The sequence below is a fragment of the Cavia porcellus genome, unplaced genomic scaffold, assembly GCF_034190915.1.
Source record: "Cavia porcellus strain 051 isolate PalLab524CR breed Dunkin Hartley unplaced genomic scaffold, mCavPor4.1 scaffold_22, whole genome shotgun sequence".
NCBI lineage: Eukaryota > Metazoa > Chordata > Mammalia > Rodentia > Caviidae > Cavia > Cavia porcellus.
The window spans coordinates 26,812,467-26,934,362 of NW_026947505.1; the positions used below are offsets into that span (position 1 = coordinate 26,812,467).

At 46.3% G+C, this 121,896-nt stretch overlaps 1 protein-coding gene across 6 annotated transcripts; it reads left to right on the forward strand.

Annotated features, from left to right (window-relative positions):
* Window positions 1-16,497: 16,497 nt before the first annotated feature.
* On the forward strand, window positions 16,498-119,576 carry Synj2 (synaptojanin 2). 6 transcript variants are annotated; one of them, XM_003468436.5, is made up of 28 exons: window positions 16,503-16,773; window positions 48,000-48,086; window positions 56,379-56,649; window positions 59,273-59,498; window positions 67,005-67,088; window positions 76,400-76,461; window positions 83,825-83,921; window positions 86,141-86,313; window positions 87,821-87,902; window positions 88,554-88,703; window positions 88,780-88,945; window positions 90,663-90,854; window positions 93,761-93,842; window positions 94,624-94,764; window positions 96,529-96,721; window positions 98,667-98,825; window positions 100,257-100,413; window positions 101,417-101,534; window positions 104,050-104,268; window positions 104,387-104,465; window positions 106,303-106,471; window positions 106,802-106,975; window positions 108,896-109,030; window positions 111,162-111,274; window positions 112,273-112,381; window positions 114,050-114,198; window positions 114,665-114,812; window positions 115,737-115,913. In XM_003468436.5, the coding sequence occupies exons 1-27, from the start codon at window positions 16,647-16,649 to the stop codon at window positions 114,785-114,787; spliced, it is 3,837 nt and encodes a 1,278-aa protein (XP_003468484.1). In that variant the 5' UTR covers window positions 16,503-16,646; the 3' UTR covers window positions 114,788-114,812; window positions 115,737-115,913. The 6 variants fall into 6 exon arrangements, with proteins under 6 accessions (XP_003468483.1, XP_003468484.1, XP_023420333.1 ...); XM_003468435.5 differs by lacking the exon at window positions 108,896-109,030 and having other exon boundaries at window positions 16,498-16,773; XM_023564565.2 differs by lacking the exon at window positions 114,665-114,812 and having other exon boundaries at window positions 16,507-16,773; window positions 96,640-96,721; window positions 115,737-119,576.
* The last annotated feature ends 2,320 nt before the right edge of the window (window positions 119,577-121,896 follow it).

Consider the following 121,896-nt stretch of genomic DNA (forward strand, 5'->3'; position numbering starts at 1 on the left):
TTAGTGAGGCAGTCAGTAGATCATACCTAAAGATAAGAAGTCCAAAATACTACAGTGTATTATTTAAAATAGTAAAATTTTTTACAAGAAATCTTTATGATCTTGTCAACACGATGCCAGCTCCCCCTCAATGAGAAAAGTCACAAAAGAGCAGATACTGTCTTGATTCCACTTTGAGGTACTGAGTGGTCAGTCACGGACACAGAAAGTGGCTGGCAGGAGCTTCGGAGAACTAAACAAGGAATTGCTGTTTAATGGATACAGAGCTTCAGCTTGGGATAATGTTTGTCTTCGTAAGGACCAGGACAGCTTTTTAGTGTAAAATTGCCCTATAAAGTTGACACCTTTCCAAGAACCCTGTCAAACCAGATGTAGTGCCGTATCTCTATCATCCCAGCACTTAGGAGGCTGAGGCAAGAGGATCACTGCAAGTTCCAGGCCAGCCTGGGCTGCATAATGAGTTCAAAACCAGCCTAAAGTACAAAAGAGAGACCCAGTTCCAAAAAAAAAAAATCCTGTCAGCTGCTCTACAGTGACGTCTACAGAGCGTGGCTGGGACTGCATGTCTTACTTCCTGCCCTGGATGAGTTCCAGAACCGCGTTTCCCGGATATTCAGTGTTTCTGTCACCCTTGTGCTGTTTTTCCTTCTACGAATGTGCACAGTAGCTTGCAGCCTGTCTCTAGGAGACTCTTCTACAGCTTCCAGGACCCAGAGTCACTCTCCACTTTCGTCTAAATGTTTAAAGAAGCTGAGGGAGCTTGTTTGCTGCTACTGTGTATGGTCACAGCAGGAAATCGCTGTCTGTAAAGAACCTGCCCTCACCAGACGTGAATCCTTAGTAATAGATTTTCTGTTCTCCAGAACAGTGAGAAATATTTGTTTTTTATAAGTCACTCGGTTTCTGGTACTTTGTTGTAGTACTGTTACTGAATAAGCACTTCTTCACACACGTGCTCCATCGGTAGCCTCCTCTCCTGTGTTCCACCCTTCATATTCCAGCCATGGTGATGAGGGTCTCACCTGCCCTCATCTGTCTCCTCACCTAGTAAAACCACCAGTTCTGTTTGCCTCCCCTGCATTGTGGATCTGAACGGCACTCAATAATTTGGAAATGAGCTTGCTTTTCTTCTCAGTGATTAAGAGTTCTGCACTGCCCATTGTCTGATACCGAGAAAACACTGTTCATAACTTGTGTCAGGTTTCCTTTTTAAGGAGTGCTAGAGAGTAAGTTGGCCTCCATTCCTCCATTGTGGCCAGCAGTAAAAGACATTGTTTCTTAAAATTTAAGGGGTTCTGGGTATGGGGATGCATGCCTATAATCCCAGCATGTGGGATGCTGAGGCAGGAGATGTGCTACAAAGTGAAATCTTGTCTCAAAAAAAAAAAAAAATATATATATACACATATATAATACTATTATAAATATATATACACACACATATTGGAAGATAATTTTCCCACAGAGAACATTTTGATACACACATTGCCCAAAATTTCTCATTTTCAAGCATGTCTTAGTAGTCCCTGATGCAGATGTGGCAGTATTTGACATCATTTGTTTCTCATTTTCCTTGAGACCAGCTGGTGAGTCTTGCTTCCCTTTATAAAATTTTGTAACACTATGTGACTCGCTTTATCCAAAGAAGTGCAGTTGGGAGCATGTAACTGCTGGTGGTCATCCCTCTAGTTGTTCTGTCCCTTTTTTTATGATGATAATGTGAATAAATGACATGAAAAGGCAGAAGAGCTGGTGACCTAGAAAGCTGAGTGACTTGTCAGTGGAGAGGAGACTTGGCCTTTTGCATGAGCAAGAAATAAACTACAGTGCTGAGCTCCTGAAATGTGGATTTGTTAGTTACACAGCTGTCCTCTGGTCCTCACAGATACTGTGTTATTCCTCTATTGGCCAGATGTGCACACACCTGGAACATACATGTCTAAAAATGGGTCAGCTTCCCCAAACCGGCTTTATATGGGAAGCTGTTCACTCTGACATGAAAAGCAGGAGGAAGCAAAACAAGTAATTTACAGAAACAGTTCATAAAACCAAATTCTTTTGGTGGTAAGTTTAAATAACTTTCAGCTGGATCAGTGGATTTTAATTCAGAAGGGATTATTCTTCCCTCCACACACATCTAAACTGAGAGTGGCAAATTAATTAGCACAAATGGTAGGTGTACAGCTGTTTCTGCAGAAAAACACACTTTCAGTGAACTAAAATCTGTCTTTGAGGAGCCATCAGCTCTTAATCACTGTCTTCCATTTGAGGTATTTCCAATGGTGGGGGAACTTTCTTTGAAGTTAAGGTTTCTTGTCCATCTGTCTTTAGAGGGACTTTCGATAGTGACTGTTTCCAACTTGCTTCTAAAATAGAAATATTTGTACTGTGGCCCGTATAGTCCTCAGTGGTAAAAAAGGGTTTCACAAAATGTGCAAGATCTCAGTTTTTTCTGGAGAGAGAATTTGTACCTCCCAAGAGACCCTTAAAGGTATAGGCAACTCAATAAAGGTTTAGAACTGCTACTCTAAAGACTAAATTTCTATGCCCAGCCAGACCAAAATGTGTGCCATCAGCTGCTTCCTGTTTATATTAGGGTTTTGAGAGAAAACAGAACACAAGATACATAAATATATAAGACATGACAAGATTGGGAATGGTCAGCCACAGAATCAGATGAGGAAGCGTGCAGAGGGTGTCTATATGCTGGAGGCCTAAGGATTCAATCCAAGGTCTGGAGTTCACCCTACTGTCTCGAGCAAGTCTACACCAGCAGGCTGATGGGTCTGTGATAGAAGGCCATAGGCTCTAGGATGGAAGGCTGAAGAGTCTGAGACTATGTCCAAACCAAAGGCAAAGACTGAGGCTTCCCCGAACAATGGAATGCCTTCCTCTTCCTCCTTCCCCTTCCCTTTTATACCTTCAGGTGATGAGCCACCCTAGGGTGGGTCTCCTACACCCTTGGGTGTAGAGTTGCTAAACCCACTTAGTTAAGCTTCTAAATGTCTCAAGTTGGCACAACCAACCAACCACTACACTGTTCTTTGTTGGAGTTGCTCCCCTTCTCTTGCCTTTTCATGGCACATGTGAATGGATATTGTGAGGGGAGGAACACTTCCCCAAGTGTGCCTTTCACCTTCCCTTTAGCCCTGAAAGGTGCAAGCTGATACCCTGGTCGGCCATCCAAACAAGGTGTTTTGGTTTGGTTTGATTTGGTTTGGTTTGGTTTGGTTTTTAGTACTGTGCATTAAGCCCAGGGCCTTTGTGTTAAGCTATATCCCAGCCCTCTTTTTAAACTTTGAGACAGGTTCTCAGTTGCTAAATCACCCAAGACCAGGCTCAAATTTGGCAGTCTTCCTTCCTCAGTCTCCTGGAGTGCTGCAATTACAGACTGTACTACTATGTCTGGCTAAAATGTAGTGTTTTAACCTGTGCCCTGTTAAAAAGGCAATGTGGGGCTCTTCATGCTCAGGACAGCTGTGGGAGTCACAACACATCTAAAAGCTCCCACATCTTTGGCCCAAACAGGGAGCATCACAAGCAGCCAAGCATGAGGAGACTCCTGCATGAGGCTGTGCCCTCTTGACCAGCTGCCCGGAGTGACCGTGTGCAGCTTTAGATTTGTATGGAGGATTTGGGAAGAATGAGGAGAGGTGCAACAGAGAGGAGGAAAGGAAAAGATACAACGCCAGGAAGTCATAGAAGGACTTACCTCCACATGTTTCCTGCCCAGGCTTGGTGCTAACGCAGACAGCTTATTTACCTGGCAACAAGCAAATCTTTCCAGATGCAGAGAAAGCACAGCAGTCTGGCTGTCCAGTCATGCAGCCCCTGCTGGGGTTGAGGCAGGGCAAGGTGAGGTGAGGCGGGTCACACACAGCAGCTGCAGGCCAGAACCTCTGTGGGGCGAGGCCACCAACACACAGCACAAATGTTCACTGTGCAAATACACCCACACATCCCAACTACAGGGCACTGTGGAGCAAGCTTCACCTTTGCTGAGAACTGAAACCCCTGTTAGCTGGATGCTTAAACCAGAGAAGCCAGCCCTCCTCATGGCCAGGGACTGTAGCTTCTGTCACCAAGCTTTTGTTGAATGGTCACATCTTGTACATGGATGTGTGTTCAATTATGCCTTTGCTTGTGTGGCTGTTGGAAAGACCAGGAGACTGCATGAGTCAGGTAATCAGGAAAAGCACCTCTGCCTACTGGATTTGCTAGTGCTACAGTAAAAAAACAGGTTCTCTCAGGTGTCCAGCAGAAAGGCAGTGGGGATTTGGCTGGCCTTGGGCCTTCTGCTCTCCTGTCAAGCTTGGCATGCTCCTGATAATGAGTCCTGTCCTGTTCACTCCACTGCAGATGCCCTTGGGGAAGAAATAAATGACATGAGGAAAATTTAAAAGCATATTTTTAAAAATATAATGCATTATTTTTATCAGTTTGGACAAGGAATGTAGAACTAAATTTCCAAAGCAGCTGTTATGATTTGGGTCTAGATGTCCCCCCAAAGCCTCATGTGGTTATAGGACTTTTTCAGAGGTGGCTGAATCTACAGTGTGTGATGCTGAGATTAAGAGTGTGTGATCACTTCAACTGGAAAAGTCTCCACATGGAAACCAAGTAACACAGTTCTGGCCAATGCGTTTTTTTTTTTGTTTTTTTTTTTTTTTTTTTTTTGTGCCAGGGATCAAACTCACAACCTCACGCTTGCCAGATAGGTGCCACTGAGCTAACTCCCCACCCCCTGGCCAATGAGTCTTAAATTAAAATTTGTCTTTAGAACCCTGGAGTTTTTCTTATAAAAGGGACAAAGGACATCTGGTTTGAATTCCTCCTACCTCCAATATCAATCAGTCTGATGCTCAAGCTGAAGCAGCTCTTTTGTAATCATGAAACAAGAAGCCAGCACGCTAAAGATAACCAAGAGAAGGAGAAAGCTTGTCTAGATCTCTGAGCTACTATCCCAGTTTTGGATGGCTATTCTGAAACTTCTTGTTAAGATTTTGATCATTGGCTGGGGATTTAGCTCTAAGTACCTGCCTGGCAAATGTGAGGTCATGAGTTCAATCCCTGGTCCAAAAAATAAAATAAAATACGTTGCTTCTTAGCCTTTTGGCTGAGATCAAATGAGGTTTTAAAAAAAAGAAAAAATATTTTGATCACTGACGTCTCAGTCACTTTCATTGTTACTGGGACTTTTTAAGTCCATAGTGGATGGGTTCTGAGACAGGAAGACATGGCAGAAGGGCAGGGTAGAGGAAAAGCTGACAAATTATGATGGCCAGTAAGCACTGAATGAAAGGGAAGGAGAGGAAATAAACCTCTTTCAACCAGACGCCTCCCAACAGCACATCCAGCTATAGCACTCCTGTGACCCAGTCACCCTTCCAAAGCCCCATCTATGAGCACAAGAGGCTGTTGGGGGACCATCTAGATATAAACCATAACAGTTCTCTATTACCTCCAGCCAAGGCATTCCAAAATACACCTGATACACTGGCTAGGTTACAAGCTATATGTTTAGACTTAACTGATTTCATTCAAAGGGGGGAATCAACACATACTAATTTGCAACTTCATTTTTCAAAACTATATAGAAAAACAAAACAGGAGAATTTTTATAAAAATAGAACTTATCACCTGACTCCTTTCTCATACCCTCCCATTCTGTCTGTACCCCACCCCACCCCTGGAGAAATTATTCTTGAACATTCAGCATTTGTTCTGCTCTAAGTTTTTATGCTTCTCTCTGGAGTGACAATGTACAGATGTTTTTATAAAATGCTTCATGCATTTTCTCTATGTGTGAATCTCACAACCCAGAGAGAAGACTCAAGGACAGAAAGGAAAGTGCTGCCCCTCCCATGTGTGATTGGCTGCACACGTGGGGGCCCTTTTACCCTGCTCATGGGGCACCGGGGAGGGCTTTAGCAGGTGTGCACCTCCTGCCCCCTGCCTTGCTCTCAAGCCAAGGACAGACCTGCCTTACCAGTGGTCCTGCCAGTTTTCCTCAAATACAATGTCAGAGAAGCAAAATTTTTATTAAGGAACGTTGTCCTACCCCTAGTGGGTTCTCCCTAATGGAACACAGTTCTAAAAACAAGCAAAGCTTATGTTTTTAGCATGTGAACCCCATACCCCACACACAGTTGAGGCCCAGACCCACTGGCAGGCTAGCACCTGAGAGGGAGCTTGGTCCTGGTCCCTGGTCCCCAGAGGCCACAAGTGCCCCAAACTCTGTGCTCACCCACTTGACCAACAAACCTGTTGACTTTCAGGAATAGAGAAAGAGGAAAGGAAGATGCTGTCATGGAGCCTTGAGCTGTCAGGCCCACGCTGGTACGGAGTTAACTTGTGTCTGGGAAGCCCATGGCCCTGGCTGACTCTGGTGCCATCCTCACAGAGATTGTTGTCTTGAGAATTCTGCAGCCATAAGGTCAACGTGGTTTCAAAGCCCTAAGTCCCATTGTGTGTGTGTGTGTGTGTGTGTGTGTGTGTGTACATAGGTACAGATTGATGTCAGTGCTTCACATAGCATTTTTACAAAAAGTAATAACAAAATGAATTTCCAGACCAACTGTTCTTTTCAACTGCCCTCCAGCACCTGTCCTATCCAGACCACAGCCCTAGACAGACCTTCCCAGAGAGCTGAGCCAAGCAATATGTGTCTCCCCACAATATGTGTCTCTTCCTGACTCCGATGGGTAGACCTTGCAAGATGCAGCTGTCTATGTGATGACAGACACCAGGGAACCAGGATGGGACTGTTTCCTTCCAGCTGGTTGTGTCAGCTCAGTCTGATGGTGAGCCCTGGGTGTTCCTGGGCTTGGGCTCCCTAGGACAGAAAGCATAAAATATGGTCTCCTATACCTTCGTTTTTATTTTTCATTATCAGTGCTCCACAAATTGGTGTTTGCCTTGGGAATGAGAGATCAAAGCTTGGACTGGCTGAGTGACTATGTACCCAGTGTCCACAAAGAAGCCCAATTTTCCAGCCAGCTACAAAGCACATGTTCACTCCACATTTGCTTCTTCATACGATGAGACTCACTGAACAGCAGGAACTAGCTAGTCCAACCTGGGATTCTCCAGACAGAGGGGCAGGACAGTGGGAACATGCCACAGCAGAGCCTTCCACTTACATAGCGCTGTCTGAAGCTGGTAACAGATGTCAGTGTCTCACTCTCACGTGTCCACATTAAAGATGAGATTTCAGAGGTACCAAGAAGCTAAATAAGTTGTTCCAGGTTGCCCACCATGGAAAGAATAGAGTCAGGATAGCGGGCAGTCTACCTACTGTGTATTTCTTCATGCCAAACTCGTACAGGATCTGTCAGAGCAAAGGAGACCAAGGAAAGCCCAGCCATGGATAGTTACAAAGGGTCACATTGCAATGGGGAAGAGAATGGGGGGGACAGTGCAGCCACATCCCTCAGAGAATGATAAAGAAGAGGGTGAGAAGGGCCCACCAATGGAGGATGCCTCAGGACCACAGGACATGGGTGTCCTGTGTTGTAGTTTGGCATAGTCGTGGAACCAAGTGAGGGCAGTGTGCCTGGAACATGGCAGAGAGGGGAGCCTTGAGAGGAGAGAGGACCCTACCAAAAGTGACATCTGAAGCCAAGCATGTAGGTGACACAACTGTGTGCTGTACAGGGAGAGAGTTGAAAGCAGGAGGCCACTTACTGTCAGAGTCTGGGGGACAGTGGTCACCAGAAACTGCCAAGTTGAGGCTGGTTTAGGATTTAAAATTGACAGCCAATGCCCAGCTTCTGACATCCCTAACCAGAAGAACATTCCATGAGCCTGTAGACAGCTTCACTGACGTTCAGAATCTCTAAAGGGAACATACTAAGAAGGAGGTGTGGGCTTGAGGGAGGGCTACTTTTTCTAGTGGGAGCTACAGGAGCTCATTCCTACCCTGCTGAGAACAAGCCAGAGGAGAGGGAGAGATAGAGGCAGCAGGCAGTAGAGACAGAGGATAGAGCAAGAGAGGGAGAGAGTACTTGGGAGAAACAAATGGAGAGATGGGCAGGGTGCCAGAAGCAGGGACTTGGAAGAAGATGATGGGGAATACAGCATGCTGGAGGGGGAGCATGCTGCAGAGGGGAGGGGAGAGGCTCTATTTCCAAGGGAAATAAAAATCAGGAAAACTGCTGACGTGAGGGGGGTCAATGGGGCAGATTATGTGAGGAAAGAGGAAAAGGTTGAAATCTCAGAGAAAATAAGTTATCCTGGGATTAACAGATAGTCCCATTCTGAAATCATGAGGTTAAAGTTAGCAGATATCATAATGCCTGGCTATGATCTTGAAATGCCTTTTCCACCAAGCAGCAAGGCTTCTTGGAGAAATAACTAATTCCAGGACAAGAGAAGAAAACTGGAAAGATGAAGTTGATACAGTTTATCTGAAGACAAGGAACGAACCAAAAACCCTGGGGGCCATATCAAGAGGAAAAGCCATCAGGAGGAGGCTCCCCTGGAGGACAGAGAACATTCAAGCATCAAAAGGGACACAAAATGTTAAACTCATGGCCTCATAATGTGAGGGAAAAAGAAAACTCACTGGGAGATGCTAGTGGGCCAGTTCAATGAATTCACAACACATCATTGAAACACTGATATAGTACCTGTGTTGTTTATTTTTGTTTGTATTTTCATTGAGTAGACAAATAAATGAAAATTTTCCATTTATGCAAGAATTTTAGTTGCAAAGGGACTGAAAATTAGACCATCACCGTTTCATCATTACGGCACTAATGATCAGTAGCTGCCACATCACAAGGAGAGAATCAGGCACAGGCTTCCTAGTGAGGAATACACTCCTCATGACATCTCTGGTCAACCTCAGGGCTACAGGTAAGACAGAGCCAAAGGAATCTACTAGGTGACATCAGGGGACAAATCCAGGATGTGAGGATGGCTAAACCTGCACATTAAAAAATACTTAAAACACAATAATCATTTTGTGTATTATTTGGGTTCCATGAGTCACATAATGGGGGGATTATGTGCATAAAATTAGAAACATGAACATTAACTGTTAATTTTTTTTTTTTCTGAGAACAGCTTCTTGCTACGCATTTCTGGCTGGCCTTGAACTCATTTTGTAGCCCAGGTTGGCCTCGAACTCACAATGATCCTCCTGCCTCAGCATCCGAAGGGCTGGGATTACCACCATACCCAGCTTTAACTGTTAATATTAAATAATTATTGTTTAAACAAATGTCACCAGTATGTAGGTTCTGCAGTTTTTCCCATCATCTTAAGAATTTGGAGACAAGAGGGACTACAAAAGAAATTCACTGAACATTACAATTTGTTTGAATAAATGCATTAATTAGTAGAAATATTAGACTTTTTGTCCTAAATATTGGAGGGTTGCTAATGTGTAATGAAGTATTATTAAAAAGTACTTTGAAAACTATGATCTTTTATTTTTAAACTACCACAAGAAATCTAGGAACCAAAGAAAGTCATTACAAATGGAACCTCAGTAAGTATGTTATTTGCTGATGGGCGGATTTAGTTTGCCAATATACTTATGGTGATCATACCTTTCTGAACCTCAAGAAAGAATGATCTGATAAAAGGTTTTTTCTGGGCTGGGAGTGTAGTAGCATGTGTAAGGACCTGGGTTTGATCCCACCACCACAAAAAAAGAAAAAATTATATTTTGTAATTTCTAAAGAAATTTGGATAAAAATTCAGGTATAGAGATCATAACAGTTGTACATTTAATGAGTCCCTTTTAAGGAAATACAAAGTTGGGTGAAATTGAAACCAGCTCAGAATACCCTGTGTCATATCATACTTGTTCTGTTGCAACATCAAAACGAGAAAAGGCCCTCCTTAGAGATTATGTTCAACATGTCACCACAGATCAGAAGCGGAGAAACTGGAAAACAGTCCAAGGAAAATAAAGGCAATGAGAACAATGGAAAAGAGAGGGCAGGAGGCGTGTCTGTAGCAAGCTAGGAGTGTCTCCCCAAGAGACATGAGGAGGAGGAACTCAGGATCACCTATCCAAGGCAGCTGCATGTTTTTAATAATTGGAAATTGATAACAAGATCCTCATGTGTGCAGAGAGCCAAGCAAGAAAAAACAGGTTTAAAAAAAAATGAAATTATACCTCCACCCATGCTTGGAAACTGCTCCAATAAACTGCAGTCAGCCATGACGTCCACATGATGAAATTCAAGGGGCAATTCCTGGTCCTCTTCTCAGACCCATCAACCCCACGACCATCACTTCTGACTTGAAATACTTCCTTCCCTTGGATTTAAAACACTACTGTTGCTCCTCCGGTTTCCACACCTGGGTGTAAAGGTGCCCACACTCAGACCAGCCTCTCTTCTTTCTGATTAGCACTCAGCCCTGGTGAACTCAGGCTCAAGTCCTTAAATATCATCTACTTGCTGATTTCAAAGAAAAGCAAAGGTAGAGGCCACATCCAGCTATTCCTTAAGGCCAGCCCATAACAATGTAACCAAAACTAACCCTAAATCATCCCAATTTCCTATGTACTAGTCCCAGTCACAAATGAAACAAAATGTAAGCTTTTGTTAGCATGATTCAGGGGAGTTATATCAAAAACAGACAAATCAGCTTAAGCAGTTCTGCTTGCTTAAAAAAGAACACTAACACATAACAGCCAATCCCCCAATGTCAAGCCCTTCTCCCTTTAAACAACATAGACTGTGCTGTAACTATCCTCAAGGGCTTTGCCAGTCTCTGACGGTTGCAAATTGTTCTTGTGTATGCATAATAAACTTGTTATGTAGTTAAATCTGATTGTATTTTGGACACGGATGATCTCTGTATTTACATCACCGGACAGGTTTGCATCACTCACTACTACCCAGCACCTCTACCCCTGGATTGTAACATCCCCACTGGCTCTCCCCTCCACAACCATACCATCTCACCTGGTGGCAACACTGCCCTCCAGAGGCTGTGCCCTCATGACTGCCCTGCAAAGTTCAACCACCCCAAGACAATCACCTTGGTTCCAGCACCAGCAGCAGGTCCCTGGGTCACAGTAGCTTCCCACCTAGTCTCACTTGGTCTGCCTCCCTCTGCCCTTGTGCTGAGGTTTCAGCTCAGTAGTTAGAACATAAACTGAGCGGTTACTTCTTGTCCCAAAAGCTAGGGTCTTCAGATGGTCTAATGCATGGCCTCTTTGTCTTCTGACCTCCTCCCTAGCACAGCTCTAGTTTTCTGTGGCTCCCTGTGTGGACTGGCCTACTCTATCCTCAGGATTTTACCCCTGTAGTTCCCTGCTTGGTGAACACCCTTCCCTCAGATGCCCACGTGGCTCATTCCCTACTGTAGCTCTAACTCGAGCATTGCTTCTTTGTGAGGCCCTCTTAGCCCCTGCTGAAAGTTTATCAGTCAAGCAGAGTAAGAATCACCGCACAACACAGCCAAGAACTTGCACTCCCTGCTCCACAGAATAGCTGATACTGAATTTATTCCTGTGTTTATCCTGCACAAGGACCTCTGGGTGCCAGCTAGGTACCCGGCACTGTCTTATTGATACAGAAGGTAGCATGTGGCAAAGCTGGTTGAAAAAATAATTGGGACCTCTCAATTACAAGATCCCAGGACAGTGCTAAATACATCCTAGGACTCCATCTGTAGGGCTTGTCAGGGGCTTCCATGAGATGTGGCCAACATATAAGGACACAGATGCCACGAGCAGCCCACTATGGTGACTCTTCGTGACACCCCACTCCGTGTCTTCTAGATCAGGGTATACTTTTATTTTTGCTTTTATTCTTTCTTTTCTTCAGCTCAAGTTTGCCCTGCAGAGCCAGTCTCTCCTTGACCCCTTTACTCCGCACTTTTCAAATAAACTTTTGGCACTGTTTTTGGCTTGCCTCATCCAATTCTTTGTTTGAGGAAACAGAGACCTGAAATACCCTTACTTGTCGAGCCATCCCTAAAGGAACTACCTGGTAACACTGGCACCAGGGATGTCCTGGGAATGAATAAGACAAAACCAAGCCAAGCTACTAAGAACTTGTACAGTAGCTTCTTTTTTTTTTTTTTTTTTGTCTTTTTATTGGTACCAGGGATCGAACTTACGACTGCCTGCTTGCAAGGCAGGCGCTTATGCCGCTGAGCTAAATCCCCAGCCCCTACAGTAGCTTCTTTTATAGTGAGTGATATGGAATTATAAATATAAATCCAAATATAAATATAAATATAAATTTATGATGTTAGTGAAATGCTAAGGAGAAAATAAAACAGGGTAAGATATGAAATATGGGGAGTGTATTATTCTGCTCTGGCTTTCATAATGAAATCCCACAGAGTGGTGGCAGAAAAAATAGTTCTTTCAGGGATGGAGGCTGGAAGTCCAAGACCCGGGTGTTGGCAGGGTGGCTTTTCCAGAGGCCTCGCTTTGACTTTCTAAAGAGGGCTTTTCCTGTGTGTCTTCACTTGATCATCTCTGTGCTCACATGTGTCTCCTAATTTTTTCTTAAGTCTCCAGTCCAGCTGGATCAAGGCCTCTTTAATGAGATCACTTTGACTTAGTCATCTCCTTGGAGACCTCACCCCGCCCCGGCTCTAAATACAATCACATTTGTAGGGGAGAGGGCTTAAGACAATGAGAAGGGTAGGTGAATAAAGAAATTTTAGTAGGAAGTCCTCACAAAAAGGCTGGGGATTTTTACCCTTTGTCTGCTTGATTTATGATGCCCTTGATGGACTCCAGGGCCTCAAGCATTCTATGCAAACACTGTATCCCTGAACCACAACCCCTGCTCAAGAAGCCAGTTTTTTAATCGACCTGAAAAACTGAGAAAAGCAACCACAAGAGCACCTAGCAGACCAGCTTCCAAGTGAGCAGGGTGACTCTTAGCACAAATAAGGGAGAAGGAGAGTAGCTGACTGGTGTGAGATGTGATACACCAGGTCACAGAGGCCAAGACAGAGCAAGCCCAGCGACCTGATGGTGTCAACAGGGCCACTCAGGCTGCTACTGGGGTGAGGAGGAGAAGGAAGGTGATTAGATCAAGGCTCCAGCTGACACACCAAGTGGTGCCAGTGGGTGGGGTGTCGCCCACCCACACAGTGCTATCAGTATTTGCTCCTGGCTGAAGGGAGCCCTGGTTACACCCCTCACTCACAGGCAGAGGCCAGTGGATGCCTTAGGACCAGATGAGAGCTGCACTGTCTGTGCCACTTTCCAAGCAGTTGTGGAAGTCTTCTTCCATGAGTGTCTTTAGTTGTAGTGTCCCAGCTGCCTGGATGTCCTGAATTGATTCAAAACATTTACCCTTCATGGTCAGGGCTCCATCATCTGCCCAGGCTCAGGAGCCCCTGAGTGTGTGACTTTTGGATTCCGTAGGCCACTGTAGATATTCTGACCTTTTCTGGTCTCCTTGACTTCACACCCAGCCTAAGTGCTTACTGGGAGGCACAATGGCACCCTTCCTCTACTCCCCAGTGCCCCTTCCTGCCCTGCCTAGCGTGTCATCCCTGGTGTCTGCTGTTCCCTCCACCCACCATCTTATTTACCTGCTTCTCCCAGCCAGGCCTCTGGGGCTAACAGTCTATACTTAACAGTACTGCCTATATTTCATCCTTAACTTTTGCTAGCTAGTTCTTTTCTTCCAATCCTCTAACAAAACTGCAGGTGACTCAAAGGTCACCAATACCTTCTCACCAAGCCAAGCTTCTCTTGAGTCTTCTTTCTCAGTTACCACTCACGGGCTTCCCAGAGCCCTCTGTGGGGCTGCGTCTTGCTGCCTTTTCTCTCGATCCCTCCCCTGAGGTTCAAACACCTGCTTCCTACTCTTGCCTCCACTGCCTTGCAGAGAGCTGCTGTGTGTATTTCTGACCATTTCTCAATGCCCAAACCAGCATGACTATAACAGGCCTTGAGGATCATGCCTTACTCCACCTGGAGTCACCTGGGGTCAAAGCAGGGTCCTCCCTCCCTGATCCTGCCAGTTCTCACAACTATGGAGGCCTTATCCTTTTTCTCTTTCTGTCTTGTTTTGCCTCCTGTGTGATTTCTTTAGAAGCTTTCCTGCCTTAGACAGCAGGGGCTTCTATAGCAAAGTATCACAGACTGGGTGCTTAAAGTAGTAGACATCTGTTTCACAAGGTTCAAGGGGCTGGTAACTGGGCTCTCCCGAGGCCCTCTTCCTGGCCTGCAGTGCCTCTGGCTATGCCTGCACCTGGCCTTTCCTTCCCAGGGGTGGCTGTGGTGGCCTTGGTGGTGGGGTGTGGAGTTCTCTGGTGTCTGTTCTTATAAGGACATTAACCTATCATAGCTGCCTACTCTCGTGACCTCACCTAACCTGATTACCTCCCAGAGATCCACCTCCAAATAGCATCCTGATGCGGATTAAGACTTTGACATACAGATGGAGAGACACTGATATTCAGTCCCTCACATACCTTATTTTTCTCTGTTTGCTTTATAGCTTGTTGGGGTCTCTGGCTCCCCAGCCCCACCCTGATGGACTTTTAACTTCCTGCTGTGGCTTACTCAGGGCTGGTGTGGTTAACTTTTCCTTCCTTCCCCAGCTCCTCCCTTCCCCAACCCTGCCCTCTGGGCTCAATACCACATAAATGGGGTGTGCCCAACATACATGACAGGAAGTGCCACTTGTTCCCCCAGGTTGCACTGGTGCTATAGGTGGTGAACTGGCCTTTCCTGAGTGTCTCCGCTGGTCACTGTCTCTGTCTACTGAGGGTGCAAGTGCCCAGGCGACCCGTGGTCCACAAAGCATTGTGCAGGTAAAACAATACTTCTGCTGTCTGCCTTAACTGACCTGCCCCAATTAAGAGGGCTCTTGATTCATTTGCACCATCTGCATTCCCCGAACCAAGGGGACAGTGACCAGTGTTTTTGATGCCTAAGATATGCATTAACAGTGCCAAAATCTGGATAGACCTAGTACCACTGGCATGTTGCGGTTTAACTGGGAGTGGTTTTTTTCTCCTTAGTGATACATAAAACAGTGACTCATCTTACAGCTGATGGGTCTCAGATTGGATAGACTGTAAAACTCAAGTGCTGGTCTTAAATGTGGGGAAATTTCTAAAATATGTACAGCATATATTACAATGTAGAACTTTATGTGAGGCAAGGCAGGAAAGAGGAGAGATAAAATTAACAGATGACTTGATGCCCTCCCTAAAAGATCCTCTCCTTTAATTCCTTCCTAATTTTGAAAGAGGGCTAAAAGAAAAGCAAGTCTAAAATACTTCTCAAGCAACATATGAGCAGGTGAAAATCTACTATCTGAGCCTGCAGCGTTCCAGGACTGCTTCCTGGAAGAAGTGAGCTTTGGTTTAAACCAAAAAGGAAAGGAAAAGCGGCCCCAAGTCAATCTGCCTAATTTACAGGAACACTGCTCTCATGAGGTGGTATTATCTCCACAACAGGAGAAAGGCACTGTTAGGACAGCTTAGAAGCATTAAACCTGGTTTCCACCACCTCAGGGCTGAATCTGCGAGCAAGGGGTTGAAGTCTCAAAAAGATTGAAAGGTCTACTTGGTTGTTCATGTCTAGGAAGGCTGAAGTCTGCTCGCTACTGGCCATGGCTGAAAGTCTGCAAGGATATCACAAAACCTCAAAGACAAACGGCTTGGCCCAGTGCAACCAAAGGAGGTGAGAGAGAGGAGCCTGGTTTTGGAAAGCCTGGTCGAGCCACCCTGGTGGAGCATGAAGGTGAGGCGACATCCTCACTAACTACCAGAAAAGGAATCAAAACCTCCAAACCCACCATAAGCGAGACTGGAGTAAGCTGTCCGACCCCTTCCTCCTTGCAGACCAGTCCTGACAGGCCGCCATAGCCATCGGGCCAGAAGTTGGAGCCTCCAGGGCTGCTGGTGGCCCCTCCTTCACAGGCGAAGCCCTGAAACTTGTAGGTGGCCAGAGGTGGGAAGGGCAATGTCACAGCCTGGTGGGTGATGCAGGTAAATCTCAGAGCAATTAGGCTCCCGCGGTCAGTGGAGCTCACGGATTGGGGGGGTCCCAGTTCTGGGACCATTCACTGCTGACCCTCAACACCGCTGCCCTGGAAAGGCAGGCTTTCAGTGCTGATTCAAATGAGCTCAGACCTCAACGGCACCTTAAAAACTCCGGGTTTCCCATCAGGGAGACTGAGGCACAGAGTCCAAGTGACCCGTCCAGCGTGGCAGAGGAGCCGACAGAGGGAGGCGCAGCGGCGGAGAGGGCCGGCCGCCGCCGGTGGTTTCCAGCCCCGCTGGGCTCTCCAGGCCCCGCTGCCCATATAAGGCCGTGGGCGTCCAGGCAGGGTTCCCGCCTCATCCAGGCACCCCGCGGGTCGCAGCCTCCTCCGCGGCGAGGAATGTGAGGAATCTCCCTCCACGCCGCCGGGCCGGTCGCCGAGGAGCTGCCCCTCCAGCCCGCAGGATCGGCCCGGGCTCCGCCGCGCGCAGCTGCCTCGCCGCTGGGGGGAGCGCAGCGCCCCGGCCGAGCGCCCTCACCTGCCGGGGCGTGAGGGAGAAGCGGAGGCCGGGAGGCGGCCTGGGAGGAGCCTGGCGAGGCGGGAGCGTCGGCGCAAAGTGAAACTCCTGGCAGTTGCGGGAGCGCCGGGAGCCGCGGCGGGTGTGCGCCCTCGGGTCGGCCTGCTGCGCGCAGCGGCGCGGCGCCCATGGCCCTGAGCAAAGGGCTGCGGCTGCTCGCGCGGCTGGAGGCCTCGGGCGAGAGCAGCGTGTTGCTGGAGGCGCGCGGCCGCGGCGACTGCCTGCTCTTCGAGGCCGGCACGGTGGCCACGCTGGGTGAGTGCTGCGTCCCCGCCGTCCAGTGCGGGCGGCGACACGCGCAGGGGAGGGCATCTACCGTCACCGAGACCACGGGAGCCCTGACCCGGGCAGTCCCGGCCAGCGCGGGGACTGAGGGGCTGAGAGTTGCGCCCCAGGACGTGACTTTTTGGAGAAAGTGGTCCGGGAACGCCAGAGGGCACCTCTGGTTGGGCGAGGTGGTGCCTAGGGTCTGTTGTCGGCTCATCCTCAACCCCGGCTTCTGTTCTTGGAGAGCTCATTAGCTCTTTTTTGTGACTGGAGGTTGGCCAGGATGCCTTGCATATTCTGACCATCGAGGTGGACCAGAGGTTGATTTGGAGCTGGCTCGGTGGTGTGCCAGGGCGCACTCTCGCAGACGCACCTGTTGATGAAACAAACCTGTGATGGCCCTACGGTTTATGTGGCTAGCGGCACCACTCCACAACGGGATGGAACCTAGGCACCAAAACCCAGACTCTGGCGAAAGCGCCAATATCTATCTTGGGTAAATATTTGGTCGAGAAGCTCACTTCTGCAATATATAGAACTTGGTAGCAAATGTATATAGCATATGCTGACTTTACCTTTATGGTAGGTGTTAGAAGATGCCATGTATGGGCTTCAGAAACCTTAAGATTGGCATGTGTACAATCATTAGAGATATAATCTCAATTTTCACAAATCTTTTTTTTTTTTTTTTTCAGTTTTCACAGTTCTTTTTATTTTTGGTGTTCTGAGACAAGGTCTCACTGTGTAGTTCAAGCTGGCCTCAGACCCACTTTGTAGCCCAAGCTGTCCTCAAACTCATGGTAGTCCTGCCTCAGTCTCCTATGTGTTGGTATTATAGGTATGCCCAGCATAATTTTCATAATTCTTCAAAAAAGCTGTTACTATCCCCACACCACAGATGAGCAAACTGAGGTTTGAAGAGACTAAGAGCTCACCCAGGATCACAGTCTTCCTGATTCCAATGTGGCTGTTTGGGTAATGTCACACAATGCATAGCTTCCAGTGCAGTGCTCCTGAGCCTACCACAGGTGGTGTAGCTCATTCACCAGGAGGACCAGGAATCAAAACAGGGAAACCAAGTGGGACTGTTAAGAATTTTAACCCATAACCCTGAATTGTAGGTGCCCAACAATAAGTGTCCAATGGTGCCATCTTCAAAGTATTCTGGCCAACCAAAGTGCAGAGCAGGGTGCCTTGTGTTTAGGTGTCTCAAATGTACCAGGCACTCACTTGCATGATGCTTTTTACTTGTCTGGTTTTGTTTTCTCATTTGTATGTATCAACTGTGGGGTGTGTGTATGTGTATACACACATATGCATATTTTGGAAGAATAATCTATTTTTGCTTCCCCTATCCCTTCACTAACATCTAGTTATCTGGCTTGCTTTCAGTCAGTTGATTGCTGAAACAGTGTCTCTAGTAGTTTTAGCTTCAAAAGTGTGTAGCGAATTGTGGATTAAATTATTATCAGGTTGTGGTACTCCAATTTGAGCTCTGTTCTGAAAAGTCCAAGTTTGGCCACTTGTAATGGCCTTGAGCCCCACCCCCCCAAATTTCCATTCTATTTTAGATGTCTACTTCATGTCACATTTTTCAGAAACAAGATTAATTTAATGGTACAAAACTGGTGTTTCATCTAAGAGATTAAAGTGTCCGGTTGGATTCCAGTAACATTAAGCAAGGTTTTATACGTGTTTGCGTCCCTTTGAAGCTTGGAATGAAAGGAATGTTTTTAGAGGTGAAGATTTTAGAATGATTAATGGAAGTGATATAATGTATATCTTTCATTAGGAAATTAAGCTGGGGTCAAGATGCCTATATATTGCATTGGTGACACTGTATATTGGGCTAAGAAGGCTTGAGAGGGTTACAACAACGAAGTGTAAAAGGAATTGATGTGGCCTCAGCTCATGTCCAGCCCAAATTTGTCCACATTTGTTTTTCAGTAGACCTTGGGCTGAACAGTTAAGTTTTTCAAGTCTGCATTTAATTAAATGAAGTGAAACTATTTTTAAAAAGCAGCTGTAGCATCTGCTAGTATTGCTCATCCAGAGGATTGTCAGAGAGAGCTTTTGGTTGGTAGAAAGTTGCCATTTCAAAATTTTAAAACACCCCAAATACAGACTAGGGATGTAGCTCAGCAGCACAAGCGCCTGCCTGGCAAGCATAAAGTCTTGAGTTTGATTCCCAGGGCAAAAAAATCAAAAACAAAAAACAAAAAACAAAAAAACCATCCCAAATGCATTGGGTAGAACCACTTAAAATTGAATAGATCAGCTCTGAACTTGAAAACCCTGTGTTCTGAGAGCATACTGTGTTGCTTTCCTTTCCTCGACAAGGTTGGGGGTGTTTTCCTTTTCCATAAGGTCTCAGCCTCTTTGTGGAGGAACAGTATACTCCTCGCCCTCTGATCTTGACCTTTCCTGGAGGGTAAAGGGTGGACCCAGCTTCCTTTTCTCTTGGGCTGTGGTTTTTCTGTGGTGCTGGGTGTCACAGTAACTACTAGGAGCCTGGAGGCTAACCCTGTGGTCATTGCCATGTGGATAGTGGTCTTTCCCAGCCCCCAGCTCTGTGGCAGATGTGTCCTGCTGCTTTTACTGGGAGCCACTGGTAATTTAGCACACCCTCTTCAACGCTGGTCACCAGCTCATTCCTAGCACATTTCACCCCACAGGACTGAGCAGTTCTTTAGTGTTTTTAGGCTCTGTGTAAAGACAATCAGGATCTTGAGGAGGGTAGTGAGTTTAGGAAAAGCTTATGATTCATGACTGATTGGTGACTGGACTTTTCCCATTCTAACCTGTTGTAACCTGTCCTCCCTGTTCTAACTTGAGCTTTGTAGATGGTCCATCTGCAAAGACCATCAAGCCTGCTTGCAGGAGGATTATTGAAGAAATTCCAAATTCCTATCTCTAACAGAATTAGGTGGAGAATTTTTTTTTTTTTAAGTGTGGATCAGTGGGACCAGGAACTCCACTGCCAGAAGAAGCAAGGTTTAAAAGTACAGTTTAAAAGGTTCCCACAGTTCTCTTGGTATCAGTGGTTGGAGCCTGGTTCTTTGTTGGTGAAAAGCCAGAGTCTGCATTAGTTTCCTTTGCCTATGATCCAGAAGGAGCCTACAGATGTTCCCACATTGGTACGACAAGCACTTGCTGGTTTCTGTCTGTCTCTTTTAGACTTCGGGTGGATCAGATACAGGAAACAAAGTGTGCTGATCGATAACAGATTTCATTTGTTTTCAGAGTGAACGCCAGTGGTCCAAAGTTCAGTGTTTTTCACCCGGCCCCCAGGCAGGGTGGCTTGAGCGTTGTCAGTAGGATGACACAGGAGTGTGTGGGGGTGAAACTCTGCCTCTTCCTGCCACAGCCTTGTTGCTGTTGACCAGGCTGCAGGGAGGGAAGGCAGGGGGAGGGAGTTTGAGAGGCCCCATCAGTAAGTGAATGTTCCTAAATTGCTTCCTGCTTCTGTGTAAAAGTGTTTGGTGGACACAGTAGCCCTCCGAGTCCTCCGGGCTGCTGTGTTTGTGTACAGCCACACTGTGACCAGGTTTGGGTTGGTGAAAACACCTTAGAATCTGGCAAGGCTTGGTCTGAACTTTTGTCTTGGTCACTTTCTCGGGTTTCATGGCCCAGATTTGTGTGGTCACTGGCTTGAAGCTTGACCTGCTTAAGAGCCACAGAGGGAACCCACTAGTGGCCATGCTAGAAACTCGTGCAAAGGGGGAAGCCAGGTAGAGGCCCAGCTCCTAACTGTATCACTGGTGTGTGAGTCCTTTCGGGCTGTAGGTTTTTTTCTTAGTACACTGTTCACAAAAAGTGCAAACTAAGTGATTGTGTGCCTTTTCCTGCTGTTGTTGTAAAATCATGATTTCAAATTTTGCCAGGCCCTTCCTTTGGCTGGGCATTTCAAACACATTGTTTTAACCTTAATTATGAAAATGTTCAAATACACACAGAAGATAAGGGGAAAAATCAAGTGCCGTGTTCTGATTTTTTTCAACCATTCCTTTTTTAAAATTTATCTCCCAAAATTTCGAAGCCAGGAAGGATATGTGTGTGTGTGTGTGTGTGTGTGTGTGTGTGTGTGTGTGTGTTTAGTACTGGGGATTGAACACAAAGCTTTTACATCGAGCCAAAACCCCCAACCCTCTTACTGTTTTTGAGATAGGAACTCACTAAGTTGCTAAATTGCCCAGGCGGGGCTGGAATTTAAGGTCTTCCTGCTTCAGCCTCCCAGAGTGCTGGGGTTACAGCCTGTGCCACCATGCCCAGCTAAAATTTTAACTTATTTGGATTTTTTTTTCTGACTTTTGTTAAACATAGAAGTTCGATTTTTAAAAATTGTTTGTCAATTGACAAACTATGACTATATGTTTGCAGGGTGGAAAACGATGTTATGATACATGAATACAACATGCAGAGGTTAAACTAACATATCCATTAACTGAAGCACTTATATGGTTTTTGGTGGCGAAAATATTTGAAACTTTTTACCCTCTTAGTGATTTTGAAATATACAACACATCATGGTTCACTACAGTCATCAGGCTATGTCAGTTCACAGCACAGGAGTGTGAGTGGATTCTGAGGTTGTAGCCAACACATGTTTTTCAGGCAGAGACTGCTTGGGAGGAGTGAGCCCCAGTAATAAGAATAGGGTGCTCTCCATGGGGCTTTCTGCGCCCTCCTCTGGATGAGAGTGAGGAGAGACTCCCAGGACAAGGTCTGGGCCTTCAGCAGCACCATCCCGAGCCCAGGCAAGAAAGGGCTGAGGAACCAGGTGTATACCTTCTGTACCACAGTCCTGCCACCCAGCACTCTGGAGGTCTGCTCTGCAGATGGGCAGCCTACTCTCTACTGCACAAACCACCATCCCAAGACCTCTGACGAACTGTGCAGTTGTGCTGTCTACCCCAGCTCCAGGGGCAGGCGTGCATGCGTGGGACTGAGCCCAAGCTAGCTGGGTGACCTCTTGTGACTCAGGGCCCTGGCAGGGGGTCTGAAGCCTGGTAGCAGAAATGGTAGAAAAGGAGGGGGCCAGACCAGGGAGTGCTCTGCCTAGAGGCCACATTCTGGACCTAGCCTTCCGTGGCAGTGTGCTGCTCAAGAGGAAAGAACATACTTTATTTAAGTTCGTTAGTTTGATTGAAAACTTAAGACAGTTTGACATATAAGATGCAGCTCTGTTGGTGCTGTGGTCCCTGGCAGCATAGACACCCTGTTGGGCCTGCTCTGGGTACCTGCACAATGTCTGTGTCTTGCTCCTGGAACATTCTATAGGGATACTGAGGCCTCCTTTTGTGATTTTTTTTTTTTTTCCTGTAGCCTTCCCACTTGAGGATGGGGACTATTTTCTTGTTACTTAACTTGTCCTTCATGTCTGGGATAAAGTGACCCAGTCTCAGAGCTGGGGGTTAGACTAGGATCCCTACTCATTCTGGACAGTGCTGGCCCATGTAGTGCTGAGCCGATAGCAGAACAAAAGTCAGGTCACTGGGGCTGGGGATTTAGCTCAGCGGCATAAGCACCTGCCTTGCAAGCAGGCAGTCGTGAGTTCGATCCCTGGTACCGATAAAAAACGAAAAAGACAAAAAAAAAAAAAAAAAAAAAGTCAGGTCACCGTCTGAGGCCCAGGGACATCCTCAGCAGCACAGAAACAACACAAAACAAAATAATAATATCCCCAAAGCTGCCTGCCCTTCCTTCCTTTCTCCATATGCCAGGAGACATGAGGCTGACTGAGGGCAGCCTGGGTCCATCTCCAATACAAAACACCCCGGGTCAGAGCACCTCCTTTTTTCCCGGACCCCCTGGAAGGGGCCTTTGCACTGTTCCTGTTAATATGAGTCATGCTTTCTTGAGAGAAATTTAGACAAGAAAAACCCCAAGTATACATATCCCTGCTTCAGAACTTTACCTATAGAAATTTATCTTTGGAACTGTCATGGGCCCATTTTGCTTCAAGATGTTTGTTGCAAGCTGTTTTGATTTTTTTTTTTCCTCATTAGGTAAACTGGTTCAACTTGGTAATGCTTAATTTTTTTTTTTTTTTTTTTGGCTGTATACCAGGTGCCACCCTAAGTGGTTTACAAACTCAGATTTATTTAATTCTTACAGAGGTAGATGCTGATAATTTCTGTTTTACACTTTGATAAATGGACACAGCTGGATGTGGTGGCCCATATCTATAATCCCAGTATTTTGTGGCAGAGGCAGGAGGATCTCATGTTTGAGGCCAGACTGGGCAGCTTAGTGATTTAGTGAAACCCTGTCTCAAAAGAAAAAAAATGTTGAGATGCTATGGATATAACTCAGTGTGAAGGTCCTGGGTTCAATCCTAAGTACCACAAATACCAAAAAGAAGAATGAGAGAGAGAAGCTGAGGCACGAAGAGGCACAGCAATGTCCCCAGGCTCTACTGCTGGTTAGTGGCATAGCTGGGATTTGAATAACGCTCAAAGGCTGCAGAGAATAATAAATTCAGTAAAATCTCATTGTTTGGGGGGGAAGTATATATATGAAAATGACTCGCTTTTTCTTTTTGTCTTGATGCTTACCTTGGGTCTTAAAGCTCACATGCAGTCATCGATGATGTGTGCTGATGAGCATGACACTCCTGCGCAGTGGCTCCCATTCTGACAGACTTTTCATTCTTAGGGAACCAGTCATCCTTTCTGAGCAAAGGGTGCAGCATTACTAAGGGCAAGCTTGATGCTTACGAGAATGCCTGGGCTTCAGGCCTGTGTTCCAGGAGGGCAAAGTGGAGCCTGAGCTGGTCGTGTTCTTCCCCATGGAGCTCCCAGCACTAGGCTAAAGTCCCATGTAGCCGGAAGGATGAGCTGGATTCCTAGCACAGAGAGAGAGCTGAGACCCCCAGTCTCCACAAGGGGCAGAGATTCTGATATCAGATAAAATGATATATGTACAGTGGTGGGCTGGGGTCACCCTAAGATCTCCTGAATTTTAAGTTGGAGAAGGTTCTCAGTGAGATGTGGGGAGGGGGGTCCACCTGTCCTGTTGATTCATTCTGGGGGGTGAGAGGGCCCTACTGTGCAGGCAGATAGAGCTGTGCACCCAGGCAGCACAGGGCAGCTTCAAGGGCCTATGCACTTGGCTGGTCTTTAGGCTGCGACTGTCTGCACCTGTGGAACAGGAGGCTGGCAGGGTGCCATTTGCTGGTACAGCTTCCTGATTCCGAAAAGCAGAATTCTCTGGCTATGTATCAGCCTTGGAGGGCTGGAGGGCAGGCAGGCAGCTCGTTCCTGGTGACTCAGATGAGCCAGGCGGCAGGAACAGGTCGTAAAGTGAGAATGTGAAAGTTTCAGCTTCATCTTTGGGCAGTTGTTTGAGGATGTGGGATTTCCCAGCCAGGTGTCTGAGGGTCATAGGAAGTGGCCCCTCACCCTCTTCCTGTGTCTGTGCACCAGGAATGATGACCAGCTCATTCTCTGTCCTCTGTCATTCACTGTCCTCAATATCTGCTGTCAGTAAAGTCACACACCCTGAGGATGGGTGCATCCTTTGTCCTCTTGCCCCTTGGTGGTTCATGGAAGGCTCAAGGCTTCTCCAGGTCTCCAAGACAGGTTGTGGGCTCCTATAGCAGGACTTTGGCTCCTTGTGCCCTCCTGGCGCTGCCAAGGCTTCCATGTTGGGATGGAAAGAAAGTGGGTTATTCACAGCTGTTTCTCCGACCCAGAAGAGACCTGGCCTAGCCCAGTCTCCTGTCAAGATTAGGAAAATGCCCAGATGGATGGGGAGCCTGGCATCCCATACACTGTCTTATCTGCCCTACTGGCAAGGGCTGCTTCTGCTGAACATAGAGGCAAGGGGTGGCGGTGTGTTGCATTCACATTCATCGGTAGGAGGAGTCTTTACTCAGAAAAACAAACTGCTTGCTTCCCTTTCCTCAGGTCTGCCCCTAGCACCTTCCGGTTGATAGCACCTCCAAGCCCCCCATCTGTGGGTAACACTGACACTGGCGAGGCAGCCTTGGACAGTGTTCATGGGCACCGCACCCTGAGCTCCTGCCCTGCCTTCCTGTCCCCCGCTCCTTTTCAGCTGTAGGGTTGCAAATACCTTCTCTCTCCAAGTGGGAGCAGGTACCCGGTTAGAAACAAGGTATGTGCCTTTCAGAGAGGGAGATTGGAAAAAAAAAAAATAACAGGGAGATTTCCTGCCTAACTTCACCCATCTGGAGCCTGGAAACACTTGTTCGAGACGCTGGTTCATGTGTTTTGAACACCGTGACCAGGTGAGGGTTATTAAGTGTGTTGGCTGTGATTCCTTTCCCTTTTCCCCATAAACCCACATACCTGGGACAGCAGTGGTTTAAAAACTTTGTTCTTCGTCCACATCACCTGAAGATTTTGTTAAAATGCAAGTTCTGCCTTGCGTTCATTTATCTCACAAGCTCCTTGAGTTCATGTATCTTAGGAGCTCCTAGGTGATGCTGATCTGTGGACCACACTGTGAGTAGTTAGGGTCTCGCACCAGCTTGGGAAGGGCTCCTTGTGCTGTTCCTTCCTTTGGTCCTTTCAGATCTCAGAATCTTAACCTGAAAATGAATGAATGAATTACAAACTGTAGTCTCTTTCCTACTCTGAAATTCTGTGTGTGTGGTTAAGATTTAAATTAAGCATAAGCATTACCACCACTTTCCATATCTAAAATTTTAAACTACCCAGAAATTTGAATCTTAAGAAAAATGATCAGCAAGGTACACTCTAAGGTGTCTTTGAGATCTGAGCTAAACCTAGGAACCTGATGCTATACATTTTTAACTGATTGCTTATGAATTAATGAAAATATGAGGTTATCTTTTCCATCATTCTTCTGCTTTCCTATTTTCAGCAAAAAAAAACTTACAAAAAGCAGTAACAGTTTAAGTTTAAGAACACAAGGTAAAATATTAATGTATCATAAATTGTGCTGATTTCTTGGCTGCTTAGCAGATTCTTGCTAGCAGCCATTGATTTCTTAAATCCTCCATTGCACAGCAGTCTTAAAAATATACTGCGCTTTAGCTAGAAACTGCTCTTTAGCTAGGGAAGGGGCTTTTTGTGTTTCTCAGTATGTGCAGTCTTTTTAAAATCTGTCTGCTTTGGCCTGCTATACATTACATGAAAGGGCTTTACCAGGGTGACTGATAGATCCTGTTTGCTGGGAAAACCATCTTTAAGAGAGGCTGCCGTTCTCTGAGCTCCCGCTTCCGACTCCAGTGGTGCCCAGCTGGATCCTCCTGCAACAGATGAGTAATTAGGACGCTGTCTCATGTGTTCATGGTCTATGGTGACAGAACAGTGACACTTGCTGTCAGTCATTTTCGACAGTGGGGGTGGTTTGTTTTGATGTCAGCAGTGTGGATAAAGAAAGGAACATTGGGAAACAGGGACCGGAAGTGACTTACTGCTCCTTGGGCTTGAGCCGGGCTATCTGCTTCTCATTGCACTGGGACCACCAGGAGGAGAAGGCCATGGTCAATCAGTCTGTGGTCACAGCCATGTCTGGTGGGAACATGGGGTCCCAGTGGTGGAGCCGGAGAAGAAATTCCATGTTGGAGTCCGAATCTCAGAGAGTCACCTGCCTCTTCCTTCAGACAGGACATAGAAATAGCCTTTTAGGGTAAAATTTCCCGGCATTATGTGAGGTGTTATAAAAATAGATGGTAAATATTTAAAAATGTATTATAGGATCTAGCTCTTGTGGTAAGAATGTAGCTCAGTGCCAAGGTCCTCAGTATCACCAAAATCAATCAATCAATCAATCAATCGGACATCACATTACTAAAGCCCTGGTCCGTGAGAAGTATACACTACTCTGAAGATGGACCATCAGCAGGTATGGTGGTACATACCTGTAATCCCAGCAATTAGGAGGCTGAAGCAAGAGTATTGCCATGAGTTCAAGGCCAGCCTGAGCTATGTAGATTGAGTCTCAAAAAAGAAAAAAATTGAAAGCTGGACCATTAGCACTGTGAAGATGTCTGTTCTTTTTTCCCAACAAATGCAAAAATCTTGTGGAGTTCCAATAGGTGTTTTGTGTGGAACCCAACAGGCTGATTTAAAAATCTGTCTGAAACTCACTCTAAGACCCAAATTCTTTCTCATCCCATTGCTCCATGGACAAGCGCTCAGGGTAAAAGCCCAGGAGTCATCCTGAGTCTGCTTTGTTCCTCAGTTCCAGCCACGTGCTGGCAAGCCCAGCCATTCTACCTTCAAAATACACTGTGCATCCCGCCCATCCAGCTTCCTCAGCATCTGGCCACCTCCCATACTCTGCTGGGTTGTGCAACAGCCTCTGAGCAGCTGGTCTCTGGCTGCCACTCTTGGGGGTCTCCCTGGTCCCCACATGGTAAGCTAGTAGAGGCCTGCTCCACCCTATCTTTGCTGCTTTGCCTGTTTCTCCCACCTCATTTCCCACTTTTTCCTGGGCTGAATTGTGGGCCCCCCACCCAAAGATGTACAGATGGCCCTGGCCTCCAGTGCCTGCTAGTGCGATCTTACTTAGAAGTAGGATCTTTGCAGATGCAGCTGAGATGTGCCTCGAGATGAGCTGGCTGCACCCTGGTGCCGTATGACTGGAGACAGACACTACAGAGGAGGACACCATGTGAAGACAGGCACACCTGGAGGCCAAGGCAGACATTTGGCATGATGCAGTCGGAATCAAGGAACGCCTGTGGCCGCTAGAAGCTATGAAAGGGAAGACTGCCCCACCACCAACACCTTATTTTCAAACTTCCTCCAGAACTATGAGAGAATCAGTTTTATGCAGCTCAAGAAACAAGTCCAGCGGCATCATGTGTCTTGCTCAGTGCTCAGTACTGTGCTCTCGGCTCTGTCTGATGTGGAAAAATGCTCAGTAAACACTGAGAGTGAGGAAGGAAAGGCAAAAGCCAGCCCAGGAGATTTGAAAAACATCAGTAAAGGTGGACCTGATCTGCCAAACAGCAAAACATTTTATGAGGCCCAGATCATGGCACTGGCTGTTGGCACAGGTCAGCACAGTGGGACACAGGCCTTAGAGTAGACTCGTGCTGCTGGAGTACCCTGTCTGTGAGAAAGGCGGGGATTTAAAACAGCTGGGGAAAGAAACTGATGTTTGGTCAGTGGCACTGGTGCAATTAACCAGCATAGTGTTTAACTGGCTTTTGCTTTATTCGCCCAGATATTTAGACCAAGCCACACCTAGCACGTTGACTCAGAAAGGAGGTGGCCTAGAACTTATTGTAGCATCGGGACACGGCCAGCCATGGCTCCTTGACCCAGGGAATGTGTGGGCCTCATTGCAGTTGATGCACAGCTAGTAACTAGCCCCTCCTCCAGCTTAAAGCCCCATACCCCACAAGAGCCAGGATCCCTCATAAAAACCCTATACACATGGATTCCAGGACTCATAAAAGGGACATGCCCCATTATAAAAGTCACCACACCTAAGGAAGCTTTAAGCCTGGCATCCTGCCAAGGGTTTATTACTTACTTATAGACCGTTCCTGTCCATAGACAGTTTAACAGTCAACATTGTGCCTTTATGGGGCTCTCAAGTAGTTTAGTCCATTTTCTGTTACTATAGCAAAATACCTGAGGCTGGTTATTTTATGAGGAAAAGAGACTTTTAAGTTCACAGTTCTGGAGGTCTAAGAACATGGTGCTGGCATCAACTTCTGGTGAAGATCTTGTGCTGGTAGCATGATGTGGGAGATAGCATCACAGGGTAGGAGAAGCAGGGAGAGGAGAGCAGATGCAAGATACTGGGGAGGAGACAGGCTTAATCTTTCATAATAACTCCTGTCATTCTTGAGAGAACTAATCTTCTCCACCGGACCGGCATTAATCCCTTCATGAAGTCATGGCCCAGTGACCTTCCGCTATCCCACTAGGCTCCACCTCTTGAGGACCCATCATTATTCAGGTCTGCCACCCTGGGGTCCAAACTTCCAGCATATTAGCCTTTAGGGGAGAAAGACAAACCATTTGGACCATATCACCAGGAAACCAGAAGCAGAGAATTAAGCAGACATCCAATTCTCATGCAAAAAGGAAAAAACAAAAGTTTTGCTGAGCCTTTGATCATAGCTATACAAATGGAAAGTGATTAAGTTAGAAACCTTCATTATACTACACATTAAAATGAATCCCAGTGGGGGCTGGGGACTTAGCTCAGGGGCATAAGCGCCTGCCTTGCAAGCAGGCAGTCATGAGTTCAATTCCTAGTACCAATAAAAAGGAAATAAGACCAAAAAAAAAAAAAAAAAAAAATCCCAGAGACAGGTCAGAGTTAAATATTAAAAATTTCAACTTTCAAAGTATTAGCAGAAAATATAGGGGATGCTTTCACAGGTTCATAAAATGGGAACACTTTAAGCAAAGCATAAAGCTCAGAAGCCAGAAAAGAAAAATGGACAGATTTAAGAAATGTTTTTACTGTAATATATAACTAGAAAAGTGGACACACTCAAAATGCACACACCCTCAGAACCAGCAAGTGGATCTGCTGAAAGCACCAGGGAGCCCCTGCCTGCCCTTCACCCTGTGTCACACTGGAAGACTGGACTTTGTGAAAGTTGAGCGCTCGGGGCTGGGGATTTAGCTCAGTGGCATAAGCACCTGCCTTGCAAGCAGGTGGTCATGAGTTCGATCCCTGGTACCGATAAAAATGAAAAAGACAAAAAAAAAAAAAAAAAGAAAGAAAGAAAGAAAGAAATTGAACGCTCTAGTATATCACAAAACACCCTGTTAGAATACAAGCAGCCGCCCAGAAGGAAATTACACACAACATTCTGCAGCACACAGAGCCAAACTGGAAAATCGTGGCATACAAAAGCGCTCCTACAGATCACAAAGGACACATAGTGCAACAGGAAGAATTGGCAAGGGATATAATAAGCGATTCTCAAAAGGAAAAGTACAAAGGGTCCAAACAATGGTGCTGGCACAGCCGGCTCTGCCTAGTACAGCAGTGTGAGTGTGATCGGGGTCGGATGGATGAAGACTGATGCTGTCTTCTGCTTCATTTGTCTGGTAATCTCCTCCTGTGATTCAGGCAGGGAGCAGGGCTGAGCAGAGGCCCTGAGTGAAGAGTGTATTCGCTCTGCACCTGTCTCCTTCCCCATGGCCTGACCCCTTCCCTGGTTCTCTGGTGTGTAGACTTCCCTGGGGCCCTGCCAGCCTCTAGACAAGCCCAGACTGGACTTGCTCTTCCAGCCAGGACCTTGAGCTGCAGGCTGGGAACATGAAGGCAAGACTTAGGTGCTTGGGGCATGAGCCTGGGGCCAACTGTGAAGTGGCAGGAGTCAGTGACTGGGCTGCAGTGTGCCAGAGTGGGGGCGGGGGAGGTAGGCACCCAATCTGAAAAGGCCAGAGCTTCGGAGGGCAAAGCAGGTGTCTGGGACAGGTGTCAGAGGCAAGCACAGCACACCTTCTGCAAAGGCTGACTGCCCAAAGCGGGACTCTAGAACCAAGGATGTCAGGGGCTGGACCCAGCAGCCCCCTTCCAGAAGGTTCCTCTGCACTCCTGTTGGTATAGGAAAGGTGAGAGGCCCCGTAGTAATGCACTGCTTGGCTCAGTGTTTCTCAAACACTGCTGACCTTTAGTTCATTGGACACATTGTAGGGTCCACCAGCGTCCCTGGGGACAGTTTGGGAATCTCAGCTCTGACATGATCAAACTTCTCCTGTCAGATACTGACCCAGCCCAGAGGCCTTTTTTTGTTCACAGAAAGTGCTAACTTGATGGGCAGAAAGCCTTTGGCCTGTGGAGTAGAGAAAGCTGTTTCCAAATCAAAGACACACTGGGGACTAGGATTGTCTGAGAGGATTTCTGCTGCCCTTTTGTGGCAAATGGCTCAAAGGTTCTTGTAGACTCCTGCTTTGTCCTCCTTAACCCTGGCCTTTTCAGTTCAGTAGACACCAGTGGAAAAAGTGCTTGAAAGACTAAAGAAATGATGTCCCAAAGTATGGCGCATGCGTGGAAAGTGGAATAATAAAGCATAATTAATGAGTTTGCTCAGGGTTTACTTGGTCATTTGTTTCTCCATCTTTCCTAGACCCTTTGCCGTATGCTTCTCTGAGACTCGGGCTCCCCAGAACCCCAGGCAGAGCTCTGGCAGGTGGCCCTCATAGTGTACCTGACACGAGTACACTGCTGATCTGGCTAGTTTGCTTATCAGACAACATAAGACGTGAAGAGAAGGAAAAAAATTAGAGAAGCCCAAAAAATGAATTATAGCCTTTTTGGGGATTCTGGTTTAAAATATGGAGTAGAAATTGACTTTGGTTGATTGCTGGCTCCCTCAGGTTTCTGGAATGATGCTTTTGTCTTCAGCAAAACCCTGCAATGTCAGCCACTTCTTCAACCTCCCCTTTCACTTGCACCCCAACACAGGGCCCTCTCTGGGGCTGCTCAGCCTGGAGGTGTGGGTACCTTGTCCTCCTCCTGCCCCCTCAGTGGGAAGCATGCACCTCCTCGTGAGACCTGTCTTCTTGGCTCTGTGCCACTCTGTGCCCACCCTAGGGGAGGTCACATGCGGAGGACACTCCACTTCTCTGCTGGCCTCACACCTCCTGACCTCCCCAAGGCAGCATCTGCCTCTTCTCCCTTCACACTATGTGCCTGGGCCTCCCCCAGATAAAACAGCCCCCGCCCCTGCCTCCTGCAGCCCACTCACTCTGTCAGGGCCTGCTCAGACTGTCCTGAGCCATTGAGGCCTGGCCTGGGGACCCTGCACCTCTCACTGGCTCTTGGTTCCCTGTCCTCTCCTCCTCTCCTCCTTTGCTTGGTTCTTGGCCATGAGTATAAGGACCCTCTTGCTTACACTTTCCACCCCTTTCACCTGTCTGTCTCCTTCAAATTGGCAGGCGAAGTCCCCACCCCAAATAAATGCAGCCCCTTCCACTCCCTGCACACACTCATGTGACCTGATATGGCCAAAAAGGGACTCAAAGGTGCTGACTCTCAGTGCTGTTCAAGATCTTCCCTCAGGTTTCACGTTCTCAAGTCCTCAGTGCCTACTCCCTGTTACCCAGTGATTTTGCTTCCTGCTTCCCTGAGAAAAATGAGAGAACTCTCATCTAGTTACTGGCTCTTGAACTGGGGGTGCTGCCTGCTCGCTGTCACAGTCAGTGTTCTCTCGTGCCCATCTGCCAGGCCCAAACTCCTCACCTTTAAGATCTCATTCCCTACAAGGTCCCTCCTTTCCTTCCTAACAAGGCCACTTCCACCAGTGCACCAAAAACCTGTCATCTTGTTAAGAAATGCTGTTTCTACTGGGGCATGATGGCTCATGCCTGTAATACCAGCACTTAGGAAGCTGAGACAGGAGGATTGCTGCGAGTTTGAGGCCAGCCTGGGCTACCCAGTAAATTGAAGGCCAACCTGAATTACCCAGAAAGACCTGTCTCAGAAACAAAAAGGAAATGCTCTCTGTCTGTAGTCCCAGTGCTGTGGAAGACAGAGGCAGAAGAAAGATCAAAAGTTTGAGCGCAGGCTTGACAACTTTTTATTTTGAGACCCAAAAGGTCTGGGGCTGTAGCTCAATACCCCAAAAAATATGAGACAGAAAGAGGAGGAGGAGGAAAAAGAGAGGGGAGGGAGGGAGCGGAGGGGAGGCCTTTTTCTGATTCAGCCCCTACCTCATCTCTGGTCCCCCACATGTTGTCGCCTGTCCTGTCTCTGCTGGCCTTACTTGCGGTATTAGCTTTCCCTCTTCGCTGTGCCTTGAGGCTGTCCCCTCATGGCTTCCATGCTGAGACTCCTCTGAAACCAAGCTTCCAGGCCCCCTGAGACTTCTCAGCCTTGTGGGTCTGCCCCAGGTGTTCATACCTACTGCTTGAAGGGTTCTCTTTACTTACTTTTTGCAGTGTTCTGTTCTCCTGGTTGGAATCTTTCCTCACTGCCTGTTTTCCCCAGGATCTAGAACAGTGCCTGGCACACAGCAGGCACCTGGAAGGAAGCTTCCCAGAGTGTGTGAGGGCCACTGTGACTCCCCTTCCCTTAGGCTTCCCAGTTCCTTAAAGTCCTACATACAGAGGGGTGCGGGGGTCACTTCAGAAGTGAGTATGTGCTTACTGGGAAAATAGGGAGGACGCACTGAGGTGGGGAGGAATCTCCTGAGCAAGGAAAAAGAGGTGGGGAAGAACCCAACTGGGAACTGGTTTGGCTGGTTTGTGCAGGAAGCAGTGATGAAGGCACTGGAAACTAGATAGAAGCAGAACCTCCAGCCTCCAGGCCAGGCCCTGAGACCCAAGGTGCCAGCAGATTACAACAAAATGAAGGATCCCTTGCATGCAGAATGATAGATGGCAGCCTCGCTCCAGGCGGACTCCCTGAGGAGACTGAAGACCCAAAGTTGGGTGTTGGGCCACAAAAAGAAGGCACATTGTCTAGAGGACCCGTGTCTACAGAGAATATGCACTGAGTTGTTAGAGAAGAGGGGATCAGTGAATTAGGTCCAAGGAAGTCCCTTGAAGAGGAGATGGGGGAGTCTCAACTCACCCCACAGGGTGGAATAAGAGTGTGGGCCTTCAAGGAGGGGCATGTTATGATCTGGAGTTGAGGGTGTCTTGCAATGGGGATCTACAACGTGCATTCCTTCTGTCTGCCCAGGGCTGTCACTGGACAAGGTCTGAAAAGATCCCTAAAGCAGAGACAGGAAGCTGAACCCACCCTATCTGCAGAATAAATTGCAGGTTCACTAACTGTCACTGTGTGGGAAAAAAATTTCAAGACAAATCACTAAGAGGCCTAAAGGGATTTCTTTTTCTTTTTTTTTTTTTTTTTGTCTTCTTCATTTTTATCAGTACCAGGGATCAAACTCATGACCACCTGCTTGCAAGGCAGGTGCTTATGCCGCTGAGCTAAACCCCCAGCCCCCTAAAGGGATTTGTTAAACACAAGTTTTAAAGTACACACTCAGAGAAGTACAATGTGGACCCTCAAGAGAGAGGCGCATGGGAGTCTGGGGCTGGATATATTTATGGGCGATTTAAGAGTAGAACCGCTTATTACTTATGAATTATGGAAAGAGGGTTTTCAACTTACAGATGAAAGATGACAGCTCTTTCTGGGGGTGATGGTTGATGCCCCTTCATAGGTGACAGCCATCGCAGCTATCACAGTGTTAGAGGTTAGAACTGTAGCCCACCTATATGGAAAGGAAAGGCCTGTTTTAAAGGTGAAAAGAAGTGTTCTAGTCACAGGTAATAGATGCCCATTTGGAGGTAAAAGGAGTTGCCAGGCTTTGTATCTTGGGAAAAAAGAAAAATAAATTTTACCCTGAACTTGCATCCGGACACTACAGTTTTTATTTTTAAAATTGTGATTTTTTTTTTCTTGTGTCCTTTTACCTGTCTTTATTTCTTTGGTCCTATTCACCCCCCTCATACATGCTTTGATCTCTTTTATTTGTCGTAAGGGGTACAAGGGGCAGAAGTTCTATTTGATTGTAACTGCTCCAGGCTGAAGGAGGACACTGATCCTACCTAGCCAGGAACAAAAGTCTGATTTCAAAAGAAGATGGATTTTGTTGTTTGATAAACCATCATCTTTTGATAGTCTAGTAAAGAGGACAAAATGTTAGCAAGGTACGGGGCTTTATTAAACAAGCAAGAGTCAAAAATTAAAAGTAAAATCTTGGTGAATAGTGGTTCTAAAAAGGTGCACAAGGCAGAATTAGGTAGTAATTGAGATAAACCTTTTATTTTTGATATTAACCTCTGTTTGTTTTGAGGTGTTTACCCAAATATAACAAGTGGAGCTTAAGAGCATACAGACTACTTCCTGTTTGGTCAATAAGCAACCTAATATCCTCCCATTTTAATTATAACAATGGTAAAGGAATACACTAAATAAAGATATCTGGGGCTGGGGATTTAGCTCAGTGGCATAAGTGCCTGCCTTGCAAGTACATGGTCATGAGTTCAATCCCCGGTACAAAAAATTTAAAAAATGAAAAAAAGAATCTATGTTTTTGTGACCACTGGGCCATAAAATTTTTTTCCTGCACTGCTTACAACCTATATCTGGCCTCAATTTTGTAAGCTTGGTTTTTTTTGGCGGGGGGTGGGGTGGGGTTGGGGGGGGTTACCTGGGATCAAACTCACAGCCTCATGATTGCCAGGCAGCTTATGTCACTGAGCTAAATCCCTGGCTAGACTTGACCTTTCATAGTGACTGGCTCTAGATAATGTAAACATTTAAAGTCTGGAGTAGATAACAGAAAGTTAATTCATACCACAAAGGTAACAAAGCTTAATAGCTGGAAAACATTATTTATGTTGCCATTTTTATTTCATAGGCATACCTATAAAGGAAACTAAATCTTTGCATGGGGGAGGTATTTGAAAATACATTAATTTGGAATATACTAAGAGAGACTGAAAAAAAATTTTGGAAGGGGCAGTGGGGCAGGGATCAAGACATTTTGGGGTACCATAGGGGCTAGCACAGTATTTGGCACCCCTTTTACATCTAGCCTTTGTGTTTAATGTTACTACCAAAGACAGGAGATAGGGGAATCTAGGCAGATAGGGCACAGGTCCTAAATAGTTAATTTAAAGTAAACCAAGAGTCGGGGCCTAAGTAAATTAGCATAGCAAAACAGACTATCAGGGCCTAATAAAATGCAGGAGACAAAAGAACAGGCCCTTAACCAAATGGGAGACCTTGGAGGAAGTCAAGTGCAAATGAGGCAGCTGGCTTTCCTGACATCAAAGGCTTACCTATGCTCTGTCACCTGTGCGTACACCTGGTCCCCACTTACAAAAACCCCAGACCTAAGCATCTGCAGGGTCCACCTTACAGAACACTCCTCTCTGACTGGCAGAGAGGTTCGCTTTTGTTCTTTGTAATACACACACATTTGGCCATTCCCCACTGCTGGCTCTCTGCTATTTTGTCAGCTTAAATCTTCATTACCCTAAAACAAGGACTGGAGACCTGGTTACACTATTATTCTATTAATTTTTTAATTATATTTTTCTGCAAAGTTTTTAAGGCCAAGGCAAAGTAAGACCTGTGCTAATCAAAATCTGTCTGTCCATCCATCTGTCTGTCTGACTTTTCTATATATGTCAAGGTCAACCAAATCTCCTCAGGGGCTACTTTTGGAGCCACGTGAGGAGCTTCTTAGCTCCTCTAGTTTTTCTTCTCCACCAATTATGACCGACATCTGCCAGGATGGATCCCAGTCTCGCTTAACCATATGGCTTTCTTTTGAAAAGAGTAGATAAGGAAAAGGAAAGAAAAAAGAAAAGAAAAGGCCCTGTCCTGAAGCTACAGTTTTTATATTTAAAATTGTGATTCTCCTTGCTTCTTTTTATCTATCTCTAGTTCTTTATCCTAGGCAGGCCAGCAGTGTTAGAATGTGAAGCATTTGCATGTGTTTGATGTCTCCAGATTTGCTGCCCACTGCTAGTGTTGCTTCCTCATGGGTGGAGATCTGTGGGAAGGAACATTCCCCCATTTAACAGGCTGGTTATGTCTTTTAGATCCTTAGGTATTTTTTTTGGACTTTCCTGAAAGGGGAAAGGTATTATAACCTTGGGTAACTTTTATGTCCTCAAGCTGCAGTTTTGCTCACAAGTACAGCTTTAAAATTAACCATTTTTCTTGTTGCCTTTCATCCTATCCTCCTTTCTTCCATCTGGCCTCAGGAGGGCTATTACAGTGCTGTTCTGAGCAGGAGGAGCTGCTGTTCTGTCTGCTAAATCATCTCTGCTCTGGACCCTCCCTGCTCCTCCAGGCACCAACTCCCCCCACTTACTATTTTTTTTTAAGATGCAAATTGCTATGCTACAGTTCCCTTTTTAAGGAAAAAAGACTCAAACCTTAAAGATTCTGGGGAGCCTTGGCTCCAGCTCCTTTGTCCTGGGAGTGGCCTCCCTCTCAGGCCTGATTACCTCAGCTGCGCAGCGCAGGGCAGTGCAGGGTGTGTGGAGAGTGCAGGGAAGTCCCCTGGAACGCAGATGGTTTTCTGGCTCAGGCTGCAGGAGACTCAGCTTTTCTCCTGTTTTCTTTGGCTGGGCTGTGACCTTAGTGCAGCATTATGGGAGGCAGTACATTTATTTACATAGCTAATACTTTTTGATAGTCCACTTCTCCAGGGCACTCTCTGACTGTCTGGCCAGTTGGATTTTGTCTTGGAGCTCCACTTCTGTTTCAAAGGATGGTTATAATTTTCACTTTGCTTAGCAACCCTCCCCATGGGCTTTCTGTGCTGCAGGGAAACTGTTGTCTTGCTGGAGAGCTGTTTCAGCTCCAAACTGATAACACCAGCCAGTATGCACTGAGTTCAGGATCAGCACAAGAAGGAAACTTAAACCTTGGTCTAGGCCAATCTATCCTTTTGAGACCCTGAAATATAAGAAGACGACTTAACATCCTGCCCAAGAATGTGGCTACATATGGGACCCAGGCTTGGGCTGCCTGCAGTGTTCAATTGACCTACTTATTTTTCTGGACAGTGCTTTGCTGGCATTTCCTTATGGCACGTTATTGTGGAAAACGTTAGTGCATGTGGTGGTTGGTCTGATGGTGGAGCTGGACTGCTGCTTACTGCACAGGAACACTGCCTGGAGGCCTGGTTCTTTAGCAGAACAGACTTAGAAGCCTACTTGCCCCCTGGTTTTGACCTGAGAACCAGAGTCCTCAGGCCACATTTGTGGTGCTTTGGGGCAAGTGTTCACTCCTGGGAAGCTTCTCAAGCAGCAGCTCTCTTTGTCCTCCACCCACCCCTGGCAGGATCTTCCTGGATATCCTCAACTCTCTGTGTGGCCTCTGTTCTTTATTTATAGTATCTCTCAGTCCACATGGTTTTTAGCAGTCAAGATTAGTTTTATCGCAAGATGTGTTGACACAGACAACTTTTCTCAGGTAACCAGGAAAACAGGACTAAAAGTCAATCCATGGTTGAGCTCTTTTGCAGAAAGGGTCTCTGGATCTGTTAACACTGGGCCCACACATACCATGAGGCTAAGGCTACCTCCTGCCCTGCCTGAGGCCATGGTCATGTGTTTTGTCCATTTTACAAATCCTATCCTCATTCTCCGTACCTTCAGTCTCCACACTGGTGATCCTGCTGAAGACCTCGATCTCCCCTCCAACACTGTGTCGTGGCCACATCCTTGTCTCTCTGTCATCCAGCTCACTTTTCTCTCCCAGGTGTACCCTCCCTATTCCCACCCCACCTCTGTTACTGAGGACTGAACCCAGGTCCTTCACACTGAGCCACATTCCCAGCCCTTTATGTGTTTTTTATTTTGAGACAGGGTCATGCAAGATTGTGCAGGCTGGGGTCAAACTTGAGATTGTCCTACTTAAGTTGCAAGTGCGTCATACCTGTTTCAGCTCCATCTTTGAGCCACCCATTCTGTGTCCCCCACTCCCTGTGATCTTTTTCTGTCCTGGCATTATGACCCCATCAACCTGTCACCTCTCACAGCTCTCCTTCCCAGGTTTTAACTTCTCTGCATCAGAGCAGAGAGCATCCCCGCTGCTGTCCCTGAGACAGTGGGTGTAAGGTGGCCCGTGGAAGTGGAGTGGGCGGGACTGCAGGAACCCAGCAGGCAGGGTAAGAAATTGGGTTTTTTAATGAAGTTTTAGGATATGGAAAAAGAGTATAGGCAGCAAATGTGATTATCTAAAGAATGTTTTTTCTGGCTCATTTAGCACCTCATAGATCTTATAGGAGCACTTTTTTGTTTAATATTATGTTTACAACTACAGTTTTAACAAAAACCACTTCCTCCGGTGTTTAGCTTTAGAGAGTAAAGAAGTCTCTTCTGTCTTTTGGAGACATAATTAAGGACTCTTTCAGAAGAATGAATGGACCTAACTTCAAAAGGTTCATTGCTAGAGGTTTTGTTGCTGGGCCTGGTGGTTTGGCACAGACATATAATCCCAGCGCTTGGGAGGCTGAGGCAGGAGGATCTTGAGAGTTCAAGGCCAGCCTGGGCTACATAGTGAGTTCAGGGTGAGCCACCATCCCTGTCCCCTTCCCATGTTGATTCTGACCTTACCAGCACAATGAGCCAGTTGGAGAAAAGTCTTTAGATCCCAATTCCCTCTTTTGCTTTACAATCACACACGTACACATATATACAAACACACATACATGCATACTTACACACATGCACAGAATTCCTCAGAAAATCAGCCAACTGCATTTTATCTTGCTGCTCTATTTAGGCTTTTGCCCTCTACTTTTTCTCTATTATCTGTTCCTCTGGGTCATCAGTGTCCCTCGGTGATCCTCACAAAGTCCTGTGTGGACACAGCAAGCTGCCTCTGCCCTCTGGACTACCCCAGCTTCCTGGAAATGCCTTCTTCCCCCGGCCTTAGGGCCCCATTTACATCTGGGTTTTCTCACTCTTTTTGGCCACTTCTCAGTGTCCCTGACCTTTGGCATTCTGTGCCTAGAAGCCAGTGCCCCTCCCTGCCCAGGCCCATCCCTCCAGACCCACAATTTTAGACACTTCCTACTGGCCAGTGCCCAGTGGGACCCGGCTAGCATAGGCCTGTGTGCCTGTCACTGTTTGATGGCTTGGTGGCCATGTGATGCCCGGTCAGAGCTGTCTCCAGACCCGGTCCTGCCATAGTACCGTGATTACTCCTTTTGTGTGTATAAAATAGGGTCTCACCAAGTTACCTGTGCTGGGCCCAACCTTGTGATCCTCTTGCTTAGCCTTCCAGAGTGTTAGGATTATAGGCCTGTCCCACTTAAGGCTGGAGGTTCCTGTGGTTTTTAAAAGAAGTCTTGTGGTGGAGTGTGTGGCAGAAGGGGGTGGCATATCTCAGTAGTAAATCACTTGCCTAGAATAACGAATGCCCTGGGTTCAATACCCAGTACATACATGGATACATGCATGCATGCGTAAATATGTACGTATGTGAGCTCTCATCGTTTGAAGCTTCTTACTGAAGCCTGTGCTGATAGAACAATGCCGTGGTAGGGATTTACTCAGAGTCATCTGAAGCAGAAGTTCTCAGGCTCTGGCCTGCATCAGACTCTCCCGAGGGTTGTTACAGTGCACATTTCTGGGCTCACACTCAGAGTTTCTGAGTCATAGCCCTAGATAGGGCCCAGTCATTGTTTCCACGCTAATGCTGCTGGTATGAGGACCACATTTTGAGACCCATTGATCTTAGATGTGCGAGTAGGTGAGGACATAAGTGAAAGTGGGTGGGACAGGGTTGGCAGCAGGCAGAGCAGGTGGTACGTGGTGATGTGGGCACAAAGGGTCTGTTGTACTTTTCTTCTGAAATGTTAGAGAGAGACAGACAGACAGAAAGAGACAGAGAGACAGAGACAGAGAAACTGAGAGTCATCTGTCTTCAGAGTTTAACTGTTTATTAGCACTTGCATTGACATACACTGGTCCACGTTAATTAGCATCCTTTCTTGCCTAGGTAGTTGTAGCACCTCCTAATAGGTCTCTTTGCTTTTCTTCTTGTCCCTCTAGAGCTCTCAATAGCAGCCAGAGTGAGCCTCAGAACAGAAGTGGCTGTCATCTCCCTCAGAGTGAAACCCCGTATGTTTGTGTGGCCGGTGAGCCTTCGCACAATGTCTTGCTCACTCCTTCCTCTGTGAGCCTCCAGGCACACTACACTAGCCTCCTTGTTGGTCCTCACACATGTTGAGTGCTTTTGCCAAAGGACCTTTGCCTGTGCTCTGTGCGGCCTGTGGTGTTCTCTCCCCATTGGTCATCTCTCTCACGTCCTTTAGGTCTGTATTCAAATGTCTTTTCAGTTCCAGCTGCCTAAAATTCCACATGCACAGCCGCGACTACTCATACCCACTTTCCTGATTAACTCTTCCTCCCAGTTTGTATGACTGTCTGTGTTGTGCTTATTGATCTCACCTTTCCCCTTGGCTCCCGGCAGGCTCCAACCCTTCCTCCGCCCCTCCTTGGCTGTGCCTGGACAGTGCCACTGCTCCGGCCTCCTGCCCATCCAAGCCTGGCCTCACTGCTATCACTTGTCCATTCTTTTCTCACTCTCCTCCTTTGTCAGTCTCTGCCAAATGCATGCTGTACGCTGCTCTTTTGCCTGCTCCTTTGCAGGGTCCCAGTGTCTAGAGTGTGTGTCTAGGATCATTGTCCTGTGGAAAGTCTACAGAAAATGAAACCAAAGTGCAAGAGGCAAGAATAGTCTATCTATTTTCCAGACATTAAGTAAGGAGGGGCAGCATTTGCAAGTGGGCAGCCAAATACAGCCCACAGAGGTGTTCATCCACCCACATGGTGCTAAAAATAAACATAGATTGGTTGCCAACACTGAAAAATCAGCAGTGTCCTACTTTTCTTTGCAAACTGCAGCCCTGGCTGCTGTGCCCACCTGGCAGCTCCTGGCAACAACTGTCCATCCCCACGTGCAAGGGGGGTTTTCCATGGCCCTTCCAGAGGCTTCATTCATTTAGTATCTGCCTGGTGCTTATACACAACTGATTGTGACCTCTGTTCTGAAAAGCGAAAAGGGTTTCCTTTCCCCTCAGACCTAACTGTGAAAATACAGTTTGTGGGGCTAGCAGGATGTGACATGATGTCAGCCTGGCGCTGGGCATCAAAAGCAGCCACAGCATTGCAGCTGGGTCAGGTGAGGGAATGCATGGCAGGCATGTGGACCACTTGGGGACCAGGCATGGAGGAAAGAAAAGCAGTTCATGGAGAAACCATCTGCAGGGAATCTAGGCTTACAAAGACTGGCTGACCTAATAAGAATACCAAGTGTTAGGGGCTGGTGCGTCCCCCACAAAATTGTTGAAGCCCTAACCCCTAGTAACCCCTAGGACCTTATTAGGAAATAAGAGTTTCTGCAGCTGTGATGTTTTGAGATCACACAGGAGTAAAGTGGGTCCCTAATCCAGCAGTGATTGCTGTCGTTAGGAGATGGCATGTGAAGACAGAAGAAAATGAGGTGGAGACAGCACTATGATACTAGAGGCAGAGTTTAGAGTGACAAAATTACAAACCAAGAAGCACCAAGGTTCGCCAGAGGACATTAGAAACCAGAAGAGTCTAAGAAATACCTTCCCCTACAGGGCCAGAGGGAGGGGCCCTGTGCATACCTTGATTTCAGATGGTTTTGGTCTCTGCACCTGTGAGAGAATAAATTATTGTTTCAAAGCTCCAAGTTTGTTTACAGTTTGTCTGTTCAGGATGAGAAAATAGTATTTACCATTTGATAATCATATCTGCAAAGGTCGTAGCCTGTTTGGAGTTATTCTTGTTTTGAATGAGGGGAGTTGTATAAGTCAGTGATAAAGTTTTTATTATATCGAGTCAAAAATTTACAGAAATAGAGTGGGATGAGGTGGCCCTGCTGGGTTTTGTTTGTTTTTAAAATACAAGGGCAAACCTCCTTTTTTTTTTTTAACCTTGTGTTTAATTTTCCTGGTGGCAGGGGGCATGGTGTCCAGTGCCATCTGTGATCCCCAAGAGCCAGGGATCAGTTTGGTTTCCAATGCTTGTTCTGGGGTCATTTTTTCACCCTGAAGTGTGGACAGGACCACAAGGCTTTCTTTTGCAGCTTCCTGTCATTGTTTGATTTGATCAGGTTTATTTGCATAGTTGAGTGAATGCACAAAGCCCTTTTTGTTTTATGTTTAACCAAGTGAGAACCAGATAACAGTGAGGTTTAAGGATCTGTGAACATGTGCAAAGGTGCTAGAATTGAAATAGACTGCTGTTGGGGTCAGAACAGTGTGGTTGTACTTATCAGTGTGGTCTATTTATCAGCTTATCAGGTCTCTGGAGATGCCTGCAGGGTGATAAGATTGAGAACCTTGAGGTGGGAGATCATGATGAACCACTTGGGTGGGCCCAGTGTACTTGAAAGGTCTCTTAAAAGATAGAAGAGAGGAGCAAAAGAGAGAGAATGCAGTGGAAGCAGAGATCAGTGCTGCTGTTGCTGAATTGGAAGAGGGAGGAAGTGACTGAGAGCCAAGGCATGCAAGTGGACCCTAGGTGCTAGAAAAAGTCTCAGAATTCCACTTTTCTCCAAATCTCCAGAGGGAGTACAGACTTGCAGAGGCCTTCATTGAGGACCATAACTTCCAGAACAGAATTCCAACCTGCAGAATTGAAACATCGTAAATTTTTGTGGTTGTAAGTCATGCAATGTAGTTATTTGTTACAATTGCTCCACCTGCCCTAGGTTGCTGAGGCATATTGGTGGAAAAGTGGCTTTTGAGATCTCTTCTAAGGGACTCTGAGACACTAATTTCATAGGTACTTTGTTTACTGTAAGTAACCATCAATGCCAGTAAAGTCTGCTTAATTCTCAGTTCTGGGGCTTCTGATAGAGATTTGTGATTTCATTAATTATTTTTAGATTACTCTGCCCTTTCCCTCAAAAAACAAAACACAGCAAAACAAAAACAAAAAAAACCCAGTCAAAATTTGGGAGAAGATTGATTTATTAAGCTTGTTGTTAACTTTTTGAAGTTATTAACTTCTTAGCCTTTATTAAAAACCATGGATCCTAGCTTGGTAAAAATATGTACCAAAACTCACATACTTTTTAGAGATTTTATGTATATAGGTTTCCCCCAAAGCTATCTCTTGAAGAGCTAGTGGTTGCTAGGAACTTCCTCTGTCACCCAAGGTGAAGAGCCCTGGAATCAAATCAGTCCATACAGATCAAAGGGTTACTTTCTTTTTTAAAATTTTTTTAATAGGTACCGGGAATTGAACTCATGACTGCACGCTTGCAAGGCAGGTGCTTATGCCGCTGAGCTAAATCCCTAGCCCCAAAGGGGCTTTCTTAGCAAGGTTCCCAAAAGGCTTTACCAAACTCTTCCACCAGGTTCAGAAGCTCCTCAGTGTTTGTTCCCCCATATTTGTAAATTCACCTGCTCTCTAACATGTGCTTGCAATTCCAGGATCCAGACTCACAGCATTTTCATACGTGTTTGTGGACCTGAGCAGAGGGTGAAATTTTGTGTCCCTCAGCGCACATGTTCCAGCTGAGACTGAGCAAACTGACGCTCTGCCTTGTGTCTCATACTGCAAGATCTCTTCAGTGCCACGTTTTGTGCATTCCTATTACCAATAAAAATGGTCCACAAGCAAAGGGCTGAACTGCTGTCAGCATTTTTACATGCAAGAAGGGCATGCTGTGTCTTAAAGGGACAGCATATGTTTGATAAGCTTCATTCTATTTTGAGTTATTGTGCTACTTGGCACAAGTTAAATGTGAATCAATCAACAGTTTGTGTTCAGTAAACCTTTGTTAAACAGAAACACACATGAGATCATATTATATATTGTTCAGTTGATGGAAATGTTGATCAGAAGCTCAAAAGGACCAAACCCTGTATGTCCCCCAAGAACTGTGACTTTGTAGAAGGGAACTATTGCAAATTACAAGACATGAGTGTCTTTGCAAGCTGTTGACCTTTCCAGCTCTGCTGGTAACCAGCCTTTCTCTTTAAATTACATCTTAACTGTAGTCCTTCCCGGAGAAATTGAGGAGTGGTCAATTTCTCATAATAATTATTAATAGTGTATGATAATTCACATATCATACACTTCTGGTCTCATGGGCTGCCCTGCCAGCCACCAGCCAGCTACCAGCCTGCACAGATGAGTCTTGTTTGGTGGGGGGTGGCAGGTCCTGCTGTGAGAGTCAGGTGCCTGCCCGCTGCCCCCATGCCACCTCGAGGAGAGAGAGGAGGCACACACAGGCTGTGGAGAAGGTGGCTGTGGGCCATCAGGGCTCAGCTGGGACTGAGCTGGGAAGAGAGGAGACTCTGACACTGTGTTTCCAACCTGTTGGGGTAAGTATAGCCTGATGAGTACAGGAGCACTGTAGGAGGACAGTTGAGAAGAACAAAAAATCAGGTCTGTCCTAGACAGTGTGGGACAGTGGCTCTTCTAAGCTGGAATGTTAAAATAGATAATGGCTAAAACAAGGTTCACCCTTTAAAATATTTGTTGGTGCTTTCTGTGCTCACCTCTCTTGGAAAGAATCTGCAGAGACAGCACAGAGTGATGAGGGCCAAGAGTTCTCAGTCTGTTTGCACCTGGGACTGGGCAGGAGGATGTGTTGTTTTCTGTAATTTCTCCTCCTTTTAACACTGCATCTGGGATCTTAGTTCCTGGTTGAAATTCCTGAATTCCAGGAGCTTGGCAGTCTAAGGAAGACTCCTTTCTGAAGCTTGGAAGGACCAGGTAGCGAAGAAACCCGCTGTTTCTTTTCTCTGCTGTTTTATCCTTGGTTTGTGATGACGCAGAGATACCTTCTGCCAGTTCAGGTTCTCAGCCTGGGCCCCAGGGCTCCTTCAGGCTTGTGTGTGGAATTGGAAGGCTCATTGTTCTTGGATGTGGAGACAAATCAGCTTTCTTTCCATATTTTCTGAGATTTGGCATTTCCTTCAATGAGTAAGATAAACGGCAGAACCAGTTTGTCAAGGCTTTGCCACCAATACAAAGTATAGATATTTTTATATGACAGGAAATCTCAAAACAGCATTTATTCCCGTCACTAGTTTGATATTAAGTTGGTTAGTAGGTCCCCTCTTTATTTTTGTAATTTAAGATGCTCAAAATAAGGCACATATATTACTATACCATAACATTAGAAGGTTTTTATAACTACAGTTTGGTAAGATTGAGATCCTTTGTAATCCTGTGTTTTGTGGTTGATTTTTGTTATGGCTTTATTGAGATATAATTCACATATCATACACTTCGCCCATTAAGTAATTCTTTCAATATTTTTATTTTTTTATTATTTTAAAGAGGGTATAACAAAACAGAACAAAGCAGATCAGAAGAAAACAATGTAAGAAGAGACACAGATTTCAAAGCAAGACAACAGGAAATCAACATTGACTACCATAATGTTTCTTGTTTTCTTCTAAATAGTTGTCTGTATCTTCACAGTGAATTCACACAAAACAAAACAGTATAAAACTGATCAAAACAGAATAATGAAAACATTAAAGGTTTATTTTTAAGAGAATAAAGCCAAGCAAAATAAAACAATAAAGCCAATCAAAACAAACCGGTGTAAGTGACACAGGACTTCAACACAATAGGAAATCAGTAATGGTTACTATAATGCCTCTTCTTGTCTTCAAAATAGCTACAGATACCTTCAGACAAAATCAAACAAAACAAAATAGAACCAATGAAAACAAAACAATAAATGTAGTAAAGGACTTCAAAATATAAGAGTAAATCCCAAATGGCTACCATAATATATCTTGTTATCTTTGAAATAGCTGCCCATGCCATCAGATATAATAAAACTAAACAAAACGGTACAGAATCAAACCCAACCCAATGAAACAATGAAAATGATACAAGCCTTCAAAACAGGATGATAGGGAATTAACATTGGCTACCACCCTCAGAAAGAGATCTCCCATAGATGCTACACTGTGTATTATTATCTTCTGAATCGATGATCAGACTACCAGCTTTAGACCTGCAAAGTCATTGAAACACTAAACACGGGGCTGGGGATTTAGCTCAGCGGCATAAGCACCTGCCTTGCAAGCAGGCGGTCGTGAGTTCGATCCTTGGTACCGATAAAAATGAAATGAAACACTAAACACTACAAGCATTAAATTGTATTTTACCTCAATATCATCATTGCCTGTGTTTCTCCAGATCAACTGGTGGCTTTCAATGGAGAGGTAGAGTTAGGTGTTGTGGACTCTTTTTGTTTCTCAGCCCACAGGCTGGAAGGGGCTGGTATCTCTGGCTCTCTCATCAGCGGCCCATGTATGGTGCTGATTTGCAGGGAGGGCTTGCTTCTTGGTGACTTCTTGTTCCCTTCCCTTACAGTCTGCAAATGGCTCTGACTCACAGGAAGAAGCTAGGGTCTGACTGTCCCCTCAGTGGCCCACTCATAGCGCCAATTCACAGGGAGGGCTTATTTTTGGTGACATCTTGTTCTCTTCCCTGAAGTCCACAAATGGTGCTGACTCATGGGAAAAGGCTGGGGTCTAGCTGTCTCCCCAGCGGCCCATGCATGGCTGATTCCCAGGGAGGGCTTGCTTCTTGGTGACTTCTTTTTATCTTCCCCTGAAATCCATGAATGGCACTGCATCGCGGGAAATGGCTGGTGTCTGGCTGGTCTCCCAGCAGTCTGTGCATGGCACCAAGAGGGCTTGTTTTAAATTATTAACTCCATATTTATGGGTCATGCAGGCCATCTCCACAATCTAATTTTAGAACATTTTTGTTCTAAAAAATGAGGGGAGAATCCTTGAGATCCTAAGGGAGGCTGGGGATATAGCTTAGTGGCACAACACCTGTTTGGCAAGCTCGAGTTCATAAATTTGATTCTTGGTACCAGAGATAGAGAAAAAAAGAGAGAGATCTCAGAGTCATTAGCAATAATCCTAAACCCCCATTCTTCCAGTGTCAGCCCCTGGCAGCCATAAATATATTTTTGAATCTATAAATTTGCCTGTTTGGGATACTTAATATATATGGAATATTTAATGGTCTTTTGTGACTGGTTTCTTTCATGTAGTATAACATCTTCATGATGATTCATTTAAAGTATTATTTGATGAAGGGGTCCACAGGACTGCCGCTGCCCCTGAAATAGCCAGGGTTTGTGGTATCCGATGAAGGTTAGCCCTCCCTGCTTTTAATGGGCCTTCTCTGGTCATTTTGCTTTCTGTTTTCCTCTTTTGCTTTTAAGTAAGGCTGTGCCTTGGCATGGCTTGAGAAGCACTGCTAATGACCTAGCAGGCCAGGCCTGTAGCTTGCCTTGCCACTCATGGACTCCAGCCCTCTCTTCAGATGTCCCCCAGTCAGAAGCAGGTCCCTTGGAGAGTTCTCGTCTCCTGTGGCTGAGTCTTCGGAAGGAAAGACCACATCAGCGATTATGTTGCCTCACTTGTTCCTGAGCAAGTGGAATGGAAGGTGGCATAGTGGGACAGGACAGGCCTAAGGTGCCTACTGCCAGCTGGAAGCTGCAGCCCCAGTACCTTTGGCCACCCAGGGATGCACACACATTTCCCAGCCCCTAGATAGCTGTCAGCACTTCCAGAGAACAAGCCTTCGTGGAAGTTCTGAATCCCTGCAGCTCTGTGATTCTTGCATGATAAAACCTCCAGGCATGGTGTTTGTGGGCCGAGCTATTGTCTGCGTTTTCTTTTTCATGTGGGTGGGAATCAGCTTGGCAAGCGCAGTGTGAATGAACGGGCGTAAGCAGGAGCCGCTGCTGATGTCTGCTCTCCTATGCTTCTCCCCCAGCTCCTGAAGAGAAGGAAGTCATTAAGGGACAGTATGGCAAGCTCACGGATGCTTATGGCTGCCTGGGGGAGCTCAGGTTAAAATCCGGTGAGTATCGGTTCAGTGGGGGCAGCCCAGGGTCTCTTGTGTTCATTTGGGAGCTGTGGGGTTAAGGTGTCCTGTTTTAACTACTTTATCTCTTAAGATGTTTCTGTCTTGAAGCCTGCCTCTCACTGGGGAGGAGATCAAAGTGATGAACACCTGATTGTCACCTGTCTGGGGTGGAGGAGGATGTGGCTCCCAGCTCTTGAGTGCCGATGAAGCTCATGTTTATCAGTCCGTAGACCTTGAGTTTTCCTAAAGTTCTGATTGGGGTTTCTGCTCCAAAGGCTGTTTGTCATTGGGAGTGGGGTCTCTACTTCCTCTCAGATGTGCCCACGTAGGTGGACAAGGCCAGGAGTCCAGGGCAGAAGCTGCACAGGGCTCTATGGCTGTGTAGGCGGGGGGGGGGGGGGGGGAGGCACTGAACTGGGGGAAGGAGGTGCAGCCCGAAGGAAAAGGGGAAAATGGACCCCGTACCTGCTGTTCAGCACCTAGCATTATGCTGGAGTCGGGGAGGATAGAAAACTGCACTCAAACACGGGTGGTGAGGTCTGCGGAAAGGGGCGAGAGTGCACTAGAAGACGTGGGCATTCCTGCTCTGGCTGAGACTCCAGAGCTAAGCTGGTCACAGCCACCCCTGCACCACCTCAGCAGCTCCTGGGCCTCAGGCCCCAGGGCCCTCTGGTTCTGCAGTCGCCCTTTTCTTCCTCCTCCCCCAGACACCTGCTTCATGTGAGGTCTATCTGTGTCACCAGTGTCCTGGCTGTGGAGGTCCCCAGGGGCCGTTGGCCTCAAGACCAGGGTCCAGATCACATTCCTGATTCTTGGCCCTGCCCATCTGATGTGGGAATGACTGTGAATTGTCCAAATTCAGGTCTCTGGCTTTTTCCACATCCAGCATATGAGAGACCAGGGGTTTCCAAATCTGATAGAATAGTGCTGTGTTTGCCACTACTACTTTTCTGGCTCTTTTCTGTCATAAGGTGCTTTTTCCTAAGCTCTGATGATTACATCCATTATTTCCAAATAGGCAATGTTTCAGAAAAACATTCAATGCTCACATGACGAAATGTACTTTGTGCAATATCTCTTTGTGCCAAAGGCTAGCTGTAGGTAAACTTTCTCAGTCCTAAAGATAAGCCCACATGGTGATGCATCTTTGTCCCCATGTGCAGTAAAGGAAATAGGTAGAGGGTTCTCATAACTGTTTACAGTGAGAGGCTCACCTGGGATTCAAACCCACCTCTGTATCCTGCTGCTTCTGAGCACTTGCTTTTTCCATGCAAATATGCTGCCAGACAACAGTCTGGACAGTTTCCTCCACAGTGAGCTTTCTGAGGTCACAAAAGATAACTGGGGGCTTTGCCTTCCACTGTGATGATGGTAAGGATGACACTAACTGACTGGTTTCTCTGCACTGTGTGTAGGTTTGAAGGTTTTTACTCCATTCCCCCAGTGCCTGAGGTCAGCACAATTATTATCCTGCTCTGTACTTAGTGAAAGGGATGCATCAGCAGCTTCTGCAATGTTCTCCATCTGCCACAAAACTCCTTTCTTCCCAGTGTAACATCTCGGCACTCAGGATGGCTTATAGTCAAATCTTACAGTTATAGCTGGCAAGCTTTTCTGGAACATAAATGAATGATTCATTTTATATCTGACAGAGACTGGAAAGGGAAGGACAGTAACTGGCTCACATTCACATTCATCTCAAGCCCTAACCTGAGTTTTAAACTCATGCCTCGTGGCACAAGGGCCACGTCTACCAACCAGGCTGTCTGCCTCTCTAAAAGGGACTGGTGACCAGCTTTCAAGGAGGACAGAAAGAGTCACACTTGTCCTATCGAAAGGGGCAGTGACTTTTCCCAGGGTGTGATCTAAGATCAGCAACCAGGAATTGTTCCTGACTGGGAGGGTAATAGCACCCAAAGACATCATCAGAGTAAATCCTGATGCAGGGGCCATATAAGCATCAGTAGGTTATTGTGGGGATAGGAAGTGTAGAGAGGTGATTAACTTCCTGAGCTGCTCTGGCCAGACCAGCCAAGCTGGGTGCACACTCAGCCTGGAGCTTGGATGTGGTAAAGATCATTTGATCCCCAGCCCTATTTCTGCTGTCCTCTAAGACCCCAGCCCTGACTGGTAGATACCGTGTAGGATGGGCTTTTAGAAGTCTCCCTGGTTGTGTTTGATTTTTGGATGCCAGGATTCTTTGACCCATTTTCAGCACATTTTGGAGTGTGCTCTTAGATATCTCAAGGATGGGAGGATTGGGCATTTACGTTAAGTTTTGAGAGTGGTTGACTGCATCTTGATTCCCCTCCCCATCCCATAAGTCCCTGACCCAAACTCTGCTCCCTCTTGAGTCTTTTACCTTTTGAATGTACTGGGTAGTACTGAGTGTTACTCTGCCTTTCAGGGGCTTCCAGGATGACCAGCTTGTATTGGGAGTGGTCTCCCTTTTGATATTTTAGACTGAGTCTCTACCAAGAAAGAGGCTTCCCTCTCAGACTCTTAATTTGGGACAAGTTGTTAATTTCAACTTTAAAATAGATTTTATGTTAGAAATTAAGAAACATGCACAAAAATAATGTTGAAGGCTTATTCCAGGTTTCTAGGTTTTTGTGGGAAACTATCTCCTTCCTTCCCAGAATGCCAACTAGAAGGGGTTGGAGGCCCCATGATTAGCCCAGGAGTTGGGCCTCCTGATATATACTCAATTCAAAGCACAGAAAGCAAGTATAGCAGAAAAAAAAAATTTATTGCAATGATTATGTGGACTTAACTATTCTTTAACCCAAGCACTCAAGATCTTTCTGCTTCCTTGCCTGAGGGACTCTATTCAAACCCTAGTTTATAATGAGTCATTTTATGAGTTGTTTTTCCTGGAGGTATACAGTGCAGAGCCTGTGATATTGTGCATGATGACCCTCAAAGTTCTCCATCAGGCTGGTATCCTAACTTCCTAGCTCCAGACTCACAATTGACTGACCTTCTAGGCTCAGTTAATTTCTCCATAGTTATAAAACCAGGGAAATTGCCTCATCACTATCCTACATGAATCCTAAGAGCTCTTCATAAGGAGATGTGTCTTGTTTTTTCATTTGTTTTGGTACCAAGAATTGAACTCACGACCTTGTGCTTGCCGGTCAGGTGCTTTGCTGCTGAGCTATTTCCCCAGCTTTCATAAGGGGATGAATATGGTAGGCTTGAAAACCATGGTGTGCTCCTCAGACCCTGGGTAGGCTGGCTCTGGGAGTTTTGGGTACACAGTGATCTATAGCAAATCTTGAAACAGACTGACCTTTGCCCATCTTAGGGTAATTTACTTTAATACTTATACCCAGTGGTGTGCTGGTAAATGTTTGATACCTAACTTCTTGAGGTGAGGGGGCCTGTGGTTCACATTGTTTGGCAGGTTCGTTGGTATAAATGCACTGAGCACACTGATTGCAGGCTGGGACCCCAGCATGGTGCTGTACACCCTACCTCCATGTTCCATCAATGGGGGAGAAAGGTGCTGGAGACCACGTCTCTACCAGTCTGGGAATAATTTTTTAGTACAATTTAGCACATTTTTTAAGCACATTTCAGAGGGCCTGGGGTATCTGAAGGACAGGAGGATTGGGCATTTAAATTGGACATTGTTTTTGCTATTTTCTTGTTGCTGGAACAGAATAGCTGACATCCGAGTTAATAGAGGAGAGATTTATTTTGGCTCATAGTTCACTGAGGTTTCAGTCTGTAGTTGACTGGCTCCAAGGCAGAGTGGCATGGCAGACAGGCACTGCAGAGGAAAAACATGAAAAACACCAGCACAGAGGAGGCATAGGGCACAGGGCTGGCCCTGATAACAGGACATATGTCTGTGGTGATGCATTGTGGTGATGCATCCCAATAGCCAGCCCCTCACAATGACAAATGGCTACTGCTGGTTGAGTGCTTGACCCTGTAACTGCAAGAGGTTGGGGCACTGGACAGCTTTGCTTGAAGATGGCTTGAAGACAGCCGTGGGAGGACAGATTCTCTGAACTGAGATTGAAATTTGGTTTTTTGTTTGTTTGTTTGTTTTATTTAATTGTGGTAAAATATACCTAGCCTAAAACTTGCCATTTTAACCATTTTAAGTGGCATCAACAAAGCTGTGCATCCATCACTAGCACCCACATCCAGAACTCCCTGCATTCCCCACCCTGAAACTCTGTCCCCATCAAGCAGTATAGGGGTGGTCAACTGCTTCCACAGTGTGGTCTGGACTGAGCCTTCTGCTCTTTGGGATCTGTGTGGTAAATCACCACTGCTTCCTCTCTCTCCCCCTTACCTCTCTCTGACCAGCAAGACTATACATGGTCTTGCTTTGGCTAGAGCCCTGGAACCAGAGACCTTAACCTGAGAGGGACACAGAGACCACTTGATGCATCTCCCTGCAGGGCCCAAAGAGGGTCAGAACTTGTCCGAGGCCCCACAGGCCAGTGCAGGAGTAAAAAAGGATAACCCAGAATTTTGAGTCTAATGTTTCCCTTACTATAAGATCCTTGCTTCAAGCCTAGGATAGACTCAGCCTCAACTGACCACCTCCTAGGCCCTCCCTGGGCCAGTTTTGATCCTATGTCACAAAAGCAAAGCCCAGGTCTGCCACTCAAGGGGAACTTGTATACACTGGTGGCAGGTAACCCCTCAGGGCTCACTTTTTCCCCCAAGAACACCTCTGTGGGCCAAGAGTGGGTAGGACAGAGTCACAGTGTTGGGGGAGGAGGCCACTGGTACTGGGTTGAACCAGGCAAACCCCCAGCCCATCTCCCTAGGCGAGTTCCAGGTCAGGAATCTGGAAGCTCAGGACCGTGTTCCCCTGTGCCACATGATGTCCAGGGTGCACAGACACGGGGGTTCTGAGGGAATCATTCTCGGATCCTCAGCTCTCCCCTGCAAGTGATTCATCTTAGATCATACTCATGGTGGAAAGACAGGTTGCTGTCCTCACTGTCCCTGCCTCCTGACCACCTTCGTCATGGTATGAAGGAAAGGCATCTTTCTGCCATTTGGAATCTCCTCATGAGCCCCTCTCAGGAGGTAGCCACCTCTAGGATGCCAGGCAGAGGGACGATTCAAAACATTGTTGACAGCACCAACTTCAGTCACGTCAGTGGCTCAGAACCAGTTTTGTTTGCAAGTAAGGGAACAGCCAGTTGTTTGCTTCCATGAAACCGAAGACCTGAATTGGCATGGCATCTGACACCACTGGAAATAGTCTGTCAAAACGTTTTTTAGTATTATCTCTAAAAGACTTTGAAGAATTGAGTGACATTTCTATAATGAAGCTCTTTCTGTTTCCATCTATTTATTAATGTGGAAAAGTTTGCATAGTGTTTACATGTACAAAATGAAAAACAATTAGAAGTTACACAGCACGTACTTCAGTTCCACAATAAATAGTATTTACCTGTGCCATTGAGATGCCACCCAAACACATTTTATACATTCATTGATTATTTCCACAATGCTTTGTTTACATTGCACTGCTTGCATTGTTTGACCAATTGAATACTAAAAATAATTGTAATAAAAAACCAGAAGAAAGTCTTCTTATATTCTGAGTTTAGCAGCAAACTGTTACATACTCTTATAAGGTGATCAACAGAAAACAGAAATACAAAATTTGGATGAAAGTTGGTGCAGAAGTTGGATGGAGAGATGGCTAAAAATTCCATAATAGATGGGGATGGGTATCCAGTCACTGTGGATTCCACTGGATACCAGTAAAGAAGACTGTGCTGCCTTATTTTTACCTGTCAATATGTAGAATGTGCTGAAAGAATATTATTCTTAAATGATGCTTGAAACTTTGTGGTGTCTTTTGTCAAATGAGCCAGGGGTGCTGTCTGGATCTGTTTGGCTGCCATAGCAGAGTTCTCTAGGTGGAAACAATGGCTTATGAGCAACAGAAATTTATTCTTTATAGCTCAGAGATTGCCAGCCCAAGGTCAAGGGGCCAGCAGATTTTGTGTCTGGGTAGTGAGGGCTCATCTCCTGGTTCACAGACCTTCTCTGTGTCCTTGTGGTGTGGAAGAAGTGAGGGAGCTCTCTGGGGCTTCTTTAATAAAGAGCTGATCCATGCATGAGGACTCCACTGTCACTGACCAGATTCCCTCAGAGGGCCCGCCTTCTCATGCTGTCACATGGGGGTGAAGACTTAAATATGTGAAGGTCAGGGTGTCCCCATTCAGTTACAATGGGTATGTTGGCGGCCACACTCTTGAAAGGTACAGCAAGCCAAGCTCATTGAAATCTGCTGGATGCTAGTGGCAGACAGGGTTTGGGCTGAAGGTAAATTCTACCTTTGTATCTCCAATCCAACACAGACCAGCATGTGCTTGGGCAGTGACTAAGCCCCTCTGCAAGAACAGCATTTCTAGGTAGGTTGGTTCTACCACCTTCAAGTCTACAGCCAGACTTGACTTGAGTAACCTGTCCAGGTGGTACGGCCAGAAAATGGGTTTGGATCCCAGGTCCCCAACTCTGTCACCTTGTAAAGGCCACTTTCTCTCTGGGCCTCTTTTCTTCCCACTGTCTGTAAAATGAGATAATAATGAGATAATAATGATTTAGGAGGCTGCAATGAGTACTTGCCTGAAATGTGTGAGCACTGTCCTAAGTATGAGCTCTACAAAAGCACCTAGTGGCAACTGTCACTTGCCTGCACCCTCCAGAGCCCCAGGACTCAGGACCAGTTTCCTGTTGTGGTGGCACATTCCATTTTCCTCATTCATCTTGCATGCCTGCTGCAGCCCAGCCTTCAGAGCCTCCCCCAGGCCGCTGGCCTGCGCAGAAGATGCCTGCTGTCTTCCTGGCAGCCTGGGACTCCTGCCAGCTACTCAGGCCCCTACGCAGAGGCTGGTGAGGAGTAGGGTGAGAAATCCACTTCCTGACTTGGGCGGAAGGAGAGAAAAGCAAAAATTTCCATTGCTCTTCTCAAACCCACTCCTAGCCTGTTTTTCTGCCATGCCAAGGGACTTTGCTGAATGGTGTACTCCCCATCTGTCAGGCAGAGAGCTGTGGACTTGTCCCAGCCAAGGCTGGAGATTGTCTGCATCTCTGGAGCTGGGAGTCAAGAATGCTAGCCACAGAGACCCCATGCACCCTGCTTGAGACACTCTGACCCCTGTTGCTGTGCCCAACATGAATTCCTTCATTGTCAGGTGCTCAGTGGTCTCCTTATGACATGAGTGGGGAGCTGTGACAGGAACCAGTACTGTGATTCTGCAGGTGCCTCACCACCCCACTGTGCATCAGCAGGCAAGTGAGTTGTGATCCACTTATTCAGTGAATGTGCTTTAATAAAAACCATTCTGTGAGCCACCTTCTTCCTCCTGTGAGGTGTGAGGAGGAAGCCTGGGGAGGTATAACTATCTGTCTTTGGGGTCTTTCGTCCAAGCATGGAGCAATCTGAGGATGTCTAAACTATCACTCTAAGCAGTGGCCTCTCGCTGTTTAGAGTAGATGTTGCTGGGAGAGGATCCTTAAACCTCAGCGTGTCTTTTGGACTGAACCAGGCCAGTTGTCCACTCAGGCCATCTCTTGGACCCTGTCTGTTAATGGGGCAAGTGTCCCACTCTTCCAGAGGCACAATATTGCCATCCATGCCTCACTCAGACAGTATAGTTGTGAAGCATTGTGTGGTAGGGGGCACAGAACAGGAAATGGGGCAAAGCCAGGGACAGAGTGGCAGTGCCCCAGAGACTGCACTCTTCTCCGGGCAGCAGGCCAGTGTGGTCTGGGTGACCTGCACAGGAATTGGTTTAGGACACATGCTTCAAACACCATTGGTTCTAGAAGGCAACAGTGACCATGCCCTCAGGAGGGCATCTGCTGAGGGACACAGGCTGCAGGGGGCAGTTGGCTTTGCATGTGACCAGTGCTGATGGGGAGCTGGTGGCTCATTCAGGGGCTCCCCAGGCCCTCTCCCTGGAAAGTGAAGAAGGCTGGCAGGTGAGTGGGGAAGGTAGGCTGAAGCACTTAGGGTGCAGCTGTGGGAGAGGGCTGAGATCTGGAAGCTGTCCACACAAGAATCGTCAGAGGATCCATAGAAGCAGACTGCTGATCCTAGAGAGCTGGGCTAAGGCCAGACTCTGTTTCCAGCTGCTCCCGGCATCTGGTGCTGTGAGCCAACATCCTAGGCTTAGGTGACAGTGCTGTAGAGCCCTAGGCAAAGATGACCCAGTGCTAGAGATGCTAGAGACCTGCAGGATGGGGCTGGTAAACCACAGCCCCTTCAGCTCTCTCATCTGATTCCACTTGCAGGTGGTGCTTCTCTGAGTTTCCTGGTGTTGGTGACAGGCTGCACATCGGTGGGCAGAATTCCAGATGCAGAAATCTACAAAATCACCGCGATCGAGTTTTACCCTCTGCAGGAGGAGGCCCGAGAGGAGGACCGCCTGCTCGCCCTGCGGAAGATCCTCAGCTCAGGGGTGTTTTACTTCTCGTGGCCCAATGATGGCTCCCGCTTCGACCTGACTGTCCGGGCGCAGAAGCAGGGTGATGACAGCTCGGAGTGCGGGAGCTCCTTCTTCTGGTGAGGGCCCCGGGACCCCAGAGGGCAGGCTGTGGGTGGCAGCTTGTCCTTGACTCTCATGTTACACCAGTCTCTGGATTGTAGGTCACCTCTGGAGAGCTGAGACCCACACCTGCTCTCTCTGCAGGATGAGAGAAAAACTAACCTGAGTTCGCTGCCCTGTGAGCCTAGGGAATGGATTCAAGTTGTCTCATAGATTTAGAAAAGAAAACTTATTCTCGGTAGGGAAAGAGCGTTTGAGCTGGCATCTGTGAGTGCGCCCTGTGTGCTGGCGCATGCTCAGTGCTCCGTGGGCGGCTCCAGAGCCCACTTACCTGTTGTGTCCAGATATTCCCCGTGACAGTTACAAAACACTGTGTTTCAAGTACTAGTCTATAATGCTTGGGGTGATAACTCAGAGTCTTAGGAGGCAGAGTCTGTTACTCCTTCTTACAGCTAGAGAAACTGAGGCATGAAAGGGCATGGGCATTTTGCCGAATTCTACGTTTTGTAAGTGGCTGAGCTAGGATGTGAACCCAGGCATTCTAGGTCTAGCATACAGGCTGGTAGTCACAAGCTAAACCAGCCCTGTCTCTAGGGAAATTGAGTCAACAAGGCAAAGTAACTTGTCAGAACATATGTAGACAAGTCTGGCTGGGCTTATGTATGTTTAGGTCATCTAGCCTTCATCCCATGTAAGGGCATGGCTCTGAGTAGATGGCCCTATGAATATGTCAGTTACCTATGGGCTTTTCTGGACCTTGAGGTCAAGACCCTGCCATGTCCTGTGAAGGAGCCAAGAGGAGGCATTGGTTATGTGGGATGATGCCCAGGTCTGCTGGCCAACATTACTACCCTTAGACCTTGGAGACAGAAGAAAAGCAACAGTGATAGGAATCTTGGTCCAGGATGGATTTGGAATTGGGAAGTAGAGAGTAATTGTGGAGGCACCAGCTGCTGGATGGCACCCACTCTGGGGCATGGTATTGGGGCTCAGGACCAAGACCACAGAACTGACTACAGCCAAGTTCCCAGGAAGAGTGTTTGTGGGCTCCATCACCTACACCCACCATACTGTGGTCAGTGTCCGAGGTCTGGAGACCCACAGCAAGAATCCATGGGGTCTACATGCAAGTGGCTAGTGAGGGAGGGAAGGTGGGCAGCAGGGGGTCTCTCCAGCTGGTTGTCAGTTATACTAAAAATTGCTTGCCGGGACACTCAAGTCCTAGTAGCGAGTGCAAAACTCCGTGGTCCTTTATAGATTTGGGTCACTTTCTCCTGGAGTATGAGCTATCCCACCCAGAGGATCAGGCACATGCCTCTAGAAGAGGTTATTTGGAGTTATCTATTTGGTACAAGGCTCACCTGCCTTTTGGTGACAGAAGCCCGAGCTCTCTCTGGCAGATCTGGAATCTGGAGGTCTGGCTTTCATGCCAAAGGTAGATTTAATATTTTGTAATTATCACCTGAAGTTTACAGTGACTCAGAAGGAGACATACTTTTGTAAAATTGTGCTTCATGGTCATCATTTTTCATGCAGAAGAACCCTGGGGCTGTGAGAAGTCACTGGGAGCCAGGCTTCCCTGTGGGGTGCAAGTGGCTGTGGCCCCAGAATAGAGGTTTTAGAGGAGCCCAGAGATCTGTCAGAACTCACAGCACACATTCCCAGCAATGAGAACGTGCTGCTGTCTTTGAGGAAGGCCAAGGGCAGGAATTGGGTTGCCTTTTTTTGTAAAAGTAGGGCATTGTGATCTAGATTTGCTTCAGACCCTGTAGGAGAGAGTCCCCTGGTGACAGGCCTCACAATGACACAGCTCAGGTCCCCTGGGTGTGGGGGTGAGAGGGTGACATGACTATGTGTAAATATAGTGCCTTCATCAAGAGGGGTCAGGCTGAGGAGCACCAGCTCTGCTCATAAGCCCTGTGACCTTGGGCAAATGTTTTTGTTTTCTGTGCCTTAGTTTCTTTATCTGTAAAATGGGTTTCTAGTCCTACCTGTCACATGGGCTCCTTTGAAAGACGCAGTAAGTTAGTCTATCACCCAAGCATGGGGGATGGTGCTATGTGTGCTTGTACCTGTTGGCTATTTTCACTGTCACTATCACCATGGACTCCAGAACCTGGAACAGTCCTCTGGGTATGAGGAGGTGATACTGGAACTTGTATCAAATTTTATTTTGGATTGCCTTGTAATGCTTTTATCATATTCACCCCACAAGTTTATAGATATGTATATAACTTAATTGTGTATATATTTAATGATTACTTTTTATCATTTGTCATTTTATCACTGGACATGGTTATTATTTAATCAAAACATGATTACATTTTTTTTATTGGTGAGTTCTAATTTTAAAAATGTGGTAGCCTCTAAACAGAAGGTCCTCTGAAATTCGCTGCAAGGTGCCTGCTCACATCTAGTTTTGCTTCTGTTTGCCCTTTTTGACAACTGGTGGTACCTTTGGGATGTCATAGTGACCCTGTCATTGGGGCCTCTCTGAAGCACATGACTTCTGGATCTGTATGTCCCCAGTGCAGAGTCCTGAGCGGACGCCCCCACCAGTGCCTTGTCCACACCCATGCTGAGTGCAGTGTTGGTCTGAAGTGCTAAGGTGATCCTAACCTGCAGGGCTACATTTTGCAGGAACCAGCTACTGCACGTGCCCCTGCGGCAGCACCAGGTGAGCTGCTGTGACTGGCTGCTGAAGGTCATCTGCGGCGTGGTGGCCATCCGCACAGTGTATGCCTCGCACAAGCAGGCCAAGGCCTGTCTCATCTCGCGCATCAGCTGTGAGCGCGCTGGCGCTCGCTTCCAGACCCGTGGCGTGAATGACGATGGCCATGTGTCCAACTTCGTGGAGACCGAGCAGGTGAGTGCCCAGGCCCGCCCATGGCACTGCATGGTTCTCAGGCACTGCAACTCCTGCATTTTTCACTGGGGACAGAAGGGACCTTGATGTATGGGGGCTGATTTCTGGTCATGGCTCCTTCCTGTATGTGTAATTGGCCTCTGCATGAAAAATCTGGCTTAGGTTTGCGTGGTTTTTGATTCACATCTCATGTTGGGAAAATGTTGCTTACCTAAGGTATTTTTAGTTAGAAGGAGTCAGAAGTGGTTGCTGTGGTCAGGAAGGGTGACACTTATTCCGGAAGCAGCTGAAAGATGAACCAACAGGGCTTGAAAAGTATTTTTAGGATAAAAAAGTACATCAATTCAGTGGAAGAATGGGAGAAGAAACGTTTATTCTAAATCAGCTCAAGCTTCATCCTAGAAGCAAGTGTGAGTACTTGGGAGCAGTGAAGTCAGCATTTCAAGGAACAATTGCTTTCATCTGTTGTAGAGTGGGACTCTGAAATTCCCCATCGGTTTCCTTTCCTAACTTCTGTTCTCCCAGAGAGCAGAGCAGTCTTACAACTGCTGTTGTGTTTGTTCTGACTTGCACCCTGTGGGATACTGCTGGCCTCCAGAATATCAACTGGAAGAGAAAGCCCCAGAGAGGGACAGGTGTGACCCACTGTGGGTGGCAAGCTGCAAACACCTCATGTGTACTTAGTGCAGCTGTGGCTCTGCCCCCACTGTGACAAACACTCCTTCTGCAGACTTAAGCCTGTTTAATTCAGCACAAATCTGCACACCTGCCCCTACCCCATGAGCTTCTGTGTGCTCAGGGATTCAAAGGCAACACAAATCAGTGTGGAGCTCCATTTTGTAGGAAACAGCTATTAAAGATGCAAAGATGGGGAGACTTCTGAAGTCAGGCAGGCCTGGGAGAGGGCATGGAAAAGGAGCCCTCAAACAAGCAGCAGGTGCAGTTATCAGTGATTCTGCTCAGAGGGCTCATGCTCTTGAATATTTACAAGGCTGTTAAATAACTGCCTGGTTGAAAATGAGAGGAGTGGGGATGTAGCATTGATAAAGTGCTTGCCTAGCATGCATGAGGCCCTGGGTTCTATCCCGGACACCATACAAAAAATAAATAGAAAAGAGGGAGGAAGGAAAGAATTTGCAGCCCCCTAGTGGAGGAGGTCTTCTTTCCTGGCTTATGCCTGCATTGCAAAGATGACTGCCTTCACCTCACACGCACCACCTTCCCGACCACTTCTCCAGCCGCACTTTTTTACCCTTCAGATATTCAGTATATCTTTATTGTTTATCACCTGCCACAAACTGGGAGCTGTGCTGGGAACAGAATCAAAGGAGCAAAGCATGTCTGTACAAATCAGCATCTCAAGGTGTCTGAACTGGGTGATGGAGCAGATTCCAGAGGTCATCATGGGGCTGTAGAGGGAAGCTGAGTCCTAGCTTCCCTTTATTATCTATCTAGTTAATAAACTGGTCTCATCCAGTGTGTCTTCCAAGTCTGTCATCAGGGAAACAGCTCTCCACTGTTGCTGTCCTTTCATATAAGATAGGTCTCCCGCGTGTCTCTGTGTGTGATTAAACCCAGGGCCTTCACACTTAGATACATCCGCAGTCCTTTTTGTGTTTTTTGACACAAGATCTCTCTAAATCACTAAGTGGTCCAGGCTGGGCTCAGACTTCCAGTCCTGCCTTGATCTCCCACAGTACTGGACTTACAGGTGTGCACCGCCACACCTAACTGAGGTAGGACCTTTTAACACAGAATGTCTAGGAGGGGTGTGTGAGCTTCCTGGTACTGCCATAATAAAGTGCCATACATATACTGGGTGGTTTAAAATCCTGGGCCTTTGTTCTCTCAGTTCTGGATGCTAGGAATCTGAAATCAAGATGTCAGGCAAGGTCATGTTCTCTTCAAAGCCCCTAGGAGAGGGTTTCTCTCCCCTCTTCTAATTTCTGGCCCTGGGATGGGGACAGCATCACTCTGGGCTCTGTCTCTTCTGCCTGTCTCTCTTTCTAAGGACACCAGTCATATTGAGTCAGTGATCACCCTTTTCCATCCTGGATGGCCTCACTTAAACTAATTACATCTGCAAAAATGCTATTTCCAAACAAGGTCACACTTTGGAGTACTAGGGCTAGGATTTATCTGCTTTGGAAGAGATACAAGCCAACCCATAGCCAGTACATAATCCCATATGAAAGGACTGCGCCTTTGATGCAGTGCATCTGGCTTCAGGAACACTCTCCTTGTGATCTTTCCTTGCTTTGCTTTCTGCAGACTAGCAGGCATTTCTAAGACTCAAGCTGGGGCCTTTGCCCTGGCTTTTTAATGATGTGTGCCAAGGAATGGCATGTGTCTCTTGTTTTCCCAGTTAACTTGGTAGGGCTTGGGAGCAGGGACCTTGCCCACAACCCCTAAATCTTCTATTTTAGGGTATCCCAGCAAGGCCTTAGAGATATAAACAGCCTTTCCCAGCTCTTTGGTCACACCCCTGTGTTAGTCTATTTCCTTTTGCTAATTACACAATACCTGGGTAAGTGTTACAGTTTAGATCCAAAATACCCCAGGCCTAAAGTCACATGTGTTCACAGGTGGAGCTTTTGCAAGGTAATTGGATCATCAGTGGACTGATCCACTGATGAGTTCCCAGCTGAATATGTTCTTAGGCGGCAGGGCCCAGTTGGAGGAGGTCACTGGAGGGGTGTGACTTTGAAGGGTACATCCGCGTGGCTTTTCTTGCTTGCTCTGTTTCCTGCCTGCCGTAGGCTGAGCAGCTTTCCTCTGCTTTGCACTTAAACCACACCTTGTAGCCAGCTGCCTATGAACTGAGTCCTCTGAAACTGTAAGTTATACCAAGATAAATCTCCTCCTTAAATTGTGTGTGTCAGTATTTTATCCTGGTGATGGGAAAATGACTAATACTGTAAGTCATAAAGTTTTATTTTGACTCATAGTTCTAATCCAAGTAGAAGGGCTTCAGGCTCTAGTGATTTTTTCCCCCCACTTTGTAGTGTGGCCTTGAACTCATAGCAATTCTGCTAAGTCTCCTAAGTGCTGGGATAACAGGTGTGCACCACCATACCCACATCTTTTTTCCCCCAGCCCTTATTTTTTATTTTGAAACAGTGTCACTGAGTTACCCAGTATAGTCTCACATTTTCTGCTATCATCCTGCTTCAGCCTTCCAAGTAGTTGTGATGACAAGTATGTGCCACTGTCCCTGATTTGGTGATGGCCACCTTGCTAGCAAAGTCCTGTGGCACAAGACATCACTTGATGAGAGACAGACCACACAGGAGGCCTACCCAGACTGCTGTTTATTAACAAACCTACTTTCAAGATATCCCATTAATCCATTGAGACAGAGCCCTGGTCCCACCTCTAAATACTGGTATCTCATATTGAGGATTAAATTTCAGCATGAATTTTGGAGTGGAAAATCTTAACATGATCGTTGCTGGTTGAACTATCTCCACCTCCTTTTCTTGGGATTGAGGGAGTGATTTCTTGACTTCCATAGTATGCCTTTTAGATCTTCCTAGTTTTTGTTTTCCGGAACTCTGAGCCAGGCAGTGCTGGGCTCTCTATGAAGGGCAGTTGGGCACCACCATCTGTCCACCCTGAGACACAGGCAGCTGTAGACAAAGGCTCTGTCTCACTGAGAGGGTGTAATTTAACTCCACGGTGACTGTTTGCACCAGGCACGTCAAGCATTTGGGGACATACATTTGAGGCTGCTCCCGATGGACCATGTGTAAAGTTGGAATCCAGGCAGTCAGACTACTGTGATGCTGAGGAGAAGGTGACCACGTGGAGAGGGGGGTGTCATTCACAGAAGTGTGTCCAGTTGTCCTTGCTGGCAACCTGGAAATGAACCCTTGGGCACTTCAGCAGGGTCTGCTGGTGAGCCTATTTGGCTCCAGTTCCATCTTGGGCATGTGGGACGTAGGGTACAGCAGAGACAAGGCTGCAATGTTCTGCCTGTCAGGGCTCTTCTAGGGGCTCGGTTGCTTGCCTCCAGCCTGACACACTAGCCACATGCTGATGCAGGTGCTTCTCATAATGTGTCGTGGAGACTAGCACCAGGTGGAGAAGGAAGGCTCTGCTTACTCTGCAATCTTTGAGAAGCTTAGGGAGTAGCCCTGGTGAGGTGGTTCACTGAACTTTGGGACCTGCCTGCTGTCGTTTAGGGCTGAAGTGATATCATGGACACCAGGCATGTCATATTCCCTTGAGTCTGCAGGACCAGGAATTGGGGACAGTGTGCACCATTGGGTACCTGTCTCCTGCCTTTGCTCATATGAAATAGCAGATTGTAGCCGGGGATTTAGCTCAGTCATGTAAGTACCTGCCTGGCAAGCGCAAGGTCATGAGTTTGATCCCCAGTACAAAAAATAAATAAAATAAGATAGCGATTGTGCAAGCTCTCTAGGGCCTTTAAGTATAGGGGTTTGGTAGGTATAGGAGGGTATTCAGGTAAGGAATGTTGCTTCCTCCTCCGCCTGACCTTGGACAGTGATGGACACTGGTAGACACTGATTCTGGTCACCTGGCCCCAGGGTGCAGGCAACCGCTGAGCTCCTCAGTGCTGAGCTGGGAAAGAGGCATGCTGGGGCAGTACGACCCTGATGATGGTACCCACAAGCCACTTCTGGCTTGGGCCCTACTGGAGAGGAGTCTACAGACCAGAGGCCCTGAAGTAGGCACTGGGGGAAGCCAGATGGCCTTTTCAGGTGTCATTTGGTGAATAATTGTACACAGAGTGGGGACTTTCAAGAGACCAACTGGCTCCTCAGCCCCCTCTGCTTCTGCCTTGTTCTAACATTTTCCTCCCAGGAGTGAACAATCTGCCTCCTCCTAGGCAGGCTGTGTGTGCATGTATGTATGTTGTGGTATGTACACATCTGTATGTGGTATGTACATGTCGCATGTTCTGTGTGGTGTGGACATATCACATGCTCTGCATGCTGTATGTACATTGGTGTGCTGCATATGTTATATACATCACATGCTGGGTTGTATGTGTATACCCTGTGTGCATCTGTGTGGTGTATATGTACAAACACATGTTGTGTATATGGGTGGGTGGCATCTTTGGCTTCCTGGGAGGAAGCTTTAAGTCTTTCTGGCTCAGCTCTGAGTCATCCCCAGTGGGCTTGCTCTGCAGCAGTGACTCACTGCAGAAAAACAAAACCAAAAAGGCCCTTAGTCAGTCAAAAGATACGAGATAAATATTTGGCTTTTGGAGATAAGGCCGCTGAGTAACTGAGGGGATGGAGGTTAGAATGGCTGTTTCCTCCCTGGAGTGCAGACTTGTAAAGGCTGGTTTGTTACTGCTGCATCTGAACACAGAGGTCCAGCAAAAGGCCTTTCAGATGGAAGTGTGTGCCTACAGTTGGCATATTCTCCTGTTTTGTCCCTTTCAATTTATGGCACTTTGATTTCTGCTCCCACCATTTTGAGAAAGAGACCACTCACAGTGGCCTTCTAACTGCCTGGTACAGACAGCACATGCCCAGGCTTACTCCTTCCAACAAAGGGCTCCTGTTGGTTGCTGCGTCCCCATCTCCCTCCCAGCTGATCTGCTCTGGGATTCCTTCCTGCCTCATTCGCTCACGGCCTAGTTTTGTTTGCCTCTCATCCTGCCCCGGGAACCCTCCTTATTGCTGGATGGGCTCGTCCACAGTCACAGCAGTTGCTCCTTTTCAGTGCCTACTCAGTGCTGGGTGATGCACTTTCATTCCCATCACATACCAGGTGACATTGGCTCTATTTAGAAAGAAACTGAGACTGTGTTCAGTGGCTCCCTGGGGCCATCCTACTGGGCACGAGGGAGCTTGCAAAGTGATTTGGCCCAGATGGGACACTCGACAGCATGCTGTTCTCATGTACTTCACGCTCCATCCTACCTCTCTCCAGGCCTCAAGTGACCTCTGTGGAAGGGATCCATGATGTGAGACAGGACCTTCTCTCTCTCCCATTCGCATGCTGAGAGCACTATGGAGCATCTCAGGTGCTGGTGGCCAGGTCAGGGGCCTGGAGGTATAGACATAGAAGGACTTCCTGGAGAAGAAAGAGGAGAGAACTTTACAGCACTCTTTCCTCTTAACCCAGTGGGGAAGGGGATCCCAGGTGTTCTGGAAACTGGTTCTAAACAGGATGCAGCTCTGGAGGATCCAGGTCAGGTTAGAAGCAGCCCTGGGAGCACGTGGTCTCTGAGTGAAGGGTGAGAGTTCCTAGGCTTGATCAGACCCTGAGCATCACTGATAGTTGTCTTCATATTTGAATGTTGACTGACTTGGTTTCTTTCTCTGGAATCTGGGCTTGTGTAGATTGCACTTAGGTCAGCTTTGTGTCCTTAGTCTCACCGTAGCAACCATGCTGGCAATGATTTCAACAATCTGCTATTCTGTGCTGGGTTTTGGTAGTTGAGTAAAGGAGAATGACAAATTTTCTGGGAGTCCATACGTGGAAACACAGCACCTTTTTCCTTTGGCCACTAAGGCTAGAATTATAATTCATAACACAAATACTAGGTCTATCATGCCTGTGGCCTGTGGACTTGCAGGTCTTACTGTCACACCCTCCCCTGCAGAATTACTAATGCATGTGTGGCCTGAGTGTGATCTGGCCTGTGTGGAAAGCTACCTGTAAGGGCGCAGGCTGGTTAGCAATGGAAGGGACTCATAGCGGTGCCCCCGCCAGGCCAGGGTAGGATTGCACAGATAAAGACTGAGCATCTGATAACCACTGCAGTCTTCCCTGTGAGTGCTCAGGCCTGTACTTTTTGTCTTTTAAATGTCATTGGAAGCCTGCAGGCATACTCTAAAGTAACCTGTGCCTGTGAGGGATATTTTACAAAGCATAAGTTTATCTGTTTCTGTACAGGGGCAGGATACTAGAAGCTTGTGGAAACTGTTGTGAGTGTTGACTGAGTGGTGTGTTTAAGGACATGGTGGCACAGGGCCAGGACCAAGTTCAAGCTGAGTCTTGACTTGTGTTGTCAAATACGAGACTGACAGGTGCAGTCAGCTACGTCTTTTGGCTGTATTGCTTCCTGGTTCGTTTGATTTCTTCAATTCTTTCCCAGTAGCTGGCTCCCTGCTACTTAGCTATTGGACAGGTGGAAATAGAGGAGGGCACTGAGAAAGGTCTTAGTTAAATTCCAGAGCACATTTGTTTCTGTTTCCAAAGTGGGGAGGAGGAGGGGGGCTGGGTTTTTCATGGAACAGGGCACAGCTCCACCCTAGGGGTGTGTGTTCCCACAGACCCTAAAGGATAGATCTGGGAGCCTCCAGCCCACTGCAGACCCCTTCAGAGGCTGGCCAGCAGCCACATGCTCTGCCACCTGGCCAGGGCCATATGCGCTAGGTGAGAGAGCAGAGGGCGCCCAAGTCCACTGTCTGCCCTTCCTGACTGGTGTCAGGTCACAGGCACCGGATCCCATTACCGGCCCAGGACATTGGATTTCATTGAAGAATACCTTTCCGTTTCTGTTTCCTTGTGCCGCAGACGATTTACATGGATGATGGAGTCTCGTCTTTTGTCCAGATCAGAGGGTCAGTTCCACTGTTTTGGGAGCAGCCTGGGCTTCAGGTAGGTGATAACAAAAACTGTTCTCTGTTATTGTTTCTCTGCCCTCCAGGAGCTGCAGTTTGTTTCTTTAAACCTGTTTCTTTCATGCGGAATTTTTTGGGTTTTTTCCCTCGGTTCAGTGTGTTGAGTCGAAGTGTATGTGTACATGTGCGTATTGTGTGTGTGTGTGCATACAGGCTGGTTTTCAGTGTTTGGATGAACAAACACTGGTATTCTCTGACCTGGGTACAGTGTGTGTGCGTGTCCTGAAGGAGGAGGCCTCAGGGTGTGCTGGGCCATGTTCTGTGTACTAAGAATGGTTTGGGGGCTGGGACTCTCACAGAGGCCTTCAGAAGTCACCAGGGCCCTTGGTGGCCGTATGATGGGTCTGGCATTTGGTGCCTGTGTGGAGCCATGTGAGGACTGTACAGAGCCTTCCCATGATTTCTAAAAATACCCAGTACCATCTAAAGCATGGCTGTGGTCAGTGCCAGAGGAATTTGGCTTCTGTGTCCTGCAAAGAGTTCAGGGATGGGAATACTATCAAAGAACATACTTCTCATCAATGAAAGACATGCGACTCCCTGCGTGGGTTCCCTAATGAAGCACACTGAGGGCTGAGTAGCCTAAGGGTTCCTCACAATAATCTCCATTTTCTCCCCTGTCTGGAGGAAATGTGGTACTTTCAGAAAACCTCTCACCTGGAGCCTTTGTCATCTCCGGCTCTTCTTACCAAAGCCTCTCGTGTGACCGCACTTGGGTCATCAGCCAGTGGGTGAAGAGGCCCAGAGTACAGTGTGCTAGGTTGTTGGGGGTGCTTGACACAGCAGGCCTCTGAGTTCCCAGTCTGGGGTTCAGCTTCTTAGCCCAGACCTAGAATTGTCCCTACGCCTTAGATGGGGAGCCTCTGAGTCCCACAGCTGTTGGTTTGCTGCATTGACAATGTGACACATCAGCCTGGGGCGTGAGATGGATGGGTCTCATGTGGGCTCGGAGTTCTGTGGAGAAAAAAAATGCTTTATTAGTATGCAGTTTTCCCATGAGTAAGGAGCAACCCAGATGTCCGTGGATGGTCAGTGGCACTGAAAGGTAACATAGAAAAGTGTGCCTGAACTTGATTATACCTCAGCCCAAGAGCGCTTTCTGAAAGAGATTTTTTTTTTGACCTTTGGTGATCCATACCATAAACTGCACCCATGTAATGCATACTACTCAGTATTCTCAGTGCACTTAGAGTTGTGTAACAAGCTCTATAACCTAAAGTTAGAACGTTCTTTTTTTCTTCTTTATTTTTGCAGTGCTGGGGATTGAACCCAGGGCTCCCACATGCTAGGGGAACACTTCAGCCCTGAGCTCCATCTCCATTTTCTAAGTTGGAGCATTCTCATCACGTCTGGACAGTTCTGCACCCTTAGCAGTCACCCACCCTCCCAGCTCAGCCTCAGGTCCGAGTAACACTTAGCTCACTTTCTGTCTCCATAAAGATTATACCCTGAACCTTCCAAAAAAGTTTTCATTAAATTTGGAGTTTTCTTTCAGAAACTTCTTGAGCTCTGTATGAGGCTGATAAACATAGATCAAATGAACATAGTAGTATAGAAAGGAATTAGGGAGACCACATTATATTCCATGTAAAACTTATAAAAAATCTCAGAATCGAGGGGATGGTTGTGACAGAATCTTAGAATATGAGAAGGATCTTTGAAACTCATCCATCTTATACTCCCATTCAGCTCAGGACTCGGAGAGGACGTGTTCCAGGCCATGGCTCGGGCTATCTCTGATTGTGCCAGGCTCTCGGGATACTGGACCACTGTGTCTCTATCATTGTCTCTCTAGGGTGTTTGGAGAGCCACAGGAAGTCCCGCTGATCTCCCCAAAGCTTGCCTGCAGTGCTTGGTGGAGTGGCCTTCTGAGCTTCCCTCTGCCATTTTGTCCTAGGCCTTCCAGTGTCTTTGGTCTTCTTCTGTCCTATTTCTAGGACTCTCAATGTTCTTATCTTCATTGTCTAAAAGACAAGACGAGGCCAGGGATGCAGCTCAGTGGTGTAGCACCTACCTGGCAAGTACAAGGCCCTGAGTTCGATTCCTTGTATCAAAAAAGAAAATAGTATCAAAAAAAGACCATAAAAGACAAAACCAAGCAGTCTTTAGCTTGACCTTGAAGATGTCCCTGACACAACCTTACCCCTGCCATGGAGTGACCGTGCCTGAGTCGGACACCAACAAGGGTCATGAGGACATACATCACTCAGCTCTTTAGCTGCTGCATCACCTTTTAGAGTCCTAACACACATTTCACCAAAGCCTCTGTGGTGTCTTCAAACACAGTTTCGAAAAGCTTAGCATTCACTAATCTTATTAGGGATTTTCTAATGTTTGAGCTTAATCCTTGTATTTATCTGCTAAATACCATCTGTCATCAAAGAAGGATTAAGTCCTCTTCAGAGGGGGCCAGAAGTGCAGCTTATATGGTGGTCTATCATTCAGCCCGAATTATCAATATCCAGCTAAGGATGAGTTCTGGGGTTTTTCCTCCATTTTGAAAATTTCCCCTTCCTTCCTCACTTAGGAAAGATGAAAAGCTCAGAGATTTTTGGACAGATGATTTGCATTCTGAGCTGTAAAGTGTGCTTCTTGGGGGCTGCCCTAGGGAACCTGAGCCCCGCCATGGATGGAGGTTGACATGGGCAAAGAGGGCTGTGAGGCCTTGATTTGTCTTCATGTGCTCGCAGGCATAGTGCCTTCAGTACAAAGTTATAAATCTTGATGGCAACCATGAACCTTTAATAATTTCATCTTTATCATGTAAAAAGATTGTGCAATTTATAAATAGCCACAGTGAAATTTTGCTCTTAGATTCCTTGCTCCTCTGCTGGAGCTTGTTAGAGCATGTATTTGCCCTGTTGTTCATCTACTGAAGACTTTGCTCCTCTAGCTGCTTCAGAATTTTCCTCCCTGTAAGGTACATACACAAACACGTGTCTTGCACACATGAGTTTGGTCTGTGCTCTGGAGTTTCACGTGACAGAGCCAGCAGGAGGAGAATCAGAGAGCACTGGGGCCACTTAGCAATATTCACTGCTTCCTGGTCAAAACCTTTTCCTGAGTGCTTAGATGTGTGACACTGCTTGTGCTCAGTTGCATGTTTGTGTCTGTCTTTGTTCCACAAAGAATGTAAGATAGTATCGGGTTCTATCCTAGATCCCCGGTCTCCCAAACAACAGAGGTTAAATAAAAAGAGACAAATTGTATGATTTTTTTTTTTTTAGGGCCCCAAGAGGGTCAAAACCCTTTAATTAAGCTCACGACTCTGGAGGGTTAAGACCAAAGCTCCTCTGGATCAGTCCACTTTTATTAGGACCAAGGACAAAAGGTGGAAAAACTGAGGAAAGCGCAGGCAATGAGCAGGACCTTGGGGGGTCACTTCAAGGACGTCTCTAAGTCATGAATCAAGTCAATTCAGTAGCACTGTCCTATCATGAAGACATGGTAGGAGTGAGACTGTAGGAGTAATCTTTGCAGCTGCAGTCTCTATCTTGTTAATTGGGGTTGGAGCCAGAGTGTCCACAGCTGTGTCCTTATCTTGCCCTTTGAGGTATCTCTGGCCTCACAGGCCATTACAGGCCTCAGCCAGGACCAGTGATTCATAGAGATTCACTTACTGTGAATCAGCTCCTGTCGCCAGGCAAGGGGTCTAGGTCTTGGACAGACTCACAGATAAACATAGAAAGCCAATTAATAAAATTTAAATCATGCACAGAGCTGCTTTGTAGTGGTTGGCTTGTGGCATATCAATTTCCAGAAAAAAATTTGGAGTGAAGAAGATACATATTCTGGATGAGAATGAGCCAAGGCCAGGGCCAGAGCGGGCATGCACAGTGCCTACTGTAGCTCTGAGGAGCTCATGGGAAACCGCCTCACATTTGTCCTGGACATCCTGGCAGCCAGCACAGAAGGAACCAAGGTGTGAGGCAGTTTTTAGAGTCATTCAGGACATAAACCTTGAAGTTTTATAGTCCTGGTTCCAATTTCAAATTCTGGCATCTCATTTAGTAATCATGTACTTTTGAGAAATGCTTATTTTCACTAAGCCTTATCCTGTAAAGTTGGGTTAATCACACCTACCTCATAGGATTGTAGAGAGAAATAAAAGATCACATTACATACTAGAATTTAGCAGAGTATCCAGAGTCCAAAAAGTTTACAAAATGATAACTGTCTTTAATAATAAATTATGACATCTGGAGACAAACACAAGTCACATGGAAAGGATCATGGCCCTCTTTGTCCCGAGGGTTTGTAAGATATCTCCTATCTTCACAACCATGATGGTATGCTGTGACACAGCACAAGGACCAGTTTCCTTGTGTTTCCCTGCCATCCCTCACAGTCTGATGGGAAATCAACAACCCCAGGATAAGCCTTTCATTTCACAGGCATTTGTGGAGCTTCAGCCTGGTATATGGGGCCCTCAGAGTCAGATATGGTCTCTTCTCCAGGGAGCAGGGGGCAACGATGTGACAGAATCAACCTGTGACAGAGGAAGGTTGAGATCCAGTGGCAGCTCTCAGGAGAGGCAGCTGGCCCAGGTGGGGACTGGGGAGAGGACAGCTGAGGATCTGGAAGGTCCCCTTTAGGATTCTTGTCTTATCTGGCCAAGGAGTGGGCATGGGGGAACCACCCTGGCAAGGGAAGTAGCCCCAGCAGAGGGAGCAGCAGATGTAACCCCTGGATCATGGCACATCCAGGGATTGGCACTGGTTCAGTGCTTGGAATGGGGATACAGAAGAGATGATAAAAGAGATGGGGCAGGGGGCAGGTCAAGGTGGCTACGTTTCTTACCTTAAGGAGTTTTAATTCCAGAGTGGGTGCCCAGCTCTGTTGAACATTACAGTCACTGGGGGCTTTGAACATCCCACTCCCATCAATGCCATGCCAGTTAAATCACAGGGTCTGGAGGCGGGAGCCAGGAGCAGTGCTTTCTGAGGGCCTCAAGGTGATGCCAGTGTTTGGGAAAGCATGGGAACTCTCCATAACTTGCAAGTAAACTGTTTCTTCGGGTTGGCTAGGTTGTGGGGAGCTTTGACTTAGAGCATTCGTCCACTTCTGTAGACGCATCATGGACACCACTGGCCTGCCAGCTTGGTATCACTGAGCCCAAGCTGGCGAGCTGGGAGGAGATGCTCTTGAGGAGCCCTGATCAAGCCCCCAGGTAGGAGCTACTGCAGGTAGTATTGCTGCTGTCTGCAGGTGTGAGCACTGGGTGCCAGGAGGGCCTAGAAATACTGCTTGTGATTTTGGTGCCTTTTGTGTGAGTGCTGGTAGGGCTTCTGCTGTGGCCCTTAGCCAGGGCCACAAGCTCCAACCATTTGAATGGCAGCTCCCTTAAACTCAGTGTGTAGTCTATAGGACCAAATGAATGGCTTCAGGGACCACACAGGTAATCAGTCGGCTCTTTTGTAGGGGGAGGAGGCCAGGGTGAAGAAGGAAGAGAAGGTGGGAAAAAAAAAAGAAAGAAAAAGAAAAAAGCAGTGCACTGAGCTGTAGTGGGCCAGGGCCAACGGAAATTTTATGCCATCCAGCTGCAGCTCTTTCTTGAGGCTTCTGAGTCTGACTTTAGGAGTAAGTGTGCCCAGAGAAGGGCAATGGAGCAGGTTAGTGGTGGGGGAGGGAGAAGAGGCAGGGGTGACCTGAGGAATCCTAAAGGGCTCTAAAAGGGTATTGGAGAAGGGTCCTGAGAAATTGGGGGCTCCAGCTCTCCTCTGTTATACACAATGGCCCATCTGCTTTAGGGGATGGAAGGTCCAGCATAAGGCCACGATGCCCCAGAGGAGGACCCGTGACATGGTCCCACAACGTGGACGTGGCCCTGGAGCAGCACTGCTGCTGTCCCTCCACAGGCATTTGTCTCCTCAGCAAAAGGGGGATGAAGATGAGGATGAGTCAAGGCCAGCGCTGCCCAAACAGGAGCAGGTGTGCTGAGGGCTCACCCAGGGGATTGTGAGAGTGACAACCTGGCCCAAGCCCAGGGCTTTGGTTCAGCAGATCTGAGCTGGGCCAGGCGATGTCCAGGAACTACATTTTGAGAACTAGTGGCCTAGACTCATGATCCTTTCCACTCATTTCCTGCCTTAGCCATTCATATGGGCATGATCCTGTTGACTCCTGCATGTTCCCAGGTCAGCAGTGATGTTGGGAGTGTGACCACGCTGAGGACAGTGGTGTCTGTCCTGTCTCCATGAAATATACCCAAGTCCAGGCCAACAGATAGGCAGAGGCCCCAGGAGATATTGGCTTCAGCCTCGGCTCTACCGAGTCCTCAGTTTTCTGTCTGCTTCTCACTTTCCCTGAGTCCCTGAGGATGTGGTCGGTGGAGCTATTAATGGGGACAGGCCTCATCTCACTGTTTCACTGCTAACCAGCAGTGCATGGAAGCAGGTCTCCACAAAATTAATTAGTCCGTGCTACACAGACTTGTTTGGAACTTCTTGGTGTTTCTGGGGATTTCTGCGGTGATCCTATCTGGGTAGGAATCAACCAGGGCAGGGGATTCAATATCTCTACCTTGTTCCTGTTTTCCCATAGTACCAAGTGCTGTGTTGGCTTGGTGCTCAGTAACTCAGCAAAGGGCAGCATGGGTGGTCTGTAGAATGGGGAGGTCCAGACCCCAGGCTAGGGCACTGCGGGCTCTGCCTGTTTAAAGAAAGCACTTTGCTGTGTGACTCAGAGACAGGCATGTCTGTCCAGCACTGGAATCTGTCACAACCAGGCCAGGCTTTTGAGTGTGGCCTGTTGGCTTTGTGTTCTTTCTTTTTTTAAATTTTTGTTAGTACATGTTTGCAATACAGAACAATCACATTAATCATGAGAGTTGGTACATGTCCATAACACATCTTTTTTTTTTTTTAATCTCCCCTCCATCTTTTGGTCTTTTTGCAAAAGATTTATCTTATGTTTCCTATCATTTATCTATTATCTTGCTCTTTATCTATATTTTGGGTTTCTCCTAGAAATCATGTGATACTTAGACTTGTGTGTCTGATTTATTTCACTTAAAATTATGGTCTCAGTGCATCCATTTTCCTACAAATGATTCATTTATCCTTCATTATGGCAGAGTAGTGCTCCCTTGTGTATAAACACCACATTTTCTTCATCCATTCATCTATTGGTATAAATGTAGGCCATTTCTAAGATTTAGCTGTTATGAATTGTGCTGCTAAAAACATGGACATGCATGTGTCATTGGAATATGATGGCTTTAACTCTTTCAGGCAGATACCTAGAAGGGGAATAGCTGGATTGAATGGAATTTCTAGTTTAGTTTTCTGAGGAACCTCCACAGTGATTTCCATAATGGTTGTACTGGGTTTTACCCTCCTAACATTGTAGAAATGTGCCTTCCCCTGCGCCCTCACCCATGGTGATGATTCTGAAACAGTTGCTGTCTGTCCCCATGACAAGGGACATTTCTCACCCTGCTGACAGAGGACATGTGTGAGACAGACAGCTTCTACCTGGGCAACAGCTGCTAGTCATCTTGGCCGAGAGGAGCACAGATCGCCCACCACTGGGTACCTGTGTGAGCCCAGAAATGATAGAACTGACCGGTGGCAGTCTTTCCCATGCTGCAGGGCTAAGAATGTTTTTTGAATTTAGTGACATTTTCTTAGCTGGCATTAGTGGTGTTTGGGGGAAAAAGGAGGCCAGGGAAAAGCAAGGCCACAGAGTGAGGGTGTTCTGGCCGGGCCCTTCTCAGGGACTCTCACTAATGCACAGCAAAGCTGTCTCATTCCATGCACTCGCTTTCCTTCTGAGACCCAGGTTTCATAGGACCAACGAGGATTGGGATTTTGTGGAATCCCTGGCGGGAATGCTGCCTCTGTGATGCTGGGTCTTTCTACCCATGTGGTGTCCATCTGCCCCTAGTGATGTTAATTGTGGTTACCAGTCAAAGGTCTACTCAGTTTTACCCCTTGTCATGAATGCTGCAGGGGTGTTTTTCCTTCCGTTAGGAAGCACTCTAGAACAAAACTCTAGATCAGGCAAGTATCCTGCACCTTGTCAAACTATGCGTAAGTTTGATGCATAGTTTTTTATTTTTTACTCTGGTGATTGTACAATAATTTCTCCATTCCCCACACTTATCAATAGATATTCTACTGTAAGAATGAGATTTCCTTCTTCCTTATACCCATTCATACACCAGCCCACATATCCATCATTATCAGCATAGATTAACAGATTTTTATTTTATCAACTGGATCATAATCTATTCTTGTCCTTCTATTGTTTGGCACTCAAATTGCCTCCAGATTTGGCCAATGAGGGTTGCCTCAAGCTGGTTCTAGTAATAATATGTACTTGAAATGTTTTTGTTTTTCATTTGTATGTTTTATTTTTGGCTTAGAGGGGCATTCTTTATTTCAGTAAGCTACAAGTTTTGGAGAGAAAACAGAATAATTATAATAAGCCATGAGGTCCCAAAGGAGACCTCATAGTCCTCCAATGTATAGGGCTCATCTGCAAGGTCTTCAGAATATTCTGCCAAGGGGTCCAGTATCTCCTCTGCTAGTCTTTCATAGGCGGGCTCATCTGGAGGGGCTGCATTGCCGAAGTTCCTGAGTCCCTGAGATGCGTCAGATGGACGCTCTGCTTTTACCATTTAGAATCTGGTTGACATAGTGTAGAGCTTCAGACTGGCATGGCGTGGCGCAGGGGCCACCTCAGTCTGGATGCACAGCATAGGACTATGTGAGTGCCCCTGAGGTCACCAGGAGAGAGACTTCTGTGCCCACCTGGGCCAGGCTCAGAGATGCTGTCCAGGGCAGCAGACCAGTGGTTGTACAGCACCTGAGCATCCACTGCTCTGGTCTGTGGTTGCTTCCTTGAAATTTGGTTTTGAAAGTAAATTGAGTATTAAACAGGTGATTCTAAATATTAAGACAAATGAGACAGGATAACTGTTGTCAGGGTCCCTGGAGGAATAGAGTCTGGAAAGCAGTTTCGTGTCCCTAGGTGGTTTGGCTGAAGAGTTTGGAGATCTGAGACCTGCTTCTGCTCTTACCTGGAACTTTTCTTGTCTGTGGAAGGATTCCAGCTGGTAGAAGCAATGCTGCAGTCAGGGCTGGGCATCCATAGAGCCAGACTTCAGTTGGGAGCACTGTTTGCATAATCCAGGGAGCATGGCCTTCCTGAGCATGGGATGGGCCACCAAGGGGCCGAGTGGCTGCCACATGCAGCCTGGCTGGCAATGAGAAGAAGAATGGGGACACGGTCCTTCCTGGGCTTGCAGAACAGACTTACCAGTGTTGTCTCTCCTTGTTTTAGGTTGGCTCCCATCATCTGAGGCTCCACAGAGGCCTGGAGGCCAACGCACCTGCCTTTGACAGGTAGGGATCCAGGGACACCATCTAAGCCAGGTGTCCTCCATTCGAATGGGCTCAGGGGAAAGACAATGTGGGGAGGACTCAAACCTCAACTCTAAATCTGCCTTTTACTTTGGTCCTTTGTGCCAGAAAGGAGCTTACAGAGTGGGATTTTTTTTTTTACTTACTCTGATTTCCTGGAAGATTAATTAATGTTCAATTATTATCAGTTGTTTCTTGCAATGAAGCTTCCTCTACTTTATTTTTAATAAGGAATAATCTAAGTTATAAGATTAGCAGCTGTTTTTTAAAGTAATAATTCCTATGATTTAAAAAGTACAAAAAGATTTAAAAATGAAAGAATACCCTAATTTCTAAATTCCACATTTAAGAGGTTTTATTACTGGCAGTTTTATTTTGGCATATATTGTATATTTAATTTTTGTAAAATACAAAGTGAGCCATTCCTGTAAACCAAGCACTCAGAAGGCTGAGACAGAAGGATCATGAGTTCAAGGCCAGCCTGGGCTATATAATGAGACTGTCTCAAAAAATCAAAACCAGACAAATAGAACCACAAGTTGGATTATAACAGTTACTGTTTTATACCTGGTTTAAGGAAAACCATTACCCAGCTGAATTATTTGTAACCTGTACTCGAAATGATTAATGGCTTTTTTTTTTTTGTCTTTTTTCCTTTTTATTGGTACCAGAGATCGAACTCACGACTGCCTGCTTGCAAGGCAGACATTTATGCTGCTGAACTAAATCCCCAGCCCCGATTAATGGCTTCTTAAAAGATTTGCATTTTAAAATCATCTGAGTATAATAAAAATTCTCAAGAATTAATTTTTTTCAAAGCTGGGCATGGTCTGCCTTGCAAGCGAGCAGTCGTGAGTTTGATCCCTGGTACCGATAAAAAGGAAAAAGCTGGGCATGGTAACACATTCCTGTAATCTCAGCACTTGGGAGGCTAAGGCAGAGAAATTGCCGTGAGTTTGAGGCCAGCTTAAGTTACATAGTTCAAAGCCAGCCTGAACAACATAGCAAGACCTTGTCTTAGAAAAAGAAAAACCAACAACAACAAAAATTTTTTAGATGTTTTAATCTTCCAGCCTAAAGCTTTATTGGATCTTTAAATTTGCTTGCATGCTTTTTGTTGTTGTTGAATATCACACTGGGAACATAAGCCCAGCTATAACCCCCTAATTAGCATCTTACAAATTACTGGGCATTTATGTGAGATGTGTAATTTGGTAATGACAAAGCTTTCCCTTTCCCCAGAACATGATTAATATATTCTGAGCATTATACATATGGAGTTCTTTTGGTTGCTGTAAACCTAATGTCTTCAGGAAATAGTAGACATAACTGAAAGTGAAACTCTACGCAAAGTTGACCCAAAACAAAGGAAAAGAGAGTGGCTGGGCTTGCTTCAAAACTCCTTGCCTGGGGCTCTGGCAGCCCAGCAGTAGAGCAGTTGCCTAGCGAGTACAAGGGCCTAGGGGATCAGCACTGCAAAACAAAAACAAAACAAAAAGATGCAGTCAACATGTGGCAGTCGCCAGGTGAGTACAGGCTGAAGTACTCAGTGAAACCCTGACTCAAAAAACCAAAACCAAGTCAAAACAAACAAAAATTCTCATGTGTTTGTGAGTTTAAGCACATTTACATAGACTTGGAGTATTGTATGATCCTGGAAATGCCTGGTGGCAATGACACAGGTGCCTGAGATTGGGAGAACTCTTCTTTTTCATAAGTACCCCAGAAGGTGCTTTGTCCCTTGGAAAGCTTCCCAAATTTAAGAATAAACTTAGATTCTTCTGCAAATATTTGAGGAACTTACTAAAACTATTAAGGCTGTTTGCAGGCATCTGCTGCACATAGTTATGGCTAACAAGGAATCCTTTAATGCTTTTCAGTGGTGACATTTGAGCAGCATTGTGAGTTTAAGGTTCCCTTGGAAAGAGCTGCCCAGTGGCATGTTACTAAGGTTGGTCCCCTCATTTGAGAGTAGTATTTGGAAATGAAGGAAGGGAGGCATTTGACCTGGCCCACGAATCTATCTCTCTAGTCATTGTTGAGCTTTCAAGTCTCTTTCGGTTTTTTGATGGACTTGGCCCAAGAAAATTCTTTTTCTCCACCCGAAAAGCCTTCAGAGGGACCCATCTTAACGCCCAGAGTGCTCTTTCTGTCTCGGGTTAGTTTGCCAATCTCCCAGTTTGTCTGGGCTGTCTGCAGTCATGCTTTCTGTTTCTGTGCTGTGAGTTGGAGGAGAGCTTGGGAGCAGGCCTTTGGCTGTGGTGTTTGAGCAGGAGCTTGTCCTCTCACCCTGGTGATGAGTATCCATGGATGAGTGCTGACCTTTCGTGGGGATGGCACCCACATCTCCTTCACAGGACTTCTCTCATTCTGCACAACTGCTGTGTCCGGAATCATAATGTGCCTAATGCTTGGTCTCTCCCCAAAAATGAGGGGCAGGATACTTCCCAATGGGCACTCGACTCCTCAAAGTCCTACAACACTGCATTTCCCCACTAACTTCCCATGAGAGTGACAGATGGGTAGAGAAAGACCCAAGTGTCCAGAGCAACCAAAGCAGGAATGTATCTTCATATAACTGACCTCCATGTGGATGCCAGACTGTCCCTTATACGCTCAGTCAGCGAAGTCTTTTAGAACACAAGAAAAGTAGTTTAATAAGGAATGAAAAACCGACACCCCTGTGCAGAGCACTGTCTTCTTCCCTTTCATCTCTTTTCTTCCTCATGCTCATCTCTGCGTGGGAGGGTGCACCTGATTATCCAGATATGGAACCAGCTCAGAAAGGGTTTCTCACCTGATCCAGGGCTTGGGCCTGCTGAAAAGATAAAGGACAGGAATAATTAGTGGTATTTCTCTTCTAGCCATGTAATTTGGAGAAGTAGGTAGAGGGATCTGATAGATAGAGATTTGGACCTTTTTTCTTTTCTTTTTTTTTTTTTCTTAGATTTTATTTGATAAAAAGAAAAAAAAACAGAAAAAGGGTACAAGTTATACAGAATTTCAGAAAAAATAAACAGGAAGTCACTAGTTAATAGATTACATATTGTTATCTTAGAAATAGTTGTTCAAGTTACAAAATTAAAGCATATAAAGTGAACTTTCAAAGAGTGAGACTGCAAACAGTTCTGTTCAATGATCCAACAAAACTCAGTAATATGGTTATCTATCTTATACACTTAAATATACATGCAGTTATATCCTTTAGAGCACTTTCTTTTCCTCTCTTTTGTACAATGACAATTACACATTTTGGGTTTTATTACTTCCACAGTTCTTATTTACTTTTTTTTGAAGACAGTAAAACCAAATGTGACATAACAGAACAGAGTCAGTCAAATCAAAAGGATGGACATAATACATAATGTAAAAACAAAATACAAGGTGATCAACAATGATTACCATACTGCCTCTTGCTGTCTTAAAAAGAATTACCTATATCATCAGTTTTAATAAAATTGAACAAAACAGTGAAGACTAAAACCAAAACATTGGAGACATTACAGGACTTTAAAAGAAGATAATAGTCAACCAGAATGGGCGTCATAATGAATCTTACTGTCTTCACAGTTGTTGCCTATACTTTCGAACTTGGTAGTATCAAGCAAAGCAGAATAGGGGAAAATCAGTCAAAACAAGATGGTGAGGGCAATACAGGGTTTCAAATCAAGTTAATAGGACATCAGAGTTGGTTACTATAATATATCCTGCTAATTTTCCCTTGACTAAAAAGATAAAAATAAAAAAGTAAATAATTAAAAAAAGGAGATTGAGATAAAAGAGGGCATAACAACAAAACAGCGCAGGTCAAAACATAACCATTTAGGCAAAACAGTGTTTCACCACAAGATATTCCGACATAAAAGTAGTTACCATAGTGTCTCTTTCCTTGAAATCTTTGAGTATAACTTCGTATACTGCAGCACCAAACATATCAAGACAATGTAAAACCATTCAAGAGAATGACTGTATCACAGGGTATTTAGAACCAACTATCAGAAAATGAACAATGGTTTCTGTATAATCTCCTTGTCTATAAAAGTTTTTGTTTATATTATCACATGTAATAAAATCCAATAAGATACAACCTGTTAAGACCGATGGAGACAGAAGAATAAAAGCTTGATGGGACTTCAAAGCAAGATGATACTAAATCAGCACTAGCTATTATGATGTCTTGTTTTCTCCAGAATAGCTGTTCCTACCATCCGACCTTCTCTGCCTCATTTCTGTTGAGCTCTTTTTCTGTCGTTAGTTGTCAGTTTGTCTTCTTCATTTCGCTTTCTGCTCCATTCATTGTGGCCTCTCTGCCACTGTTTCTGGAGTCTTGGTATTTTCCTTTTTTAGAATATTCTGCAGTATTGTCTGTAGAGTTGAATTGGTGGTTGCAAATTCCCCTAGTTCCTCTTTATCCTGGAAGCACCTTGTTTTTCCATCAATTTCTAGGGACAGTTGTGCAGGATATATCAATCTTGGCTGGAGGTTATTATCTTTCAAAGCTTGAATTATTTCCCCTCATGCTCTTCATGATTTGATGGTTTGTGCCAAGAAATCTGCTGTAATTCTGATGGGTGTTCCCTTGTAAGAGATCTGTTTCTTGTCTCTGACGGCTTTTTTTTTTTTGTCTTTTTCCTTTTTATCGGTACCAGGGATCAAACTCACAACTGCCTGCTTGCAAGGCAGGTGCTTATGCCACTGAGCTAAATCCCCAGCCCCATCTCTGACGGTTTTTAATATTCTGTTCTTATACTGGATTTCTAGAATTTTGATTATTATGTGTCTGGGTGTAGCTCTGTTTGAGTTGTAGGTGGCTGGGGTCCTGTATGCCTCATACATCTGAGTATCTTTACCTTTCATTAAATTAGGGAAATTCTCTTGGATTATTTCTGTGAATAGCTTTTGTAGTCCATTTGTTTGTGTCCCTACTTCTTCTTTTATGTTCTTAATTCTTAAGTTATAGATCCTCTTATCATTTTCTGCCTTTGTATTATTATTGTTTGTTTTCTTGTTATTTTTAAGAAGTTTTTCATTTAATGCTCCCACATTACAAATCTGCCCTCCAGTTCAGATAATCTATCCTTAGTTTCTTTCAAGCCGTTATGCCAGCTTTCAATAGAGTTTTTAGTTTCCTGGTAAACTCTTTGAATCTGCTTCACGTATTCTATGTTTTCTCTATTTTCTCCATCAAACAGTTCTTCCCTTTTTTTTTGTTCTTCCATTCTACCATCTGTTTTTTTCTTGGGCGGTGCTTAGCATTTCTCTAACTATTCTACTTATATCTTGCTTTATTTCGTTAAATACTTCACTTTTGAACTCGTCTATGAGACTCTGGAGATATTGCTTTATGTCTATTGGTGCCGTGTCTGATATTGCATGTTTTTCTGTCCTCCTTTGCATTCACCTTTCCTGGATCAGTGTTCTCAGGATTGGGGACTGAGGACCCTTTCTTGTTGCTCTCTCTTCCCATACTTTTTGTTCCTTCCATACAAGCGTATATAGGAGGCCCAGTTTTTTTCTTTGTCATTTACAGTTTGTTTGAATCCACTGGCTAGGTGTTCCTGATGACTACAGTGCACTAGGGAGACACAAACCTGGGCAGCCTATGCTGGGCCCGCCCCTCCAGGTCAACCTACTGAAGGCTTCACTGCTAGGGTGCACCTCCAGGCGCTGGGACCTGGTTTGGGCTAGCCTACTGGGTGTTAGTCAGCGGCATCACCCAGGCCAAGCGCTCCGCACCAATCCCACTTGAGAGGGGAATATGCGACTAAAGTCACTGCAGCGTCCTGTTCCGGCTAGTCTGCCCGGTCCCGGAATGTCCTTTGCTTGAGCCTCCTACTCCATGGAAGGGTTCCCATTCCACTCACTCACTGCAGGCCGATGCAGGGCACCCTGCCAGTCCCACTCTCAACTCCGTTCGCCAATTCCCACTATCAGAGCTTTTGCGCATCTCTCTCCCTGCTGTGTAGATTTGGACGCAGCAGTGGCAGCAGGAAATTCAAATCACGGCTTCCAGTGGCACGGGTTCCAGCTTCCGCGCTGAGATTTTATCTGTTCCTGTTATAGTACCGGGATTGCATTTCCAGTTGGTTTCTCTCAGCTTAGTTCGTTCCTGGGTCGGCAGGGTATATCTCCCCTTGCTTAGGACTCCTTGCACCGCACCATTCCTGGATTCTAAGCGGAGTATCTCAGAGAGCCTCCGTAGCTGCTCTTATCTATCCACCATGTTCTTGGACCTTTTTTCTGATAAGCTGCATTGTGGGATGTGGCTTGGATATGTGGCCATGGTGGGCTTGCTTCCTGTGTCACCTCATGATGCTCAGAGCTGCCATCACTAGGCAGAGCCTTGTGTCAGAGCTCAGGCCAGATACCGCTTCCCTGGGCAGATCCCAGAAAGGCTGAGCCCCACATGTTCCACTTCCTGCCTTGCTCCAAGCTGCCAGGAGCATTGCTCTAGCAGAATTCCTCTCCGGAGAGGCAGGAGCCTGGAGAGGCTCTTGTTCGCTGAGGTCATCTACTCAGCAGGCAAGCCTAACTTGAAACTGCCCTCTTCAAAATTCGTATTCTTTCTACCCTGTGTGCTCACTATCAAAGTTAGTAAGAGAAATTTTTTCTCTCTTTTGGGCTAAAAATGGTGTGATTATTTTTTTCAGAAAAAATCTCTTTATAAAAGAAACCTGCCATGTAGAAATTTACAAAAGAAAAATGTTCACAGTAGAAAAAAAAAAAATCTTTAAATCCTGTAACATTCCATTCCTTTTAACACTGTGGTGTGTTTCTTTCCAGGCTTCTTTCATCTAAATTTAGGCATAAAAACCTCACTATTAAGTTACAATTTTATGTCTGGTTTTTTGCATTGTCTTTTCCGTGTTCTTTTAAGTACTACATTTAAATATCTTTAACATTAAAATTACAAAGTTACTTTTATCAAACTGGTGATAAGGATAAATATTGGAGTCTCTCCCAATAGCTCTCCATATATATTTAAAATATGACAGAGGAATGCTTGTCCAGAGCCTGCAGGTTTTGCTGTACCTTCTTGTTTGGGTTCAGTACTAGATCTGGTGGTGGTGCTTTGCAGAGGGGCCAGCACAGCCCTGTGTGTCACTCCCATCCTGGGCCTTTTATGCAAACAGGCAAAGGGAGAAGGCGGCAGCACCACTGAGCAGAGGTGCTGGCTCAGGAGGAGTCGTTTTCCCCACCCTGGGCCCTTTTTCCACACCTCGGGCCAGTGGCATGGCCGAGAGAGCATCATCCTTCCTGCGCATCTTCCCTGAGGTGCCCATGACCAAGTGGCCGGTCTGGATCTGGGTGCTGTGGTGTCACTGCCCACCCACTGCCATTGCAGGCACATGGTGCTTCTGAAGGAGCAGTACGGGAAACAGGTGGTCGTGAACCTGCTGGGCAGCAGAGGTGGTGAGGAGGTGCTCAACAGGGCCTTCAAGGTAACTCCACTCCCTAGGGTTGGGCAGGTGGGCATCTCTCCCTAGGGTTGGGCAGGTGGGGAGGGCGAGGTGGCCCCACTCAGGTGGACTTCTATGAGATTCCTGAAGGTTCAAAGATTTCCCCGGGGCTTCAGGTAGTTAATAGGCTGCACCAGATGGGGAGCATTTGCTCAAAATAAGAACAAAGCTGCATTTCACGTTCGGTTTTCTCTTGAAGAGTTGCTTAATCCAGAAAGGGAGAAGGTGGTGGAGCCTAGTAGCAGTTTGGCACCTCCTGGGACATTCACACCAACATTGCAGGGACTTCATGCCTCAGTCTCCTTCAGGGTCCTGCTCAGTTCGAAGCAGGGTACTGTGTGGCCACCTCTTGCCTCCTGGGTGGCCCTTAAGTCCCTGCTCTCATTTGGACTGCCTGTGTAAGCTAAGCATCAGCTTCTGGTGGAGGTCTAACATCTGAGTGCCCAGGTCTGTGGAGGATAAATCACAGGATGGGGAAGAGTCAGAGCAGGGGACTCCACCCAGGTCACCATGGGAGCTACCAGACTACTACGAAAGACCCCACAATGAATTGTGGGGGCCTCTTCATTCCTCACCCAGGCTTCATGACTCCTGTTTCATGGAAAAAGACTAGTGGTTAGAAACTTAAAGAAGCCCCTTATTGGGAGACCCTACAGCCACCTCTGCAGGGGCAAGGACAGCCCCTCCTGTCACTCTGACCCCTGGCTGGAGGAAGCACAGTCCAGCTGGGGTGCTCATTTCACTCTGCTTAGAGGGAGGAGCCACAGACTTGGAGCAGGGACTTTCTGGTTGTCAGTTTTATTTGGCTAGACCTGCTTTTCCTGTTTGGTTTGTTGCTATGAGCAACGTGATGAAGAAATCCATCCCCCCCTCCCCACCCCATTTTGGCAGCAGTGCTGCTGGCTTGTTTTAAGGCAGAAGGTTGTAGGGGAAATCCTTTTCTGTGGCCTTGAGTTACAGAGAAAGGAGGTCCTTATAAGCTCCTGCCCCACCTCCCACCGCCAACAACGGATGGCAGTGCCTCTGGCACTAAGGTGGAGGTCTCTGATAACCTGAGGGCAGGAGATGGCCTCAGGGTGGGACACAGGTAGAGACAGTTTGACAGCTGGAGACCGGGGTCATGCTCCTGACTAGTAAGTTCCCTAACCAGACAGAGGCTGGTGTTCCAGCTGCCAACTTGGGCTCTGGTGGTTCTGTCTACAGCTGGGCCAGGTGTTGGCTCCAGAGCTTATAAAGCTCTAAGCCACTGAGCATACTGTTTAGTTCCACAAACTATTCCCAGAGAGACTTTTCCTGATCATGGTTGCATATATAGATTTGCATTCTGGCCAGCACAGATGACCTAGAGTCCTTGTACCCCTAAAGGGCCCTCAGAAACTCTGGCTTGGCAGATGCTGGACTGATCTGCCCTGAAGCCTACAGTATGTGGAGGCTCAGAGCTAGGTGGCTGGGGGGCAGCTGGCCTGACCTTGACGTGCTTTGGCAAGAAGGTTGAGGAATGGCTTGGCAGGGAAGCCCTACGTGGGCGGGAGGCTTCAGTGATGAGTGCCCGAAGCCATCAACAGCCACAGGCTGTGTTTCTGTGGCAGTGCCCACCTTCACTATCCCTCCTGGGCTGTGTCTGGACGTGGGCCAGGCTGGACCCCATGACTCTGGCTCCTTGTCTTCCTCATCCTGAGGCATCACATCACCATCCTGCTGGCCACCTTAGCCTAGACACCTAGCTACTATAGAACCCACCCACCTGGGTCTGGGGCTTGTCAGGATGACGCCAGTTACCAGCACAACAAGAGCTGGATTATGAGCTCCCCAGCTTGCTCTGTGCCACTATCTCTGATGGCCTGGGCACTTGGCCCACCTAAAGAACAGTGAGGCTTCCTATATCTCTGCCCTCCAGGGGCCCTGCAGGAGTGGGATGTCCCCAGGAAGACTCCCCTGCACTTGCCTTTCTTGCCTAATGGGGACCTTCTGCCCTTGTGCAAGCAAGGTGCTCTTTGTGGCTTTTGTACTTCCAGGAGCTCTGTCCCATGCTTCCTTTTCAGGGTCAGAGCCAATTGGGCACCTGGTCTCCCATGCACCGTCCCATTGATGTGAGCACTCTAGTGGGTGACTGTTGGCCTCAGGAACACAAGCAGCAAGAGGTGTGTAGTCATTGCTTTGCCTTCCGTTGTCCCCTCACACCCTCCCTTCTCACTTTTCAGAAGTTGCTCTGGGCTTCCTGCCACGCCGTTGACACGCCTATGATAAATTTTGACCTACATCAGTTTGCCAAAGGCGGGAAGCTAGCGAAATTGGAGAACCTATTGAGGCCTCACTTAAAGCTGCACTGGGATGACTTTGATGTGTTCACGAAGGGCGAGAATGTAAGTCCACGGTGAGTCTGGCCTGCATGCTTCATCTTCATTCAGGCAAGGAGCTCGGGAACTGCAGCACTGCTGAGCCGGGTGCTTCTTCAAGTCTCCCCCAGCTGCCTGGCCACATCTGTAGCTTCTAGTGATGTTGGGCATCTGGCGTCCAGCCTTCTCTTTTCCCTTCTTGCAGTCAGTGAATGACATGCTTTTGAGTTTAGTGATTAGATGGTAAAAGATAACTTTCTGGAAAAAGGAACATCCTAATATAAAGGACTGTGTCAAAATGAAGAGCTCAACAATCACTTATACAAATTGTGATCACATGAGGATGAGGGGAAATTGTCACCAGTCTTGGTGGGACAGCTGGCCCATACCACCCAAAGAAGCTGAGCCATGGATTACCCTGTTCAGAGCTGAGAGGACAAGAGAGCCAGAGTCCTCAGATCACATGCAGTTGACCCTCATTATTCACAGACCCCGTATCTGTGAGTTTACTTGCTCTTTAAAAACTATTGGTAGCTCCAGAATCTACTCAGTGCTTTTGCAGTCATTCATAGAAACACACAGAGCAGTGAACACGCTGCTCTGTGAGGTCAAACAGGGTGACGTTTGGCCCTTGTGTCTGAGTTCTCAGGCTGTAGACAAGTGTCCTTTTCACTGTTTAGTGCCATGTCTTTCACAGTTTTGTGCTTCTTGTTGATTTCGCTGTTTTAAAATGGCCTGCAAGCTTAGTCCTGAGCATTTCTAAGCACAAGAAGGCTGTGCTAGGCCTTCTAAACAAATACAGGTTAGATAAGTTGCATTCAAGTATGGGTTTTGATGCTGTTGGCCATAAGTTTGGTGTTAAAGGAACAGCAGTAGCCTACAGATACTCTTGGATTTAAAATGAGGTTATGTTCTCATAAACCCTTGTGTGTCAAAAATGGCATAAATAAAAAAATGCATTTAATATTTTTATTTTTTATTTTATTTTATTTTTTATTTTTTTTGTCTTTTTCATTTTTATCAGTGCCAGGGATCGAACTCATGACTACCTGCTTGCAAGGCAGGCGTTTATGCCACTGAGCTAAATCTCCAGCCCCGCATTTAATATTTTTAACCCATGGTAAAATTCATTTGAACCAACCTAAATCTATATATTTTCAGTAACACGTCTTGAAACAGAAGCACGTAAAAGCAACTGATATGTCCATTGGTTGATAACATTGTCATGGCCAGAGGCCCATAGGTATCTAACACTTCCCCTCAGAGCCATGCACAAGTATTTGCTAATTTAATGTTCATGCAACTATGACTTCCTGTGAACTAGCTGTATTTATGTATTTACAGTGGCCAGAGCTGTGGGCACCTGGAGAGGTGGTTAGGGGTCTTCCTGCCTCTCCTGCAGTGCAGGATCCCTTGGGAGGTACACTGGGATGCTGGCAGGTTGCTAGAGAGTAGGAAAGGGCTTCTCTCTTTGGGGGATAAAGCCATTGTGCTACAGCTGTTGCTCCTCTGAACTCCTAACTGGCCCTATTTCTTGTTCCTAAGTTTCCAGAAAGGCACTTTGCGGATGAACTGTCTTGACTGTTTGGGTCGAACCAACACTGTGCAGAGCTTCATTGCATTGGAGGTTTGTCCCTTGGGCTATTTCATGTCTCATGCCTTCAGCAGGGCAGGCTGGGCCTTCTGTGGCAAGATGGGGTGGCATCACTGGGTTCATTTTGCAGGTAATAGTGATGTGCTAAGGTATCGGGGAGGTTTCCTGGGTGGCTGCTGGCCTGTGCCATCTTGTGCCTTTCCCTGTCACAGGCACACACACTCACATTTTCTCTAGGATGCCCTCTGTGCCATGGTGGCCAAAGGCTTGGGAGTCCTTAAGAAGCAGTTCTCCTGTACAGTGATTATCCTGAATGTATTACTGGGCCAGAACAATGTGAGGTTGCTGAGGGCAGGTGGGGAGCTACATCTGTCAGTGTGGCCCCAACTGTCTGGTGGCCTCTTAGCGCCATCATGGGAGAGGAAGTGAGCTCCACACCTCCTGCTTCCCCTACTGCTTGCTACCCAGCAGTGGTGGGGGGAAGTCTGGTGTTTGTCAGAGGAGGAGCTGAGTGGGTCATCGAAATGAAGCTGAGGGAGTTAAGGGGAGCTACTTTCTCTACTGCAAGAGCTCCCCATTCTCTGGACGTATGCAAGGTCTTCAGGGCCTAGAACACCCACAGTCTGCTGAGTGAGGGGCTCCCAAGGAGGCTGTCAGTGGCCACTGTCCTTTATTTCTCCCCAGGTCCTTCATCTGCAGCTCGAGAGCTTGAGGCTGAACTCGAAGCCCATTGTTGAGCGCTTCGTGGAGTCCTTCAAAGCCATGTGGTCCCTGAATGGACACAGCCTGAGCAAAGTGTTCACGGGCAGCAGGGCCCTGGAGGGAAAGGCCAAGGTAACAGCTAGCCAAGGGTGGTAGGAGGAGGGGCACGTCACAGTCCCCTGTCACACCTCTGGCTGGTTTTGTGCAGGTGGGGAAGCTAAAGGATGGCGCCCGGTCCATGTCTCGTACCATCCAGTCCAGCTTCTTTGATGGAGTGAAGCAGGAGGCCATCAGACTGCTGCTGGTTGGGGATGTCTACAAGGAGGAGGCAACAGACGAAGGGAGGATGCTCCTGGACAACACAGCCCTTCTGGGTAACTTCCACTTCCCTCTTCACATGGCCACCTACAGCAGGGGCCCTCACTGTGAGGGCACAGCTGGTGGTAATGCAGGAGGTTAATTAGTCTCGCTCCCCCAGTTGTGTCATTGAAGACGGCAGGTGGCAACTACGCCCAGAGCTTTTAGGCTTCTGGCCTGTGTTCTCTTGGTCTGACCAGTTGACCTAAGCAGCCTGTAGTTGCAACTGTACATTGTCACTGTCCCTTACTGTCTGTGGGGAATTGGTTCCAGGACACCCATGGGTACCAAAAGTGGCAGATGCTCAAGTCGTTTATATAAAATGCCATATCTTTGCATATAACCTTTGTCCATCCTTCCCCTACACTTTGGATCATCTCCAGGTTATTTATAATACCTAATGCTATGTAAACAGCTATTACACTGTACTGTTTTAGGGTAAAATGACAAGAGAAAGATCTGTACATGGGAGCTTGCCTCTGGTCTCTTCCACTGTCTTGGCTTGGTCTATTTTCCATGCCAAAAGGAGGAGGAATGGACAGGACTCTGCATCTGTACTGTCCTCAAAGTATCCGTGTCTCTGAATGCTCACTTTCTCCAGAAACTTCCTGTGACCTGAGCTCCTGGTCCCCTTAACAGATGTCATGCTGCTTAAGAGCTTCCTGTGGGGCTGCCCTGTTGTCCTGTGGCCCCTTGAAGTCCCTGCAGAAACGGAGGAGAGGACACTGGAATCCTGGGGGTGTGGGCACATCTGGATAGGAGTTCATCAATAATTAGAAGTTTCTTTGGGGAAATTTTAATGACATCTTATTCCCTGGAGCCTATGTACTTTATAGACCAAAGGGAAAAGGGGAGACCCAGCGTTTTTATGTATATGAAAATTTGTTAGAAATTTATGGTATTACTGAAGGAGAAATGAGCCCATCTTTGAAATGGTTCAATAGGTATTTACTACTCTCTTTTCTTCATTCTGGGGAGCATTTATTTGGCTTCTGATAGCCAAGGTGATGTTTGGCTTCTGCCCTGGGAATAATGGCAGCTCAGAAAAATCTGAACAAGCTCCAAGTGACGTACTGAGGCTTATTTAGTGGCAGGATGAGGGACTTGGCCTAAGTCAGTAGTTTAAAATGTTTTGTGTCTCTCGAGGATGGAGACGATGTAGTATCTTGATTTTTTTTTTTTTAATGCCTTTCAAATGTGGGATACAAGGTTAGGAAATGCAGTCAGGAGTTTTGGTTGGTAAGATATTTAAAGTTTTATATATATAGCTATATATATTTGTATATATACACACACACATAACAAAGTTATATATATTTATATATATTATTGATGTGGTGCATGGTGATGTCCCCAGGGCTTTTTCCTTTCTATGGGATCACGAGGTGAATGCCGAGGACGAGGCTTTCTCCTGCGTGTCTAGGGATTGCCCGTGACCTACTGTCACGTGACTCCTGTGGCCTAGTGTCACGTGACTCCTCTGGCCTTAACTGGAAGGAAGGCCCTGTCGAGGGCAGGGTGCATTTCCAGACCTGCGTTGTCGCGCAGCAATTGTATGTTGGGAAGTGTAGTAGTTAAGGGGTGTTCACTTCTCGTCACTCTTCCAGGGATTCACACATTTTGGTCCTTATCTACTGGCTTTCTTTGACAAGTCACCCTTCCTGGAATTCTGCAGTAAGAGAGTGTCTGAGATTTGGGCTGTAGAGAAACATGCCTTTTTATGCCTCCCCACAGTGACTCCCAGGATCCTGAAAGCCATGACAGAGCGACAGTCAGAATTCACAAATTTCAAGCGGGTCCGAATTGCTGTGGGAACCTGGAACGTGAACGGAGGGAAACAGTTCCGGAGCAACCTGCTGGGCACGGCAGAGCTCACTGACTGGCTGCTTGATGCACCCCGGCTCTCTGGAGCCGTGGACTCCGAGGGTGAGTGCTCTGGTGACCTCTAGCTATGCTCCCCAGCCAACCGGCCCCATCAGGCTTTTCAGTAGCTGTTGCTTTGCAGAATTTAGTATTTGACTTTTCATACTTTGGAATGTTCACATGTGAGTTGGGGATGTAGCTTAGTGGTAGACCACTTGCCTGGCATGCATGAGGCCCGGGGCTTATCACTAGCAACACACACATGTGCACGCAGCAAGTCTGAAAGCACAGTGCCCTAATCTAGAGTACTGCATAGCAAGTTAACTTGGTGACCCCTTTTCTTTTCCACGTGTCTGACAGAGCTATTAGATCTGGGTCTTTTTCTCTTTACGTGTAGACATCTTAGTCCTAGGATTGAGTCACTAGTACAGCTAGCTGTCATCAGGAGACCTGGCCTCTAGAGCCACGCTACTATTAGGAGCTAGCTGGAGCCAGGCATGCATGTAATGCTGCTGTCCCCTGAAAACTTGAACTCTGCAGTGCTCTGACATCTGAAACGTTTGAGCACTGGTGTGATAGCCCAAGTGGAAAATTCCATTCCATTCCTGACCTGATGTGATGGACCACAGTCAAGACACAGTGCACTGAAAATCCTGCATAAAGCCTAGCATGGTGGCACAGCTGGAAGGCTGAGACAGGAAGATCTCAAATTGAAGCCCAGCCTGTAGTGAGACTTTTTCTCAAAATTAGAAGGGGCTAGAGATGTAGCTCAGTGTGAAGGCCCTAGAACAATTTCCCAGTGACAAATAAATATTTTTTCAATTGCATTAAATAATCAATAGACTATGTGTAAAAATATAAATAAAATAAATGAAATTCACATTTAGAATGGTGTACCATCTTCATATCCAGAACACTTAAATGGTGCAAGCATTTTGGGAAAGGGATATTCATCTACTTTAAGTAGTCATGAAGGAACTCATGTACTTTTTGTTTGTGTGTTTGTCTTTTGTTTTTGGTAGTACTAAGGATTGAACCCAGGACCTTTGCTCTGAGCTATATCCTTAACTCATCACTTTTTTCCCCCCTCTTGAGACAGTCTTATTAAATTACCCACTTGCTCAGGCTAGGCTTAAATCTGTGACCCTTCTGCATCAGCTTCCAGAGTGTTAGGATTGTATAATTGTACCACCATGCCTAGCTAGAATTCATGTATTTTTTAAGAATAAAATAATTTCAAATTTTGGCCTCCACCCTCACTTGTCTTACATCAGGCAAGATGCTGTTGAGTGGCCTCAGAATATAGGTTTTGAGGCGTACATGATTTTTGCCCAGTGTTAACTCGAAGGTCTTAGTTTTTCATGTATTCCTGAACTCGTGACCTGGTTCTCTGCCTGGTGACAAGTGACTCCTGGTCCTTGCATGCAGTGGCCTGTGCTCCTGCACATCCTCTCCTGCCACACGGTTTTCCCTCTGTCTGCCTTGGAAGTAGCCAGGCCAATGGTTTGGGGTCACTGGATGCACCTGCCTGTGGTGACCTGTGTTGACACCAGCAGAACATCCCAAAGGTGTCTGCATGCCACCAGTGTGGAGGACACCCTCCCTGATCCCACAGTGACCTTCTTTCTCCCCATGAAGGATGCTGGTGTCCATTTTATAGTGATCTTACTGGGGTACATGGCAGTGGGCTCACTGGGAACCCAGCCAGATAGGAGTGGGAAGGAGTTGAGCCTGTGGTCACCAACCAGAGCAGGGGACAGGTCTTGTTTGCTTTACAAAAAGCAGCAATAAATCAGTGAGTTAGGCCAGGTGGGCTAGAAGTGTCAGGTACTCATGCGGCCAGCAGTGAAGGAACCAAGCACCTGCCTGGCCTTCCATAGGCCTGCCCGCAAGGGCAGGTGGCATCTCACTTTCTGCAGGTGGAACTGTCTGGGTTTAATGTTGAATGTTGAATGTTAAGTCTGAATGTTGAAGGATATGACCAGAGAGGTTTAGTAAATGACCACAGGGATCATGTAAAACTCTGGATGCTTCTGTTCAACCAGAGAAGGGGGAAGCTGGGCATGGTGGTGCATGCCTGTAATCACAGCCCTCTGGGAGGCTGAGGCAAGAGGATCAAAATGTGAGCCCTGCTTGGGCAACTTAGCAAGATACTATCTCAAAATAAAAAAATGAAAAGGACTGGATATAGACAGTGTAAAGGCCCTGGACTCAAGATTCAGTCCCCAGTACTGTTTAAAAAAGAAGAAGAAAAAGAGTAGGGAGGGGCAGGGGCAGAGGCAGCAGCTCCAAGGCTTGCTGGGCTCCGTGTAAGCCAGATACTTCTACAGCAGAGCCCACCAAAGCGGGTCCAGCAGTAACAGCATCCAGTGCAAGTCTCTCTGCTGGCACCAAATAATGGTCCTCTTGGACAGGACCATGTCAGTCAGTATTAATTGGGCAGCGCTCACCCTGCACTGTGAAAAGTATTTAGGAGAGGGACTGTGGATATAGCTCAGGCAAAGCACCTGCCTGGCAAGTGCAAGGTCATGAGTTTGATCCTTGGTGCCAAAAAAGGAAAAAAAAACAAACAAACAAACAAACAAACCTAAGAACCACACACTAAATAAGATAGTGTGACCCCCCCCCCAGTCTGAGGCTCTGGCTGGGGAGACCATTCATCAGGAAGGGTAAGGAGTGCTCTTGTGCTGGCCCAGCATTTTCCTCACATATCCTAACTTACGCTCCACTGCTATCCCTTTTGTGGCAAGAGAAAGAGGATCAGAGGGGTCCATAATGTGTCCCCAGACTAACCCAGGGGAGGGCTGTGTGAGGTGGAGGGCAGGGCTTGGGGGCTGGGCCTCCTCAGAGGTCAGGTTGGGTGGGTTTCAGCGGGGAATCCTGGGGCTCAGAATCGGGAGCCCTGTGATGAACCAGGAGTGTGGACCTCGGCAGTCCTGACTCCTCTCTTCTCCTGCCTTGTTCCCCAGATGACAGCAGCCCGGCTGACATGTTTGCTGTGGGGTTTGAGGAAATGGTGGAACTGAGCGCAGGGAATATTGTCAATGCCAGGTAAGGGGCTGGGCGGCGGGACTAGGATGTCCCAGAGCCGGCTGCCTGGCTGGGATCGGGTCCTGAGGTGTTCCCAGGGCCAGCCTGCTCTGGAACCAGGGTCTGTGGCCCTGAGTCTGTGGGGACTTGTGAGAGAGCTCCTTCCCTGCACTCACAAGGATGTGCTGCCCTGGTCCTCCTCCCCTGCTACCTAAGGAAACAGAAGGAGGGCCGGTTAGTGCTGTCTTCTGTGAGCTGCTCTTGCCCGGGCTATGGGATGCAGCCCATTCATTCTGCCGTGGGAAGCTGGTGTGTGAGGGTGGAGTACGGGATGGGGCAGGCTGGGAGAGCGGCTGATTCATGTTTCCTGGGGTGAGGGGAAGAAACCTGAGTGCCAGCAGTAGTTACACCTCTACTGTATGCTAGTCACAAGGAAAGACCCAAAACCCCTGAATTAACATTTGCTGTGGTCCCCAAGACTTACTCCCTCCCTAAAGTGGCCTGGTTTCATTTTAAGGAATCTTTGAATAAATAATTGAAACTGACTCTACAGAGCTCTTATAAGAGAGTTCTGAGCTAGATGTTAGGGCCTCGAGAAAAGAGCCATTGTGAAGTGGTAAGGCACAACCAAAAATATGTAGTTAGTCTTTTGGAAGAAGTAAGTCATGCTATCAAACTGAGGGGCAGGCAGGAAGAAATCAATTCTGTAAAAAGGATAGATGAAGGCCTGGGAGGCTCAATAGGTGGAAGATGTCACCTCTAGCGAACTGGAGGCAGCATCTTCTTCTCTCTTCTTTTCCAGTACCACCAACAGGAAGATGTGGGGTGAGCAGCTTCAGAAAGCCATCTCACGCTCTCATAGGTACATTCTCTTGACTTCGGCACAGCTGGTGGGCGTCTGTCTTTATATCTTTGTACGTCCATACCATGTCCCGTTCATCAGGTAAGAGCACTTCATTTATAAGCATCTGGGGAATGAGGGGTTGTGCGTCTTTGTGTTTCGTTCTGTGACTTTCTCTGGTCCCCACTCCTGCAGCAGGAATGGGGACTTGCCACTATTTTAGATAAATGGAGCAAAACTCCCAAGGGGAAAAGAAGAGGCTGAATAGAATATTGTCTAGCAATTTAAAAAACCACAATGGAAAACTCCTAAGCCAGGAAGCTAACCTTGCTTGGGAAGAGTGGTCCTTGGTTTTTATCGCTCTTCTGTGCAAGGAAAGAGTTTCTTGTCTGCATTTTGCAGACAGGAAACCTTTGACCCAGAGCGGACTGACTCATCAGGAAATGGCAATTCTTTTGTCTCCTTTCAAAAGAATTCTTAGTTGAACTTGTGTCATTTCATTATTACTTCTCCAAGGTAACAATAGTGAGTATAAGAAAGGGGAATCAAGGTTGTGTGTGTGCATGTGTGTCTGGAAGAGTGCTATACACTGGAGGAGCCCACTATTTCCTCATCTCTTAATAACTTCCTATTTATTACGTGGTCTTGTTTATGGGTGTATTAGGGTTTCCTAATAAACTCATACACAGACCTTAAGCAGATCTTTCACCTATGTCAAGTGGGACAAGACTCAGTCTGGCACCTTTGTATAGAGGGCCACCAGCGGGCCTCGTAGCACCCGGGCTCTGCACTCATATCCTTTTGTGTAACTTTGGCAATGGTTACGCCCTCGTCCCTCTGACTGTGTTTCCCTACAAATAAGACCTGACTAGATCAAAATATGCCAGCGCCGGTCAGCCACCTTTGCCTCACTTGCCATTACAGAGTAACCGCCTGAGCCAGAGGCATAATTTTCTGGTGATGACCAGCTATTAATTACAGCTGAAGTTTATTTTCCCGTTAGGTCTGATTTTCAGGAAACACAGTGTTACTAGGGCAGCTCATCTGTATCCTGGGTTAGTGGGTACAGGTTGGTTTATTATGGTCAGGGTAAAGGTAGAGGTAAACTGGGAAGGGCGCAGGGGAGGGGAGGCTCCCATTTCCAGGCATGGCTTGAGGTCTTGCCGTCTGTGCCCTTGTCTTCTTACTCTAGCTGGTTTAAAAGTTAACGCCACTGTGGCTGACTGTCACCTTCACCTTGTCTCCTGGGAAATGGGTGCGCCAGAGGCCTCCACCATCTCTGGAGCTCTCACGGAAGCATTAGGTAGTTGGCCTGTGTCTGTGGCCCTAGATCCTGCACACCCATTGTGTGCATGTGCACGTTCTGAGTTGCCACTTAAATGAACGCAGGAGCCTGCAATGCAGGAAAGTTGGCAGCTAGATGGTGGGCTGTTTCCTAATCCCAAAATGCACTCATTGCCCATCGGTCCCTCCAGGGCTGTGCACAAGTTCTGTGGCATCGGCTGGGAGGACAATGAAGTTCCTGCTGCTCCTGTTAGTGAGAGAGCTGGGGCAGATACAGGAACCATGTATCTGCCATGTCGTGGGTGCCCATGGGTTACAAGGCCAGGCCAAAGGGAAGATGTTCAAGAGCCCCCAAGAAAAAGAGCAGCCAGCAGTGAGAGGGAAAAGTCTCCTGTCCTGCGGGTCAGTGACAGCCTCGTTTCACACTCTAACCTTGGCTACAGAGCATATAGTTACAGACTTCTCAGTTGAGATTGAGGGGTGCTGCGAGCACAGGCCTCAGACTGCTGCTGGATATTTTTGTAGCAAAAGAAGTTTATGCTTCCCTGCAGCTCACAGAATGTGCATGTTCTTCTGTTGCAGGGATGTGGCTATTGACACAGTGAAGACCGGCATGGGGGGCAAGGCAGGAAACAAGGGTGCTGTGGGCATTCGCTTTCAGTTCCACAGCACCAGCTTCTGCTTCATCTGCAGCCACCTGACAGCCGGGCAGTCACAGGTGAAGGAGAGGAACGAGGACTACAGGGAGATAACCCACAAGCTGTCCTTCCCCGCGGTGAGCAGAGCTGGCGGAGCCAGGCCTGGGGCACACAGCTGCGAGTAGGGCCCCTGCACCTGAGGGTGTAGGGCTGGCTGGGGACAGATGAAGGGTTGTCCCTGGAAACCACCTGGGATCCTGTGATAGAGGGACAGCCTCTTGGTTTTCTGTCTCCTCCCTCTCCATCTCCTGGGGATCCTTACACAACCTAGATTGTTGCAGGTGCATTTTCATGATTTTCTGATTCAGTTGATGGAAAAAGGGAGAGAAGAATATTTGAATCTGAACAGTTACAGGCTTTCATTTTCTTGGGGATACAGCTGCAGCTCAGTGGTGAGTGTATGGTTAGCATGTATGAAGCCCTAGTTTCAATCTCCATCACTAAACAAGAATAAGGATTTAATTTTCTTAAGATCCACAGTCCTTGCACTTGGATTGTGGTTCAGCCAAGAACTCTTCCTTTTTTGAATCAGGAAATCATGACTGAAGGCCAGAACCCCACCTCTAGGCTGACATGACCAATAATGCATGCCCAGGCTGCCCTCTAGTGGTAGCTCAGAGGTGTGTATGCAAAACCTTGTGGACTTAATTTCAAAATTTAATGTTCTTCCCATTCAAAGCTGATTTCCTGCATGCCTTCAGCCTGGTGTGTATCCGTCACTTTCACCTCCTGTACCCCAGAGGGAGGACTGTTCACTAATCTTGCAGAGTCTGAAAAGTGCTATCTGAGTCTTAGAGCTCATCTCTGGGAGCAAGACCATTAAAACTGATATTCCACCAGCCAGGTGGCACACATATGCAGGTTTTCATTAATAATCTTTATATCTTTTATTTCTTGTGTTAAAGAAAAAAACAAATGAGTTGGGAATTTTCAATTTTTGTGTGTGGCTAAAAAGTCCAACACTTTTCACTTGAAAAGTGCTATTTTGAAATAATAATTCCTAATGACTAATGAGCTTATGACAGGAAATATATATGTATGCACACACACATATATTGTATATTGAAGGTGCCTATAAGTTAATACTCCTACAGGTGCCCAGGACGATAGCCACTGGAGCCATTTAAATTAATTGAAGTCACCTGTACTGGCTGCAGTGCAAGTTTTGAGTGCACAATGGGCCGTACAGGAAGTGTATTTCTACCTCAGGGGGGAGTTCTCTGGTTGTCCACAAACTTGGTGTATTGGGTTGTGGCTGTCTTCATCCTCTATTCAGATTATCTTCATGGGATGAAGGAAGAGACACATTCCATAGTGAGGGCACAGAAATGAGTGTAGGATATAAACCCATCTGGATTCAGATCTCTCCTTTATCATGCACCATCTGTGCACCCTTAAGTAACAGTGATTCTGAATTTTTTGTTTAGAGCCCATAGTATCCACCCCACAGGGACTGCTGTGGGGACCGCACAACTTTCCCTGTGGAAAGTTGATGGGTAGCCACTGTTGTCATTGAGACTGAGGGGAGGAATTCTTCAGAGCTGAGAAGGGCACCGTGGGCTCCTGGTGACCGAGCAGGATTAGAAGGAAGCGTGAGGTTGTTGCTGGAAAGTCACAGAACACAATCCATGCAGTCTGCAAAGCTGCGTGTTGTCATGTTCTGCTGCTTTCCTCACACCTAGTTTTCATGATGCCATTTGTAGGTTTTTAGGATACACAGAACAAGAACACAGCCTGGCACTCAGGACCGGAATCTGTGGTCATGCTTTTCAGTTAGAGATGGAGCTTTGTCTGAACCATTCCAGAACACTAGTATTTAAAACAGAGAAGCAGACCATGTAAAAAAATTCTCCAGTAGGTTTATGGGATTAGTGGCAAGTGAGAATGATCTAGTGGAAAACTTAATGGCAATATTTTAAGAAAAATGCTTCTGCTCGCTTCTGTCTGGTGAAATTTTCTCTTCCCCCTCCCACCTTCCTCAAAAGGTGAGCTAGAATGACTGTGATTTTCTTTACAACTCAGGGGAGAAATGTGTTTTCTCACGATTATGTGTTTTGGTGCGGCGATTTCAACTACCGCATTGATCTTACTTATGAGGAAGTCTTCTATTTTGTTAAACGCCAAGACTGGAAGAAACTTTTGGAATTTGATCAGCTACAGCTGCAGAAATCAAGTGGAAAAGTAAGTTGTGTTTTTACGATACTTTTAACTGCATTCGGTATGGAATGCCATCTACTAAACATACATGCTAGTGTTCAGCAAAGTAAGTCTCACTTGTGGTATTTCTGGAGTTGTATGAAGCACCCAGAGCTTCTGAAGATAGGGATACAGGAGTATCTATTCACACATGCTTATGTCTTGCCCTAAGCTGGGTTTGGCTGGCCACATACAGGGTCCGGGCATCTTCCCAGGGCCTGAGGGGTGATCACTGCACAAAAGCCACTGCAAAGCACTTAATCCAGCAGCAGGAGTGCTAGCCTGGGTCTCCCCAGGGAGTGGCTTTGCTGAGTCATAGCGACCTTCGAGTGGCCCTGAGGTCAGTGTCCCTGAGTTGGGATCAAAGGCTGATGTATTTAGGTCTCTGTACACCAAATCCACCCTGTGCCTCATGCTCAGGTGCAGTGTTTTTAGAGACAGACACTATAAACTACTAAGGGGCACTTCACACTGTGTTCAAAGTTTGGTAATGTCTCTATTTCTTGGTGCTAATAAATTAAAGTAGTACTTTAGACACCAGTTTATGCATGTAATCCTCAAGGTTGCCTTATAAATTAAGTGTTGTAACTTTTTATTGACAAAGAAAACTGAACACAAAGTCAAATTACTAATCCAGGGTCACACTGCCTGCTGCAGGGCTCAGGCATGGTCTTCATGTCATGGGCTTAGTAGGAAAGGTTCTACAGAATCTGTCACTACCTCTCAAGGTCATAGCCAGCTTCCAGATGTTCTGATTATTCTCCCCTCCAGCTAGCACCGCTGCCTGATTTCAGGATCTGTTAGCGTCCCAGGACGCACCGAGGCAGGGAGCCACACTCACTATCTTTGGAGAATGGAGTAGGTTAGACATGCGAGGTTGGAGAACCTAAATTCCCTCTCCAGAAGCAAGGGTGGGACCTTCTGTCACCCAGCCCTGCTAGCGTGGGGATCTCGGAGTGTGGCTGGATGGACAAGAGGCACCAGACTTCCTAGGAAAGGTTCTCCGTCCCTCTCTTCTCCTGTTTTGCCTGGCATGTGGAAGGGGTGGCCCTGTGCTCCTGGGCCTTCCCACAGTGTGGAGCCCAGGCTCAGCGGAAATGAGCTCAGTCCATTCAGTAGGCTCCAGCAGATCCAAGTGCGTCAGAGATGAGCACAGGGTGGGCCCACACCCTTCTGTCTTCCAGGGGGTGAAGCCAGAAGTGATTGGAGGAGACATAGGAGAGGAGGTACCGAGGGGCTGTGTCAGCGGGTTGAGTACAAAGTCACCTGTTCTTTGCTAATTAAAAGGCACACATCTGTCCAGTGTAAGACTATTTGCACCTGTAATACAGATTATGTTACTCCTTTAGGGCTAGAACACTCTGGAATGTGCCTCCCCTCCCCCATGGTGTGGTTTTGTGACTTTTCTCCCAATAGATTTTTAAAGACTTTCATGAAGGAGCCATTAATTTTGGACCCACCTACAAGTATGACGTTGGCTCCGCTGCCTACGACACGAGTGACAAATGCCGCACCCCAGCCTGGACAGACAGAGTGCTGTGGTGGAGGAAGAAGCGTCCTTTTGATAAAACTGGTGAGTGAGGCAGCCATGCTGAAGAGCCAGGGGAGGGTACACGCTAAAGGCCATCGAGGGGACAAAACCAGTCACACAGCCCAGTGCTCAGGTGCAATTTTCCTGATAACTCAGATGATAAAGATTACTCCAGATGGTAAACCCTTTGGGAGCTGCGCTTTGAGAGGGCCCCTTCTGACCTCTGGACTCTGCGACCTACTAGCAGGCCTGGCCTGACTTTGCCATCTCTGAATCACAGCTGCTTTGCCCCACCCTCTGTCCTTTATCTTGGGAGAAACAGAAACAAAATTATCGGTGCCCGCCTCTTTCGCATTCAGTATTTTTACAGCCCGTTTTGTTCAGCCAAACTCTCATCTGCTGAAGGTCCCAATTCCAAATTGAGCAGGAGCAAGACCTAGTAAAAATAAGAGCATTTTTAAAAATCCATTGATCACTGAGGAGGTTTTAAATAATTATTGATGCCCAACTGGGAAGGAAGATTTGTTTGGCACCTTAAGCTTGTAAACGTAATCAGCATTGCACGGTTTGGGAGAGGCATTGACTGAGATTTCAAAGCCAGGCAAATACATCTGCCGATAAATGCCCTTTCACATGGGTTCATGAGCACCTTTGTGGCCCAGCACGCAGAGGCAGGAGCAGAAAGAGTTCTGGCTTCCAAGGCACAGCACCTGCCACTGTGTGAATGGCCCACGTGCCTGTCATTGCTGGGCCCTCAGTGGAAACGTGGCAACAGGAGCAGCTGCATTCCAGGCCACAATTAGCCCACCAGGGAGGGTGGTAGGCAGTCATGTTCATGGCTGTTCTGGGTCATCTACGAGTAACTGCTGTAGCCATAGGCCCGAAGCAACTGAAGCCCAGGTTCAAGCTCCAAGGGCTAAAGCCAGGGAGCCTGAGCCTCAAGATGGTTTGGGACAGAGCTCAGCTGAGGATTCGTAACCGCACTGTGTGTACTAATACAGTTTTGTGTTACATTTGGGTCTCTTGAATGAACTCCTGTGCATAGCTGGTGAACTCAACCTTCTAGACAATGATCTAGACCGCGACACCAAAGTCCGGCACACCTGGTCTCCGGGCACGCTCAGGTACTACGGCCGCGCAGAGCTGCAAGCATCTGATCACAGGTACAGTTCTTTTTGGGGAAGGCAGTATGTCCAACCCCACAGGAAGCCAAGATGCTGTGCCTACAGGGTGTGTGTGTGTGTGTGTGTGTGTGTGTGTGTGTAAGACACATTAACGAACAAGGACGAATACAACAAATACCTGTGTAGCCATTGAGAACTAATAACTTGGCATTTTGTTTTCACTCTGCATCATAAATAATATCATTCAAAAATAAAATGTTTATGTTTTATGGTTTTAAATGTTAAGTGATCTTGCTGCATAGCCTGGCTTTGTTATTATTTTCAAGATTCAGTCATGTTGGTAATCAGTAATCGGGCTCACTCATTCTGCTACCCACCATTCCTCTAAACAGACCCGTGCAGGTCACCCTTTCACTGATCGATGAATATTTTTTCTAGTATTTTGTTATTACAAACACCAAACATTTTACCTCTAGGGATTTGGAGATATTAAATACTCTACATTTTTGCAGCAGCCTTGGGGACCGCACACAGAGTGGGAAGAGGCAGCAGACCGTGAGGAGGATGCTGTCTAATGACAGCTGTGGTACCTCACACACCAGAGGGTGGCATTTGAGGGTGAATAAGGAAGAGTTTGATCCTCTTATGGCTGCTACCAAACCTACTATAATTTCAACTCCTTCAGAGAAAGAAATGAAATAAGGTGGTGAGCAAGAGTTGGTCAGCTAATAGTAGATCTAAATCTTTACAGACCTACACATTTTTAGATGTCTGTTGTTGCTGGAACACCAGAGATATGTACCCTGTGACTCTTCCAGTGTATGACTTTGAGTTTTGCTAGTTAGAGGAATATAGTTAGAAACCTTTATCTAGCCAGCATCTATTGAGAGATCTTATGTGCTAGCTCTCTTTCTAGCACTAGAGGTTAAGTAGCAAGCAAAACAGGTAAGATCATGGTCTCATGGAATTTTCTAGAAGGGACAAATAATATACCAGAAGAAAACAATAGTATAGAAGTCAGGTGAAGCTTGGTGCTGTCTTCTCCCTGCTGTTCAGGAAAGGCCTCTGCTTAGATGGTCTCAAAGCAAGGCTGGACAGGAATGTGGCTGCCTGAGGGGCAGCATTCCCAGTAAGCATGAGGAGACCAGGAGGACAGAAGGGCTGAAACACAGAGGGAGGGGGAAAGCCATAGCACTGAGGCAGACAGGAGCCCCAGGCCCTGAACACTTAGTTGAGGAGATTTGAACAGAATCTCCTGAGGAGACTCCAGCAGGGCCAGAGTGGAAGCGAGGAGCCAGGCAGCAGCCATCACAGTGAGTGGGGAAGAAGCAGTGGTGGCTTTGGAAGAGAGCCCCAAGGGTCCTGGAGGTGGTGTTCTCCGAAGGTGTCCTGGTTGCTGCCTGTGTCAGGCGTTCATACCTTGTCATTGCTGAGTGAATAAAAGCTGCCTGCCTCAGGTATTCCTGTTAGAGCTGGCGGCATGTGAGGCAGAAAGGTGTTCATGCACAAGTCTTCTGAATTCACTCAGTGTGTATCCCCAGTAAAAGTTTTCTCAGCCATCTTTTTTCTTGCCATAGATGGAAAAAAAAATTAATGACAAGGTCCTGCCCTCATCTCTTAACTTTTGTAGTATTCTCTGGTTTTACCATGGGCATGTTTTGAGATGCAGTGTCCCTGTGTTGCACATGCTGGCCTTGAAGTCCTGGGCTTACGTGTTCTAACCTCTGTGTCCCTAGTAGCTGTGACCGTGAGTGTGCACCACCACCTGGCAATAAATTTTTTTTTCTAGTGCTGTGCCTCACACCCAGGTCCTGGCCAGGCAAATGTTTACAACCATGCTGTACCCCATCCCTGTCACCATATTATATAATATTTCATATTTTTTATAGCTGCTTAACATGATATTGTAAATCTTTAATAAAATTACATCATTCTCATCATAACCCATAAACCTCAGCCTTGTATCCTGGTGACCAGTTTTCCTGTGTGTAGGTGTGTCACAGATACCTGCATTACTCCCTGTACCCACACAGCGTACTGTCTGTGGGTGCATCATGACTCCCTACTAGGAAACAGGGCCATCATTTCCCTTTCCCTCTCCCATCGACAGTGCTGGGAACAGTCAAGCTTTGTCTGAATCTCTGGCCAGTTCCATAGAATAAAGTCCTAGATATGAGATACTCAAAAGAAATGAACACTTTTGAACTTCTTATTCCAAGTTGCGAGGTGGCCACGTGAAATGCTTGACTGTTCTGGATCATCAGTGGAGTGGCTGCTTCTCGCCACTCGAAGCAGGACTAGGGATTGCAATGTAACAGATTTTTGCTGATGGCTGGGGATTTTCTAATACTGGATTCCATTGTTGAAGTACTGCCGACCCTTAGATAAGCATGCTACAAGACTAGAGAAAGATGACAATCAAACTCTGGGGCAGAGCAGCCAGCCTGCAGACTCAAAGCACACTCTGAGGGCCAGGGGACCAGGCCTGGGGACCATGATGTGACACTGCTGCTTGGGCTAACCGTTCTCTGCCCTCTCCCCATGTCTGATGCAGACCCGTGCTGGCCATCGTGGAGGTGGAGGTGCAAGAAGTCGACGTGGGTGCTCGGGAGAGGGTTTTCCAGGAAGTGTCCTCTTTCCAGGGCCCTCTGGATGCCACTGTTGTTGTAAACCTTCAGTCCCCGACCCTAGAAGAGAAGAATGAGTTTCCTGAAGACCTACGTACTGAGCTCATGCAGACCTTGGGGAATTACGGGACAATCGTCCTTGTGAGGTAACCTCTGCCAGTCGGATGTGGGCTTGGGGGTATGCAGTGTGGGAATACAGGCTCAGGAGCTGTGGGAGCTGCTGAGGCATTCTTGGTGCTGACATGACCTATCTGCGTATTTCAGGATCAACCAGGGACAGATGCTGGTGACTTTTGCAGATAGTCACTCGGCTCTCAGCGTGCTGGATGTAGATGGAATGAAGGTAAGTAGCGTTGGAGTCACCACTTGGCTACAGTATGAACCTGACCTGACCCATGTGTGTTGTTCTTTGATTATGTCTTCCCCTCTTCTCAGAATTTGTCATTTTTTTATCCCCTGTACAAGAGATTGAACACTGAGTTCAAACTGAATCTCCAGCCTGTTTTAGAGACCGTTCTATTTCTCCAGTGTCTCATAGCCAGCCCTGGAGACTTGTAGAATCTGGGGAGTCTTAAGAGCAGACTTAGAGTATGGCTCCTGCTGGTGTGTCTTGCTCATGTCTCTGTGCAGGAGAGGTTCCATCTTTGAGACTGTGTTTCAGAACATGCAGTTCATAGGTAATTTCTTGGGTTTGTTTTGGTTTTGGTTTATTTACTCTTCAGAATGGATTTTTATTCAGAGGCTATGAAGTAGTGAAAGAAGAAAGTAGAATCACCAAGCATGACCTAGTTGTTTTCCAAAAAATAGTGAGGAAAACAGGAGCCAAGATCGGGTTAATCAGATGAAAATAGGGTTTTTCCAGTTTGAATAAACTTGCTACTCTTTTAGGCCAGTATTTGTATGGCCTATTTGTCTGCCATAGATCTTAATGTCTCTGTCTCTTTTGATGTTCCTTCCCTTCTTCACAGCCCTCTAGTAGTGGAACATCCTCATCTTCTTCCATGCTTGTGTCCTTGGTAATTGGTCTGGAGGCCTTCCTTTGCCCCTCTAAACCCACTCCTGCTTCTCTGCCTGCTCTTGGTCCTAGGAGGTGCCCTGCACAGACCCTATCAACAGGCTTCCTTGGCCTTCAGTTTTTCTTAGAGTTGACCAATAGAAGAAAAAGAGAAGGAGAGTGAGAGACTGGAGTATTTCCTCAGCTCTTGGTCTTGTGGGTCACCTCAGCTTGGTTGAATTGACTGAAGATCACGACTTTCATCAATATCTTTGGGTTTTCCTCTTCTGGGTCTAGTAGCAACTTCCTGTCCTTGTCCTTTCCAGGATTTGTAGAGGTTTCAGTCCATAGCCGCCTGGCTCCAAGGCAGGGCAGCAGGTCAGAGGAGAGGCAGTCCACAGCAGGGCAGGCAGAAGACAGCAACAGCAAGTGGCGAGCAATGAAGTGGGCCTCCCTTTCCCTTTTATCTCATCCAGGTTATAAGTCTCTTGGCTGATGCCTCCCACACCCAGGATGGAGCTTCCCATTATCCAGACCCAGACCTTTACTAATTCCAGTCAGTGGACTAATTTAGTGCCACACACCTTAATCTCAGTATCAATAGATATCCCTAGATCCAGCCAGCTCCGAGAAGCCCCACCTAGGAGCACATGAGAATTTAGGGGGACATCTAGATACACCATGGCCCCCAAAATGCACATCCCTTTATGCAAAAAGCATTTAGTCATCTCTAACAGTTGCCAAAAAGTCCAGATCCAAAGTCTTCTGAGATTTAAGGCAAACTATTAGCTGTGAGTCCCTGAACAAATGTAAAGAAAGTTAAACACTTCCCATAGATTCTATTGTGATAAAACCTTGATTTTGAATTTATACAAAATGAAATGCTGGTGATGATAGTTCCCAACTTTATTTAGACCAAATGTGTGGAAGTTGTGTTGATCCTTCCTGGGGTCTAGAGCCTCAATTTTTCTTAGTAAAATAGGGAGATGGGCTTTGCATCTGTGCAAGGAGCACTTTCTGACCATGGGGAATACAGTGACATTTATTTATTTTTTAAAATATTTTTTGGTACTGGGGATCGAACTCAAGACCTTGCACTTACCAAGAGGCACTTGTCCGCTGAGCTAGATTCCCGGCCCCTGCAGCGACCATTACATTGTTCCCACTTGCTATACTGCCCTCACAGGTGAAAGGCCGAGCAGTGAAGATTAGACCGAAGACAAAGGATTGGCTGAAAGGTTTGCAAGAGGAGCTCATTCGAAAACGGGACAGCATGGCTCCCGTGTCCCCCACTGCCAATTCCTGTTTGCTGGAGGAAAACTTCGACTTCACGAGTTTGGACTATGAGTCAGAAGGTTAGTGACCTACAGGAGGGGCAGGAAGCAGCTGTCTGGCAATAGCAGGCAATTCTGGAGGCCTCTCCTAAAAGTCTGCCTTGCAGAGGTGATGAGGGATACTTAGAGTGCCAGCACCACACCCATGGTGCAGTGCACGTGTGTGTGGATGGTGCAGGAAATGGTAAAGGGACCAGAGACCTCCAGTCTGACATGAACAGTAGTTTTGAGACTGGTGTAGGGGGGCTGGCGCTGGGCACATGCCCACTGCGGGGTGCTGAGACAGCCTAAAAGGCTGGGCTGTTGAACTGGAATTGTTTTCAGCCTCACTGTGATGCATTCCTCCTCAAGGGGATGTTCTAGAAGATGATGAAGACTATTTAGTGGATGAGCTCGGGCAGCCTGTGGTCTCGGACAGTGAACTAGGGGGCGACGACCCACCTGATGCCCCCAGCTTCACAGCAGTGGCACCTGCCAGCAAGTCACCTGCCCTGACAAAAAAGAAGCAGCGTCCAACGTACAAAGGTAGCGTGGCCCTCCTTTCCTCACCAGAGCTGGGACAGTGTCCTTCTGTCCATCACAAGAGCATGCAGGTCCTGGAGAGGCCCAACTGGGAAAGCACAGAGTGTGAAACCAAGCTCTAGGCAAGACTCCGGTGCCACGTGCTGACTTCCACTGGGTCTTTCTTTCTTTTTTTTTTTTTTTTGTACCCCCACAGAACACTGCATTCCTCTTTCCTTTGTGTAGTCTAGTGGCCACAGCCTCAACTGGTTTTACATTTGTGATTTTTCCCCCCTGAATCTTCTTGATTCAATTCCTTAAGTGATATTCAATATCTATATGCCAATGCATTATTTCATACACATAGTACTATAATTCATGCAGTCATATTACACAGCAGCATCTACTGTATCCTTTTAGCCTTGAAAGGAACTGAAAAGCCATATGGCATGAACTGAATAACCCTGGCATCTTTTGAATAAGCTTGAAAACGGAACAGCTTTACACAGGTAGAAAGTAAAGTAGTTCACATTTCAGCCTTAGACTAAATTTACGCTGTTCTATCCAAAAATGCCTCCCGCCATCGGTCACTGTCCTGGTGAAGGGCTGCATCCTCCACAGGTCAAAGGGCTCAGCATGTGTTGGGACCATTGAGCTGGCACTGGGGCAGAGGACAGGGCTTCCAGTGCATCGGTGGTCCTCAGAGAGAATGCCTTGTTGGGAGAGGTATACAGACCCTTATGCCCCTTGGACCACAGAACAGTCTCCAGATCAACCTGTAGCTTACCTGTCTGGAACCATATGGAGCCCCCAGATTTACAGAGGGCTGGGCCTCACCTTAAGGCCTTGGGTTAGGCAGGGGTGGGATGGCATCCAGCATTTCATGAAGTGCCCTGGGTGAGTGTGATGCAGTGCTAGGTTTGGAGGTGCTGTCCAAGGCAAGAGCAGCAGCCTCCACTGGGATGTCGGGGTGACCTGTGTGTGCCCAGGTCACAGGCCCCAGTGCTGGCATGGAAGTGGCTGAAGGCTGTGCTTTTCAGAGGCCTTTTCTCCGGGGTGGCCATCACCAGGCAGCCTCTGGGAACCAAGACAACTCTGATAGTGCAGAAGTCTCTGGAGTAAAGAAACCAATAAGCAACAGGGGGCTGGGGCAGGCCTGGCCGCTGGTGGGCATTGAGAGGGGATCTTCTTTATGCTATGTGGTGTTCAACCATTCCGGAGAAGGAATTCCACCGTCTGCCCCATTCCAGCCCCCCCAGACACTACATGAGGTTGATCTCTTGGACTTAAGGAAAAAGATGGCCAGGCCAAGATGAAGTAAACAGGGCTATGCTGCATATGGGGAAGCAGACCTATGTCTGCCCTGGGTTTATATGCTACAAAACAGAAACAAGCATCTCTGAGGGTCCTTTTTGGGCTCTTTGAAGGGACTGTGAAGTCCAGCATGGTGGCACACACCTGTAACTTCAGCACTGCGGAGGATGAGGCAGGAGGATTGTGAGTTCAAGGCTAGCCTGGGCTACAGAGTGTGACGTTGTCTCAATAAAAAAGGAGGTACTTGGCACAGGAGGTGGCTGGCAGAGGTTTCTGGTATTTAGGAGCTTGCCATTAGAGAAGACTAGTATAAGAGGAAGAATACTCTCAACTTCCAACACAGTGGTCACATTTCGAGTAAGAAATTACCCATTACTCTTCCCGGTAGTCAGAGGAATCTTTAGGGACTGTGATTTCCACTGTCTCCTCTGCGGAAGTCTAATTGATAAAAGCAGAAGGAAATAGGCCTTGTGCACAGTTCACTCGTGTTCCAAGCAGGTGCCGGGCACCCTCACCGGAGCAGAAAGGGATGCTGTCCCCAGCCTGGCCCTCTGCTTCCACGCACAGACCGGGTCTGAGCCGCCTGTGCCTGGAAAACTCTGTCTTACTCACACCTGCCATGTCCTCCAGACGATGCTGACCTGGTGGAGTTAAAGCAGGAGCTGGAAGCTGTTGGGGATTTCCACCACCGCTCTCCAAGCAGGTCTCTATCGGTCCCCAATAGGCCACGGCCACCTCACCCGCCACGGAGGCCACCCCCTCCAAGTAAGACCTCGTTCGCTCGCTTGCACCTTTGCCACGATGCCTGCCGGGAATAACCGCACAGCTCCTGCAACTGAACGAGGGACTCTAAACGGGCTTCTTCCACCCTGCCATGTGCTTCTCCTCACCGTGCCCTCCTGTGTGTCTCAAATTCAGAATGTCTTTGATTGCACAAGTGGCTGGGTTTCCCTTGTAGCACAAGCAAGTCCCCAAGCAGCTCTGCTTTGCCTGTAGCGGCCTTCAGCCCGAAACCTTTAGAGTAAAAAATTGGAGCCACAGTGTCACAGGGGACTTTTCTAGCTTGTCAGAGTCAGGAGCTTCCTTCCTTGACTACCCCTGGCTCTCTCCCTGCTGCTTAGGAGTCTGGTCAGCTGAGGTCCACCCCTGGGCATGTCTCTGACCCAGTCACAGTGTGTGGCCTCCTGTCCTCGTGGTTCTCACCCTCAGAGCGAGCCCTACCCTGGCTGGGTCTCATACCATAGCACAGTGTTTTCTTTTGGTGCCTAAGCCAATGGTTAGGCTGTCAAACTGGCCTTAATAACCAGAAAGTAAAGTTGTGATACATTTTTCATCAGCTTCTATTTTATCACCACAGTTCACTTGCTCTCCCCAAAAGCACTACAGTGAGACATCAGTTTTCCTGTGCCATGACTTTCATAACTGAGTTACTGTGCATAACATCCCAGTAATAAGGGCAAGCCAAGAAGCACGTAACTTTTTGAAGCATACTTTTGCTTTTCCAAACTTGTACTCAGAAAGTAAAAGAAAATATAATGTAAAAATAACAAAAATAACCCTTAGCTGGGCTTGTTGGTGCACTCCTGTAATCTCACTATTTGGGAGGCTGAGGCAAGAGGATCACAAGTTCAAATCAGCGTGAGAAAATGAGACCCTATTTCAAAATATAAACATTTTAAAGGGTCTGGGGAAGTAGCTCAATGGTAGAGGACTTGCCGAATACCATGCTTGAGTTCCTTGGTTCTACCCAATCCCTAGTACTACAAAAATTTAAAAAATAAAATTTATTTTGTTAGCATATATGCATTTATAAAAATTCATAGGTACACTTAAAATATATGTGTTTAAGTATGTAAATTCATGTCAATTTTTATTTTAGATTAGTACATGTGTACGTAACGTGTGCATTCCTTGTGGGAAGTTGGTTCATTATGTAACACATCTTCTGCTTTTTCTGCATCCCCTTTCCCTTCCTTCCTCCATCCACCCTTAGTCCATGTCCTTATCTTTTTTGCTTGCAGTAAATGCTGACATTCCCTGTGTGGAGTTGGCACATAACCGATCCCAATTCCAGTTTTTCACCCTTTCTCTATTAAGAATAGTATCTCCCTGTTTCCTATTATCTATTTTTTATTTTGCTCTTTTAAAATAAAATTTATAAATCACACCTTGAAGATTTTTATGGTGAACTATAAAAAAAGCAATTTTAAAATTTACATGACTACCTGCAGATAATTGTTGTTAACCAAAAAACTTTATCCAGTTGCATATGCCTGTAATTACACATAATTTTCAAAAATCACGTTGATATCCATTTTGTGGAGTCATTTGTCTTTCATGCCATGTGTCATGTTTTCTGTGTCATTAAAAATTCTCAAACATGACTTGTTGATGGCTATAAGCACAATGTAACACTGTTCATCTCAGATTTGAGTTTATTTTTGTTTCTCCCACCCCAATTTTTTTTTTAAAAAACTTGGGACTAGTAGTAGTATGTTTAAAAAAAATAGTATTTTAAACCACTTTAAAATTGATTTTTTTATATCAAATTAGAATCCCCAGGGTGTTAGATTTAAATTTCCCCTCAATTCATGCTTCCCCAGAGGATCCACATTAGTAGGCTGGACCACTAGAGAATTGAGAGACGCTTAGGGGGTGGGGCATGGTACTGGGGTGGAAGCCAGGGACCCCTGCATGCTCAACAAGCACCTTATCTCTGTTGCACCCTGACCTCAGAAGAACCTTCAGCGTCCTCGCAGAATCCGCGCTGTGTGAACATCACAGCCTCCACACAGCCAAGTCTGCCTGCACAGCCACTTCCTGCAGCTGTTTGCAGTTAACAGGCCAGCTGTGACATTGCTGGGGCTGAGGCTCTGCTCTCGTTGGGTTTTTACAGCTGGTTTGATGGTGAAGAAGTCTGCTTCAGATGTGTCCATCTCCTCCGGCACCCACGGGCAGTATTCGATTTTGCAGACAGCAAAACCCCTGCCAGGAGCACCGCTACAGCCGGTGAGTCTGTGTATTCAGCACCAAGGACGCCGGTCTGCTTCGTGGCCAGAGGGCCTAAGCCAGAGGCCACAAGGGAGTGCATCTTCTCAGGGGTAACAGGTCCTCCCTGTATTCTGCATCTTGCAGACCCTGTCTCCCCAACCCCTACGCTGGTTAGCAGCCGCTCCACAGGTTGTAAGTGGTTCTAGAGAAAGCTAGCTTGGGTAATAATTTTAAGGACCCTAAAAGGCAGGAATGCTGGCTTCCAGGTGTCTGTTCCTCTTCTTTCAAGTCTGGATTTTGCTCTTCATCTACAGAGCTTCCATTGGTAGAAGGGAGATCAGGAGAAATTCAGACCAGTCATAAAATGATGGTCATGGTTAGCTAGAGAAGAGGCTAAAGAGAGACCTCCTGGACCCAGAGAATGGAGTAGAGGAGCCCACCAGAGGGCAGCAGAGGCAGGGGTGGGGACACAGGGCTCGAGGAAGAGATGGAGGGCAGTGAAGCCTGGTGCTGCCAGGACAGCAGACACACACCGGGAAAGCTGGTCCAGGCAGGTACCCACAGTCACTACAGGTGAAGGGGTCAACTGGATGCCAGTCATCTACAGTGATGTAGGCGGTCCTCAGAGAGGCTGAGGAGGTAGAAAATGCGCTTTTAAGGAAAGTGTATCTGGACAGTATTTCAGTGCTCAACTAGGCCATGAAAGGTGTGGCTCTGATTCTGCGGCCTGACTTTTATCTGGCTACTGAGATAAAGACAGAAGGTGGGTTTGCCCCCAATGTGGAAACCTGTCACGGGAGATGTGAGATGTCATTGCATTTCGCTTGGAATGGGCACACTCCAGGGTGCAGGAAGTTGAGGGTTAGATATGTGTTAGACGCTACATGTTCTTGTCACCTGTTGATGAGGCTCTGTACCCCGCACTCCTGTGTGGTGACCAGCAGGCGGTGAATGCACCAGGAAGGCTGTCTTCCTACCTGTGCTAATACATTTCTCTTCTAAATTCTGTCCTCAAGCCCAAAGCTAGGACTGGAATAAGCAAACCTTACAATGTCAAGCAGATCAAAACCACCAATGCTCAGGAAGCAGAAGCAGCCATCCGATGTCTCCTGGAAGCCAGAGGAGGTAAGTGGGCTTTGGGTCCTCCCTGGTTAAGGAGGAAAATGGACTCCTTTTCATCCTCCTACTAAAGTGACCTAGAAAAGAATGTGACTATTTTGGAGGCAGAATTAAATAAAAGTATCCTTTCACAACTGTTTGTTTATTTAGATTTAGTGTCCATTTAAAATTATTTCTTTGAAGTTCAATGACTATAAAAAGCCTAGAATTATTAAGCGGCGTTTAAGGAAAAAGTGAACAAACTAATGCTTTTAAAAGGTTAATGTTGCAGGTGCTAACCCATTCTGCCTACTCTTTTCAAAAGAGGCAATTGGGTTGTGCATCTTTATTTGAGGCACAAAATCCTCATTGTGAATCACTGGCAAGTGTACATGAATTCTGTCCTGTAAGGCAGGAGTCTCCTGTCTGCTCACGGTTAATTTTTTGTTGCTGTTACTTGTCTTAACCTATCTTACTTACCCTGTTTTACCTTAAGTCTCCTCCATTCCTTCATAAGCACTGCCAGCTAACATTTGTTGTTTTTGTTTGGCTTTGCTCCAGTATATGTTGTTCAAAAAAAAAGTGAGATTATGCCCTTTGACTAGGCATATGCTAGTCTGGCATAATGGAGCGCACCTGTAATCCTAGCACTCAGGAGACTGAGGTAGGAGGATCACTGAGTTCGAGGCCAGCCTGAACTGCCTAGTGAGACCCTATCTAAAAAAAGACCAAAGACAAAAAAATAAAATACATGCATTTACAATCACCTAACTTGCTTTTAGCTAGTAAATTTAACCTCAAATAAGACTTAAGGATAACTTGAGTTAGAAGTCTAAGAAACACTCTTGTAGGATTATATACTATAGATTTTTTAAATAAAAAAAAATTGTGGATATAACAGTTCACTTGTCCATCAACTGATAAAATACAATGTATCTATACAACAGAATATTATTCAGCCATAAAAAGAAACTACTGATCCATGCTACATCTTGATGAACTTTGAAAATGTCATACTGAGACACAAACTTTACAATCCATTTATATGATATGTCAAGACAGCAAATCCATTGAGTCAGAAAGCTGTTAGAGTCCAAGCTAAAAGGAGGGAATGTGCAGCAACTGAAGTAAGTGTGGGGTTTATTTTTTAGTGATAGAAATTTTCTGGAACTGAATAGAGGTAATACTGTGCAAGTTTTCAAATGCAGTATATTAAAAACACTGAGTGGGGCTCTTAAAGTGGATGAATTTTATGGTGTGTGACTCACATTTCAATAAAACTGTTCTTTTTAAAAGGTTGTAGAGATGTAGATGTTAGTAATGGCTTGAGGTTTGAAATCTACCACAATCGTAGTTTAATGTTTTCTTGATCTTAGGCCCATGCATGCATTACTTTGATGCATTATATTTCTCCCCTGAGAAGTGTAGCTATGCAGGAAGCTTTACAGATGCATCACATCTCACTGATCTCCCATCAGGACCATTCTTAGATGCCAGGTCCCCTGTCGAGAAGATGAGCTTGTAAAGCAGGAGCTAGACCTTGTTGGTTGGTCCAGATAATCCTTCAGGATTTTTGTTTTAGGGGGAAAAGAAAGAATTACATTGAATCAGTAAGATATAAACTTGTCCAAAGATTAAATCATGCAGTGGATTATCTCTTGTCCTCACACTGAGCCACAGGATTTTATATTTCAGGCACCCCAGAAGAGGCTGTAAATGCCATGGCCCTGAGGGACCAAGGGTCCTCCAAGCCAGAGACCTCCCTGGGACCCCCGCTCCTGCCCTGTCGGCCAGCACCCAGAGTTCCTGCCATCAAGAAGCCAATCTTAAGAAGGACAGGAAAGGTAAGAACCCAGTAGCCTGAGCATCTGATTCTAAAGTTACTCAAATGGCCCATTATTAGTTAAAATTGCATCTCACAGATAAAAATCTCGTTGAATTTGGTTTCTTCACCCACCATCGTGAGTCCCAGCCGCATCTTTGAGGAAAATAGTTCCTCTGACAACCACCTTGTCCCTGGCCTCCCTGCTGCATCTTGGCCCCAGCTGAGCAGGAGCAACAAGCTGACTTTCACAGGTTCTCTCTGACAAGGGCAGTTTGGAGGAACTTGCTTGCTTGCCTGGGATGCACTCTCCTAGCTGGTCCCGAGCTGCCCTTCCTGCGTGGTGTGTGTGGTGTGCATGTGGTTTTACATGTACAGATCTCATGTGCATTGGATAATAACCAGGACCTAGGTTAGCAGATGTGCTTGCTCTCCTGCAGCTGCCATTTGGGGAGGTCCCACAGCTCTCCTTGCCACTTTTCTTGCAGATTGTTTTTTGTTCTCGCTCTCAAGCTTCTCAGCCTTGCTTACTGCTTCAAAGACATGAGTTTGTAAGGACAGTAGCTGCCCAAAGACTGGCACCTATAGACACATCCGGATCTTCCGTTTGATCTCGGTTCTAAGATGGGACACTCGGTAATCCTTGCCTGGGCATCGCAGGATGCCTGCTGCTTATCTGCCTGTGGACAGTGTGAGGTTGCTCTGGCGTGTCCCTCCTTGTGGGCTGGCTTCGTGTTTTCTGGGTGGCACTTGTCCCACGTTGGCTCACTGCCAGCTGTCCATTTTTCATGCCTTCTTGCAAAATGGACCTCCTTTGTCCTCTTGGCTGCTTGCTTTATCTTTACTTTGAAACACAAAGAGCAGACCGAAATGGGTTCATTTCCCCCAGCCTTCTGCCAGATGTTGGGGCACAAGGCTGGTGGAGAAGAGTATATATTTTTCATTTGTTTCTTAGTGAACCAGAGTGAGTTCTGGTATACTAACTGTTGATAGACACCTCCATACAAGAGCTTTGTTTCTCATTATGTAGTTCTCTTTGGAATATTTTGAATCAAAACCAAGGAGGTAAAGCTCCTGTGTAAAGTTCTCCATTTTTCTATATTTACATATAAAAGATTCAAGGACAAAATATATCCATTAGTCCTTCAGTTAGTTCCATGCTATGACATAAGTTATTTCACTCTAACATGGTATAGACTATGAATTATCTGCCAAGCCCGCCACTTCAAGAACATTTCCCAGAAATACTTGCTTTGAAACAAAGGAAGATGGCAACCCCATTCCCTACAGTACTGGCTATAGCTTTGTCTTGGATTACTTACCAAGGCCCCATGCATCTTTCACTGGATTTGCTGGTCTGCCCAGTCAGTGTGTGTGTGTGCCCTGTGCTTTCTTTCTCCTATCTGATCACATTTCCAGCACCCCAGACATTCTCCTCGCTCAAATGGGTGTAACACCCACTCTGTCTCGTTCATCTCTGATCTCCGCTGACCAAGTGTCTCTGTGTCTTGGTGTCCCAGGTGCTGCCTCCCTACTTACCCTCTGTCTTACCTTTCTCAGCCAATGTCACCGGAAGAACAGTTTGACCAGCATCCTGTCCGTTTTACAATTGGACCTCCAGAGACAAGCCTTGAAACACCCCCTCCAGTGACAGTGCCTCCACTCCCTCGAGTCCCTCCCGTTCCCAAGCCGAGAACATTTCAGCCCAGGAAAGAGGTGGAGAGGAGGTCCAGCAATGGAAAACCAGGACCAGATGAAGCATCTCTTGTGGCAGGAGCCACCATGCTGCCCCCTTCAGAGGTGCCCAAGGTGCCCCCAAGAAGGAAAAAATCTGCACCAGCAGCTCTCCACCTACAGATCCTGCAGAGCGACAGTCAGCTTCTTCAGGGCCTTTCAGACAGCAGCGATGCTGGGGGCAGCTGTTCTTTTGGACCCCAGCTGGACACCAACGCTCTCTTCCCACCAGTGGATTTTCTAGGCACTTCATCCGCCTCAAGCCCTGAAACTAATGGCCCCAGGGCAATGAAGCCCACGGCAAGCTCTGTTCTTGGTGATTGTCAGGACCCTTTTTGGAGCCTTCTCCACCACCCTAAACTGCTGAATAATGCCTGGCTTTCCAAGACTTCTGACCCTTTAGACCCCACAGCCAGAAGCTCTGAGAGGGCACAGACAGACCCAGCACAGCTCAGCACTTCTGCTGACAAGGGGCAGCTGCTCCCAGACCATGAGGGAAAGACGTTCGATCACTGGGTGTCCATCAGTGACAAAGACAAGAGAACGACATTGCAGGTGTTTGACCCACTGGCAAAAACATGACCAATGGACTTGTAGAATACCTCCCTCACAGACTTGCTTGACCAGGTCAAAAAGACATGTATTTAAACAAAAGCACACTGAAAAAACATTTGCGCATCTATCCCTTTAAAAAAACAAATATTGTGTCTGTTCTTCAGTAAGATTATTATTCACCCTCCAAATGTTTTCTGTAAGACTCGTGCATTTTTAGTTTGCTCTTGGGAATGGGATCCTCCTGTTTGATTCAGTGTATGGATTTTAAGGAAGGAAATTTAGCTGATAAGGCCCAAGTTCTCTCCTTTACAGTGAATCTTAAGTGTTCATTCAGTTTATATGTATGTGGTGGAGTTTTGTTTGTTTTTAATTTTCTTTATATTTTACAAACTTGGGATAGCTCTTTGGTGAACCTTTGGAAGATTATGCATAAAGGATAACATTAAAAGTGGGGAAATTTTGAGCTATTACCGGCCTACTTTAAACCAGGTTTAGTTTTGTTTTTGTGGTTTTGTTTTTTGAGACAGGGTCTCACTATCTAGTTCAGGCTGGCCTTGAACTCATTATGCAGCCCAACGTGGCCTTGAACTCGCAGCAACCCTCCCTCTTCAGTCCCTTGAGAGCTGTGATTACAGGCATGCGCTACCATGCCCAGCTACCCCAGATTTTAGAAGTCAGAAGCAGAAATTAGGTCAACCAAAAGACCAGACCCTACATTCCCTTGAGCCATTGTGTTTGTTTATGTAGTCAGCCTTTCATATCTTCACATTCTGCATTCACAGTCAGCCAGCTACTAATCAAAAATAAAACAACTGCATCTGTACTGAACATGTACAGACTTCTTGTCATTATTCCATAGACATTAGAACATAACTATTTGCATGGCATGTACACTGTACATGTTAGGTACTATAAGTCATCTAAAGATTACTTAAAATGTATAGGAGGAGATACCTAGGTTAGATGTGAATACGATGCTGTTTAGGTAAGACTGGAACATCTGGATTTTGGTATCTAAGGGGACCCTGGAACCAATCCCCTTTGGATACTGAGGGATAACTATACATGTGTGTGAACCTGGATTGTGTGTGAATCCTGTGGGAGCTGGGGTCTTACACTATTGAAGTTTTAATGCGGGTACCATTAGCTTACGCTCAGTTTAAACGCACTGCAGACTCTGGTACTAGGTCTCAGACATTTCATGTCATATAAATTGCTGTAGTCTTGAGTTAGGGTTGTGCTTCTTCAGTTTGTATCCCCTTTATTATCTCACCTTTATTATATGAAGCCTCATAGACTCTCTTCCCCCCAGATACTCCATAAAGATACAGACTTATAAAGGCACATAATATTTTCATTCTGAAGAGTATTCGTTTTAGTCTCATCCACCTGGCCATGGCTTCAGGAAGAAATGCACTGCTTGGCCCTGTTATATAAGGATCCCCAGGGGCAGAATGCCTGAGTTGGCTTACTTTTTAGAGTCTTTCATGGATGCCATACTATTCATGAGTGTAGGGGGCTCCTATCTGAAATGCCAACCACTGGTATGGTCACAGTCACCTTGTCTGGGATATACCATCTTTGCCACCAGTCAGACCTCTGGGATTTCAGAATTCATTTTCACTGTCATTATCTAGATATATGACAAGGCACCTAAATCTGGAATTCAAAAACAACTTTACATATCTCATTTAATCTGGAAATTGATAAGGAATTAATGGCTGATGTACTATGCATAATTGGCCAGTTACAAAAAGTAGTTCAGGTGGTCAGTACCTTGTGTGGCACTTAATGTATTTAAAGGATTATGTTGTTCACCTCTTGTGTTTGTTAAAGAAAGAAAAAAAAAATCATATAAAGAGTTGGAAGAGCCAAGATGGGTTGCTTGGAGAAGTAAAATGATTGAACAAGATGAATCTCTCGACTAACAGGTGCAATCACGAATGGACCTGAAGACTTCTTTATTCAAATGCCCTTTTCCTTTTATCCTGTCTTTCTACATGAAAAGAGGTAAATTTGAAAGAAAATCTATGTAAAAAATCAGAAAAGCAGGGAGTAGTCCCTGCCATATAAATTGTTTGCAATGCTGGGAATAGGCCTAATTTGGTTTCTTTGTTCTAGCTAGCAAGAAAAACGTGATAGTACAGAGAACAGGATTCCATTATGATAGGTTCTCACAATACAAGCAGCTCTTGAGAGCCTGTCAGTAAATGTTAACATACAGAATTGTACTGACCTGGGGAGGTGGGTCACAAGAGCACAATAAAAATTATGAGTTGCACAAGAATTGTGTGGCATAGTGTGTACTCCTGTAATCCTAGAAATCGGGAGACTGAGGCAGGAATATTGCTTGAAAGTTCAAGACCAGCCTGAATTTACATAGTACGGCAGTCTGAAAAATAACGAATATTACTTCATCATGGATATTCAAATTTAATGAACAATATGGACTACATTTTGAGTTGCTACTAGGTATAGTTCTCTCACCTCTCTCTTAAAAATGAGGACCATTAGAATAGTTTTACTTGTTTGTTTTTGTTTTTTTTAAATCAATGCTTACCAGTTTGAAGGTTTCCCAGGTTAGCAGGAGAGTCAACTGGGGAACTTTGCCTGAAACCGGCTGCTCTTGAAGGGATTTCATTCTGTGGGTTTCATTTTTGGTCCATCTTTATGCTACCACAAGGCTTTCTTACTGTGACCTTGTAGTTTAATCGCCACTGTAGGGTTGCACGGTATAGTTTAGGCCTCACACTTTACACCCGAGCACCGCCTCCGACAAGTATTGTCCCTTTTGCAATGTCATCGTCTCAGACTCACTGCCTATTTCTAAAGTTTATTTTGGTACATGATTGAAATGAGGGTGTCTTCTCATGCAGTTTCTGTAAAAGCTTAAAGTTGTTGAAGCTCAAGATATTTAACAAGATGCTCCTGGACATGTGTGTGAATAAAAGCAAGTAATCTAGCTTTCACTTTTAATGAAGTCATTTTGGGGAAGGAAAGCTTCAGAGATTATTTATTGGGGTGATTAATTAAATACCTGTAATATTCTCGAAGTGATATTTGTACCCTTTGTTATACAGAATGTGTATTAAATATTTGTCTTTTTAAAAATTGGGCTCATTTTTTTTCTCCAGATATGAAAACATCTTTCAGCTATCATCCCAGATTAGCCTTCTGTTTTGGATCAACTGCCATTACTAGTTATTCATCTGTGTGAGTTTTGGTTTTGGGTTTTTGTTTCTTTGTTTCTTAAACCATATTAAGTTGAAAAAAAGTAACAGGTTAAGAATTTTTGACTTGAAGGCAGTAGCAGGAACCACTGCTTTACCATAGCACATAATCTTATGCTACACTGTAAAACTTCCAACAATTCATTTTCTGCAGGACTTTAGAGCAAACAAACTTGGAAGCGTGGACATGGTTGAAGTATGTGACTGTGTAGAAGCCGGAGAAAGTACCTATTCCTCAAGTTCCATCCAGGTTTGTTCTAAGGTAATTAATACACAAAATATAGATCATAATGTTTTTGGGTGATTTTTCAGGAATAAGAATATAGTGATCTCTAGTAAATGCGATTAGTCCTTCCTGACCAGTACTTCACACACTGAATTTGCTTCATGTGAGGGTTTCACCCTGTGGTCTGGGTGAGGAGTAAGGAGACAGCTGGGTGCCAACCTGGCCTTGCCAAAATAGTGAGAAAGTTTGGCTTAAAATTCACTCTTATCGCAAGCAAACTGTTCACCTATATCTCCATCGTGCATTAAAGAGTACAAATGAGTGATCGCCAAGAGAGGGTAGGGAAGATTTGGAGACGGGTGTTGAGAATTTCTAATAGTTTATTTAACACATTTTGTTTTTTAGAGCAATTTTAAGTTGACAGGAAAAAATGAGCAAAAATAGAGTTCCCGTATGTCCCTTCCCCACTCACATAGCCTGTGTTATTGTGAACATCCTGCACCGGAATGGTGCATTGTTACAACCTGTGAGCCAATATGGACATGTCATGGTCACCCATAGATCCATTGCCTTCATTCTTGGGGTGTCTAGGGGTTTGGACGAGCGGCCCTACCACAGTATCTCACGGAGCAGTTTCACTGTCCTAAAAGTGCTGTTCTGCCTTGGGTCTCTTCCCCACCCAGCCACATCCGAGCCACTGTGTATTTTTTATCGTCTCCATGGTTGTGACCTTTCCAGAATGCCATGGAGTTGGAATCATAGACTGTGCAGAAGTTTCACGGAGGCTTCTTGGACTTGAAATAGATTTTCGTTTCCTCCATGTCTCTCATGAAGGGACAGCTCATTTCTTTTTAGTCCTGAATCATACTCCCTTCTCTGGATGTGCTATAGTTTATTCATACTGAAGGACATCTTGATTGCTCCCAGGTTTTATCAGTTATGAATAAAGTTGCTATAAATATCATTGTGCAGGTTTTTGTGTACATGTAAGCTTTCAAAATACCAAATCCTGCATTTGCTGGATCATTTAATAAGAGCATGTTTTATAAGAAACTGCTTTCCAGCCAGGTGTGGTGACATATGCCTATAATCCCAGCACTCTGGGAGCCCGAGGCAGAAAGATAGCAAGTTCGAGCCCAGCACAGACAAGTTAGCAAGATCCTGTTTTCAAAATTAAAAAAAAAAAATTTTTTAAAGGGCTGAAAGTTTAATTTAGTGCAAAGGTTCTAGGTTTAAGTCCTTGTACCACCAAAACACGAAAACTCCTGCCTTGCAAAGTGGCTGTACCACTTTGTATTCCCACCAACAATCAATGAGAGTTTCTTTTACTCCACATCCATGTCAGCAGTTGGTATTGCATTTCTGGACTTGGGGCATTCTAATAGGTATATAGTGGTATCTCATTTTAATATGTAATTCCCTAATGACATGTGATCTTGGACATCTTTTCAAATGCTTGCAATGTGTGCAGGTACACACCTGTAATTCCAGCATTCAGGAGGCTGAGGCAGGAAGGTCACCATTAGTTTGTGGCTAGCCTGGGCTACATAGTGAGTTCAAGGCCATCCTGTCACCAAAAAAAATTTTTTTAAGTTTTTAAAAATCAAGGGTTTTTTTTTTTTTTGCCATCTATGGTGACATGATATATCTATGCAAAGTCAATTTTTAATTGGACTGTTCATTTTTTAATGTTGATTTTTTTCTTACTGTTGAATTTTAAGTACTTTGTATTTCATTTAGTAGTCCTCTATCAAGATGTGTCTTTTGCAAATATTTTCTCTTAAGTCTGTGGTTTGCCTTCTCATTCTTTTGATGTTGTCTTTTGCAGAGCAGAAAAAATAAGGATTTAGAAAGTAACAACATAAATTTATGTAGCTAGAAAGGATGTTAATTGAGGAGAAAGAATTTCAGAGGACCTGGGGTTTGAATCTACAGGTTACAAAAGCAGTGGGTACTGAGATACCCAAGTAAATTG

Excerpts from the sequence above, each read along its gene's own strand:
- Synj2 (XM_003468434.5), top strand. The coding sequence starts at position 16,647 with ATGGCCCTGAGCAAAGGGCTGCGGCTGCTCGCGCGGCTGGAGGCCTCG. Across the intron at positions 90,855-93,760 it reads TGGAGCCGTGGACTCCGAGG|ATGACAGCAGCCCGGCTGAC; the intron begins GTGAGTGCTCTG and ends CTTGTTCCCCAG. Across the intron at positions 94,765-96,528 it reads TACCATGTCCCGTTCATCAG|GGATGTGGCTATTGACACAG; the intron begins GTAAGAGCACTT and ends CTTCTGTTGCAG.